This window comes from Equus quagga, chromosome 12 (genome assembly GCF_021613505.1).
Source record: "Equus quagga isolate Etosha38 chromosome 12, UCLA_HA_Equagga_1.0, whole genome shotgun sequence".
NCBI lineage: Eukaryota > Metazoa > Chordata > Mammalia > Perissodactyla > Equidae > Equus > Equus quagga.
The window spans coordinates 39,946,072-40,086,897 of NC_060278.1; the positions used below are offsets into that span (position 1 = coordinate 39,946,072).

The following is a 140,826-nucleotide window of genomic DNA, read 5'->3' on the forward strand; positions in this document are numbered from 1 at the left end:
CTGGGGTCCCCAGGCTGCACTGGAGCTTCTATTTGTGGCAGCTGCTTCTTTGTCCCCTCGGGTGTCCCCAGGGCAAAATCCTCAATAAATATTTGCTTAATTGATAGAGAGAAAGGGAGACAGGAAGAGGAGCTTATGGAGACAGATGGCTTCTAGAAGGTCCTTCTTCAGGGCAAGATTTGGAGAAAGAGAGTGGTTTATGTGGGTGTTTTTGTTTTTGAACATTTTTTATTCGGGGAGCAAATAAGGGACTAATACTGCTAACAAGTCCACCCTCAAAAAAGAAAGAAAGAAAGAAAACAGCCCGTGTACCATCCGTCCCCCCAGCAGTGACTTTTTGATGGTGATTTTCCGAATCCTGGAAAGTCTCGTCTGTGAAAAGGGGAAGGCGTGTTTGGGCTCAGCTGCTGGTTGGGAGGGGTGGGATGGGGCGGAGGTGAGACCCTGTTGCTGCTGTTGGGGGAGAACAGCAGGCGGCAGCCCCACCATCAGCGGCCCACCGCAGACCTGAGATGGGGCGGAATCAACGCTCAGGCACGAAATAGCCCTCCTGCGTGTTTTCTCCAGCAAGATGCTGTTCACTGACAGGTGTACCACCCCACCCCATCCCCTCCAGCTGCCCAACCTGCCCCCCAGCCCTAATGGAAGACAAGGGGCCCTGGAAAGTGGGTGGTCCAGCGATCTGGGTCACGGGTCTCCACCCATGCGCCGGACTCACTTAGGCCCATGTGGGTCCCGCTGTCCTCCTGGATGGCAACTGAGAATGGGCACTGGGAGCTGGTGGTCTTGGTGCACTGTGAGAGCCTGGCGGTGGTGGGCAGCTCCCCAAACACTGGCTGGCCTGAATCCAGCGGGGCGGAAGAGCCAGTGGAGGCCCCACTGCATCCTGCAGAGGTCCACATGCTCCTGCTGCCAGGAACCCTGGGCCGGCCACCGTCCCTCAGGCAGGATTTGGTGGTCCCTGGAGCTGGGACAGCAGAGTGTTGGTGCGATACGTCAGGGACAGCCACTGCACTCTCCCCAGGACTCTGGTGGGCTCTGCTCTTCCAGCCCCTCCTGCCCCCGCCTCCTCTTCCTGTCTGGTACTTAAGATCAGAGAGAAGGCAAAACCCTTGCCAGGGAGAGAAAGGGCCAAAGGAGGCTCCCTTCCTCCTGCCTCTGCTCTCTAGTGTGTCCTAGGCTGCTCACCTCCCTCCCCATAATCCCCCCACATCGCACTGCCCCCCTCCGAGAAAGCCTTGCAGCCCGAGAAAGCCTTGCAGCCCAAGTAAGCTTCCAAACGAGGGCAGGCCGCCCCCACCGCTGTAGCCGTTCAGGTGGGTGCTGGGGGTGCAGCGTCTCGCTCAGCCAGGGCCTGTGTCCGCGTGGGATGGGGATGCTCTCCATCCCACCCACCCCTCCTGCTCCATGCGGCCTTTCCTGGCCACCACCTGTGCCAACCACCTTTGCGTGTCTGCCTTCTCTGCTCTATGTTTTTTCCTTCTTCATACGTCACTCAAGCAGGGGGCAAAGCCTGTTTGCTACTCCGGGATGGGAGACGAGGCTGAAGAAGCAAACATCCCCGGAAAGGAAGCACACTGATGGGAATATAATCTGGTGGGATTATATGGAGAGCTATGTACAAATACAGATTTGAAAATAAAAGTGACATCACAGTATACCTATTGTTTTGAAATTTGCTTTTTCATTTCCATTTACTTTATCATGGACCTGTTTCCAGGCCAGTACTTATTTTTTAATTTTTTTTAAAAAAAATTAAACAAGTAATACATGAATACATTCTCATCATAAAGAATTCCAACCATACAGAAGTATACAGAGCAGGAAGAGAAGTCTCCTCTCCCCTCACACCTTTCTCCTCAGTGGTGCTGTTTTCTGTTTTCTATCACAACAAATCGTCACACATTCAGCTGCTTAAGATAACACTTTAAAAAAACAATCTCACAGGGGCTGGCCCTGTGGCCCCGTGGTTAAGTTTGCGCTCCACTTTGGTGGCCCAGGGTTTTCCCGGTTTGGATCCTGGGTATGGACACGGCACCGCTCATTAAGCCATGCTGAGGCAGCATGCCACATAGCGCAACCAGAGGCGCTCACAACTAGGATATACAACTGTGTACTGGGGGGCTTTGGGGAGGAGAAGAAACAACAGCAAAAAGATTGGCAACCGTTGTTACCTTAAGCGCCAATCTTTAAAAAAAAAAATCTCACGGTTCTATAGGTCAGAAGTCTGAGCAGGTTCAGCTGGATTCTGGGCTTAGGGTCTCATAAGGCTGAAGTCAAGGTGGCCACTGGCCTGGGCTCTTGTCTGTGGTTTCTGGGCAAGAATCTGCTTCTAAGCTCATTCAGGCTGTTGGCAGAATTCGGTTCCTTGTGGCTATAGGACTGTGGTCTCCTTTCCTTGCTGGCTGTCAGCTGGGAGGTTTCTTGGCTCCTTAAGGGTACGTCTTAGTCAGCTCAGACTGCTGTAACAGATACCACAGAGTGGGTGACAAACAACAGAAATCTATTTCTCACAGCTCTGGAAGCTGGAAGTCCAAGATCAGGGTGCTAGCATGGGCAGGTTCTGGTGAGGACCCTCTTACAGGTTTGCAGGCAGTTGCCTTCTGGCTGTGTCCTCACATGACAGAGAGAGAAGCAAACTCTCTCATCTTGCTTCTCACAAGGGCACTAATCCCATCACGGGGGCTCCACCCTCATGATCTGATCGCCTCCCAAGGCCCTGCCTCCAAACACCATCACAGTGGGGACTAAGGTTTCAACATATGAATATGGGAGGACACAAACATTCCATCCATAGCAGAGTATCTTCTTTCCTCTTCATGTGGCCCCCTCCATTTTTACGCCAGCAACGATGTGTCAAATGCCCCTTAGGTTTTGAATCTCTCTGACTTCTTCTGCTACCTGCCAGAGAGAGCTCTCTGCTTTTAAGGGCTCATATAATTAATTGGGCTCATCCAGGTAATCCAAGATAATCTAACTGCACCATATAATAAAATAACATAATTGAGGAAGTGATGTCTCGTCACGTTCCCAAGTTCAGGTGATTAGGATAGGACCTCATTGGGGGAGATTTTAGAAATTCTGCCTCCCACGGTTAATCACTGGCAACAGTTTGCTATGCATCTTTTCAGATCCTTTTCTATGCTTCTGTGTACACTTAAGCATATAGTTCTATTTTGTGTTATACAAATGATATATATTGGTATTTTCTTTCTTTCTTTCTTTTTTTGGTGAGGAAGATTGGCCCTGAGCTAACATCTGTTGCCGATTTTCCTCTATTTTGTATGTTGGATGCTGCCACAGCATGGCTGATGAGTGGTGTAGGTCCACGCCCAGGATCTGAACCCATGAACCCCAGGCTGCCGAAGTGGAGCATGCACACTTAACTACTATGCCGCCAGGTCAGCCCCAACATTGATATTTTTATGTGATTTTTTTCAGTTAATGTGTTTTGAAATTCTTTCCATGCCAACATATTTGAATTGCTATCATTAGAAATGCTGCATATTATTTTATAATATCATGTCCCATAATTTAACTAATTGCCCATTGACGGATGTTCAGTGTTTTCTAATTTTTCGCTATTCCATAAATAATCCTATAATGAACTTCTTTATACGTATGCCTTTGGCCCCATGTGCAAGTATTTCTGTAGGTTGAATGCTCCAAGCTGCCCCCAGTTCCTTCAAGACAGGCGCTTTCTTTCTCCTCTCCACATAGCTCAGAGGCAAAGCCATTGTTGGGTGAAAGGAGATTGTAGTAGTCTGGGTCCAATCAGGAGGAAGAAACTACACAGTAGGTTAAACAGAGAGGTTTAACATAAAGAAGTATTGTCTCTGATATATAAGGAAACTCTGTATGGTACCCCAGGGCTGAGGGAGGGTCCCTAAGGAAGAACAAACCTAGAAAGAGCTCAGATCTCTTGGAGAAGGTGTGGCTCAGCCCACCAGATGGCAGAGAAGTTGGCCGGTTTGGCCTGCCTAGTTGGTCTGGTGCTGCCAAGCAAGCAATACACGCCGGGGTGATGTGCAAGTGAGAGCAGGCGACCAGCAGCTGGTGGTGTGGGTGTGCAGTGGGAGCTAGGGGCCGAGTGAGGACAGGAGGCCTTCAGAGGGTGCAGGGGCCATGCAGGGACTTGCAGAAGGAGCGGCAGCCCAGTGTAGGACCTCCGGGGCCACAGGCAGCAGCTGCACGTGAGCTGTGCGGAGGCTTACAGAGGAAGTCGGGGGCGGGTGGGTGGGGGGGTCTTCCGAGCACCTGGACTGCACCGGGTCTCCAGTTTCCATGTCAGGAGGGCTGCGGAAAGGTTATTGCCAGGCCAAGGCTACAAGGCCGCAGAGGGACTGTGTTCTGGGCTGCATCAGTGATCCACCAGACGTCCTCACACCCACACCGCCAAATTCCAGCCTGCACTGGAAACCACAGGAAACCACATTCTTCTGCAATGTCCCTCTTGTTCTGCAATGTCCCTCCAGTGCCCTCTGTCCAGGAAGCTTAACATCATGCTCACCTCCAAGGAAAATGCTTCAAGAGATTCCTTTGTTTATCACACAGCGTATATGGAAGGACGCTTCCAGAGCTGAGAGGCAATAAATTGATGACTTACACAGTCCAGCCCATTGCCCACTCAGTTTCCATGTGCATCCTTGCACACCCATCTGAACTGCGTGATGACAAGAACACAACTCTGTGTTTCTACCTAACAAGATCCACCCTTCCTTCTTACCAGTGAAGCAGTTCACTCTTTTCCAAAATGAGAAGTCCGAATAGTTACTGTATCCATCACAGGCTGTATTTATGACTCCTCAAATATGGTCACAGTCTCACTGGAAATCCCATTTCCTACTAAATTGTATGGTTAACCTTCAATAACTTGTATGTAAAATTTTTTAAAAAGGGAAGAAAGAGAAGAGAATGATTGGCTTACATGTCAGCACATGTGTGTAACAAGCATAGAGAAACGATGCAAAGCCACTACAATACCCATTTCTGTAAGTGGTCATCTGGTCATAGTTGGTGTCTACCGTTTCCTTCTTCACCCACTCATTCCGTATTTCCCTTGCCCTCAGTCAGAATTCAGCTGCTCCGGGTTCTGGAGTGACCCAAACCTTCATTCCCCAAAGGTCCGAGTTCTCAGTCATTGGCCTATTTTGGTGGCTGTGGTTTTCAAATCACCTTTGCTATTGGGGATGCAAGTACCAAGAGGCTCCCTGGAGAATGCTGTGGATCTCAGACATGTCTTCCTTGCCACCATTGTGGCTATAACCTATCTCCCTGGGTGGTTGGGATCAGTCACGCCAGCCAGGATTGTAGCTGCTTTTTGTCGCTTGGTGGGTCAATGCATAAGGAGCCTAAAACTGCCAGGTAGACGTCACATCTTCTGATCCAGTGGAACCACTGATGTGTCCCTTGGTGGAAGCATGTCCTGCTCCACGTGGGACAGCGGGATTTCAGCAGGAAGATGTCCAGTCTTTAATTGCAGGCAGAGAATGGTAGCAAATGTTTGCAGGCAGGAAAGGGCGGGGCACGTTTCCACTCCGTATTTATCCAGCCCTACTTAGGGCCGCTGCTGTGGGAGGTCCCGGGGACCCACCAGTGAATGATTCAGGGCTGTTTCTTCACAGTCTGCTTTCCATGGGGAGTTGACTGGAGCAGTGGGAGCTAAGTACGAGGGCAGGCTGGAACTTTAAGTAGAAGGTCTTGGATGCCAGGTGAGGGGCCCTAACCACCCTGTCGCCAAGTGCAGGGGGAAAATCCTCTGAGTCTGGGGCCTCTCCAGCTCAGGATGAAGGTTCTCCACTAGGGGAGAACTGGTGTCACCCGCAGTCCAGGAGCCAGGCCTGCCTCACCAGGGTGAGGAGCAGGGCCCCACTCACCCCTGGGGCCTGCTTGGCTGTTAGTAGGCCATGGATGGGAGATGGGCATGTGACTCGGGGCTCCCGTGGGGTCCCTCTTCTTTTCAGGTCACCGGTGGAGGGTAAGGGAATAGTAGTGCAGTACATACATTATAGAATTATAGGATAAAGTATAAAGAAGGAAATTGATGTCAAAAATCATTGCTAGCTTGAAAGTATTTCCTAGAAAATGTGTATGCACTGACTACAAATACTCAGAGTGAGTAACTATAGAAAGAAATCAGAGGTGTAAATATTAGAGACAAGGAGCCAAATTATCATTATTAGCAAAGGACTTTTTTTTTCTTTCCTAAGAAAGACAGCAAATCCATCTCTAAAAACTACAGTTTTGCCTGGTTTTGAATTTAAATAAATGGCATCATACATCTTTTGCATCTGGCTTCTTCTGCTCAGTGTTCAGTCTGTGATAGTCACCAACGTTGTATATAGTTTTGGTTCATTTCCTTTGCTGAAGGATATTGCATTGTAGGACTATACTACATTTGGTTTATCCATTACACTGTTGGCAGGTACTTTTGGCAGGTTGCTTCAGTTTGGGTTCTTATAAACAATGCTGCTGTAATCATCGTGTGCATGCATTTCTGTCCATCTGCATGGAATTTCCAGGTCTTTGGGTAACATGGTATCTTGAACTGGAGTTAATACCACCAAATTCCCCAGTGTGGTTGTGGCACTTTCCACTCTCACCAGCAACATAGGAGATTCTTGCTGCTCCTGATCTGCACCAATCTCGTCCAACATCCATTCTCGATTTTTAAAACTCATATTATGGATACCTCCTTAACGTGATAAAATGTGTTTATCTCAACTGTAAAGCTCATACTTAAGGGGAAAACAGTAAACAAGTCTTCTTAAACCAGAAACAAGACAATGATAGCGATGGGCATCACTTTTATTTAGCATTGTTCTGGAGACACTAGCTAATGAAATAAGACAACAGGAAGGAAGTAGGTGAATAAAATTTGAAAAGAAGAATTGAATTATCCTTATTAGCAAACATTAAGATCTTGTGCTTAGAAAATGCAAGAGAATCAGCTAAGAACTACTGCAGGGGCTGGCCCCGTGGCCGAGTGATTAAGTTCTTGCGCTCTGCTGCAGGCGGCCCAGTGTTTTGTTGGTTCAAATCCTGGGTGCGGACATGGCACTGCTCATCAAGCCACGCTGAGGCAGCGTCCCACATGCCACAACTAGAAGGACCCGCAACGAAGAATATACAACTATGTACTGGGGGGCTTTGGGGAGAAAAAGGAAAAAATAAAATCTTAAAAAAAAAAAGAACTACTGCAAAATGATGAGATTATTCCATATGGAGACTGGGTTCAAAGCTGATATATAGAAATCAATAGTCTTCAATGATACAAACGATAATTAAGCAGTGCCATGGAATAAAAGATCCCATTTTTAATAACAACAAAAAATATAAACTACCCAGTAATTGATTTAATAAGTTATATATAAGATGTAAGCAAGCAAGAACAACAACAATTTAAAAAAAGACTTAATGGATAAAGAAAATACAAACTGTGCCTTTGGATGAGGAGACATCAATGCTTCCTAAATTAATCTATAAATTTAACATAATTCACAATTCATAATAAAAATATTAAAGTATAGAAAACATCAGCATAAACAAAATCAAAAACAAACAACAAACCAGGGGAAAATATTTGCAACATTTGCAACAGAGAAAGGGTGATGTCTCTAATATATAAAGAGTGTCTACAAATCAATAAGAAAAAAACTCAATAGAAAAATGGAGGGGCCGGCCCGGTGGTGCAGCGGTTAAGTTCACACGTTCCACTTGTCAGCAGTCTGGGGTTCGCTGGTTTGGATCCTGGGTGCAGACATGGCACTGCTTGGCAAAAGCCATGCTGTGGTATGATCCATCCATACCAAGGAAAGTATGTAGCAGTAAAACAAAATAAGAGAATGAAGCAGTACTATATAGAAGATTCTACAACATATATTGTTAAGGGAAAGAAAAAAGTATAAGACAATATTGTGTTATTTTGAGTTAAAAAAGAAAGGAAAAAATGCATCTGCTCATATTTGCATAGAATATTAACCCCTAGTACCTCAGAATGTGACCGTATTTGGAGACAGGGACTTTAAACAGGTAATTAAGTTAAAATGAGGCTGTTAGGAGCCAGCCCTGTTGGTCTAATGGTTAAAGTTTGGTGCACTCTGCTTCAGTGGCCTGGGTTTGGTTCCTGGGTGTGGAACCACACCAGGGGTCTGTCAGTAGCCACACTGTGGTGGCATCCCACATAGAAGAACTAGAAGGACTTACAACTAGCATATACAACTGCGTACTGGGCTTTCGGGAGAGAAAAAAAAAAGAGGAAGATTGGCAACAGATGTTAGCTCAGGGCCAATCTTTCCTTGCAAAAAAAAAAAAAAAAAATGAGGCTGTTAGGGTGGGCTCTAATTCAATACGACTAATGTCCTTCTAAGAGGAGGAAATTTGGTTACACAGAGAGACACCAGGGATGCGTGTGCACAGATAAGGCCACGGGAGGACAGCGAGAAGGCGGCCGTCCACAAGCCAAGGAGAGAGGCCTCAGAAGAAACTAACCAGCCAACACTGTGATCTCGGACTTCAGCCGCCAGAACTGTGAGAAAACAAACGTCTGTTGTTTAAGCTGTGAGTCTGTGGTATTTTCTTATGGCAGTGCGAGCTGACTAATACACCAAGTGTCATCAAAAGGTTGGTACACAAATGTATCTTGACTGCCACCTGGCTGATGGCGATGATGAGATAAATTCGGATTTCAAAGTGGCTAAAGTATCAGAGAAAACAGCAAGTCCCTTCAAATCAATTGGACTGATAACACTGGTGCCTGCGCGGGGGTGGGGGTGGGTGGCAGGGAAATGGTGGGGGGCCAGGGTGGGAGAGATTTTCACTGTACCCTTAAAAAGATAACATTACAATGATAAATTAAAATTTTGAAAAGAGGTCCTGTTGATAGATTAGTAAGATTTGTGTGGTGCTGGGAAAAATATCTGTTTCTTTGTAAAGCACAGACTGTCTGAGGAGGTGAAACGGGCAGGGGAGGAAGAAAAGAGAGACTGACATTTTTCAAGTACAACTGTTTGTACCTTTTGACTTTTGTACTATGTGTATTAATTATAAAAATAATTTGATAACTTTATTATTATAATTAAGTTATAATTGTTAACTTAATATTTAAAAAAACATTGTTAAATTTTTAAAACGTTGAACTTTGTAAAAATAAGTAACAGCGGGAAAGCCTCCTGCTGTTTATGAGGCATCTACAGTGTGTCGGGGGCTGTGTGAGGCTCTTGGCTGCATCTCCATTAATACCGACAAGTTTCCTGCAAAAAAAGTACATTATCTCCATTTTATAGGAGGAGACTCACGTGGAAGAGGGTAGCAAACCCTCCTGAGGCCACAGCTGGTGGAGACGCCCAGCAAGGACGGAGCCCAAGACTTACTCTTGCCAGGAAGGAGCTGGATGAACTGAAACATGGGTCCTTCCTCCTGCTCACGGCGTAGCTGGCACCCCCCCCCCCGCCCCTACTGCTCTTGGAGAAGAGGGAAGGCCCACTCCCCACCCAGGGGCATGTCTGGAGACCCCAAGGCACCACAAGGGTCCGGCCTCGGCTCAGGGAGGCTGACGGGTGCAGGGTTGGGGCAGCCCAGGGCACCTGTACTTTGGGGCATCCCTGGAACATTACCTCAGTGCCTGCCCTGTTCAGGAAGAGGACAGGAGCCACTGCGGGGACCCCCTAGATGCTGCGCTATAACTCAGAAGTGGGCGTGCTCCTGGGCTCCAGCCTTCACTGACCTCGCAGCTCCCTCTGGCTCTGAGCCCAGGCCCAGGTCCAGCTCATCCCCATTCTTGGAGGCTGCAGGATGATCTCCACCCTCACTTTTTTTTTCTCATGGCTCTCACCTGACAGCCTGGCCTGTGGTTGGGGTCCAATCCTGGCATATTAGGGGCAGGAGGGTGGTGGGAACATGAGGCTCCTCCAGCCTCAGCGCCCATCATTCATCTCTCCAGGACCACCTGGGTGCCAGGTTTGTCCCTCACACCCAGGCAGCCCGGGTGGCCCAGTGCCCTCCATGGTGCCCTCAGATCTCAGCCCAGGGCCGGGTCCAAATTGGGTCCTGACTCAGGGGTACTGACCCCCATTCCCTTGTGCCCCTTTGCTCCCTCAGGATGGAAGAGCTGGCTCAGGGGCCACTTTACCATCTCCAGCCAGACCTGACCTGGCGGAGAGTAGGGCCAGACACAGGTGGGGGTGGAAGTTGGGGGGTTGGGGGTGAACCGGCTCCTTCGTCTGCATGACAAAGGGCAGGGATGCCCTCCCTCCCAACAGCTAATCAGCCCATTGTAAAACGTTCCCAATCCACAGGCCTTTTCTTCTTTTGGCCTCTGGCCAGGGTTGCCAGATTGGGGAAATAAAAAATAGGACTCCCGGTGAAATCTGAATTTCAGATAAACAACGAAAAACTCTAAGTATGTCCCAAATTGTGTCTTGCATTTTATCTGGCAGCCCTCCCCCTGGCTGACTGCTCAATTGTTTGATTTCCCCAGTAAAACTCTTCAACCATCTGCAAATGCACATTCATGTCAGGGGAGCCCCAGGAAACAGGGGGCTTACCCCTGCCTGGCCCAGCCCTGATCTCCTGGGCCGAGTACGCTGGCTAGCTTCAGACGGTTGAGCAGGACTCTGGCTGGAGAGAGCTTGGGGGTGCAGAAGGAACTTTGGGCTGGGAATGGGAAGACCTGACAATGCAGGCAACCATCACTAACTGAGTGAGCTTGGGGACACCTTGTCACCTCTCTGGGCCTTAGTGTTCTTGGCTCAAAAACTGGGTAGACTGGATCGTCCTTTCAACTCTAATCTCTAAATCCATGAACACCAGGAAGAGGGAGAGGATGGGGTTCCTTATTGGACAAAAGCCCATTGGTGCTATGGAACCAATGGTGGGGAACATCGGGTTTCCCGACCACGGCCATCTAGGATCTCAGGAGCCCTCAGGCACCAGGCCCAGTCGCTGATCCCTGCAGCTGGACTGGTCCTCAGTCAGGGAGCCCTGGTGCTGAGCAGGCAGTTAGTTCCAGCAAGGAAGGGGACTCAAGCTCACACACCAGGGACTCCAGTGAGCTCTGTGACTGGGAGAACGGGCATCTAGCAGAGAATGAGATCTCCTCTTCTCCAGGAAACAAGCTTTTTAACTCAACTGGTCAGGCCCCCCAGGCCAAAAAGGAGGCTCACGACCACTGTACGGACAGCAACAGCCAGCTGTCCCCAGTCCAGACAGCCCTTTGTGTCCTTCCTAGACAGCCCCTTCCTTGGGCTCAGAGACCTGTCTGGCTGCTGAGCTCCCAGGAGGCCGGAGGGGTGTGACCTCCCTCCCTCCCTGCCTCCCACCACCCAGGCCCAGCCCAGGGCTGACTATAAAGCTGGCCCAGCCTGGCTCCCAGCACACCCAGCTGGGACCCTCCTGGAGCCTCCTCGGGGGACACACCCGCTCTGTCCTCCTCCTCCTGCGCAGCACCATGCAGCCCGTGTGGCTCTGCTGGGCGCTCTGGGCGCTGCCCCTGACCGGCCCCGGGGCGGCCCTGACCGAGGAGCAGATCCTGGGCAGCCTGCTGCAGCAGCTGCACCTCAGCGAGGTGCCTGCCCTGGACCAGGGCGACGTGGGGCAGCTGGTCATCCCCGCGCACGTGAGGGCCCAGTACGTGGCCCTGCTGCAGCGCAGCCACGGCACCTACTCCCGAGGGAAGAGGTTCAGCCAGAACTTCCGAGGTGAGCCCTCCCTCCCTGCCTCCTGGTCCTTGGGGAGGCAGCTAAGACTGGGAGTGTCTGTCTGGGGGACCAGGGTCCGTGGGGCAGTGAGGAGGGTCCATGGATGTGAGGACAGCTGGGCCTGGGCCCCTGTCTGCACTGAGGGCCCCACCGTGTGCCACCAGAATAGAAATCTACAGGGTAGGGGAGCAAAGTGGAAGGGGAGAGCAGAGGGGAGAAGACAGGCTGGCAAGAAGCTCGTGCTGTGGACACGGAGGCTGGCCTTAGTAGAGAGCTGCCTAGAAAGGACCTCCGGGCCGTCCTCAGCTCGGACTTCTGTTGGTCTCACTTGGACAAGTCATGGCACATCTCTGAGCCTCTTTGCTTCTCTGGAAATGACGTTACACTGGCTGTGACTGCTTCCCAGAGGTGTGGGCATTGAATGAGACGTAGGAGGCGGTTTCATAACTTTAAAGTTCATTGTTTGAAAAGAACCCTGCCAGGGATGTGGGGCCTTGTTCCCTCTCACCTCCCTGGGGCCAGGGTCCACCTCCTCAGGGCCCAGAGCTAGACTCACACCCACCCTGCTCTCCAGCCAGCCGGGTGCCTGGGGAGATGAGAATGGTCCTGAACACCTCAGCAGAGGCGAGTGCAGGCAGCCTCGGGTGTTAGGGTCAGCTGCCTGGTGCCTCCAAGGAAGGGGCTGGACATGTCCCCACCATTCACCTCAGGGCTGACTAGTTGTTTCCAGGCCCCTGGCCCCTCCTGCTCCTGTTGGGGACATTTCACAGGGCTTGAGCCCCCTCAGCAGAGAGGGAAATGAGAGTCAATTCCGGGCTCTTCCTCTGCCCCTTAGGAAAAGCCAGGTTCAGCTGGTGACCACAGACTCCCATTGGCTGGGTTCTCCAACTCCAACTCTCCATGGCCCCCTCACGCAGGCCTGCTCCTTCCCCTGGAGAAGCCTGCGTTCTGTGCTCCACACCTGAAGCCCCAGCCCTTTGCTCCGGGTCCCAGAGCTGACCCTGCCAGCTGAAGAGGAGGCGCCACTGAACAAGCCCCAGCCCCAAATGATGTTTAGGAGAATGGGCCTGGCCCCATAATTTTTTCAGAAAAGGGAAGTGCTCCCTTTGTGTCCTGGCCCACCAGTTTCCCAGCCCCCAAATGCTCCGTGTGGATTGCTGGGGGAATTCTGTGCACCGGCTCTGGGCCCTGCCACCCTCAGAGCTCCCGTGGTACCCGGAGAGGCCCCCTGACCCCGCTTGTGTCCGCAGAGGTGGCCGGCAGGCTCCTGGGGTCCGACGCCTCCAGGCACCTGCTGGTGTTCGCCATGGAGCAGCGGCTGCCCCCCGACCGCGAGCTGCTGCAGGCCGTGCTGCGCCTCTTCCAGGAGCCGGTCCCCGAGGCCGCGCTCCGCACGCACGGCCGGCTCTCCCCGCGCAGCCACCGGGCCCGGGTCACCGTCGAGTGGCTGCACGTCCGCGACGACGGCTCCAACCGCACCTCCCTCATCGACTCCAGGTGGGGAGGTGGCGGCTGGTCGGGGAGGGAGGGGGAAGGGGACCGAAGAGGGGGCGGGGCCCAGCGCGGGAGGGGCGGGGAAAGGCGGGGGCGGGGCCCGTCTGTCCCCACCCACGGGACGGGGAGAGGCTCCCCAGGGCCTCCCCGAGCCGCCCCGGCCCACCCTGAGCTCCGGCCTCCTTCGCCGTGTCGCACGCAGGCTGGTGTCCGTCCACGAGAGCGGCTGGAAGGCCTTCGACGTGACGGAGGCCGTGAACTTCTGGCGGCAGCTGGGCCGGCCCCGGCAGCCGCTGCTGCTGCAGGTGTCGGTGCAGCGGGAGCAGCCGGGCCCGCGGGCGGCCAGCGCGCACAGGCTGGTCCGCTTCGCCTCCCAGGGCCCGGCGGGCGGCGGGCGCGGCGAGCCGCAGCTGGAGCTGCACAGCCTGGACCTCGGCCGCTACGGGTAGGCGCTGCGGGTGCAAGGGGCGGACCCCGAGGGGGAGGCAGATAGGGAATAAACTTGTATGGAAATGGGCAACGTTTCGGCGTGCTGTGGCAATGAAGGAACGTATACAATTTCTCCTTCGACGCCTCGGAGTAATATCAGTTATCATTTATTTTTTGGTTATTTCTAGTTATCCATCCTTATCACTGATGGCCAGCATTTGAACATGAGAGATGGGTCATAAATCTCCCTCCCCGATGCCCCCCTAGGCCCCGCCCTGGGCCCTCTGACCGCGGGCCTCCCGGCTGACCTCTGCCTCTGCCTCTCCTTGTCCCCACAGAGCTCAGGGCGACTGTGACCCTGAGGCGCCGGTGACCGAGGGCACCCGCTGCTGCCGCCGGGAGATGTACATCGACCTGGAGGGGCTGAAGTGGGCCGAGAACTGGGTCCTGGAGCCCCCGGGCTTCCTGGCCTATGAGTGTGTGGGCACCTGCCGGCAGCCCCCGGAGCCCCTGAGCTTCAAGTGGCCGTTTCTGGGGCCGCGGCAGTGCATCGCCTCGGAGACGACCTCACTGCCCGTGATCGTCAGCGTCAAGGAGGGAGGCCGGCCCAGGGCCCAGGTGGTCAGCCTGCCCGACATGAGGGTGCAGAAGTGCAGCTGCGCCTCGGACGGGGCGCCCGTGCCCAGGAAGCTGGAGCCGTAGGTGGGGGTGTAGCCACTGAGGGACTTGGCTTCCGTCTGTATCACAAGTGTTCCAGGGCACCAGGAGAGATAGCGATGACTGCAGCACTCATGGGCAAATGGGCTCTCTCCTGGGCTCTGAATCTGCTTCCTCTGACCAGTCGGCTCACCTCCTAATTCTTGTCTCCCAGGAGCAAGATCCCTGGCCACTGGGGATCCCTAGTCTTCTCTATCCCTATGTGGTTTACTGCACTATATCCTAAGCATGCACTTTGTAGATTCGGGAAACTAAGAGCAGAAACCTGTTTGTCTTTGTTTCCTTGTCCTATTCGTGGATCTGAGGTATGACGAGAGATCCCACTGCCACTCTGGGCTTAAAACTTAGGATCAAGAAGGGGTGTGCATTTCCATCTCAGATACCATGAGCATTTTGCAAGAAACAAATAAAACACTTTTTTTTTTTTTTGAGGAAGATTAGCCCTGAGCTAACATCTGCTGCCAATCCTCCTCTTTTTGCTGAGGAAGACTGGCCCTGAGCTAACATCCATGCCCATCTTCCTCTACTTTACGTGTGGGATGCCTGCCACAGCATGGCTTGCCAAGCAGTGCCATGCCCACACTTGGGATCTGAACTGGTGAACCACAGGCCGCGGAAGCTGAACGTGCGCACTTAACCACTGCACCACCGGGCCAGCCCCAATAAAACACATTTTAATCTATATTTCTATATTTGACCCCGAAGCCTGCAAATTTGAAGGGAATAGAAAATTCTACAGGGCTTAGGTCAACCTGGTTAGAAAACCAAGAAAAGAGTTAAAAAAGACTTGGTCAAGGTCTCAACTAAGTAAAACAGGAAGCTAGAACTGAAATGCATTTAGATCCTACTGTGCCTGTCCTCTTAGAAATGAGGCAGAAATCTTTTTGTCATTGATGTTGACATTTTTACTTGTCTGGGCACAGTGAGGGGGCATTATTTCAATTCTATGTGCTACAAAATAAAAAAAGATCTGTGATCAAAATCATCATCAGGACTACAAGAATGAGGGTCACTTCTTTAGATTTGGGGGCAGATGGAGGGAGCAAATGTGGAAATGTTGGGGGTAAGATTGTAGGATGCCAAGATTACAGTGTTTTTTAAGCTGTGACTTTATTTAATGTAGGACCCAGGCCTGGGCATGGATCTCTTAGATTTCTTGCCAGTCTGCACAGCTCTCATTAGCTATAAATTTTCTCTCCTCTCGACTTCCGTTTCCTTCTCCATCAAATAGGGACGACCCTGACTCCCGCACTTTTTCCGGGGTTTTAAGGAACTGTGTCTGCCTGACACATAAGAGGACCTATGGTTATCTCGACTCACGCTCTCATCCATTTTGGCCTTCTCTTGATTCTGAAATAAACTTAACCTACTGACAATCAAATTTAAAATCCCATTCCCTGTCTGAAATCAAGGATCCTAACTTTTCTCCATGTGAGTGGTTCCACCATTCTAATTACCCGGGTTGGAATCTTGCACTTTGCTGGACCCCATGACAGAGACCAGGCAGGTGGTGATGCCATTAATGAGTCAGGAAGGAATGAGGACAGGCCGGTAGGGGAAGGGGGGTGGAAAGGGAGTAGAGTCAGTCTGAGCCAGGGGGGAGTCTGGTGGGCCACACCCAGGACCCTGCAGGAGGTAACAGCAGGAGAGGAGAGACGGCCAGGCACAGTGGGACCGACAGGGGCTGAGCACAGGGCCCAAGGGCCAACTCTGGGAAATAACTAGTGGCTGGGGTTTAAGGGGAGGTGGGGGTGGGGAGAAGGAGGAAGCCAGACGGGACAGAAAAGATCTGTCAGAGAAGCAGAAGACACCCCCTAACCCCCAACTCGCAGAGAGCGGCAGGCTGGTGCTGGAACCGTGGGCAGGGCGGCAAGGAGAATCCCTTTATCATTACAACACAAGAAGAAAGCCCAGCGACGGAAGCCAGGCCAGAGGACCTGCAGAGCTGCGCCCGAGCGGAGCGAAGAGCTGTTCAGGAGTTGGAGAGCTTTAGCGCTGGAAAGGCTCTGAGAGGAAGCTTTGGTCCAACGCCCTGGCTTCGCAGGAGCTGAAACCCAGGCCCGCGTTGGAGGGCAGTTGGCGGCGGCGGCAGGAGGCGGTGCTCCCCCGCTTCCCGGGGCGCGCGGTCCTGTCTGACCCCCATCCTGCGTCCTGCCCGGCGCACAGCCAGGCGCCCTCGGCGAGCTTACAGTCCACTTGCCGAGGCCACTGGCTCATTGGAAACAGCCTGGTACCCGGCCGCGGAGACACGGCACGCTCAGCGAGCTGGGCCAGATCCGCGCCCCTGACAGTAGCAGTCTTGGGGTCCCAGACCCGCTGGAGCCAAACGGAGGACCCTCAGGGCTTTCACGGTCCCGGCTGCTCAGAGCGCCGCGGGGAGCCGGGTCTTTCGCAGCGACCCCAGGGGGCCAAGGTGCGGGCTGACCTGGTTCAGTACCCCATCCTCCACTGCCCTGTGCGGGCCTCAGAGCCCGTCGAGGACATTCAGTGTCATCTAGGGACGATCACGAACGTTTGCAGATGCTCTTTGCGCGCGTCCCCGAGTCGCGACCACCCTGTGCTTGGCCCGGGTCTCCCCGAGGTGCCCGGGTTCTGGGGGCGCGCCGGGGGCCGAGGAGAGGAATTCGCCCCGGCGGCGCCCTCCTTGGCCCCTGGACGCCAGCAGATGGCCGGATGGAGCTGCGCGGGCTGAGCAGCAGCCCTGGGGCAGGGCCAGGGCGGAGCGTCGCCGAGGGCGGGCGGCTGGGGCGCGGGCGGCAGCTTCCGGGCGGACACCCGCGCCGGGCGAGGCTCCAAAATGGACAAGCCATAGGCGCAGCTCTGCGCATGTGCAGGAGGCGCCGGAGTTTCACTTTGTAACTTTTAAGTGGTGGGCACCTCTCCCCGCCCGGGCAGGTGGAGTCAGACAACTTCCCCAGGCTGTTCCGGGCGCGCCTTCCTCCCAGGTAAGGTGGCCAGGGGCGCTGAGGAGGGGAACGTCGCCCTCTGCCTTTCCCGGGACCTGCGCGGGTGCCACGTCAAGTGTCCGGTTTCGGGACGCGGCCCCCACTCCCCAGCAGGGGTGGGCAGGGTGGGTAGGAGGCCAGGGTCAGTCCCTGGGCCGTGCAGACCCCGCGCCCGCGCTTCTCCAGGCCCCCTGACAGCTTTTTCGGACGTCCCGCTCCCACGTCCGGCTTTTCGCTTTTAGGGCTGATCCCTCTCTCTTCCCCACCCCTCTCCTTGGGGATTTGTCAGTTGCGGTCTGGCCTCCCATCCGAGCCAGGCGCGCAGCCACGGGGCTCTTCCGTCTCGGGCGATCAGCGAGGCAGGCCTGCGAAGGGGCCAGGCATCCAGCCCCCTGCCGCTGGGAGGAGAAAAACACTTGGGGCTGTCCCTCAGTGACCGCTCCTATGGCCCTGGTGCAGTTCTAGGAGGGAGCCCGGAGGCTTGGGGGAGGGGGGACGCAGGGTGAGGAGAGCTCTGCTAAGAAACCAAAAACGCCTGGGTTCCAGTACCTGATAAGACCGGCTACCTGAGACTTTGGGGTGTCCTCAAGGGCAGCAGTGGACAGCGTGGTAGACCAAAGGACCTCCGGGCTTCCTCCCACCCTGAAGCTGTGCGGTGTCCCAGCCCCTGAAGTGAGGAAGTGAGGTTAAGCCAGTGGATTGCGCTCGCCATCCGGGCCTGGTGGGTGCCAGGGGCCTGTGGGAGAAATCCTGGGGCCTTTCTGAGGCCCTGACTCCTACAGGGCAGTTGGACACTGGTGGGGGGTGAGGAAAGACTGTGCATCATCCATGACTGGAGAAGCAACCCGTATTTCCCCCTGCTCCCTTCTGCAGGCCCCACTGTCTTGCTCTCTTCTGTGCTCCCCTGACACCTGTCGGAGTCCTGAGTCTCCTCCTGCCTTTTGGGGAATGTGAACAGAGGCCTCCTTTTCCCTTCACCCACCTTGTTGTTTGTTTAGCACTGGGGCAAAGGTCTCTCGTGGCTCTAATAGGAAAAGACATCAGACGGGTCCTGCATGCAGTTGTGTTTCCCATTGGCTGGAGGGGTGACTTAGGAGAAAGGCAAACAGCTCCTGAGTGCCCACTGGGGCTAGGCCCTGGGCTGAGTGCTCTGTGGGCGTGGTTGCAGGTGTGTGACTCCCAACAGCCCTGTATGAGCAGCATTGTCGTCCCACTTTACGGAGAAGGAAGCCAAGGCATGGAGTGCTTCAGCATCTTGTCTAAGGGACATGGTGCTGGAGCCCTGACTCCAGAGCCTGCTCAGGTGACTGGGGGGCACACAGCCCCCACCCTGCAGCCAGAGGCGACCCCATGCCCTTGGCGTGCCAGGACTGATGTCTGCGAGATAGACAGGGGTCCACTTTCCTGGGCCCTGTTTGGTGGTGCTTGAGGAAGAAGTTTGTGTTGACTTCGTAGCCGCCTTCTGTATCTAGAAGATCAGAGGGAGCTCCTGTGGCAGAAGGGCTGGAGCTCCTTGTGATCTTGCGATCATGGTAACAAAATGAGAAGATTTGTGATGATAAAAATATCCTGAATTTGTATGGGGCCTTCTTGCGAGAGCCAACTGCTCACACACTTCTTGCTTTGTTCCGCTAGCACTTCTGGAAGGGAGGCATACAGATCGTCAAGTGTGCTGCGGGGCCAGTCCTTGCTGCCAGCTCAGGTGGGCAGTGGGTTCGCGCTGGTGCTTGGCTTGTTGGTGGCGAGTTTGGGACCAGCTGTTGGATTCAGCTCTCTGTCGCACTGGCTACAGCCAGACTCTGGGGAGCGCTTGAGCTGGGCTTTAAGTTGGGGGCCTGAGTCACCTCCTGCTCCCTTGGCTCCTGGGGCTCAGCAGTAATTCTTGGCTTTCCTGGCCTCAAGGTATTGGCTAGGAATGAGGCGATGAATAGAGAGCTCTCTGGAAGGCATGGCTAAGAGCTAGGCATTCACATATGCGTGTCTCACAAATGTGGGATGACTGAGTGTTGCCAAAACTGTGGGCCAGGCAGGGCTCCTGTGGCCACAGGGTTTGTCCTCAGCCCAGCACTGTCAGTCCCACACACACTGAGCCAGCTCCCTCCCCATCACTGCCAGCTGGTCCTCCTCAGCCTGGCAGGGCTGCCCTCCCAGAGCGGGCCTTTTTAGGCAGGTGCGGAGGGGCTGGGCTGGAGAGACTGTGGTGTTTCAGCAGAATCTGGACGTTACGTGTGTAATAGGCAGGGACAGACCACAACTGAGCTGAAAGGGCTGAGAGACTGTAGGCCTGAAGCTGTGCCCTTACCTGGGGGGGCAGGTGGGACAGGCTACCCTCTGGGAGCCCTGAGGCCCCGTCCCGGGCTGGGGCTGCCCGTATTTGCTGGCTGACGTCACTGAGTTCTTCTTCTCAAACTTTGTGAAACCACCCAGGGGAGCCTGTTTGGCAAGAGGAAAGTGACTTAGAGGTGTGACTGGGGCTGACCTTCCTCCCACCGGACGTCTGCTTTTCTAAAGCTCCATAAAGCAGCATCTCGAGGGTTGTCCCGCCCCCGCAGCACCACCACAGCGGCCCCTCCCTCTCAGGGACAGTGCTCCCTCTGTGAGTGTTTGCAGGGATGTGTTTTTCTCCACTCCACTATTCAAGCCTTCCTTCTTCTGCTGTGTTCCTTTTTCCTGCTTCTAGCCCTTAGGGGCCCTTGGAAGCCTTCCAGGCCGGATGAGGTCTTCCACCCAGAGTCTTACCTGGAACCCACAGCTGCAGGCGCTTCTGGGGGTGGGGGAGGTGGGACACTGTTCTGGCCCCAGCAGAGCCTGGAGCCTTTGGAGAGGCGGGGAGAGGCTAGAGCCCCAGGCGATGCTGGGTGATGAGAGAGGAGCCGGGCAGCACAGAGGAGCGTGGACCAGGAACCAGTTCTAGGAGTTGGAGGAGAGGACCAGGGCTGGGGAGAGCCCATTGGGAAGAACCATAGGCTCCCTGAGAGACACTGGGCAGGTGTGAGTGAGTGCAGGGGGAGTGTGCTGGGGGTTCAGGTCAGAACCCTTGAGCTGGCCACGGGCAGCTCCCATGTGACTCTGGCCCTCCGTGTTTCTTCAGGAAAGTCTGTAAAGGCTGCTGCCCCTCGACCCTGGCCTTGGGGAAGCTCTACAGGAAATGAGTGGCATGCCCGAGGTAGCCTGGGAAGTGGCCAGGGCTGCCCCTGACTTTGCCAGAGCCAGCTCCAGCTGAGGACCTCTCCTAGGGACTTGTCCACTGTCCTTCCTTCCCATGGTGTCTGGTAAGTGTGGGGACAGGGAGGAGGGGCAGGCATTGCCTCGCAGCTTTGGGCTGGGCGGTTCTGTTGGAGTGGGGCCATTGGGTGGGGTTTAAAGGAGGGAAGCCAAGACCATCTGTCTCCTAGAGATAACTTTCGTGATTCTGTTTGGAGCCACCAACTCTATGGCTCTGACATCACACCCTTCAGCCATTGCCAAGCCTCTTGTGGGGGTGAGAAAGTGCCTCGGCCTTCTGGGGAATCCTCCCATGCCCTCAGACCTGCCCCCACCCCATTCCTGCACCTTGTCATGTGTTTGTAAGATCGTCCCCAGCCCAGCAGTGCCAGGGGTCAGAATTGGGAATCAGCAGCCGCCCCCCCCACACACACGTATACACCCCGGCATTGCCAGGTAGTCCAAACATCTGTTTGGGTTCTCCGTTCCTTTTCCTCTTGTCCCCAAGATCTTTGTCCCTCTAATGGTAGAAAGAGCAGCAGGAGTCCCCTGGGAACCTAGTTTCGGCAGATTTGGGGAGCTTAAGGAAGGTGATGCTGAGCTTCTCTCCTGGCTCTTTGGCCACAGACAGTGTGAAAGAGGCCGGAAATTGGGCACCAACTCTGTGGCCTTCGGTGTTGGGGGACAAACACTGGAGATTTCCATTAGCTTCACCAAGGCCACCAGGAGCCTCAGGAAGGAAAGGTCAGCCACTGGCCTGGAGCCAAGTCTGGAAATGCTGGGCCTTCCATTTAGACCAAAGGTAGCCAGGAACTAGCTCAGGGGTGAGGGGATGGAACTGGGGGAGTACTCCGGGGACCCTCCCCTCCCGGGACCACCCCTTCCTTGCTTCCCTTGTCTTCTCTCTTCCCACCTCTCCTCCGGCTTCCCCTTCCCTGGCCTTTAATCTCACACTGAACTAACGGGTGTTTGCCAGCTGGCTGGAGAGGGAGTGTGGCTCAGCAGAAAGAAAACTGCGAGTCGGATGCTGGGTCTGAGACCTGATTCTGCTCCAACCAGCTCCTTAATCTTGGGGCAGGTTCTTAGCCTCTGAGCCTCAGTTTCTGAGTGTATCCAAGGGGCCTGCCTCTGAGGTTCCAGCCTGAGGTCCCATCCCAGGAACAGCGGGAGCAGAGTCTCCTCTGAGGCTCAAATGGGTCACCAGCTGTTGCATTGTTGGGTGTCCCTGTGTTGTCCCCTGCTCTGCCTCTGACTCCCTGTGCCCTTCTCCCCTGCGTGGACTCCGGATCTCCAGTGGCTCCCGTGGGAATACCTCCCCGGCAGCAGTCCCGGAGGTGCAGGAACTCGGCGCCTCTGAAGCAACGGCCACAGCACCTCCTGTGCTTCTGTGTCTTCTGGGCCAACCCCCCTGGGGAGGCTGCCAGCTATGTCCTGCATGAGCCATTCACCCGTCCATCTGACCCTGGGGACTGTTCCCACAATGGAGCTGTTCTCTGTAGACTGCCAGGCACGCCGGGGTCCGGTGTCCTGGCTGCTCTCCCCGATTCTTGCTGCTGGCTCCCTGCGCCCCACCAGCCCCTGGAGGAGACAGCCACCTTTGGCTCTGCCAGCGCTGGCTGGGGAAACCGTGGGAGTGTTTGAGCCCTGACCCCCTGCCTGTTCCTGATCTCCAGGGAGGACAGGCACAATGAGGGACTCCCCATTCCTGAAGCTGTGGCCGTCCAAGGAGGTGTCCATCCGTGAGCGGCTGGGCATCGGGGACCAGCCCAATGACTCCTACTGCTACAACTCAGCCAAAAACAGCACTGTGCTCCAGGGGGTCAACTTCGGTGGCATCCCCACTGTCCTGCTCATAGACGTCTGCTGCTTCCTGGTGAGACCCCTTATGAATCATGTCCCCCCCTCCCCTTACTCATTTGTGTAAAGCCGCCCCCCAGGGCCTTCTGGGAAACTCGGGTGAGGAGCCAGACCTACCTGGGCTTAAATTTCAACTCTGCTACTTGCCAGCTCTGTGACCTTGGGCGTGTTCCATAGCTTCTTGGGCCTCAGGTTGCTGCTCTGTAAAGTGAGGTAACAATTCTCACCTCAGAGAGTTTTGGAGAAGATGAAATAAGGCAACATGTGGACAGAACACACGTCGCTGTTCCTTGGATTCTTTCCCAGTTATTGGCCTGTTGTGTGTTTCAGGCCCTCGGGAAGGGTCAGCGCACAGGGACGAGAGACGGGAATGGGTGGAGACTGGCTTAGAATCAGAGCAGCTGCAATTCCCACTTTACGAATGTCACCTCCTGCTCCCCACGGGGGTCCCTGGGCATTTTAGAGGATCAGACGTAGAGAAAACTGGGGAAAGGCAGACCTGGTCAGAGCGGAGCTCACAGGTGGCCTTTCTGTAACGTAGACGTCCTTGTTCCCAAAGATCCCCCCCATGTGTAATACGCCATTTTTCTTCCCTGTGCTGACTCAATATGGCCAGGTGAAATTTATTGGGCCTAAGGCGCCCCTACTTTTCATAAATGCCCATGGGATGGTCGGTCCCTCTCATTGCTTTCTCCTAACATGCAGTGGAGACCATCTGAGTACATGGGCTAAGATGGGGGCGGAGAGAAAAGACACCCTTGGGCTGCTTTGAGCCAGAGGCTAGGCTTGCGTAGGGCCTCGGGAGGGGGCTTGGGGTAGCATGGGGCCCCGGTCCCTGAGAGGGCACAGGTCTCAAACATAAGTTTGCCAGCACAAAAAATGTTCATAGAATGTGGGGAGGGAGTTCTCATTCCTCCTCCTTGCAGTTTCCTGCCTGGGATTATGGTCTAAATTGTTGCACTGGGGTCTGGCTACATTGTTGATCCTTCGTGGGCTGATGTGGGAACCTGCAGGCTGCTCGTGTTGCTTTCTTGAAAAAGGGCTTTTGAAGTGTCAAGTAACCATCTCTTGGAGCTAAAACCCATTTGTAGGTTGAGAACACTGTCACATAGCCCAGCCTTGGTGGAGAGGGGCAGTAGGCAGGAGTGTGGTGATGGATTTGAGGGTCGGTGGGATTCATGGAGAAGGGTGGCTCTGGAGCTGTAATCTGGGGTCTTTGGGGGGGGGGGAGAGTTTGGGCCAAGGTGAGGAGTCCGGATTGAAGAGGGGCAGGGGCCCCAGGCGGGCGGGGTGGATATGGCTGGCACAGGGTCGGGGAAGGAGAGAGTCACTCTCCAGTGGAGTGTGAGGTTTTTTTGGAGGGGGGGATTTTTATTGCAGGATGTGGTGGGGGTGCACATAAGAGCCAGAGGGGCCTGGAACACATGGACTCGCGGAGATGTCCACACCACAGGAGCCTGGAAGGCAGCAGCCAGGGAGAGAGGGCAGGCCCTGGCTGAGCAGCCTTCATGTTTATCCTACAACACAACCCACGGACTGCTGAAAATTTGTCACCAACTTCCCCATCCACCTTCAGAAAATTCCACGGGAACTCAGCCTCTCTGGGGTCCAGGACCCCTCGATGCCCTCCTGGAAAGCAAAACCCACATTTGAAAGCCCAGTTCCTGACTTGGGCAGGCAGAGATATGCTGATTCAAACATCTCTTTTTACCTGCCTCAACCTTGAAGGAAGGAGCCTGCCAAGATGGATGTGTAGGGAGGAAGGAGACAATTTATGGATTTTTAGAGCTAGAAGAGGTTTAGAGAGACAACCTAGGGCCCCAGCTAGCGGAGGTTGTGCCAGACAGAGCGCCAGGTCCTCAGTGGGCATCGTCCCCTGCCAGCTCCATGCTGGGCATCCTCAGGGCTTGCCTCCAGGAGACCCAAACTCCAAGTAGACATCTGACCACTTCTGGCTCAGCCTGGGGGTCCTCTGTACCTTGGTTCTGTAATTTAAATGAAATTCTATGTGAGGTGAAGACGGGCGTTGGTCCCCCGGGCGGCTGTGAGGCCAGACCTTGCCTTCCGGCTCAGGGGCTGCTGAAGGCAGATCAGCTGAGGAAGGCCATGGCTGCTGATGCTGCCGTGACAGCAAAGGACAGGGCAAATGAGCTTGACTAGGATGGCATCAGAGCAGGCTTGGCATTGGCCTTCATGACTTGGGCACAGAGGACGGGAGCTGGCAAAGGGGGTGAGCAAAGCATCATGCTGTTGAACTGTGTGGCCTTGGGTAGCTGAGTACCCTCTCTGGGCTCAGATGACCTTCAAGGCCCTTCTGGCTCTGCTGAGTCTAAGCAGGTGGGCTTTGCCCCTAAGACAGCTGTCTCTTCTAGTTAGAAGTCCTCCAACCTGCTTTCACTTGGTTTCTCTTCTCCTTTTAGTTGTTACTGTTGGTGTTCTCCATCATAAGAAGAAGATTCTGGGATTATGGCCGTATTGCCTTAGTGTCAGAAGCAAACAGGTGAGAAAGACACATCACTTCGAATAAGAGACTGTGTGTGTGACTGGGATGGGATGGGGCTAGGAAGCCCACCAGGCAGGGCCCACGCATGATGCTGATATAGGTTGCCTTCATTGAGTGCACCTGCCAGGCCTGTACTAGAACTGTGTTGGCTCCGCTCTTCACCGCAGACCCAGGAGGTCTGCCTCGTTACCTTCGTTGTCCCATGAGAACTGAGACCCTCATGCCCGGCTCTCTCCTGGGGCTTTGGCCTGGCCATGGACCTCATTGGCTTCAGGATGTGGAGGAAATCTAATTGCTTTAGCTACTTAGGCCTTTCATCATCAGCTGAGGAAGATGTCAGTTTTTCTTCTCGCCTTGAGTATTTTCCAGTGTATCTTCTTGGAAGTTCATCAGCGTGGGGCTGGGGAGGAGCTGAGGCAGATTGAGAAGGGCAGTAGGGCTGTAGGTGAGCTGCTCCTGTCCTCCTTCCAGGCCAGTGCCCACTGATGGCCCCAGCTCAGCCAGCTTCAGATGAGTCTGTGCCAAACGGAGACCCCCTCGGCCAGACCTCAGGTCCTTCCACTTCCACCCTGGGCTCTAGCAGTTCTCTGCTCATGTCACCTGAAGGGGGACAATGAATTCTAGATCTGCTCCACTGAAATTTCCAGTGCCAGCTGGCTGTCGCCCACCCCAGGATCTTGTGTCGGATGCAGCAATAGGGAGTGGGGAAGACACGGGGACGGGCCCAGGCTGCCCCGCCCACAGCCTCCCCCGATGTTCCCCAGGCAGACGCTCCACTCACTCCGCAGGCTGCTCCGGTGGAAGTGAGGTCTGTGCGGGAGGGGCGAGGGGCGTCTGTAAACGCACCTTCTTTCCCCACGGTCTCTGCTGTTTTGAGGAAGTCCGAGGGCATTAACCTTGGGCTTGGGGGGGCGGGGCGTCTCGCTTCCGTTGTGTTGGAGCCTTAATCAGTTGCAGGGGGGAGCTTTTGGGACATCTGATGCATTTGTGGCACACCCACCCCTAGGAGGGGCCACGTCCTACAGTAGAATAGAGCACGGGACCTCCGGAGACCCCACCACCTCCCTGGTTGAGTGATCTTGGTCAAGTTCGAGATTCCTTGGGGCTTGTGTCCCCCTCCCCCAGGGTTACTATGAAGGTCAAGTGAGACGGTTCTCCAGGAAGGGTTTGAGAATTAAGTTTTGCTGTGTCATCATCGTTACATCACTAGAAGTGGGATGTTGGAGCCGGAAGTAAGAAAATAGAGAGAAGCAAAAATGAGCATATTGTGAACACCTCGCATTCCCGGCGCAAGGGCCATTTTCATGGATTACTCAGAAGAAGGGATCTCATTAAAATGCCATAGTTCATCAACTCCAAAATGTGCATTTTGACATTTTCTCCTCTCTGAAATTGGGATGCAACTTATTATCGATAGTGGTGATAGTTTAATCGACAGCGTTTTTTCCTTCTTAGTGGTTCATAAAATAATTGTACTCTTTACAACCAGTGGTGTGTTAGATTTGATAAAATGCAGTATTTATTCCAAATTCTATTCGCTGTATTGGGACGTATATTGTGAACAGACAACACTCTGAAATCACTTTAGGTCAACCAGTCGCAGTGCTGAGGTTTGAGGGTGTGGGCACAGATGGTCTATGATGCCCTGACCCCACGTTCTTCATCCCATGTAACATAGAGTCTTGTCTTACCACTCCTAGGAGTGGCCAAGGCCCCGGTCTGTACCTCTCACAGGGTGAGTCCAAGTTTGTCCCAGCCATGGAGGGCTGGTAGCTCTGCTCCTGAGCTCTAAGAGGCAGCAAGATACTGGGCATAAGTTTTCAGACTTTTAAAAAGGATTTTCTGTCATTTTCTCCTTTTGTGTTTCTAGTGAGTCCAGATTCCAGAGACTGTCGTCTTCCTCCTCAGGGGAACTGGACTTTGAAGGCGAGCTGGTTGGTATCTGAGGGTTGTGGCCGGGGGGTGGGGGGCAGTGACTGGCAGTAATGAGCTGGGGGGGAGAGGGCAGCTGTGCTCCTGTTCAGCTGCTCACCTGGTCCCCTGGGTTTTGAGTGGCTGGTGCCGGTGAGAGCTCTTCTCTGCATCGACAGAGGCACGTGAGCTTGGGAGACGCCTCTGGGAAGATGGCAGCTGGATGACCCGGGATCCTGGGACTTGACTCAGGCGGTGGGCTGCCGAGTGCCCTGTGGGCCCAGCGCTTGCCTGTTACCCTTCTCAGAGCTTTGTGGGACAGTTCACTGTGGACTTGCCCGTTGGCTTATGAGCTGAATGTGGGCAGGAACCGTGTCTTACCCGGTGCTCTTCCCTACTGCTTGACACCCAGGGGGTGCTGAGTAATGGTCGAATGAATAAGGAATGAATATTTGTCTTTCCCAGCTGGTAACAGTCCAGCTTTAGGGAGTATTAAGTTTAAGACTATGCGCTGGACGGTAAAACCTACCAACACCCTATTCCTTCTCTGCGTGGGAAGGGAAATGTGTAATTCCTGTCTAATTCCACTAACGGTCAAAACGTGGGAGATTTTCATCAGATTTCCAGACACAGTGTGCGCATTATGAAGGACTGGGAGTGTGCAGACTCTGTCATGTTTGGGACAAGGGGTCACTTGCTGAATTTGGGACAAAAGCGCTGTTTTCTTCTAAGAAGAGTTTAATGGTTGTTTAATGTCAAAGATGATGACTCTGTCTGACTCCCAAACACACAGACATTGGCCGCTAACCCGCTCTCTCTGCTTCCAGGCATGCTGCCCCTGGCTGACGGCCATCTTCCGCCTGCGGTGAGCTCGGCGGGGCGGCTGGGGCTTGTTGGGTGGGTTGTTTGGGTGTTAGGCCGTCAGGAGGGAGGAACCAAGAAGCCTGGTCCCGAGCTGGGGTCTCTCAGATACTTTTCAGTTCAGGCCAGGGTTGTGCGGGTGCTGAGAACCCCGGGGCCAGGCGGCCCCCGCAAGCTAATGAAAACTCCTACTTTGCATTTGGATGGAAGCTCTTCCAGGCAGCTTTACATGTCTTTGAATTAGTGAAAAGTAGAGAAATAGTGATTGTTGGTACATTCAGCCCATTTGGTTAAAAGTTTTCCTTTTTCACAAAACTCGGGGCCTGTGGAGAGAAATCCTGCAAGAGATGCTTGGTGGTTAGAGGTGACTGGTCTCCTCTCACCTGAGTCTCAGCTCTGCCACCTCCTGCCATGTCTGCTGAATCTCTGGAGCCATCATTGTGAGACGCACGTTATCTTACACAGCACTGAGAATGAGAAAGGCTGCCTATTACGCAGTGATCAGCTATCATTGTAGGGGGCGCCCCATTTCAGAGGGGTTGAGACATGAAAAGGACATCTTAGAATTGATGAAATATGGTTGTTATAGGACATTGAATAAGGCCCTCTCTCTGGGCCTCAGTTTCCCCAACTATGAAAGGGGCCGAGGACAGCACCTCTGCCAAAATCAAATGAATTAGTACGTATGAGAGCATACTGTAGAAGGCAGAGTTTCTGGAGAAGCAGCCAGTGAACTCTGGTGTGGAGCAGGAGGAGGGGTTCAGGGAGGGAGGGGCCCATGGTGGGAGAGGCGGATTTGCCACCCCCACCCTTCCCTGCCCCCCACAACATCATGTCACTAGGACGCATCTCCTCCTTGTGTGGAAGTGATACAGGCACTGTGCAAAAAGTCCGTCACATACAGAACGGAAGCAACAAGGAGAAATTATAATTCACCCGTCACTCTGCCTCTGAAAGATGCCCCTGGCGTGTTTTCTCTTGGTGGCCACTCTCCACGGCCATGGCTGGCTGGGGCTCAGGCCACTCCCCCACCCCTGGGCTGTGGACCCCACTCTCAGCCTGGACCTGATGGGGCAAAACCAGAAACGGGCTCATTCTTTTCATGGTAACCAGCAGAGGCTGTTGGCAAATGTGCAGTGCAGTCGCTCCTCTCCCCTTTCCTGCTGTTTCCATTGTCCTGTGGCCCCATCCGGTCCCCTCCGCCTGCACGCTCATTTCTCACTGAGTGGGGCTGTCGTGTGGTGTGGCTGTGTGTTCTGCTTTGTCATTGTAATCCTCTATCAGGCATATTTTTCCTTTTCAACTTCCAGTGCTTTTTCTCTTCTGTTCTAGCCACAGAATGGACTGCTCTGTGACTTTTTTAAAGCTACAATTATATTCTAACAGCTGCTCACAGCCAGTGTTACAACTGACATTTAAAGACGCCTCTCCATTTCCTTCTGAGTTGCCTTTCCCCTGCAAGATAGGGAAGTCAGAAGAGTTTCCCAAGGAAAACTGTACTGAAAACTGCTGATTTGTGGGTTTTCATCTTCGTCAGCATTTGTTTAGTAAGTGCGTCTGTCATTAGGTAGTTTATGTACAAGTGAAAGCAGTGTGGCTCATTGCAAAGCTTTGTCCCCCAGGTATTAGTAAGAAGGAGTCAGGTTAGCGAGCGTCCTAGAGCATCCTCAGGTGTGGACACAGCGTCTGGCCTGCTCCTCACTGCCTCTTGTGCTCCTGCCAGGTCTCCAGGGACCCAGCGGCAGCAGCTGCCCTCCTTCAGGTCCCAGCCTCAGGTGCGCCCGTGACCCGCTCCCTGGGGTGGCAGAGCCGGCTTCCACTGTGCTCTGTCTGTCAGACTGCAAAGTCCACGCTCCACACCTCTCTGATTTGCCTTTTTCTGCTGCAGCACCTGCTTCCCTGAGTTCTTCCCAGGGTCGTGCTTTCCCGGCCTTCTAGAAGCAGGACCCATCAGGACAGTGGGCAAGAGGAGACCCTCCTGCTCCCTCTGTAGCACAGAAGTCTGACTGTCAGAGCCTGGAATTTTCTGGGCCCCCAAATGACCTGGAGCCTCCAAATACAGCCTTGAGGGTGGGAAAGGGCGGAGCCGGTCACCTGCTATCTCTGGGGCCGTGGCAGGGACAGGGCAGGGGCAGTGGGATGGACTCAGCCTTGGATCGTTTAAGCAGGGGCTTTCCCTCTCTCCCAGCATGCCTGAGGGGGACACGGGAGGACAGATGGGGCCGTGGGCCTGGACTCCCTCCAGCCTGCTTCAGGGGGAGATTCCCAGCAGCCGCTGTCAGTGGCTTTCTTGTCCATAGAAGCAGGAAGGGGCTGTGGGTGATGGCATTTACACACCTCGCCCATGCACAACTGTGGGCACAAGGGTTTCTAGAGACATCAGATGGCCTGGTCTTAGGTTCCCTTGCCCAGGAGTGTGGGGCTGAGGGCGGCTCTGAAGTTCTCATCACAGCTCAGCTGTTACAAGCCACGTGACTGTAAAAGTTATGCACTTTTTCTCTATCTCTGCTTCCTCATATGTAAAAAATGTGGATGGGGCCATCCCCGTGGCCTAGTGGTTAAGTTCTGCACACTCCACTTTGGCAGCCCAGGTTTGGTTCCTGGGCGCAGACCTACACCACTTGTCAGTGGCCATGCTGTGGTGGTGACCCACATAGAAAATAGAGAAAGATTGGCACAGATGTTAGTTCAGGGCCAATCTTCCTCAGCAAAAACAAACAAACAAACAAAATGCAGATAAAATTAGGACCGACCTCACAGGATGGTCTTGAGGATTAAATGAGACCATCTGTGCAAGGCCCAAGGGCCCAGCCTCTTACTACTACTCACTGAGATCCCATGTGTGTGTCTTGGCCAGTGATGACCAGATCCTGGAGCGCTGTGGGGAGGACGCCATCCACTACCTGTCCTTCCAGAGACACATCATCTTCCTGCTGGTGGCGGTCAACATCTTCTCCCTGTGCGTCATCCTGCCCGTCAACCTCTCGGGAGACTTGCTAGGTGCTGAACCCTCGTCCATGTCTGAGTTGGGTCCGGGCAGAGCTGTGGCCTTAGGGGGAGGGGCTCATCGTGGTGACCAGAACCCCAGGATTCGTGCACACGTTCAGATGTGAGGGTCTCAGGGTGACTTTCAAGACTTTTCCATCTGGTTAAAGATCTGGAGAAGAATCGACCCCAAACCTGGGCCACGAGCTGGGCCCCTAAATCAATTCCAGTTCTATCTAAGTAGGAGGAAGAAACCAAGGTCTATAGAATCAGGGCCTCTCAGAGAGTGGTTCATGCTTTCCTGCCCCAACCCAAATCAGGAGGTCACGGTTAGTGGAACAGAAGGTGTTTGTGATGCTCAGGGTGAAAATGAGAGCTTGGAATTATATTTCCAAGCAACTGCAGCAATCCAGCTTCCAAAATGCCGTCATGAGTCTACTTCTTATGCCCAGGGATTCCTAACTTTGGTTTTGGGAGCAGCTTAAGATGTTTCTAGATTTCTCAAGGAATGCTACAAGAATCTCCAAGCAAGATGAATTCAAATTTGACTTTGTCCCCATGGTAGGTTGAGAAGAAGGTGTCAGGGAGCATCTTGGAGTAAGGAAGAGGCCATGGGTGGCGTAGCTCTGAAAAGACTGGACAGACATTGTTGTCCTCTGACTGGTCTGGCCATGTCTTGCTTCTCCTCCTCAGAGCTCCACAGACCAAGTCTGGTTATGCCCCCTTCCCACCTCCCCCGTGTGGCTTTGGAACTAAGTATCTGTGCTTCTCTGCAGACAAAGAGCCTCACAGTTTTGGGAGGACGACGATAGCCAACCTACAGACTGAGTGAGTGTGGGGCTGGAGGGGACGGGGTGCTGATGGAGGAGAGCAAGGGAAGGCAGATTCTGGAGCCCAGGGTCAGCCAGAGGTCGTCCAAAGCGGGTGGGCGAATGTCTGAAAGTCCCTTAGCAGCAAGCGTGTTGCTGCCTATGGGCAGGGACACGCCCCAGGCAGCCGCTGTCCTGCGGTGGGTTTTAGGAAACATGGAGGGCCTTGTGCGTTTGGGGTTCAGTTGTCAGGACAGGGCCGGGGGAGCTCTCTAAGGTGTTCACTGTGGGCCACACGGCCTCTGTTGGAGGCATCTGTTGTGATGAAGCCATCGTCCTCGCCCCAGTGCCGTGAGGGTAACCAAGCCCCAGCCCTTGCACCCTCAGTCCCTGCCTGGGAGCCGAGCCCTGACGGCAGGTGTTGTCCCCCTCCTCAGCAACGACCTCCTTTGGCTGCACACTGTCTTCGCTGTGGTTTACCTCTTCCTCACGGTGGGCTTGATGCGGCGCCACACGCAGTCCATCAGATACACAGAGGAGAACCTGGTGAGTGAGGCGGGGGGGCGGGCTGTGCTGGGGAAGGTCTCAGGCGGGAGCCGGAAGGGATGGCAGCCAGGCTTATTCTGCAGGACCACCAATAGCGGGGAGCTTGAGGAGGGGCCTCTGGAATCTGGTTTGCATAGTTGCACTCAGAGTTGGCATTATCTTCTTTTTCTTTAATTTTCGGATACATTGTTTTAGGATTCAGATATTTTCCCCTCATTCTGCCAACTAGCCCTTAGATTTGTGGGTTTGGGCTTGTAGTTACTGATTCTAGGTAACTTTTAAGACATTCAGATTGAGAGCAGCCCCCTCTCTCTTTGCAACCACAGCTTCTATTACTTGGTCCCAGGCTTGGGTCCTGCATTGATCTGCTGTGTGACCCCATTTGAGTCACTTCCCCTCTCTGGGTTCTTGCTCCATCTCCTGTCGTGCAGAGGAGGTTCACAGAACTGCTTTGGAAATGTGTTCTTTGCACAGCCTGGAAGGAGATGCTGTGTCACCGACAGGCTCCGGGGCTCTCCCAGGCTACGGGAGAACACCTGAGCCTTCCTAGTGCCCCTTGTTCTCCTTTGGGAGCTTGAAGGGGTGGAAAACCCGGGCCCCCGTGCAGGCTGGCTTCCCTCATGTCTGTTCTCCCTGGTGTGTTGCTCTGGCAGGTGAGGCGGACGCTGTTCATCACAGGACTCCCCAGAGATGCTCAGAAGGAGACCGTGGAGAGCCACTTCCGGTGAGCAGGGCTGTGGATGGGAACGGGAGCTGGGCACCCTCCAGGCGGGATCAGCACAGTCCCCCGGGGCAGGCACCTTAGGTGAGTGCCTTACGTCTTCCCCTTGGGCACCTGGTGAGGTCCGAGAGGGACCTGGCCCTGCCACGTGAGCATCGGATGGCTGCCGTGTGCCTGCTCTGCTGGTGCCGTGGAAGGGCTCGGGACAGGACTGCCATGGGTCTTGGAGCCGGGCTGCCTGGATTCACATCCTGGCTCAGATACTCACCAGCTGTGTGACTTTAGGCACAAGTCATTTAACCTCTCTGACTCTTATTTTCCTCATCTGTAAAATGGGGACAAAACCTCACAGGTTGTGGTGAGGATTAAGTAAGTTAATGCTGTCACAGTACCTGGCCGATAGCAAAAATAGATAGAGCACACTTATAAGTGTTTTACTATGAGCCTGAACGTGTGTAGACATTTTCTGGGCTGGGGGTCCTTTGCTCTCCCTCGTCCTAAAATGTCTAAGACCTTCAAAAGGGTCACAAACTGAATAGGCTTTCAGTGATGGCCCAAGATAGGTAGGACCTAGAGCTGGCAAGGAATCTATTCCTTTGGGTGGGTAGAGGGGATAACAAACAGTGTTCATTTTTCCCCGGGAGAAGTGCCAGCTGATTTAAAGCCAAGTGGATATAAACTTGTCAGTTTCAGTTTCATGCTATTAAAAAAGGTCTGTTTGTATTCAATTTCAAAAATTTCCCCTTTGGTAAAAGACAAAGAGAAGAGGTTTCCGCCAGCACAGAGATGAGCAGTGTGATAGCTCTGCCACCCTTGGAGACTAGGGTGTCTCTCCTCCCTGGGGTCTCTTTTCTAACGGCCTTCTTTTGCCTCCGGCCCTCGCTGGGCACAGGGACGCGTACCCGACGTGTGAAGTGGTGGAGGTCCAGCTGTGCTATGACGTGGCCAAGCTGATGGACCTGTGCCAGGAGAGGTAAGGGAGGGCTGGGGGGTGGGCGTGCACAGGGGAAGCCGGTCCGCAGCTTTCTGACCCCTCCCCTCTGAGATGCCCACCCTCCTTCTGTGCTGGCCTTGGCGCCCCCGGCGGGGGAGGGAGGTGGGTGGCTCTGCCCCATTCTTGTTGAGAAAGCTGAACTCCTGGTTCTGGTGGTGACCAATGGTGGATGGTGGGTGTGGGGTCCGTACCACAGGACTGAAGTTTGTCCCCCTCCTGCAGAAAAAAGACTGAGAAGAGCCTGACCTATTACACGAACCTGCAGGTGAAGACAGGCCAGAGGACCCTCATTAACCCCAAGCTCTGCGGCCAGTTCTGCTGCTGTGAAGTGCCCGGGTGTGAGTGGGTGAGGGCCCACTTCCTGGCCAGAGGCGCGGGTGCTGGGTGCCCCTGACAGCTGCCTAGGGCCACGTCCTCACAGGGGATGTGTCCTCTGGTAGGAGGACGCCATCTCCTACTACAAGCGCATGAATGACAGGCTGACGGAGCGGATCACACAGGAGCAATGCAGGGTCCGGGACCAGCCCCTGGGAATGGCCTTTGTCACCTTCCAGGAGAAGTCCATGGCCACCTAGTGAGTGTGGGCATGTCCCAGGCACCTTCTCGACTGACTCCCTGTCCCCTCCAGATGACTTGCTGTCCCTCTTGGATAGAGATGGTGCTGCTGAATTAGCATCTCTGGGACTTGTCTGGCATTTCTATCTCCTTCCCTGGGTGTGGCTGGTAGGCAGCCATCACACTCCCTCCCTCTGTGAGCCCAGCCCGTGTTGAGTGACAGCCGGGCCTGGGTGATTCTGGCTGAGCCCCTCTTGGGTTGATGTGGCCTTACTCACTGCCGGGCCGTTACCAGCTGCCCCGGGGGTCCCACTGCCTTTGTGTCCCAGCCTTCTGCCAGGTGGGATGGATGGCGTCCTCCTTCAGATGTGAACTCTGGGACCACCGATCCTTCTGGGTGGGCTTCCCATCTCCTGCCCATGCACAGCTATGTGGGAAGAGCCCTGGGCACCGCAGGGCTGTCCCTGCTGCGGAGAGCCTGGCCTGGGCATTCATTCCCACAGTGCACCTTGGCCTGGGCTTCAGCTCGTAAAGTGCCCTCATGCCTGGGATCTGGTGTCCCCTGGCCTTGGGAGCAGCAGGTGATGGGGTTGGGTGTGTGGCGCGGAAAGGAGGTGGCCCAGCAAATGCCCCTTTCCCTACCTTGCCTGCTCTGGCAGCGTGTACCCTGGGGACAGGCTCCTGGTTGTGCCCTGCAGACCCTGAAGTGAGGGGCCGGGAGGAGGACGGTGGAAAGAGGAAGGGCGTTCTGAGACGGGAGCAGGGGGGCTGGTGGGTTCCTCATGAGAGGATAAAGGGGGAAAGAGTGGTGAGGGTTGAGATGGGAGTCCTCGGGAGGGAAATCTTGGAGTCACAATGGGAACAAGCACATGTCTCGTGCTGCTATGGGCCTGGGGAAGAAGAGAGGGACGGAAAGGTGGGGCCACTGGCAGAGGGTCCGACCATGCTCCAGCTTCCTGGGCGGGGCAGAGGGGCATGGCCCTGAGGAGGAGTGGAGTGTGGGGTAGTGCACACAGCGTGGATGCTGGAGTCACACAGATGGGGCGCAAAACCTGCCTCGGAGAGCCTGATGTTCTCGTCTGTGAGATAGGAATAGGAACCCCTGGCTTGCAGGGGGGGTTGTTCTGAGGATTAAACAAACTCCTCCACGTGGTGTGCCGAGCAGGGCATCGCTTTCACAGCGTCAGTGATAATGGACAATCATGCAGCACAGCCCTGTGCCCCGAGGCTCCCACGTGTGTACGTGGTCCCCCGCGTGGTCTGGGCCCTGGCATGTCTGTGTTTCCCGGCAGCATCCTGAAAGACTTCAATGCCTGCAAGTGTCAGGGCCTGCGGTGCAAAGGGGAGCCCCAGCCGTCCTCCTACAGCAGAGAGCTCTACCCCTCCAAGTGGACGGTCACTTTCGCCTCTTACCCCGAGGACATCTGCTGGTAAGTGCTGGAAAGAGGCCTGGGCACCGGTGGGGGCTGCCCGGTCCCCTAGAAGCAGCCATGTAAGCTGGCGCTCAGGGAGGGCTGCACAGGTCTCCTGCACCTCTCTGGGCAGGGGTGAGGTTGACCTGGGGGTGCATGTCCTCCCTGGCGTGTCACTCCAGCGTTACTCCCTGGCATCGGCAGTGTCCAGTAGGTATATCATGTGAGCTACACATGGAATTTTAGAATTCCTTGTAGCCACATTAAACAAGTAAAAAACTGTGAAAGTTAATTTTAATAATATCGCTCCCTATATATCCAAAATATTATCATTTCAACATGTGTTCCGTTCTTTAAAAATTGAGAAGTCTTACATTCTCCTTTTCATACTTATGGTCTTTGAAATCCAGTGTGGAGTATATACTTCCAGCACATCTGGATTTGGAGCAGCCCCAGTTCAATGCTCAGTAGCCACATGTGGCTCATGGCTACCATATGGGACAGTGCCACCTTAGGTCAAGTGTCAGCGGCCTGTCTAGCCTGGGGACACGCTGGTGAGCTAAGCCGTGTCCACAGGGCCTTCTCGAGCCTTAAGCTCGGTGTCCAGGGTGAGGGCAGCCCCAGCGGAGGCCCAGCCCTCTGGCTGTGCAGCCCAGCCTCAGGTCCTCGCCCAGAGCGAGCTTTGGAGGCTTGCCTCCACTGGGCTCTGGTTTGGCCTCTGACCGTTCTGCTCCTGGGTTCGTAGGGCTGTCTAAATGTGGGACTGGTTTGTGGGTCTGCTCTAGATGGGGTGAGAGGCCAGGGCAGGTGCCAGCTGCGTCTTTGTGCCTTTGTCCCCTGTCTCCCTCCTCCTTGCACCCCCAGCCTGTGGCCCTGATGGGAAGAATGTGTCGTTAGTCACAGAGTATCCGAGACATGTCTAAGAAATGCTGTGTCAGAGGCTCGTTTGGTTAGCTTGGGTGCGCATGGCATCCCTTTGGTTGGTTCTGGTCCCCCAACTCTAGCTGGGGAGCCACGTCAGCACTGAGTAAATGATTTTCGCTCTGAGCTCACAGGGACCCCAAATTTGACCTTCCCATAGCTGAAGGTCAGTGCAGAACACTTGCCTGTACCCCTGAGGTCGAAATGAGCCCTCAGCCAGAGCGCTCAGGCTAGTCTCTTACCTTGCCTAAATTTGACCTTCTGACCCACGTAGGCTGTGAGCAGGGTTGGCGTGTGGGTGGCCGGGGTCTGGGAGATAAGCCCCCAGGGCCTGTGTCCTCTCCTCTGCAGGAAGAACCTCTCTACCCAGGGCCTGCGCTGGTGGGTCCAGTGGCTGGGCATCAACTTCATTCTCTTCGTGGGGCTCTTTTTCCTGACCACGCCCTCCATCATCCTGTCCACCATGGACAAGTTCAATGTCACCAAACCCATCCGTGCACTGAATGTGAGTGACCATTCTGCAAGGCCTATCCCAGGAGGGCTGGTGGGTGGGGGAGGAATGGGACCCGAGGGACGTGGGGGACACTGAACCAGGAGGTCATGTCACTCAGCTCGTGTCTGTGTTTTAAGCCCTGAGGGGGCATGAACACATTTATTAGTGTCTCTATAGTAATGATTTGTATATATATATATATTTTAGTGGAATCAGCCTAAATGTTCAGCAGTAGTGGTTATTCAAGTTGAATGGGGTATATTCAGTCTGATAGAATGTTAAGCATCCATTAAGAAATTGTATGGACTTTGTGGCGGACCTGGGGGACTTGTGATGAAAGCAGAATGTGGAATTGTCTCTAAGCAATAGCCATAGCAATACGTGTGTGTGATGGATGCCGTGGGGACCAGGCAGGAAAGAATGAAAAGAGCTTTGTTGATTTGGGTCCAGAATCGTGAATTAATTATTCCTCTTACATTTCAGTTTCTGATAATCTTGTTATAAAGTCATTGATTCTAAATAGGGAATCATGATTTTTAAAAGTCTTAGATGAATCGATGAGAACAGCTAAACACGCCCTAAATTGGCATCTACTTAAAGAGATATTGGTTTCCCATAATTAGCTTTGTTGAAAGATCACCTTAAGTCTTTTTCTTTTTTTCCAACACCACTTGGCATTCAGTTAAGCATGCTGGGAAAGCATGCTGGACTGGAGGTCAGAGGTCCTGTTCCTTGCTCGGCCATTCCTTCCCTAGCTGATGGATTCTGAGCCCTGGCTTTTCATCCAAAAACTGGAGTTAAAACACCTGCCATCTGTACTCATGGGCTGCTGTGGTGCGGATCAAATAGCTAACGTGTGGTTGAAGCTCTCTTGTCTGACTCAGTATATAATAAGACACACATAGGATACCTTAGGCAGTTTTGTTTAGATTTCAAGCGTGGAGATGTTCATTCCTTTGCCAGTCTTTGGATATGTGGTCAATGCCTGTTCTTTTGAGAGTGGGTCTGCTGATGAGAGTTCCCGTTGTCTCTTTTACTTAAACCACCCCCTCATTTCATTGTTTGTGATTCCAGTTGTGGTTTCTTTTTTTTTCCCAATTATTTTATTGAGGTTGTAATGGTTTATCACGTTGTGTAATTTCAGGTGTACATTATTATTTATCAGTTTCTGTATAGACTGCATTGTGTTTACTACCAATGTTTAATTTTTATCCTTCGCCATATATGTGTGTCCCTTTACCCCTTTCCCCCAACCCCCACCCCCAATTCCCTCTGGTAACCACTGATCTGTTCTTTTTGTCCATGTGTTTGTTTATCTTCCACATATGAGTGAAATCATGTTATGTTTGTCTTTCTCTGGCTTATTTTGCTTAACATAATACCCTCAACGTCCATCCATGTTGTTGCAAATGGGATGATTTTCTCTCTTTTTTTTTATGGCTGAGTGGTATTCCATTGTGATATACCACATCTTCTTTATCCAATCATCAGTGGATGAGCACTTGGGTTGCTTCCACATCTTGGCTATTGTGAATAATGCTGCAGTGAACATAGGGGCGCACAAGTCTCTTTGAATTATTGATTCCAAGTTCTTTGGATAAGTACCGAGTAGTGGGATTGCTCTGGGTCATATGGTATTTCTATTTTTAATTTTTTGAGAAATCTCCATACTGTTTTCCATAGTGGCTGCACCAGTTTGCATTCCTACCAGCAGTGTATGAGGGTTCTCTTTTCTCCACATCCTCTCCAACATTTGCTATTTTTCGTCTTGGTAATTATAGCCATTCTAATAGGTGTAAGATGATATCTCATTGTAGTTTCAATTTGCATTTCCCTAATAATTAGTGACACTGAACATCTTTTCATGTGCCTATTGGCCATCTGTATATCTTCTTTGGAAAAATGCGTGTTCATATCCTCTGCCCATTTTTTGATCAGGTTGTTTGTTTTTTTGTTGTTGAATTCTGTGAGTTCTTTATATATTTTGGGATTTAATCCCTTGGTGGATATATGAGTTGCAAATATTTCCTCATTCTTGGTGGGTTGTCTTTTCATTTTGTTCATGGTTTCCTTTTGCTTTATAGAAGCTCTTTAGTCCAACGTATCCCCATTTTTTAATTTTTTCTTTTGTTTCCCATGCCCGAGTAGACATGGTATTCGAAAAGATGCTGCTAAGAATGATATAAAATTTTTCTTATGTTTTTCTTCTAGGAGTTTCATGGTTTCAGGTCTTACATTCAAGTCTTTAATCCATTTTGAGTTAACTTTTGTGCAGGGTGTAAGATAATGGTCTACTTTCATTCTTCTACATGTGGCTGTCCAGTTTCTCTAATACCATTTATTGAAGAAACTTTTTTTTCTCCTTTCTATATTCTTGGCTCATTTGTTGAAGATTAGCTTCTGTAGATGTGTGGTTTTATTTCTGGGCTTTCAATTCTGTTCCACTGATCTGTGTGTCTGTTTTTGTGCCAGTACCATGCTTTTTTGATTACTTATAGCTTTTTAGAATATTTTGAAGTCAGGGATTGTGATGCCTCCAGTTTTGTTCTTTTTTCTCAGGATTGCTTTAGCTATTTGGGGTCTTTTGTTTTTCCATATAAATTTTAGGATTCTTTGTTCTATTTCCGTGAAGAATGTCATTGGGATTCTGATTGGGATTGCATTGAATTTGTAGATTGCTTTAGGTAATGTGGATATTTTAACTACATTTATTCTTCCAATCCCTGAGCATGGAATATCTTCCCATTCCTTATGTCATCTTTGATTTCTCTCAATGTCTTATAGTTTTCAGTGTATAGGTCTTTCACCTCCTTGGTTAAATTTATTCCTAGATGTTTTATTCTTTTTGTTGCAATTGTAAATGGGATTGTATTCTTGAGTTCTCTTTCTGCTAGTTCGTTATTAGTGTATGGAAATGCAAGTGATTTTTGTAAGTTGATTTTGTACCCTGCAACTTTGCTATAGTTGTTAATTATTTCTAATAGTTTTCTGGTTGATTCTTTAGGGTTTTCTATATGTAGGATCATGTTGTCTGCAAATAGAGTTTCACTTCTTCCTTTCCAATTTAGATCCTCTTTATTTCTTTTCTTGCCTAATTGCTCTGGCCAAAACCTCCAGTATTGTGTTGAATAAGAGTGGTGCGAGTGGGAACCCTTGTCTTGTTCCTGTTCTCAGAGGGATGGCTTTCAGGTTTTCACCATTGAGGATGATGTTGGCTGTGGGTTTGTCGTATATGGCCTTTATTATGTTGAGGTACTTTCCTTCTATACCCATTTTATTGGAAGTTTTTATCATAAATGGATGTTGGATCTTGTCAAATGTTTTCTCTGAGTCTATTGAGATGATCATGTGGTTTTTATTCCTCATTTTATTAATGTAGTATATCACATCGATTGATTTGCAAATGTTGAACCATCCCTGCATCCCTGGTATAAATCCTACTTGATCATGGTGTATGATCCTTTTAATGTATTCCTGTATTCGGTTTGCCAATATTTTGTTGACAATTTTTCATCTATATTCATCAGTGATATTGGTCTCTAATTTTCCTTCTTTGTGTTGTCCTTGTCTGGATTTGGGATCAGGGTGATGTTGACCTCACAGAATGAGTTAGGAAACGTTCTGTCTTCTTCAATTTTTTTGAATAGTTTGAGAGGGATAGGTATTAAATCTTCTTTGAATGGTAGAATTCTCCAGAGGAGCCATCTGGTCCTGGATTGTTGTTTTTTGGAGGTTTTTGATTACTGTTTTAATCTCTTTACTTGTGACTGGTCTATTCAGATTCTCTATTTCTTCTTGATTCAGTTTTGGGAGGTTGTATGAGTCTAAGAATTTATTCATTTCTTCTGGGTTGTCCAATTTGTTGACATATACTTTTTCATAGTATTCTCTTATAATCCTTTGTATTTCTGTAGTATCCATTGTAATTTCTCCTCTTTCATTTCTTAATTTTATTTATTTGAGGCTTCTCTCTCTCTCTCTCTTTTTTTTTTTTTTTTGGTGAGTCTGGCTAGGGGTTTGTCAATTTAGTTGATCTTCTCAAAGAACCAACTCAGTTTCGTTGATCCTTTTTACTGTTTCTTTTTTTTTTGTCTCCATTTCATTTATTTCTGCTCTAATTTTTATTATTACCCTCCTTCTGCTGACTTTAGGCTTTGTTTGTTCTTCTTTTTATAGTTCTGTTAGGTGTAGTTTAAGATTGCTTATTTGAGATTTTTCTTGTTTGTTGAGGTGGGCCTGTATTGCTATGAATTTCCCTCTTAGGACTGCTTTTGCTGCATCCCATAAGAGTTGGTATGATGTATTTTCTTTTTCATTTCTCTCCACTTTTTTTTTTATTTCTCCTTTGATTTCTTCATTGATCCATTGGTTGTTCAGTAGCATGTTGTTTAGTCTCCACATGTTTGTCACTTCTCCAGCTTTTTTCTTGTAGTTGATTTCTAGTTTCATAGCATTATGATTGGAAAAGATGCTTGATATGATTTCAGTCTTTTTAAATTTGTTGAGGCTTGACTTGTTTCCCAGCATAGGGCATATCTTTGAGAATGTTTCATGTGCTCTTGAGAAGAATGTATATTCTGCTGTTTTGGGATGGAATGTTCTATATATGTCTATTAAGTGCATCTAGTCTCGTTTTTCATTTAAGTCCACTATTTCCTTGTTGACTTTCTGTCTGAATGATGTATCCATTGATGTAGATGGGGTGTTGAGGTCCCTACTATTATTGTGTTGCTGTTAATTTCTCCTTTTAGGTCTGTTAGTAGTTGCTTTATATACTTTGGTGCTCCTGTGTTAGGTGCATATATATATTTATAAGTGTTATGTGCTCTTGGTGGAGTGTCCCTTTAATCATTATATACTACCCTTCTTTTTCTCTCACTGCCTTTTTTATCTTGAAGTCTACTTTGTCTGATATAAGTATGGCAACACCTGCTTTCTTTGGTTGCCGTTAGCTTGGAGTATTGTCTTCCATCCCTTCACTCTAAGCCTGTGTTTGTCATTAGAGTTGAGATATGTTTCCTGGAGACAGCATATTGTTGGGTCTTGTTCTTTAATCCATCTAGCTACTCTGTGTCTTTTGATTGGAGAATTCAATCTGTTTATATTTAAAGTGATTATTGATATAAAGGCTTAATACTTCCATTTTATCTCTTGTTTTCCGGTTGTTGTATATTTCCCTTGTTTCTCTTCCCTTGCATTTCAGGTTTTGTGTGATGGTTTTCTCTTTATTTATGATTTGTGGCTCCACTCTGATTTTTTGTTTAGTGGTTACCATGAAGCTTCTATAAAATATCTCATAGATATGATAGTCCATTTTAAGAAGAAAGAGCCTAAGCAGCTTCCATTAGCCTAAGCAGGTTCCATCCCTTACCTCTTCCTCATCTAAGTTATTGTGCTCACAAATTATTCTGTTTTGTATTGTGAGTTTGTGATTAAAATGAAGTGTTTACATTTATTTTTGATGCTTCCCTTCCCTTTATCTTTTATGTTATAATTGTTTGCTACCCTGCTCTGATAGAGAGCTGCAATTTTCTGGTTTTGTCCATTTATGTATCTTCTTGCTCAAGGCTTTGTGAACCTTTGCCTTTTTGTTTCAGGCATGAGGGCATCCTTGAGCATGTCTTCTAAGGGAGGTTAGTGGCAATGAACTCCCTCAGCTTTTGTTTATCTGGGAAAGTTTTTATTTCTCCATTGTATCTGAGGGATAGTTTTGCTGGATAGAATATTCTTGGTTGGATGTTTGTCTTTCAGTATTTTGAATGTATCATTTCATTCTCTCCTAGCCTGTAAGGTTTCTGCTGAGAAATCTGCTGAAAACCTGATGGGGGTTCCTTTGTAGATCATTCTCTACTGCCTTGCTACCCTTAATCTTTTTTCTTTGTCATTGATTTTTGACAGTTTTGCTATTATACGCCTTGGAGAAGGTCTTTTTGCATTGATGTAATTAGGAGTTCTATTGGTTTTATATAGTTGTAAGTTCAGTTTCTCCCCCAGGTTTGAGATGTTCTCAGCTATTATTTCTTGAAACGAGCTCTCTGCTCCTTTATCTCTCTCTTCTCCCTCTGGAATACCTATAATCCTTATGTTGCATTTCCTAATTGAGTTGGATATTTCTCAAAGAATTTCTTTATTTTTTTTGTAAGTCTTAGTTTCTCTCCTCCACCTGAAGCATTTCTATATTTCCATCCTCTAAATTACTAATTCTGTCCTCCATAATGTCAGCTCTGTTTTTTCAGGTTTCTAGATTGTTTTTCAAATCTCATTCATTGTGTTCTACATCTCCAGAATTTCTGTTTAGTTTTTTTCTTTTTAGAGTTTCAATCTCTTTTGTGAAGAATTTCTTCTGCTCATTAATTTTATTCATGAGTTCATTGAACTGTCTTTCTGAGTTTTCTTATAAGTCATTGAGTTTCTTTATGTCTGCTACTTTGAATTCTCTGTTATTTAGATTGCAAATTTCTGTGACTTCAAATTGGTTTCTAGAGACTTGTCATTTTCCTTCTGCTGTAGAGTGTTAATGTAGTTCTTGATGGTGTTTGACCAAATGATCCTCTGCTGCTGCCTAGTGGTGGTATCAGGTCACGGATTCCACCTGCCACTGCTGCGGGGGTCAGGAGCTGTGTTTTCTGAACCTGCTGTGTCTGCTGGAAGTTGTGTGATAGGGCTTGTTTGCATTTGCCTGCTGGCCGCAGCCACTTGGTGGGTCACACACTCATGCGCAGGCACTCTGGTGTGGATCCACTGCCTTGGCCAGAGACAGGCCAAGCTGGTGTGCTAGGCCAGCAGGGAGGGGTGCTTTCTTTCATGCATGGGTCTGCTCGGCACCCACGGGCGGTTTGCCTGGCCTGCTGTGCTTGGTGGGGGTGCCCACATGGTGGCTGAGCTGTACCACTCAGTATAGAGTGTTCCTGCAGGCTGGGCTGCCACTGCAAAAGCAAAAGCGTTCGCCGGCAGGCCGGCCCATTCCTTTGCCTCCTCCTACAACTGCATGCCAGCTGTTGCATGAGGACCTATGACCTAGATTGCTGCCAGTGGGGAGGGGGAGGGATCTGTTCACCTCCTTCCACTGCTTCCTAGGGATCCAGTACCCCCACTTTCAGATGTATGGCTGCATGGATCTCTCAAACATCCTATTGTGCTTTGTAGGGAATCTTCTGTTGGTTAATGAATATCCATTTGGTTGTAACTTATCGGAGAGAGACTAAGGGAACAGCTCACTCCACCATGATCCTGACGTCACTCCCTCCAGTTGTGGCTTCTTATAGTAAAGCAAGATTTCGAAGCTACTTGCCAAGCTGTTCTAAGGATAGAGTTTCCTGGGTTCCATTTCATTCTGTCTTTTACAGTCTATTCACTCTCATCTAATTCAAAAGTATTTTTAAGAAATTGGCCTTGATCAAGTCTTTTGAAAGTATCCAACTTAGTTTTTAAAGAAATTTTGTCTCTATTTTGAGGCACATTTAATTAGGGAAAGTAATCAGTTAATCAAACCATGTAATTATGATAACAAGTACAATGGGCATAGACAGGACTGGGAACAAATGCGAGGCAGTCCTGGTAAGTCCAGGTGGAGCTGAGAGGGCAGGCCAGCTGGGGAGAGCCCTGGCCATCAGTGTTCTGTCTTCCCTTGACATCCATCATTGGTTTCCTCAAGGGAACTGAGGAGGTTGTCTATCTGGTCAGTGAGACGAGTGGAGTTCAGTTGCATGTGAAGTTACTTTCTTTGCTCTAAAGAGCTCTACAAATATCAGGTGCTGTTGATGTCTATTCATCCAATATTATGGAGTATCTACACTGTACCAGACATAGAGTTAGTTCTAGGGGTCAAAGATGACCAAAACCTGACCCCTGGAGTTCACTGAGCCACCATGTTAACAGGTCATGGCCTCAAAGCTCCTGTGGCCCACAGTCCCCCAACTCTCTCTGCGGACCTTGTTTTCTAGAACCCCGTCATCAGCCAGTTCTTCCCAACCCTCCTCCTGTGGTCCTTCTCAGCCCTGCTCCCGACCATCGTGTATTACTCTACACTGCTGGAGTCTCACTGGACCAAGTGAGTGCCTGGGAGCTCAAGGCCCCTCCCCTGAGAAGGATGTCTCTGATGCTCCCCTCCATGGGCAATGAGCACACAGCAGGGCCCTTACTGGGGACACCTGGAGAATGTTGGGGACTTTGAGCGCTCACCTCTGACTTCCTGCAGGTCTGGGGAAAACCGGATCATGATGACCAAGGTCTACATATTCTTGATCTTCATGGTGCTGATTCTGCCCTCTCTCGGCCTCACCAGGTACACGTCACTGCCTCCTGCTCTCATTTCAGAATCAGGGTTGCATCTGGAGAGCACTGTCCCCATGAATATAGAAATGGTTTGGGACTGGATGCAAATCTCTAACAATATTTAAGCCTGTCATGCCCACTTGGAGTGCAGTTGCGCTGGCCCACTGATTCTTCTGGAGATGGATCTTTCTTGCTTAGAAAAAAGCTTAAAAATAAAACTTATCACAGATTTTCTACTTAGGTGGAGGGTCTAATCCTGGCTTTATTCCTCAGGAAGAAAGTTTCTGTTAAAAAAGCCCCTGATAAGTTACATTGTAGTACGTAGCATCTTAGAGAACAAATGTAGATTTTCAGATATGGCCTGTTTTTCAGAGCAGGAAAAAATGAAAACGTGTGTCGTGATCACATGGAGTGTTGGAAATAAACCCTTACGGGATTCATTTTTCTTTCAGTCTGGATTTTTTCTTCCGATGGCTCTTTGACAAAACTTTCTCAGAGGCCTCTGTCAGGTTGGAGTAAGTATCAGCCACGTTGAGTTTCGGAGCCATGGTCTCGGGTAAATGTCCCAACGGAGGCGCCAGCTGGGGCTGCACTGGGGGAGGGTGGTCTGTGTTTCAGAGCAGACATCTTCCTCCCCGAGACCACAGGGCTGGGGCTTCCCCACCACCCCTACCACGTTCCAGGCTGGGATGCACCAGGCAGAGCCTTTGGCTGCCCCACGGGAGCTGACCACTTTGTGCTATGTGTGCAGAAATGTGGTTAATTTTTTAGGCCACAACTCAATCAGTGGCAGTCTCGTTCTTTGAAACTTACTTACTGAGAACAGGGCCACTTGGGGAGAAGGGGTTGCTGGGTCTCAGTGGTGCCGGGGATGGGGAGGGAGAATGAGGTTTAAACATTGCCACCAGAATGGCCGTCTGCACTCGGGATTGTTTTTGCTAGGAGAATGGAGTTAAATTTCTTGCCGATGTGGGTCCTTGTTAGTATTTTAAGCTTGTACCACACCCACGCAGGGGAGGAAAAGTTTTTCCTTCTTCCCTTCTAGGTTCTTTGGCTGGTCTAATAATTGAATTGACGTAAGACAGATTAACAGGAGAAAAACAAATATAATTTCGTACTCATGGGAGCCCTTAAAAATAGGAGACTTGAAGTGACCAGAGCAGGCAGCTCTTAGACCTTTTAGACAAAGAAACAATAAATTTGTAAAGAATTGACAAGATAAAGGGGTTCGGACTTGGGATAGCAAATTAGTGAAGAAGTAACGAGGTTTGTTTGTACAGTATTCTGGGCCCTAAACCCCCTGTCTCTGGGGATGAGGATGCCTTCTGCCCTCCTGGAGCAGGGCGGGTGATTCATATGGGAGAGCTCCTGCTTCTGGGGACAAAGGCAGGTCAGAGGGTCCTTCCTGTACCAGCTGCTTCTTAAGTAACTTTAATTCAAAATAATCAATATGCCAAAGTGGCACATTTTGTGGTGGCGTATTCTGCTCCCCTTCACCCACTTAACAGTAATACCTGTTATTAAGGAAGGCACTGTGCCAAATGCTTTATTCTTTTCTCCTTTGACCTTTACAACAAGCCGTGAGGTAGATACTCTGATTCTCTCCATTTTACAGATGAGAAGACTGAGGCCCAGAGATGTGGAATAACTTGCCCAAGGTTGTCCAGCTAGTTAAGAGAGAGCTGGGATTCAACCTCCGCCCCTCTTGCTCTATACTGTAGGTCCCAGTATAGGCCCTCCTGCTCGGGACTGACTTTTCCAACAGGCTGTTTATAGGGAAGGCTGGCCATGCTCACCTAGAAGGATGGAGTGAATTATTTTAAATGGGTTCTTGCTGGAAAGCTGATGACTCGGGAGCTGGTAGCCACAGACAGACACAGGTACCCCCAACCAGCTCTTGTCTAGGTTGACAGTGACTTCCAGGTTGCCAGATCCAGTGGTCAGCTCCCAGTCCTCGTCTTATGTGATCTGTCGGCAACATCTGACACCTTCATTGCGCCTTCCTCCTTGAAACACTGTCTTCACTCAGCTCTGGGTCTCCCCTCCTCCGTCTCCCATCCCACGCGTCTCCTTCTCAGCCTCCTTGGCGGCTCATTCTGCATCTCCTTGGGCTCTAAATACAGGCTGTCTGAGGGCTCCGGTCAGTCCTCGATCCACTCCCCCTCTCCAGGTGACCTCAGCTAGACCCATGGCTTTAATGCCACCTGACAACCCCTGAATTATAGCTCCAGCCTGCACCTGCAGACTCCCACATGCAGTGGTCTGCCGTGGCCCCACTTGGAGTTCTACTGGGCATCACAGACTTCACCTGCCCCAAACCAAACTCCTGACTTCTATCCCCAAATCTACTGCTCCCACACATTTCCCCCACCCGTTACTCTGGTTTTCCAGTTGCTCTGGCAAAACCTTGGAGTCCTTCCTTTTTCCTCTCTTCCCTCCATCAGCACGTCCTGACAGTTCTGTCTCCAGGATGGATCTAGAATCCGACCATGCTCACCTCCCCCACCACAGCTGCCCTCGTTCTGCACATGAGGTCAGCAGTGGCCGTGTGTGGTCTCCTGGCCCGTGGCTCCCTCCCCACAGCCAGAGCTGCTCCGGGAGGCCTGCACGCCTGTCCACCTCACCCCCCTGCCCGCCCCGCCCCGCCCGTTGTTCCGCTGACGTGCCAGGCGTGTTCTTGTATCTGTTGTTTCCTCTGCTTGGAATGCTTTCTCCCCAGGCTTCTAGATGACTCTCTCTTGCCCTCCTCCATGTCTCTGGCAAATGTCTCTTCATCAGCAAGGCCTCTCTGACCACCCTGTGCAGCCTAGTGAGCACTGCCCACCCTGCTTCCTGTCCGCTGCAGCACCTAGGACACCTGGCGTGCTGTGTATCCCCTTGATTGTGTGCGTCCCTAGCTAGGATGTGAGCTCCAGCAGAGCGGGGGCAGGGTCTTATTTTATTCTCAGGGTCTAGAACAGAGCCTGGCACATGTGTGTGCTGCCTACACCTACCAACTGAAGGATGAGCATCGTCTCCGGGACTTGCTGCTTCTGCCCGGCCGAGGGGCCCTCTCCTCCCGTGGGAAGGAGCCTCTCGGGGCTCTCAGCTCACACCCGCTGGTCCCCAGGTGCGTCTTCCTGCCCGACCAGGGCGCCTTCTTCGTGAACTACGTCATCGCCTCAGCCTTCATCGGTGGCGGCATGGAGCTGCTGCGGCTGCCCGGCCTCATCCTCTACACCTTCCGCATGATCATGGCCAAGACGGCCGCCGACCGCAGGAACGTGAAGCAGGTGCGGGCTGGCAGGGCGGGCAGGGCTCCCCTCCCTCTGGAGCTGCCACCGCAGCACTTCCCCAGGCACCGTGCTGCGTGCTTCTCATCAGGGGTGCAGGGCCGCCTCTGCAGGGGGCGAGGTAGGAGAGCCTGCGTGAGTGTGGCATGGTTTCACGATTCTCCACTCACACTCACAGGCTGGAGGAGAGTTGGGAATTTTGCACTTTAACCAGTCTGATCACACACATCCGTACAGCTGAAGTCCACGAATGCCTTTTCCAGGGGCAGTCATTTGCATAAACTCTTAAGATTACCGCAGAGGTCAAAGGCATTTTGGGCTGCGGGCATTTGTTCTGAGATTCCCTAAACTGGGTGGCGTGGGTTCTCTTACTCTCCTTTGCCATTGTGGGCAACGTGCGCGGAAAGCTGGAGAAGCTATGCACTCTTTCGTTTATCCTCAGCACCCCTAGGAGATGGGTGCTGCTGGTACCCTACTTTGCAGATGCACAGACTAAGCCATTGGGAGGTTAAGCGCTTGGCCCAGGACACACGGCTTTAAGGGGCAGAGCTGATGTTGGGTCTGACGCCGAAGTCTGTGGGGGATCACTCTACAGTCTCTCCTCAGACACATCCTCTCCGCCCTCCAGGGGCTCAAGGGCTGGTTGGGTTGACATGATTTGAACAAGACAAACACTAAGAAAACATAAATTACTGTACTTTGGGAGGTCTGGGTGTGAGCTGAGGGAAGCTGGAGAAGGCTTGTGGAGGGATAGAAAGGACCTCAAGAAGTGGGGGTAGCTGTGAGTCTCCCATTTCCACAGTCCTTCTCCACGCTGCTCTCCCCTTACCATCTGGAGGGCATGGAGGGGGATTTGGGTGGAACAAGCTTGTGAGCTCCTCACCACCACCTCCTCCCAGAACCAGGCCTTCCAATACGAGTTCGGAGCCATGTATGCGTGGATGCTCTGCATCTTCACTGTCATCATGGCCTACAGCATCACCTGCCCCATCATCGCACCATTCGGTGAGTGGCCCTGGAGCTGGACTCAGGGTGGGTAGGATGGCTGATTCTGCCAAGCCCCCCAGGGACAGGCATCACCAGGGCGTTATGGAGACCCACCAACAGAGGACCTCATGTAGCTACAGGAACCACAAACTGCCAAGGAGACACACGGGACACCAAATTTAATTTCACTTCTCATGAATTCCTTCCACGAGTCTTCCAAATGATGGCCTCTCTCAGTACTTCTGGTCTGAGGCTCTCTGCCAGCTGACCACTTCATTCCTGGTCGATTCTCCAGCAGCAACTGAGACAGTGCCAGCAGTAATGATCGAGGCTCAGTTTGTGCCCTCGCCCTGGCTGGTCACCATTGCACTCCACACGGATCATCACACTTAATGCTTAGGCAATCGTACAGGGCAGGTCTTGTTTCTGTGTCCTTTCACGGATGAAGCACTCAATATGCTGTTAGTGAGTAGAGCCAGGCTTTGAATCAGACTGTTTGACTTTAAAGGCCAAAGTCTTGCAACTACAGTCATGCGCCCCATAGCGACGTTTTGGTCAAGGACGGACCACATACACGATGGTGGGCCCATATGATTAGTACCATGGGTTGGCTGACCATAGCTTGGGTGTGTAGGAGGCTCTACCATCTAGGTTTGTGTAAGTACATGCTATGATGACGCATGTACTTCCGTCCTCACATGAAGCTGGAATCAGCTAACAACACATTTCTTAGAACGTGTTCCCGTCGTTAACCGACCCATGACTGTAAAAGAAAAAATCAGGAACTGGCAGAAAAATGAACACCTCTGGAAGCAAACAGAACACCCAAGAGACTGTTGATAGTGACATCTGAGGTTTAGGGGTAGGAGGAAGTTTCACTTTTCCCTGTATATTCTCTTGTACTATTTAAAAAATCTACAGTATCACTTTTTCAAAACAAAAAGATTTTCAAAAGAAGCTGACATAATAGAAAAGGCAGCACCCCGACAATTGGGCATCTGTTGACTGGGATGAGCGCAGGGGTCACCTTGGGGGGGAGAGGGCAAGGGGACTGGGAGCACTGAGGGATGAGGGGCTCAGCATGGGAGGGGTCCAGACCCCTGGGTGTAAGATAGCGTCTTTCCCCAAAATGATCCTAGCATTTCAGTGTTCCATGGGGACAGAATCACAGATACCTCGACTCCTTGGGGTCAGAAAGAGGCCAGGAAGGGGGAGGCGGAAGTGGAGGGGGGAGGGAAAGGAAAGGGAGGGGAGTGGAAGGGAGAGGAGAGAACATTAACAGCCAGGATAGGCATTTCTGCATTTAGCCCAATTCCGGGTTCAGGAGGTCAAAGAGCAGCCCGAGCCCCAGTTCCATGCACAAACAGCACCCCCAGGAGGAAGGTGGCGGAGGGGCCCTTGAGACCCAGCCGGGTCCCCAGCTCACAGCCCCGCCTCCGCAGGCCTCATCTACATCCTGCTCAAGCACATGGTGGACCGGCACAACCTCTACTTCGCCTACCTGCCAGCCAAGCTGGAGAAGAGGATCCACTTTGCGGCCGTGAACCAGGCTTTGGCTGCCCCCATCCTGTGCCTCTTCTGGCTCTTCTTCTTCTCCTTCCTGCGCCTCGGTGAGGGGCCCTGCTGACCTGGGGGGGCGGGGAGGGCAGGAGGCAGACCGCTGCCTCACATTCCAGCATCCACGCCAGTCACTCAAATCCCTCACTGCTGTAATAGCTTCAACTCAGTATCCAATCAGAAGGTGGTACCAGCATGAGGGCTGGTTGGGTGTCCAATGACAACATGGTACTCAGGGTGAGGACTGACATTGGGTGCAGATTGACAACCCAGTTTATGAGCTGGCCCAAGCTCAAGTGTAACCCTGGTGAAGGCCAGGTCGATTTTCCCAGACAGGCTTAGAGAGAAAACAGTCCCTTTATCAGCTATGAAGGGGCTGAACCAGGGGAGATGGGAAGCTGGTCCAGATTGCTTTTGGGGGTGTGGATGGGCTCAGGTGCTCACACCTCACAGTGTGGAGGGGGTGGGGGCACACAGGAGGGAAAGCTGACACTCTCGGGGAAAAAGAAAAGGGCAGAAGAGATGTGTGACTTGGCCCCGGTCGGGTGGGGGAACCTCCATCCTACCTGGCCGGGGACACTGGAGACTGGAGGAAACTGGCTCAGCAAGGAAGTCGGCAAATAGCCACTGACTTGGTGTCCCAGGGCCTGAAATCTGGCCAGGGATAATGCCACCCTTCATGGGTCACTCTGTGCTCCTGGCTGTGAAGACGCCATCCCAGCTGCTGGAGGGGGGCGGGGGGACGCCTTCTTTTTATTTCCTGCCTGAGGGAGCAGTCACACATGGCTCCTGCGCCAGGGTGGCCCCTCTTCCTCAGCAGGGTGAGGGCCAGTGGCAGCCCCTTCCCCCCCCCCCCCCCCCGCCCACCCTTTTTCCCCCAGGCCCGATGGCCCCCCCCACCCTGTTCAACCTCCTGGTCGTGCTGCTCACCATCCTCGTCTGCCTGGCCTACACCTGCTTTGGATGCTTTAAGCACCTCAGCCCTCTGAACTACAAGGTAAAGCCCCTCCCCCACCGCTGCCCAGGGCGACCTGGGAGGAGATGGTGGGTTCACCCTCCCCCACTCCTCCACCCTTTCTCATGTCAGCATGTCATCAACAGCCTTCTCCGGGTTTTATTTATCCCCGGGGAAGGCGTGGGCGGTTGCCCCTATGTGTAGCTCCGCCCCCACCCCTTCCCCGCTCCCAGCACTGCCCCCCCATCCTCTCTGGGGCTGCCGCTGGGAGCCTGGTGCCAGCTGGTTCTATTATTCTGGGTGTGAACAGTCTGTTTGTTTGGAGGGTGCTGGTTGAGGAAGATCAGTTTTGTTTGTCATTGCAAGTTTTTGCTGTTATCTGCAGACAGAAGAATCGGCAAGTGACAAAGGAAGCGAGGCAGAAGGCAATGTGCCTGCACCCTTCACAGTGAGTTGTGGTTCTCACCTGGGCACCGAGCCCTTGCAGCGGTCCGACACACGGGCCTGCAGATGTGCTCTCATCATTCTTGTTAAGGTAGAAGTCCTTTGATCACCTGGCAGGCAAGTTTCTGAATTCGTGTCATTTTACAAGGATTCCCTAGTCCCGCTCGATGTTTTACCTCGTGTATGTGAAGCCACAGCTGCCCCTGAGAAGATAATTAGTTTTACCATGATGCATGCCCATCCCCCTTGGTTTCTCTGCCCTGCTCACTGGTCTGCTCTGCCTGCTTAGTGCCTGGTGAGGGCCGGCCTTCGGAGAAGCAGTATGGCAGGCCCTCTGGCCTGATGAAGCTCCATCATGAGATTTCCCCAGCCCCTGCCTGTGGGAGGGCCTCTGCCTGGCACCAAGAGGGTGCCACCAACTCCCCTTTGAATTCAACAAATGAACCTTGCCCCTGCCTTGGAGGAGGGCGCCGTGTTAGGAAGACACCAGGACTCCTTTCCTTCCTGATCCTCCCTTCTTCCTGCCTCCAGCGCCTGCTCCTAGGGCGGGGCTGGGAAAGGAAAGCAGAGCCATGGGACCCCAGGGCTGTGACCGCAGGCTTCCTGACAGACCCAGGGCCAGGACAGCGGCCCATCTCAGCAGCAGCGTTCTTTCCAGTGTCAGGCACTCTTATCAGTGTCTGTCCTTGGACCAGCCCCAGAGGAGAGGGTTCTCAGAAGGATTCATTACCCAGAGGCTCCTGGGTGTGATGTGCGCACCAGACAAGGGACGAGCAGGACAGGTGGATGATGGACATCCCTCAGCCGCAGCCTGTCTGCCCTGCCCGGCAGCTGCAGCCTGGGACTGGGAGGAACCGTAACTTCCATGGGTCCATTCAGCTTCCCGGAAGTTCCACCAACAGCATGCTAAGCCTGTCCCAGATGGATAGACCTGTGTCCTATATAAAGCGAGGAATCTAGAATGCAGTGCTAGGAAGGTTTTGTTTTCTCTGGGAAATCAGTGTGCTTCCTTTTCTGTGATCGCGAGAACTGGGTAAGTGACTGCGTTCTCTGATTAGCTCTGGCTGCTCGGAAATCCTGCCGTTGGCATATTTTGGGTCCCGACGTTCTAAGTTGATGTTATTTCTTTGTGTCCTGTCTGAGCATTGTTCGTGTCCCCCTGCTGGAAGGGGAGGGCAGTGGGGGAGGGTGGAATCTGGTGGCCACCCCACCTGAGCACTGACACCCCATTTGCCTGCAGCCCTATGTGCCCCGGATTCTGAACAGCTTGGCCTCTGAGAGAACAGCCTTGTCCCCGCAGCAGCAGCAGACCTATGGCGCCATCCACAACATCAGTGCGACCATCCCGGGGCAGGGCCTGGCCCAGAGTCCTGCGGCCGAGGTGGCGGCTGCCCTCCAGGAGGCCTGAGGGCGGTGAGCTTCAGGATGGGCCAGGCTCCAGGAGCTGGGAGGTGAGGAGACAGAGGCGGGGAAGCAGCTCGACTCAGACGCCAACCTGGACTTCTTTCCACCTGCTTTCAGCCGCACAGCTCTGAACAGATGGGACCAGGAAGGGGTTCAGGCCCTTGGCTGATGGGGGAGGGTGGGACTGCTGTTGGTGGTGGTCTTTTCTGGTCACAGCAGCCGAGAAGGGAGTCCATGCAGCTCCGTCGCCTGAGGCTGTGCTCATTTCCAGTCCACCTTCTGCACCAGCGTCGAGCTCGAGCTGGGGTGATGTCCCCAGTGATTTTTAGCCACGATCATGTTGGAATTGTGCCCCTCCAGACCCATTACCTCTGATGACTGTGTCGGGTACCAGGGAGAAAGTAACAAGTGGAAAACCTCCCTTCTGAGTGCCCAGACCCCACCTACTCTTTCTGGGCACACACAGCGCCTGATGAGCAAAGAGCCTACAGCAGTCCCGGGCCTGAGACGGGGCCAGATGACACCCGGGCTCATTCCCTCTGGGTATTAACCATCCACCCCGCCCCCGTCTCAGGAGTGAGCTGTGGGGACAGGAAGGGAATGGGCCAGTGCTGGGCTGCAGAGGCTCCTGCAGCTGCACATGCACCTGCGCATCCCGCTATGGGTCTGTGTTCTTGTATCATGTTGCCAGTGAAGCTGTGGCTGGGTCAGGGTCGCCCTGCAGCAGGCAGGGACAATGAGGACCACTAATAAAGTGCCCATTCAGCCAGACTGGTGAGATTCAGCCTCTCCCATCTCGTCAGAGCCGAGTGCCTGGGGTGCAGTCTACATCCCTCAACCCCATCTGTCTGCTCCTTCCAAGGTGGTGGGGTCGGGGGTGCAGGGCTCAGGGCCTCCTCGGAGCCAAGGGCCGGCAGGGGAGAGGAGAAGGGGTGTCTGGGTTGGGTGCAGGGCCGCGCACCACCCTTGAGCTGTAAGCTGGGAAGGAAGGACAGGCAGCCGGTTGCCTTCTCTGTCCCCCTGTGATTCCCGGGGCTGGGAAGCCGCTTTGGGCGCTTGCGCGAGAGCCGCTTCCCTACAGCCCCCAGGGGGCGCCAGAGGCGCGAGTCGGCGCGGTCGGCGCGGCAGTGCGGCCGAGTCCTCCATCTCCCTGCAGACCCCGCCTCGTGGTCCTCAGCCTCGGCCTCTGCTCCCAGCGGCCCCGGGCACTGGGAGGCGGTAAAGCGGCTTCCTGGTGCCGCAGCGGGCCTGTCCTACCCTTCCCAGCGAGGGCGGGGGACCCCCCCTCCCCATGCCGGATGCAGACCCGCCGGCTCCGCGGGAAGGGGAACCCCACGTGGGGTCGCAGAACGCGCGCATCATTTGGTTCCAGCCACTTTTGGAAGTAAAATCATTTATCGTCAAAGCCACGTTGCTTAACACGTGTGTGTTGGGGGTGGGGTGGGCGAGTGCGCGTGCAGGCAGTGAGCACGGGGTGCCAGCGTGGGCAGGGAACAGAAGCAAACTCATTCTCAGAAAATGGGCGTCTGCACCGAGAGAAAACTGGGAGGCCGCCCCCTTGGCAGCCCCACTCCCTTGGGGAGCAGGCCCTGGGAGAATGGGGGCTTCCAGCTGAAGCGGCAGGGGTCGGCAAGGGACCTGCCACGCGGGCGTCACTGCCGCTCCAGCAGCCCGACGAACTTGCGGATGTCCTGAGCCAGCAGCTGTGGCTCCTCGAAGGCGGCGAAATGGCCCCCACGGGGCATGTAGGAATACGAGATCAGTTTCGGGTACTTGAACTTCACCCAGTTTTCCGGGGCGTGCAACAGCTCACACGGGAAGGCAGCAAAGCCGGTGGGCACATAGACCTTCATCCTGGGTGGGACAAAGATCCCACAGGGGGTAAGGCTGCGGCCGGCCCCCTCCCCGTCCCCGCAGCAGAGGGTTCAGGGCCTGGGGGAGGGTGCGCTCCCCACCCGAGGGAAGACATAAAGGGAAGGATAGCCCCCGGGTTTAACCACCCCCCTCAATTCCCAGCCACCAAGGGCCCTCTTTTCTGGAAGGGCAGCCCAGGCAGGGGAGCGATAGAGGACAGGCCCAGAGTGGGTGGGACAGCCTCTATTGCGCCTTTCCCTTTGCTGTCGTCTGAGGGTTTCCACATGGGGTTTGGAAAGGGTGCTGGGGAAGTCCCAGACCATCAGTGCCACACCAGGCCAGCACCCTGGCCCTGGGGGAGGCCTGAATGACATCTAGGCGCCCCCTGTCCCTCCGTGAGCCAGTTCTAAAGGCACAGGGATTTCTCCGAGCTCCTCGACCTTCTTCAGATGGGGTTCTCATTCTCTGCACCCTGTGCACACCGCAGGCAAGGTTTTACCTCTCCCTCATCAAGTGCCCTCCCTTGAGTTCAAAACTGGGTGGACCCTGCCCCGGCCTCGGAGGCCCCTCCTCAGAGGCCACGCTCCAGCTGCGCTCACCGCTCGTGCTTGTGGGCCATGTAGCCCTGTCCCAGGTTCTCCTTGTAGAAGCGCTGGGAGGAGGTGATGCTGCCCGTTGTCCAGTAGAGCATGATGTTGGTCAGCAGATCGTCCAGGGAGAACTTCCTGGGAAAGCAGAAGCGGAAGGCCACTCTCAGTGCCACAGGCAGTTGTACGAGAAACAAGGGCTGCCACCTTCAGACTGGGAGCATGTGCCAGGTGCCTGCCTGTCTCGCTTCCCTCCCCAGACCACACTGCGGTCGGGGTATTATCCCTGTGACGCAGGTAGGCTCGTCCCAGAGTCACCACGACGACAGGTAATGCAGTGCTGACCACATACGAGGCAGGCAACGCTGGCTGTCCGCGTCATCCTGGGTGGTGTCAGCTGACTCCCTCCCCCACCGGCCCCAGAGGTTCGGCCCAGGTGGGAAGGAGCAGATGAGGTCAGGTGAACCCAGGGGCTTTGGGCTGGTGTCTGCCCAGTGTCCAGCAGGACTGAGAGCAGGATGCTGCTGCCCCTGCTCAGAGCTGGTGCCCACTCCTGGCCCTCAGTGCAGGCCGTCCTCAGAGCATCCTCAGGCAGGCCTGCCCCTGCCCAGCCCTGTGCAGACGCTTGTCTCCAGCAGCCTTTGGAGCCCCTGGACTGGCCCTGGCCAGACACCAGGAGCAGCAGGGCAGCACTAGGGGCTCCTGGGGCATTTTTATTCCCATCTCTGGCTTGTCAGTGTGCCTCCCACCAAACCTGCGTCACCACAGGAGTGAGCTCTGGGGCCCTGCAGAGACCTCTTCCCTCAGCGTGGGACACCCCTTTTTTCCTCCAGCCTGGGCACTGCTGAGCAGGCAGGCCCCCAGTCCAGGAAGAAATAATCCTTTGGCCCTCACCGTTGGAGCACGTGGTCTGCGGACCCTGGAAAGCCCCACATTCTCCTGGCCCTGCCCGCCCTCAGGCTCTCTCCTCTCCTGGTGCTGGGCTCCCTCACCCCCGGCACCCAGAGCCCCCTGGAGCCCTCCATGGCCTCCCCATCCGTCCACTTCAGCTGCCCATCGGATGAGCTCCTGGGCCTCCACTTCTCCCCCCCGCCCCCCCCCCCCCGACTCACCTTCCTCCATTCTCAGCCCTGCTCCCTGGAGTAACCCCACGCACCCCAGACCCTCTAGCTTCCATGACATCACTCACCCCTTCACTGCCCTCATCCCTGTGGCCTCTGCCACCCAGGACCCACCCAACAGTCCACAGACCCGAGGGGACTCCAGCCCAGCTGACAGGTCCCTTACAACCATGCTCTCCAGTCTCTGCTGCCACCTCCTCGGAGCATCCCAACCCTCGGTGGGTCCTGATGGCCATGTGCCCACCCACAGCCTCCCCCTTCCCTGCCTTCCTCTCTGAGGAAACGCAAGTCCTTGAGCAGCTGCCCCCCAGGCCCTTCCCTGCTTCACCAGGTGCCTCCTGGTCCTGGGCCTGCATCCCCCGTCTGCCTGCTCGGGTCCAGCTCTGTGGGTCCCCTCCTCCCTCCACCACCCACAGTCTAAGCGCCAAATGTCACTGCAGGCCTTCCCCCCCCTCCATGCCCGTCCTCTCTCTGCTGCCCCCCCCCCCCCCCCGGGCCCGGCCGTCGCAGGCCGCCCCCCCCCCCCCCCACCGCCCCACTCCATTCCCTGTGGACACTGAAACCGTCCGCCTGCGACAGCCCTGCCCAGGCTTCACTGGGGGGCCTCTCACTGGGCTGTCCTCCCGGACTCTCTCTCTCCCTTTGGGGCCTCCTGCAGCCAGTCAGGCTTCTCCCAGCAGCCCTGATGCTGCTCTGTCTACACCCTGTCTGAGCACATCTACCCCACAGTTCCAACTGCTAATTCACCAAGAGCACAGTGGACATAATTTCCTCTGATTTGACCCCACACCTGAGCTCCAGATCCGTTGAGTCCAGTCACCAAGTGGACCTCTCCTCCTGCACATCCTGCCAGCGTCTCCCACTCAGCAGGTCCGAGACAAAACGAGCTCTGCATCTCTGCCAAGCCCCCCCACCCCGACACCACGTGCACACACACACTCATCCACGCAAGTGCACTCGCATGCGTGCACACTCACATGCGTGCACACACTGTGTGCAGACACTTCCACATCCAAATGCACACACACCCACTCACAGGGGCTCCCCGCCTCATCCTCTCCTCCCTGCTCGGTGAATGGCATCTCCAGGCCTCGGCAGCTGTTAGAAACCTCCGTCACTGTGGACGCCTCCCTCTCCTGGCCCCACCAAGCCCCGGCTGTCCTCACGCCCTTTCCCACCCATCCCCTCACAGGAGAGGAGGCCCTGCTCCTGTCCCCGCTGCCTGGGTTAGAGACCGTTTGCTGCTCCCCAGCTCTCGGGCGGTTAGTTTAGCTGGTTCTTCAGAAGCCAATTTAACAGAAATGGCCAATTTCCTGAATTTACTTGTTTGCTTCAGCTATTTAGATGCAGTTGGTCAATTCTATTTTCGTCCTCGGAACCACATTTTAAGGAATGTTCAGTCCCCCTCTGCCCTGCTCCCAACTAGGGCAGCTCAAGACGGGGACAGAGACAGGGGGTCTGAGGGGCAAAGCAGGGGCAGACAGGAAGTATGAATATTAACTAGTGGAACCTGAAGAATTTGTAAGAAGAGAGGCTTCTCAGAGATGAAGAATATAATCACGTGACATCTTCATATTTACGAATATATTCCTCTTAGTCCTTACTCCCTCCTCTCTGAAATCCGGATCTCTAGCTATAGCAGCACAGAGCAGGAACAGAGATAAAATGAGCATTTGTTTAAATGCAATTCTGATTGATGGGGATTTTTAGGCTGCTTAATTTTAAAACAGTTTTATGATGAGGATTTTTAGGCTGGTTACTTTTAAAACTACAGATAAGAAGCAGGCTCCAAGGAGTGGAATTTGTTTGCCCTTTGATCAGAGGCAATTGCATTTGTAAAGGAAATCTTCATGCCTCCCTCTCTGGAATTTGTTTGCCCCTTGTTGGGAAAACATTTACATTTCTAAGGGAAACTTCTATCTGTGAAGATGCCTCCCTCTCTGAGCCAGGAGGAAGGGGGGATGGCCTTATCTTTGAAGACTGTTTGGGAACCTCATGTAACTGACCCCCCACCCCAAAATCCTCCTTTGTCTTTAGCCGAGGATAATATTTGAGCAGTGACTTCTGCCATTTACTCAATCCGGTTTGATTTGTGGGACCACCAAATGGCCAGACCAAACGGGCACTAATAAAGAGATAACTCACACACCTATGCCTTAAATATTGGCCCTAACCCTCAGTTCGGGGCAGCAGCAGGAGCTCTGACTGCCCGTGGGTCCTGTCCCCATGCCAGCGGGGGCAGCAGCAGCGGCTCTGCCTGCCCATGGGCTCTGTCCCCATGGCAGCAGCAGCAGCAGCAGCAGCGGCTCTGCCTGCCCATGGGCTCTGTCCCCATGGCAGCGGCAGCAGCAGAAGCTCTGCCTGCCCATGGGTCCTGTCCCCATGTCAGCGGGGGCAGCATCAGCGGCTCTGCCTGCCCATGGGCTCTGTCCCCATGCCAGCGGGGGCAGCAGAAGTGGCAGCAGCAGGAGCTCTGACTGCCCGTGGGTCCTGTCCCCACGCACCAGCTCTGCCTGCCCATGGGCTCTGTCCCCATGCCAGCGGGGGCAGCAGCAGCGGCAGCAGCAGAAGCTCCGACTGCCCATGGGTCCTGTCCCCATGCTATTCCACACTATTCTCTAAATAAAAGAGCACTAATGCCAGATCTTGAGAGTCTAAGAAATCTTTCTTTTGACTCCTCGGCTCACCGATCCCGCATCATGATGACAAAGGAAACCTGAATAGTTACCACAAACACTTGAACCTTGTGAACTGGCTTGCATCGAGTTGGCCAAATGCTCCTCCCTCCCCCGTGGCTCTGAGTGCAGCTTGAAAACCACAACCACAGTCTGCACCTGCTGCAGTTGGTGATCTTCCCGAACACGGATCTGACTGTGTCTGTGCCCTGCTCAGAGCTTTGCTGCTCCCTGTAGCTGGGCAGGAGCTCTGGAGGGGCCCAGGGGGCAGGCCGGGGAGCCTCCCATCTGGCTCCAGGTATCTGTGCACATGGAGCACAGGCAGGCCCTTGCCAAGGTGCTCCTGGTGGCGCTCCATTGAGCCTGGTCCTGCCCAGTGGGGAGGAGAAACAGATCCCAGGGTGGGGGCTCCTGAGGCTCTTGGAGGACCTGCCTGCGGGAACAAGTTCACGGTCTGGCCCCATGTGCCTGCTCCAGCATCCAGACAACCCACTTTTTCCAAGCACACCTTACATTTTAACCACTGCTGCCATTGCTTCTGCTTTTCCCTCTGGCTAATTTCCCTTCTTCCACCCTTTCCACCCAGCAAACTCCTACTCATCCTTCAAGGCTCAGATCAGATAGATTCCCCCAGTGATTTCCCCTCCTCTTTCTCTGCACTCCCACAGTCCCTTGCATGTGTCTTTAGAGTTCATTCATCCAACAAACATTTCTTGAGCACTTAGTGTATTCCGGGCCCTGTTCCAGGGGCTGTGGCTGGGGCACAGCCCAGACAAGTCCCACCCCTGAGGCGGGACCCAGTCCCATTCAGTCTCTATTCCCCACCCCCAGCACTATGTCTGAAGGAATGCAGAGAGGCCTGGGTCCTGGAGAAGGTAGGTCAGGGCTGAACCTGATGAATCTGAGTCAGGCAGGGACTGGGGAGTCACACGCTGTGGAGGCTGCAGCCTCTAAGGTCCCGGGAGGCGGGACAGCCCCGCCCCCCAGTCTTTCTGCAGCCACCCTCTGGGATGGGCTTCCACACATGTGCACTCCTGTGGCCCAGGGGTTCAGGAGGTCAGGGTCCTGACTGCACCGCCTCTTGGCAGTGAAAGGGCGCTCACTGCCCTCTGGACCCCTTGATCCCAGGAGAGCTGTTTGGAGCACAGACAGCCTCCAGCTCTGCATCGTGTTCTGGACGACCCTGCTGTGAGGCTTGTAGCAAATCACTAGACCTCTCTGTGCCTCAGCTTCCTTATCCAGAAATCAGGGCTACACAGGTCACAGGATAAGGATCTGTGGGTCATCCCACAACACATGGAACTTGCTGACCGTCCCACCCAGATAAAGCCACCAGAGATGAGGATGGAGAGGAGGGTGATGGTGAGGAAGGTGCGGCCGGGACGGGGTGACAGCAGGGGTGGGTGGGGGCTCACCTCTCCAGGCCTCCATCCTCCAGGTCTCGGAACTCCGACTTGGTCCAGGTGGAAAACTTCTCTAGAATATAGGCAGCCAGTCCCACGGGAGAGTCATTGAGAGCGCAGCCTGGAGTGGGAAGAAGTGAGGGAGCGACTCAGGCCTGGGGCCAGGGAGCTGGGCGTCAGGACTGAGGGGTGGCATGGGCCCCCCAGAGTGGCAGGAAGCCCAAGTCGGAGCACAGCTCTGCCCCAGCTCTCAGGGTACTCCTGCGCCCCACTTACTTAACCCTCGGCTCGAAAGAAGGGACAATACCTCCACTCCCTCATGGGGATTCATTCCCTATAGGGGCAGCTTCCTGCAAACTGAAGGGTCTATGACTCTGGGTTTTGTTAGACCCAAATGAGAACTATATCTGAATGCCATTTTTTAAAAGGTGGGCTTTTTGTTTATATGCTATGCTTAATGAAAAATGAGAAACCACCTAGAAGTCTAAAATAGGGGATCAGTTATAAGTAAATACTGACCCACCCTAAGCTAAAATACTGGGCAGGCATTAAAAATGGCTGGGACGCCAGCACAGATGAATCTCACGAAGACAAGACTGAGCAAAAGGAGCCAGACTCAAAAGAATCCTACTGTAGGATGCCATATCATACAATGTGCAAAAACAGGCAGGGCCACTGTCTGTCAGACGTCAGGAGCGTGGTTACCCCGGGGCGGGGTGGTGGGTAGTGCCTGGAAGAGGCCACAGGGGCTTCTGGGCTGGTGGGTCATGTTCTGTTTCTTGATGTGAGTGCTAGTTATATGGACAGATTCCACTTAGGAACATTCATCAACCCAACTGTTCGCAAGCTCTTTTGAAGGCTGGGGGGAGTGGCGGTGGGGACGGACGAGAGGTCACAGGTGACTGGCTTTTCCGCTTTGTGCTTTTTGCAGGTTTCAATTTTTTGACACTGAACATAGATTACTTTTATCATCAGAGAAAAAAATCTGGTTTTAGAAAGCGGTATGATTATTATCATGAGCTCCTAATGTGTGTAGGAGAGACTATCATGAAAACTTTATAAATGACTCTGAAATGGGCAAAGCGACTCCTGGGCGTCCTCTGAGTGGGACTCGGAGTTACCTAGGGGACCCTTCTGGGTCATCTGATTTATTGGGGTCCCCTCTGCTCTTGTCCTCCAGCTCTTTGACAACTCTGTAAATTGTAGAAAACTGAGAGTAATGCAAACGGTTCTTGTTCACAGAGAAGCAAATGAATTTTGTCCAGAGAGTAAATCTTAAAATTTCTCATCACAGGGAAAAAAAATACTTTTTTTTCTTATATTTATATAAGATGGTGGAGGCAAACTAAACTTATTGTGGTAATCATGTCACGTTATACGTAATTCCAGGCACGATGCTACACTCCGTAAACATATACAGTGCCGTCACTCAGTCACATCTCAAAAAAAAGCTCAAAGGAAAAAATTCTGTCCAGTGCAGATTTAGTTGATGACTAGTCTGTGCGTTTTGGCAAATTTCACATCGATTAGCAAATTAATTTTAGTGTTCCTAATTGCCTTTGAATTGCTTTGTGTTGTTTTACGTTTTACCTGGTCCTTTATTAATTAATGAGTTAAAATCTACATGTGTTCATTCTGTATTTTTATCACTGTATCTTTTTAAGTGTTTTCATCTTTTTTTAAGGTAATCATCCCTCAACAGGGCCCTGGGGGCAGAAATGGTTGCTGGGTCCTCCCTCACTGTCATGGGGAGCTCTCCCCAGGTGCGGGGGCACCTCTCTCCATCCCCCACAGTCCTAGAGCTGAAAGCCCCCAGGCTTCTCCTCCCCCATTGCTCTCCATCCTTCTGCTTCTTCCTGGAGGATGCAGGCTCAGGGATGGAGGAATCAAGCGTCAAACCATGAGGAGTATTGAATCCACGAAATGGAGTTGTTTGGGGATTTGACGACCATGCGTCAACTCACTTCCGTGGTGAGATGCAGTCTATGGGTCGAAGGGGCCCGAGTTCTTCACAGGAGTTTGCAGCTGTGAGCAGCGTCCTGCCCTCACCCCCTGGGGAAGAAGGCCCCGGGGCCGGGCTGCCCCCAGTGCTCACCCACGGTGTCGGGCTTGGTGGCCTGGATGTGCATGTAGCCGCTCTCCCTCATTAGGCTGTAGAAGACCTTCTCCTTGAAGGGGTACATCAGCTCCACATCCTTTTGGGTGTAGCCGAAAAGCCCCGCGAAATGCCGTCCCAGGGGAAGGGTCAGGGTGTAGAAACTTCTTAAAACGAAAGCCATGTTCAAGTGCAGGCCTTTCACGTGGCTGAGGGCAGAGAGGGGCGAGGTGAGGCCGGGCTGGCATCAGGGAAAGGGGGAGGGAAGAGACAGAGGAGGAAGGGGCCACCAGGCCGAGGAGCACAGAGCCAGCCCCCTTCAGCATCTGCCCCTCTGGAGGGGCCACCTGAGGTGGAGGAGCGGGTTGGGAAGAAAATACAGAGTTTCTAGAAAGTTCCAGTCAGCTCTCCCAGGGCTTGGTCCATCAGAAAGGTCCACTCTCTGACCTTCCCTTCCTCTAACAGGCCCTCTCTGCCTGGGCATCTGGCCCACAGACACCAACCGTGTGTGACACCGAATGGAGGGTGGATCCGTGTTGAAGTGCCCCTGGTGGAGCTGAACGACAGGGGCCCCTCCCTCCTCTCCCCTGGGCCCACAAACATCCTGCCTGGCAAGGGGGCGCTCCAAGGCTCAGAGACTATGCCCAGGCAGGGCCTGGCATGCATAACCCTGCACGCTGCACAGATGTCCGCCTCATAGAGGCTGTGTGTGCGCGCACACACACACACACACACCTGAAAGGGATCCTCACCTGGGCACCAGCTGGGCTATGTTGGTACAGATCAAGGCCCCCCAGTCCCCTCCTTGAACATAGAATTCCTGGAAGCCCAGCCGCAGCATCAGCTTATAGAAGATCCTGGCAGTGGCCACGGTGTTAAAGCCTGGTTGTGAGGGGAGGAGAACAGCGTGGAGTCACTCCCTGGGTCCTCCCAGCATCCTGTGACGTTCCTCATACCTGCCCTGCCCCGGGCTGAGCTAAGAGCAGCTCACAGGAGGTGAGAAGGGATCCTGGGTGCCCAGGGCCTGCCCTGGTAGAGAGGGAGAGTGAGTGGACAGCCAGGCTACGAGGGCAGGTGACAGGCTAAGGCCAGCCCCGGGGGGCCTCTGTGGGCCCACACGGCATGCGGGGCTTGGTCAGCCTGGAACCGGCCGGGCCCAGAGGTGGACCTGCCCCTGCGTGATGAGCCTGGTGGAACACTAGCGTCCAGGCCCCGGAGCCAGCACTAGACAGTCGAGGCCTCGACCCTGAGAGTCGTGACTCGGCCCGGTCTCTCGCCACCGCACTCCTCCGGTCCTGAGAGGACATGCTGGCCTTCGGGTGTGACATAAATGCCCTCCTTGCTTCTCCTCCCTCCAGTTTCAGACCCTCCTTCCTGGGACTTTCCTCTGCCCCCGCCGGTGGCCCCCTCATCCTCCCAGGAGGGACTGGTGGCTGAGGCACGGTGTTCCGTGGCCCCCAGCGGTCCTCGTACCCTTCTTGGAGGACGCCTCTGAGAAGCCGTAGCCAGGAATGCAAGGGCAGATGACTTCAAAAACATGCTCGTCGCCCAGGCCGTGGCTCTTGGGGTCAGTGAGGAACGGGATGATCTTATAAAACTCGTAGAAGGAGCCGGGCCAGCCGTGCACCATCAGCAAGGGCTTTGGGGTGCGGCCAGAGGGCAGCTGCGGGGGCTTCACGTGGATGAAGTGGATGTCCAGCCCTAGGGGGACAGAGCAGAGTCAGGGCAGGGCAGAGGGTGCAGTCCCCAAGACGGCCCTCAGGGTCTCAGGCCAGGCTCTGCCCCTTCCGGGGCTCAGAGGGCCCCCAGAGGGTGGATCACAGCGATACCAGCAACCTTGGTTGAGCGCTTCCCCCCGGGCTCCAGCCACGTGGTGCCCTGCTCAGCCTTCACAGCCACCCTGTGAGGGGGATCCTGTCATTACGCCCCTTTCACCCCAGAACATGAGCCTGTGCAGCCAGCGCCGGGCTGCTGGAGCACCAGCACTGCTGTGTTCCCAGAGCCCAGAGCAGCCCTTGGCCCACGGCGGGGCTCAATGACCACTTGTTCAATAATTTACAAATTAGGGGAAAAGCTCTTTATATCCAGCAACAGACAATTACATAGATTATAGTTTAACCGTATACTGGAATACAATACAGTCATTTAAAATGACAGTGTAAATATGTATTTATCCAACATGGAAAACAGTTCCATACATACTGCTAAGCAGTAAAAGTGAATTATCAAGTCATAGCCACCGCATGGTCCAACTTCTGTAAAGCCTCACATATATGCATATATTCGTACTGTGAGTATATGGATTCCAAAGTCTGGAAGGATAAACTACAAAAATGTAAAAAGTAGCTCTCTCTTTTTACAGAATTTCAAGTGAATCATCTTCCTTTTTGTGTCATCTGTACTTTATCATTTTTTGACAATGGAGAAATTTTTTAAACTAGAGGGCTGGCCACCTGGAATACCATCCTAGGCAAGGGCAACGGAATAGATCCCAGGGGTCTCCAGAGTCCCTGTGAGAGCCCCTCCCTAGGAAGTGGCCCAACAGCCCCTGGTGTGCACGGTCAACCCAGCCAGGGGGCTGTCACACCTGGAGCCCTCCGCCACAAGGGCTGACGTTGACAGCACGGTCTAGCTAAGGTTCTGGTAGAAAACAGAAAAAATACACAAACCAAAGGGGAAAAGTCACCTATAATCTCACCATCTGAAGAGAACACTGCGTTGTCCTTCCAGACTTTTTTTAAAAAATAAATTTCATATTTTGAAATAGTTTTAGATTTATAGAAAAATAGTGACAATAGTACAGGGCATTCCCATCCACCCTGACCCAATTTCCCCTGGTATTAACACCTTCTGTTGCTATGGAACACTTGTTACGTTTTGCTACAATAGATGAACCAGTACTGATAACGTTGTTATTAACTAAACTCCGTACGTTATTCAGATTTCCTTAGGGTTTTTTTTTGTTTTTATTCATTTTTTTATTTTGTGATAGTAAGAACATTGAACATGGAATCTACCCTCCTCACAGTGTGTAAATGTGCACGACAGTACTGTTGTTATCTGTAGGTACAATGTAACACAGCGGACCTCCAAACTTCCTCACCCTGCATAACTGAAACTTTACGCCCGTTTATCAGCGACTCCCCATTTTCCCCACCTCCCATTCTACTCTCTGCCTTTACGAGCCTGACAATTTTAGATACCGCATAGAAGCGGAATCATGCAGTATTTGTCCTTCTGTGACTGGCTTATTTCACTCAGCATACTGTCCTCAGGGTTCACCCATGTTGTCACATACTGTAGGATTTCCTTCTCTTTTAAGGCTGAATAATATTGGTATATACATACAGTGGAATATGACTCAGATTGCCTTAGTTTCTACCTAATGTCCTTTTTCTGTTCTAGGATCCCATCTGGGAGACCACATTACCTTAGTTGTCATGTCTCCTTAGGCTCCTCTTGGCTGCGACAATTCAGACTTTATTTTAAATACTTAGAGAACACAACTTTCTTTTAACAAAAATAGACCTCTACATTCATTCTATTTTGGAACCTTCTTTTTTTCACTTAATATATCCTGCGTGTCCTTCTATGTTGCTAAGTTTATTCTCATTCTAAAGTTTATTTTAGTATGGGATCTTACCTCCTTTGGAACACGCTGCATGACGTGAGGTTATTTTTGATTCAAACTCTATCCCATTATCCTTTGAGCTGAAATTAGGGAAAAAGCGCACATATGCGTACATTCTCGCGTGTGCACGGGCCATCCTGCAAGCACATATGAGAGAAGCAAAAGCTGGTGGCTGGGCGAAGGGCCCAGGGAGATTTTCTTTTCACTGAGTATCCTTCCATACTTTTTGAATTTTAAAAATTAAGAAAAATGTTAAAAGCCCATACTTCCTAATTTGCCCTAAGAGGCCCCCCTTCCCTTTGAGGAGGAAACGCTCTCCCGGTTTCTCAACAGGTCTGTGGGGCCCACAGATGCCCCATGCCCAGGCTGCTGGGTCAGAATCGAGGAGCAGAGCAGGGCTCAGAGGGCAGCACTGGGCCTGGCGGGGCAGTGAGGGGAGGGTGTGGGATGGGGGATCACGGCCCAGCGCCCGAGCTGGGACAGCGGCCGGGGGCGAAGGAAAAAGAGACAGGCTGGGGGTCTGGAGAGCTAGGTTCTGGCCCTGACCCTCTACCTCCCTGACTCTGGCAACACCCTCCTCCTCTCTGGAGGTGACAGGCTGGGCTTCCACTGAGGCCTCCGAGGCCGCCACCTGCTCTCAGACTCTCTGAGAACAGAGACCGCCCTGTGGTGGGCGGCCCAGGACGGACATGTGAAGCTCATCACAGAACAGAGAAGTGACAGGAACAGGGAAGCCCGATAATGAGGCCAGTAGAGACCAGGACAGAACACGGGGGCTCAGAGGCTGAGGCTTGAGCAGCCCGGGGCACAGGGGTCAGTGCAGGGGCAGAGAGGACCCCGAAAAGGCCTAAACATGAGGGAGGAGGATGGCAGCAGAGAGAGAGCAAGGAGGGAGGCCCTCTTAGACTGACCCCAGCCTGGGGAGCCAGGAAAAGAGAAGTGCTGAAGGCTCGCTGGCCGGGGTGGGGCGGCCAGCTGGCACTGTGGGGGCTGGACAGAGAGCAAGTGGGCCCAGCAGGAGGGCTCCACACTGCAGGGACCAGGGCCGAGGGCGCTGCCAGCCTGGGGAAGCGACTGAGGCGCAGTGGGTTCAGTCATAGCAGGCAGCTGTCTGGGATGGACTCAGGGCCAGAAATCGCCCCCTCTGGAGCACTTGCACCCTGTGAGAGGGTTTGTGTTGTAAACACTCAGCACGCTGTGGTGTCCTGAGGAACCCTGGAGATGGTCCAGTGGGGTAGGCTTTCCCACATTTGCAGCCTCTAAAACAGCCCTTTTGTGCCTCTTGTCTCTGGGTTTTTGAACAGGCTGTTCCCTCCTCCTCCTGGACCACTTTCCCCACACACTTGCCAAACTCCTAGCTACCCTTTAAGTCTCAGTTTAGATGCCACCTCCTCCAGGAAGCCTTCCCTCACACTCTCAGGCAGCATGGGGGGCTCACAAAGCTCCCGGGGCCTCCTCCCTCAGAGCACCCCTCACCGTGGGCTGTAATTGCCCCTGAGCAGCCTGCAAGCTGTGAAGGCAAAGACCCTGTCCTCTCTGACTCCATGGCCCCAACCCCAGCAGAGTGCCTGGGTACAGGGGTACCCTGTCAATATCTGCTGGATGGGCACTAAAGAGCGGGGGCAAGAGAGGGATCCGAGTCAACCCATGGACGCGGGGCAGTCTCGACCAGGGGGCCCGATGGCGGTCTTTGGAAATGACACACGAGGCACTGTGTGCACTCGGGTTTGGAGGAAGCGGCTTAGATTCTATTGGGCTCAGGACAAAAGACAGCAAAGTCCCCTAAAGGGCACAGCAACACTCAGCTTATATTTAAAATGATTCTTCAACTTATTACAGTTACAGATTTCAAGATCTACTTCTTCACCAAGCATTTGAGTTCAACTTGCAAATATCATTCCATATATTTCTTAATCTAGCAGATGCTGACAGCCATTCTCCAGGGAGCTTAGATTCGTAGGTGGTTGCATTTCTCTACTTGCTCAATGACACCCCTTTAAACATTGTATCATTTTAATTTCCTTGTTAAGAACTTCAGTTGATCTGACCGACCCATACATCTTTCACATACTTTAAGTAATTCTTAGAATTTTAATAAATTAAATTTATAAATATGGTGAGGCTTAAATCTTCCAATACTGCATACAAACTCAGGAAGATTTCCGTATAAAATCACAGATCTAAATCTGCTACTTAATTACACATTTAAAATTAGAACTCAAAAGTTTTATCTGTTGCTTGAAAAGGCCAAATTCTCTTAAACATTACCGTTATTTAAAATTCCAAACATGCACCATTTCTTCAACATAAAAAATTAATAGTATGGCAACACACAGAATAGGAGGAAATATTTGCAAATCACACACCCAATACGGGATTAATATCCAGAATATATGGAGAACTCCTAAAACTCAGCAACAACAGCAAAACAAACAACTTGATTCAAAAACGGACAAGGGATTTGAATAGACATTTCTCCAGAGAAGATATGCAAATGGCCAAAAAGCACATGAAAAGATGTTCAACATCATTGATCATTAGAGAAATGCAAATCAAAACCACAATGAGATGCTACCTCACACCCCTTAGGATGGCTACAACTTAAAAAAAAAAACCAAAAACAGAAAATAACAAGTATTGACAAAGATGGGGAGAAACTGGGCCTCACCCATTGCTGGTGGGAATTTAAAATGGTCCAGCTGTTGTGGAAAACATTATGACAGTTCCTCAAAAAATGAACATAGAATTACTATTTGACCCAGCAATTCTGCTTGTGGGTCTATACCCAAAATAACTGAAGCAGGAAGATGAGCAGATGTTTGTACACCCATACTCATAGCAGCATTATTCACTACAGCCAAAAAGTGGAAGCAACCCAAGCGTCCATCGACAGAGAAACGGATAAACAAAACGTGGTTCAATACACACAAAGGGTTATTATTCAGCCTTAAAAAGGAAGGAAATTCTGACATGTGCTTCAACATGGATGAACCTTGAGGACATTATGCTGAGTGCAACAAGCCAGCCAGAGGGACAAATTTTCTGTGATTCCACTCACATGAGCTACTCAGATACAGAATTCAGACTTAAATTCATAGAGACAGAAAGTGGAATGGTGGTTTCCAGAGGCTAGGGAGAGAGGAAAATGGGAGTTACTGTTTACTGGGTACAGAGTTTCTGTTTTGCAAAGTAAGAAAAGTTCTGAAGGTGGATGACAGTGACAGTTGCATAGCAATGTAAATGTACTTAATGCCACTGAACTGTGGCATTCACTTGACAGTGTTCACTTAATGATTAAAATGGTCAATTTTATGTTATGTATATTTTACACAATTAAAAATAAATAAGTAAAAATTTTAAATTAACAGCATGAGTTTGATTTTCTTAAACATTTCTAAATTTGATTCTAAATCTTTCTGGGATTAAAAAATGCTTTTCCACTAAGGAAACTATCACTTCATCCCAAGTGATCTTGAGGTTACCTTCCCAAGAAAATTTTGAGAGACACCCTCTCTTCCAGGTGAAGTGGTGTGACAACCTATGATCTAGTTGGGACATGAGGTCTAGAGATACAGAGACAGAACAACGTTTCTTAGGACCTCGACTGGCAGGCTGAGTACCCTTTAACAGTCACAATATGGTGGACTCCAAAACCTCAAGGAGGGGCTGAGCTGACCAAGGCCATTCCCATCTCTCAAAGACTGTTCCACCACTCGACTGGATCCTGCATTTCTTTGGTTTTTCAATTATTTCCTGTCTAGCTCTAAAGACCATAGATTTGTGGGATTTTGCAATATTTTTGCATCCTGGTGAGGTTACACCTTATAAATACGTTTCAGTGACCAAAAACTGGGTTCTGGGTCTCCCCAGCTTCGTCTAAGTCGGGCGTCTAAGAAGGCCGTTCCTGGGACGTACGATGCCCTCTGGCTGGTGTTTTGGAAACGTACCTTCAATCTTGGTCTTGAAGTGGGGGTATCTGTTGAGAATCTCCACCTGTTTCTTCCAGTCAAATTCATTCCGCCAGTAGGAGACGATTTGCTTCAGATAGTTGGAGTTGAAACCGTAGTGGAAGCGGCTGTCCTCCAATGGCGGGGTCAAACGGGCCTTGTCGATCCTCTGGTGTAAGTCCTGGAGCAAAACGCAGGACCCCAAGGGGACGGGGTGGGTGGGGCAGAGCACAAGAGAAACTCTGTTTCCAGAAGACAGAGCTCACGCTGCAGCCACAGGACACTGTGCCACAGAAGAGGCCAAGCCAAGCCTCATGGGAGAGCGGGAGGGGAGCGGGCTTCGGTCTGGAGGCCGCGCTCAGGGTGTCAGGCTTGTCCCAGAAGAAACCTCCTGTTCCCCACGACAGCGGCTCTTCCCACAACATATGTGTCCTCACTTTCGACTCCAGGTTTACCTCTCATCTCTCAGTTTTTAAATGTATGAACAATACACAATACGTATCTTTAAGTTTCCTAGCCTTAGCAGGTAACATATAGCAGGGGCTGGCAAGTCTTTTTGTAAAGGGTTAGAGAGTAAATATTTTAAGCTTTTTGAGCTGCAACTACTCCACTCTGTCCGTGTAGTGTGGAAGCAGCCGTGGACAATATGTGGACGAATGGATGCGGCTGTTTTCCAATAAAACCTTACTTATGGACACCGAAATTTGAATGCCATATAATTTTCACATGTCATGAGAAATTATTCTTATTTTGATTTTTTCCAACCGTTTAAAGATGTAAAAACTATTCATAGCATGGGGGCTGTACAAAAACAGGTGGCCGGGTGGATGCGCCCCATTGACTCAATGATGCATTATAACTCAGTTGGTATCAAAATTAGAGACCAGGAGAGACGGCGCAAGTCTGATGGGTGAGCGTGAGGCCACTGAGACCAGCCTTGCTGGGGGAAGTTCAAGTCCACGCACAGAGATCTCAAGTGTTGCCGTTCCCAGGGTTTCCTCCCAGGCACCTCAGTCACCCCCAAGCAGATTTTAGAAATCTTAGACCGAGTCTAAGAACCCACGAAAGAAGTTATCCTCAGGGCTCAGCCTCTGTCATAAATGGCGAGGCCTTATCAAGTCCCACCAAGGGAGCAGCAGCCTGGTTTCTCTGGGGTGCAGCCTAGTTTCTGTTTTTTCAATCCCATCCTCCTCGGAACTCTCCTGACTTTTTTCTCACCACTTTTCATGGCATTTATCCCTATTAATCTTCTAGTTAACTTTTCTCTGTGCACACTTCTTTTCTCAACTATTGGACTCTGAGCTATTGACTCTCTCTTCTTCCAAGCCCCCAGCTATGTGCCTGCACACAGTAGGTACTCACATACCCACAGAATGAAAGCGAGAATGGGTGGGGACATCCCAGCTCCCTCCCACCCTCCTGGCCCAGCTCAAGCCTAGCTCTCAGATCAGCCCATCCCGCCAGTCACAATCATGGTTACGGTCATGGTCACGGTCACATCCTTCCTGCCTCCAGCGCAGTGCGGAGGAGGGGGCAGTGGCTTTGGAATGAGACAGCTCTGAGTCCAAACCCTTCTGCCTATCATCTCGGTCACCTTGGACAAACGGCTTTACCTCTCTGAGCTTCAGTTTGTGCATGTGTAAGATGCAACAATAGTCTTCAGCCTACAAGACTCCTGCAGGGACTGAGCGTGACCACGAGTGGCTGACACACAGTAGGTGCTTAACCAACACTGGCCCCGCCACAGGTTTTCTGTGCTTCGGCATTTTATGTCGCCATGGTCTTGCCTTCTCTTAGGATCTCCGCCCAGGCCCTGACGAGAACCTGCTCACTTTCTCCTACAAGCACAGGCGGGGCACAAAGGAGGCAAAACAGCTGCTTTCTGTGACCTTTGATGCATGTAACTGGGTCCAGCTGGCACCCCCTCTTCTGCCTAGTCACTGCCCGGCCTTGGGTAGGGGAAAGGAGACAGAAGAGGGAAGGAGAAGAAGGGAGACGACGGGCAGAGCGGGTGAGCTGGGTACCCCTCTCTGGGGCAACTGCACCTGCCCAGGTGCACCTGGGAGAAGAGCAGACTATAAAAAAACCCTCCCAAGAGGGGCCACTTGCCAAGGCCTGGGCCCTCCCCAGCCCCAGCCTAAGGCCCAACCTGGTTACAGGGAAACCGCAGAAGGGGCTCCCTGGCCCTCCCGTCTCTCAGCTCTGCTCAGAAAAAGGAGCCTTACGTTGATCTCCTCATCTGACGTTTCCACCTTGAAAGGACGGATGCTCTCGTCCTCCCGGCCCGTGGGCCTCGACCCAGGCCCCCACCACCCATCTTCAAGCGGCAAAGTTTCCTCCTTGTCCCTGGAGACGAACCAGTAGATGACAAAGCCCAGAACGGAGGTGAGCAGAATTTCCAGCCACATGACTCCTGTGGAGTGGATAGAACCCATTAGCAACAGAGGCCACCCAGCCAGACCTCGACCCCCCGCCAGAGAGGCCAAACTTCCAATTTCTCTCCCACCCAATCCCTGATTTTATGTCCTTTTGCCCTAAAAAGTAACATAAGCATAGTATAGAAAGATTGGAAAACAATAGAAAAAGAGACAAAAGTCACCCATTATCCTACTGAGCTATGAAATCTACTAATCAAATTGGGAAAAAATGAAGCCGGGTTGGCTTCTGCATAACCCTGGTGTTGGGGGCTGCATTCCTGAGGCCCCAAGTTTCTCTGAGGGGCCTTCTGCTCCAGAAGCTTCTGAGAAGCCTCTCCCACCCTTGGGCCCCCTACCCCTACCGGAGAGCAGCGACTTCTCTGAGTGGTGGGCTCAGGAGAGGGAATGGGGCTGAGGCTCAGCCCCTCGCTGTCTCTCTCTGAGAGGGGCCTGTCCTCGGGATGTATGTAAGCGGCAAGGGGACAGGTTTGAAGGTTAAGTTCAATTCGGGGCGGGGGTGGGGTGGGGAGAGGGAGGAAGAGTCTTAGGCAGCCCAAACATGGCCACACATCTCAGCTGGGTTTTGTTTGACAGCCTTATTGACACATGATTCACAGAGCACATAATCCACCCATTTAAAGTGTACAACCCCGGGGCCGGCCCCGTGGCCGAGTGGGTTAAGTTCGCGCGCTCCGCTTCGGCGGCTCAGGGTTTCGCTGGTTCGACTCCTGGGCGTGGACATGGCACCGCTCACCAAGCCATGCTGGGTTGGCGTCCCATATGCCACAACTAGAAGGACCCACAACTAAAAATACGCAACTATTTACCGGGGGGCTTTGGGGAGAAAGAGGAAAAATAAAATCTTTAAAGTGTACAACCCGATGATTTTTAGTAGATTCACAGATTTGTGCACACGTAACCACAGTTGTAGAACATTTTCATCGCCACAAAGAGCAACTCCATCCCCATTAGCTATCACCCCCGACTGCCCCCTGCCCCACCCCAGGCCCTAAGCAACCCCTAATCTACATTCTGCCTCTATAGAGTTGCCCATGACAATTTGTATAAACTCAGCTGTTTTAATCCCCATTTGCCTGATTCCTGTGTCTTTTTTCTCAGAAAGGGAAAAAAGAAGAGCTTAGTTCCTGCAAACCAATACCAGGCAGACCGACCGTGGCCCAGCATTGTTTTCTTCCGCATTCCCAGAGAAGGAACCCACGGGAGCTTCCAGCTCACGGAAACGTGCATGGGCGCAGACACGGTGCTCGTGCCAGAGCCAGCCGAGCTTCTGCTGGACGCAGAGCAGTTAGGACCCAAGTGGAGGGGAAATGATCGTGTCTCAGACAAGGCCTCGGTAGAGCCCCTCCCCGGCTCCAGCCCTGTCTTGGAAACTGAGGCAGGAGGAGGACCCTGCTAGGAAACCCACCCTACTGTGTCCTCTATTTGCCACAGGGCCTTGCTGGGGGCTTGCTGAGGCCCTGAGGTCTGCTCCTGGCAGGAGCTGCCCCTCTAAACTGAGAACTGGGCCACTGGGGGCCATTTCTTGAAATATTCGTCCATAGTGGTCCTTAATGAAGGTTCTGGACAGACCTTCCTGCTGAAACCGAGGACAAAGGAGCGAAAATTTCCCGGGATTAGGGTGAAACTGTGCCTTGCACTCACAGGGTTAACGTGAGAAACAAAATAACCAAAGTTTCTGAGCTCACCTTGCAGAACAGCAGGAGGACCGCTGATAAGAGAGGAGCTTGTGACAGCCTCCGGCCTGACTAAGCATCTTGCAGGAACATTGAGAAGCTAAAACGACTGACTGTAAACTCTAGACGTCAAAGACTGAAAATCCACCATGTGCAACATGTAGAACAGATGGTCACGCCTGTGCAGAGGACTCTTCAGCCCCCAAGGCCACATGCTCCCCCTCCCCTACCTAAAACCCCAAACAAAAACGCTTGCTTGGAGCTTTTCAGGGAGTTCAGGATGATAGCGTTAGCTGCCTTTTCTCCTTGCTCAGGACTGTGCAATGACAAAATTCCTACTTTCTTCCCCTACACCCGGAGTCAGAGATTGGCTTGCTGTGCAACAGGTGAGCGAACTCACTTCAGGTTTGATATCAATTTGGCAACCCAGATGGGACAATGTCCCAAGTGCACATCTCACCTGTGGCACTCTGGCCTCTGGGTAAAAGCTGCTCTTGGAAGCTGTCCTGCAGCTGCCTGAGCCCCTTGTCTCAGGGACAGCCACAAGCGACTGGACGCTGGCCAGACGTTGCTTGGTGCTTTTGCTTTGGTGGTGGAAGAAACTAGGTTCAGGGCTTAGGAAGACGTCTCTTGTGAGTAGATGGCAGTTTTTGTTTTTGTCCATGTGCTAACCTTTTCCAACAGGACCAGCCAGAAATAACGGGAATCTGGCAGCCCTCTGGGCTCCACTTGTGTTAAGGTCGAGACGGCTCAACCAGATTGGGTAAGTCCCCCAGTATGCACACCAAGGTCCCTTGTCCTTGCTCATTTGGGAATATCTGTGGGGCGGATCTTCATTTGTTGGGCACCCCCTGAGTGTAGGACACGTACTAAGCTGGGACTGGAAGCACTTTGGTTTTTGCGTTTGGTTTTGGTTTCTTTGTTCTGGCTTCCATTTGCTGGCCGAGGGTTTCTGGGAAAGCACGGTTGTTTGATCTCTGGTTGTTGTTTGTTTGTCTGTCCTTTTAAAAGTGTTAACAAGAGAGGTGCCACATCTATTCCACCTAAGAGCCCGTTGGGAAAAAGTTTGACTCACTGGTCGACCTATAGTTATAAACCAATGTCTAAAGAGGGATGATTTTCTTTTGTCACACCACATGGCCACAATCATCTTTAGACTCCAGAAGGGAAAAAAATGGCCCAACAATGGGATCTTAAGTTGGAAAATTTTTTGAGAGCTCTCATCACAAACAGCTGTTTTATTGGTACCTATGAAAAGACCAAATTAAAAGAAAAATACAATGACTACTCTTAAGAACTTAAACTTGGGGTCTCAGCTTCTTCTCATGGTCTTACAGACGCTAATGAAAACATTAAGTTAACAAAGAAAAATCAGAAAGGGAAGAGTCACAGGACTCATCCCAACAGGATGGAAATCTTTAACTAGTTATTAAAAGGAAAACAGGGGGCAGTCAGGTGGCGCAGCGGTTAAGTGTGCACATTCTGCTTCTTGGCAGCCCAGGGTTCGCCGGTTCGGATCCTGGGTGCAGACATGGCACCACTTGGCAAGCCATGCTGTGGTAGGCATCCCACATATAAAGTGGAGGAAGATGGGCAGGGATGTTAGCTCAGGGCCAGTCTTCCTCAGCAAAAAGAGGAGGATTGGCAGCAGTTAGCTCAGGGCTAATCTTCCTCAAAAAAAAAAAAAAAACGGGATCAATGGACTAGACATGAATAAAGTTAAAACGAAGGTTTTAATAAAACACTGCCTAAGGTTGGATGGGCTAAAGGGACCCCTTATTGGCTCCCCAACATTAAAAGACATCAGATAGGCCTCTTCTATTTACCCCAGTTTGAAAAAAAATTAAAAAGCCAGAAGGCAGAAATCACAATAAGAAAGCTGACCAACAATTATTTGGTGCAATAGTTAGGCTACCAAGGTTAATAAGACTATAAAGATTAAAGTGTTTAACAAGTGTTATATATATATATATAGTATTATATCAACTTTGCCTGGATTTTTTTTTAAAGTTTGGCACCTGAGCTAACATCTGTTGCCAATCTTCTTTTCTTTCTTCTTCTTCTTCTCCCCAAAGCCCCCCAGTACATAGTTGTATATTTTAGTTGTGGGTCCTTCTAGTTGTGGCATGTGGGATGCCGCCTCAGTGTGGCCTGATGAGCAGTGCTATGTTTGTGCCCAGGATCCGAACTGGTGAAACCCTGGGCCGCCAAAGCGGAGCATGTGAACTTAACCCCTCGGCCACGGGGCTGGCCCCTGCCTGGATGTTTTTTTGGAAATAGATGTCACACCTGGCTGGAAATGCTTCCCCTACACAGTACTGTAATACCAAAACTTGCTAATAAAATTCTAATATGTTAGAATTAAACTTAAAATTAAGATATAGTTTTGTAAAAATCGGTATATTTAAATGGGGCAATTTCAGTTTACCCAAACTGATGTATTTACATATACAATTGGAAAAAGCCAGCTACAAAGTTAAATAACTAATGGGAAGCCTGTTTTAATCTTTTGAGGCTTCTAAATAAAATCAGGAGTGCTTTACTGCCTCTTTAAAAGAAAATAAATAATTAAACATGCCAGTAGCTAAAGATGAATCTGCTGCTCGTCTCTCCTCTCTTGCTGAGCTTCCCCACTTCAACTCCCCCGAAATTCCCAATCTAAAAATTAAGCAAGAAAAATAAGTAAACTTTTGAGATAATTTAAAATTGTAACAACCTCTCTGGGGAACCTCTGTTTCAGAGGATTCCACCTTAAGGGTCACGCTGAAAAGAGAGGATTCAAAATCTCTCATGATGGAATGCAGTCTTTAATTAACACGCAGAAACGTCTAAGAGACAAAGTTGTTTAACATGATAAAATTAACCTTTGATAACTGAGAGCTTACTTAAGTCTGCTGGTTTAATTTAAAATAGACATGTCCTCAGAGTTATCAGCCTTGGATATGATGCAGACGTGTTGTCTCTGTTATAAAATGTGTCAGCAAAAGTAATAACTTAGAATAATAGCAGATTTTGTTTGATGTCTCATGAAGTTTCTGCAGGCAATCTAAATATAATTGTTGAGAAGAGGTAAACTAAATAGATCTAAAAAGGATAAAAGTTTTGGGGGGTACTTTTTAACAACAATTATGTGTTATGACGTATGTACTTAAAACAACTTAAGATGATGGCTAACTGTTTTAATGTCACGGGAAGTTTTTTGAGAAATCTAAACCTAATTGTTGGGAACAAATGATTTAGACAGATGAAAATGGATAGGCGTTTTTGAGTATAATAATTATGTTTTATGGTCTGTATGCTTGAAAAACAGCTTCCAAAATCTTTTTGGCAACTTAAAACTTTAGAGTTTTGCTAAATTAAATGATAGAAATTTGACCATCTAGGTCATTGCCACATAAGATAAAATATTAGAAATTGATTACTTAGCATAGATTTGTCTGTCTTTGGTTTCTTACCTCAGAAAAACTGAAAGATGATTAGGTTTATTGATAAACATGTTTTGTGCATGCTGGGGAATTTTCTATGAGAAAATACATGTTTCTGTATACAAGGAAAGTAAAATGTACATTTTCAGTAAAGAATATAAAAAAATAGAGATATTTTTGTTAGTTTTGTTACAAAAGATAAATATGTCCTAAAGTACTGGGGAAAAAAACAAAAAAAGAAAACATGGGACAAATTTTGAATGTAAAAAGTAAGTGACAAAAGGTTTGTGGAAATAAAACCCTGAGAAATTTTGTGCATGGTCAAGCTGGCTGACATTTAAATGAATTCAATTAAATGTATGAGTTTCAACATCAAGGGTAAGCTGGTGCAAAGTTAGAATTTGGCTTTCTCACTCTTAAAAAGATAATGTTCTTAAACTTTTGGTCTGCTCTTGATATGGAGGTTATAAAAGTTTTTTCTTTATTTTTCAGTGAGTCTACCTAAAAGACAGAAAAGCTACGTTTTGTTAAAATAACTTCTTATGTTCAAAGAGACTGAGGTTTCTTTACTGTTTTTTTTTTAAAACTGTTTAAACTCTCTCTGTTTGCCTTTGACATCTTCTGTTGTCACCTTGATTGAGTGAATAACTAAGCATTGTTTCCTTTTTGACCAAGTGTTTTAAACCCTTTTGATATTTTTGACAAATTCTCCCAAAGTTCGAATCCTGGGTGAAGTATTTCTTTTGACTTAAAAAAAATCTTTGAGAATTTCCAATGGGCCCTAGGACTTCTCAAAGAGTTTATTCTCTCTTTCTAGAAAGAGAGATAATAAACTAATTAGACTTACTTGGTATATTAAATTATATGGGAAGCATTGTCAAATAAATGATGATAAATCTTCCCAGGTTATATTGTGTGGGTAAATGTTATTAATATAAGTACTGTAAAAAATTATATAACATTCCTAACATTCTGATGTGTCTTGGTTATCAATCACAATTCTGGTTATTATCTCAGAGTGTTATATGTCATAGAAGTGGTCAGGTGTCTGTCAATTGCCATTTTTGAATGTTTTGTTATTTATAGATAGTTGTTGTTTTACTCTGATGTTTTTGCAGATGTGTTTCATCTTTAAAAACATTCATGAGGGGCCGGCCCCGTGGCGGAGTGCTTAAGTTCGCGTGCTCCGCTTCGGCGGCCCAGGGTTTCACCAGTTCAGATCCTGGGCGCGGACATGGCACTGCTCATCAGGCCACGCTGAGGCGGCGTCCCACATGCCACAACTAGAAGGACCCACAACTAAAATATGCAACTATGTACTGGGGGGCTTTGGGGAGGAAAAAAAGCAGGGGAAAAAAAAAGAAGATTGGCAACAGTTGTTAGCTCAGGTGCCAATCTTTAAAAAAAAAAATCCATGAAAAGGACTCTGGTGCTTACTCTAGAGTACAGGTTTCTGATAAATTTTCAGACTATAAAACTGAGCTGAGTAAGAAATTATAGAACTGTTACTGAAAAACCTATGGCCTCACAAAACTGCTAACAGATGATCAAGATCAAGAATTAATTATATGAGACTAAATTAATGAGGATGTTTATAATTTTTATGGCTTTTTTTGTTTATGATATTGCTGATTAATGTTTTGTCTTTTTCAGATTTAAGAAAATCTTTTTCTCTTAAGAAACTATGACTTATAACAATTTGTAAACAAAATTAAAGCATTTATTTTTTTTTCCCCACCTGATCCCTCCAGAATTTGAAAACTCTTAGTAAGTGCGTGAGTATGGTTATTTTCATGGAAATATAATTGTTTGCATAAGTTCAATAAGAATCTGTTCTTACAGCAGGACACAATTGGAAACACTGGTTATATTACCAAGGCTTTGACTGGAATGTCACATTTGAGAGTAACATACAGGCTCGAATATGACAAGACAGCTTTTGAGGACTAAACATTGACTTTCTGGAATAAAGCCACTTAAAAATATTGGCCAGGTACCTGCTCACAGGGTTCCCAGTAACCTGGTATGGTTGAGTAAAAAATGTCACTCCCTCTGACAGGCGCAAAGAACCCCAGGATATTTTGGGGGACCTCACGAAGAGAGGAACTCACTCAAATCTGTAGGTATTACAGGCAAAGTCTGATGACAAGTTCTTGGTCTAACTTTCCTGGCCTTGAGAGGCCTTTAAAGTTCAATCTGAGATTCTTTATAAAATCTTCTGGCAAAGCAGGAACTAATTAAAAGATCAATTGCTATTCTTGCTGTACTTATGTAAATGATTGGGCCACATTTACCGAAACTAGACTTATTTTGTAAACCAGTGGGTCTTAATTTGGCTATCTTTGATAAAAATGAGGGTAATTCTAGAGAGAAAAATTATGTTTCAATAAAAACTATAATACACATTTGTGGATGTTGTATTTTAGTTCTGTCAATTGTCTCTGAGGTTTATTTTCTACCTGTAAACTGCACTAGATTCTAACTTCTTCTAGTCTCCTGAAATATCTGAGATAACAAATCTCCAAACTAATGTTTTCCATAATTTTCATTCAGAATTTGAAAACTAAACCTGCCCTTTTTCCTGAAGCCCTGCAAACTAACGCTGAACATCTTGATATAAACTTAAGAAAGATTCATGCCGGCTGCTGTGTAAGCCACTCAGAAAGATACGTGAGAAGCTGATGACACCATCAGAGACATTCAAACTGCAAGAGATGCTTTTGACCCTGACTTGAATCTTCTTGATTCGCTGCCCCCTGGGGTCAGGAACTGGTTTATATTTTACTCAACCATTAACCTTGTTTTTTTTTTTTTTCTCTAAAAATACTTCTTATTAAATACCTGGTTACTTACTTACATGATACAGGCCTAACTTTGGGAGCCCACCTGCATCACTGCCTTATTAAAAACTGGTTCAGTGAGATGAAACAACCTATGCCCCAATTCAGCAGGAAGTAGCTAGATCTGTCGTCACCCCAAACCCCTCAAGAATGAGGAATGATCAAGAGAGATTGAAACCAAGGATAAAGGAGTTAGAATTTCCCGGGATTAGGGTGAAACTGTGCCTTGTACTCACAGGGTTAACATGAGAAACAAAGTAACCAAAGTTTCTGAGCTCGCCTTGCAGAACAGCAGGAGGACCGCTGATAAGAGAGGAGCTTGTGACAGCCCCGCCTGACTCTAATCATCTTGCAGGAACATTGAGAAGCTAAAACGACTGACTGTAAACTTTAGACGTCAAAGACTGAAAATCCACCATGTGCAACACGTAGAACAGATGGTCACGCCTGTGCAGAGGACTCTTCAGCCCCCAAGGCCACATGCTCCCCCTGCCCTACCTTAAACGCCAAACAAAAACCCTTGCTTGAAGCTTTTTGGGGAGTTCGGGATGACACTGTTAGCAACCTGTTCTCCTTGCTCAGCGCTGTGCATTAAGATTCCCACTTTCTTCCCCTACACCCGGTATCAGAGACTGGCTTGCTGCACAACGGGTGAGCGAACTCACTTCAGGTTGATATCACTGATGCCGCTCAGATTCAACCCCCTCTTCTGACCCAGAGCCCTCGTCACCCACGCTTAGACTCCTGTGACAGCTTTCGTGGCCGATCTCTCAGGTCACTGGCGCACTTAGAATCCACTGCAGCATTCTTCCTGGGAACCACACCCTGCCTGTCCAACCTTGAACCTCCATCTCCCGCTTTGGGTTGTGAAATCTGAAGTCGTTCAAGGTCTCATTCTCTCCACGTGTACTGATAGCCTAAGCTGTGCTAGGGAGCAGGCCCCTGCTATCCCAGCCGAGATGTGGCACGTGGGGTGAGGGCATGGGCTCTATCCCCAGCCTGAAGACAGGCCCTGGCTTCCATCTTCCAACCCCAAGCACCAACAGTGCCTGGCCCTCTCTGTGTCTGCTGATCAGGTAGGTGGCTGGAACCAGCAGTCCTATAACTAAAACAAGGCAAGGGACAGCAGGTCTGGAGGGTACGTGGGGAGCGTGTGGGAGGAGGCAGAAGCAGAGAGCAGAGCTGCCCCCAGCAGCAGAAGCAGGTGGATGAAGTTCACCTGGCAAGCGGTCACATACAATAGTCTGGAGCTCGGGAGGGCAAGGTCTGTGTCTGTCCTGGTCATTGCCTTGACCTCAGTGCCCAGCATACTGCCTGGCGCAGCACTGTATTCTGCCAATATTTGTGCAATCAGTGTACACAGTGGAAGTAAATAAGACACATTTTTGCACAATGTTGTCAGGGAGCTGCAATCGTAATAAACAACAAAGAACGAGAACCCCTTCAACCTCCCACCAGAGCTTTACAAAGCGCCCTCCTTCCGTGACTCCAGCACAGAGAGGCCGTGAGCACCGCTGTCACCTCCCTTGGATCTAAATGCCCAACTTTATATCCTGGTCTGCACACAGCGACACCCAAGGGGCCCGCTGCAGGTCCCCCCCATCCCCACTGCCTTTTAACAATCGCTGGGTCATTCCGACTCAGCAGATCTGATGTGTGTGCAGTGTGGTTATCTCTCCTGGACTTCAAGCAGCAAAATGAGCCAGGCTGGCCCGGGGACGGTGTGTTGAAATGATCAGTGTCCAAGGGTCCCATCTAAACCCACAGAATCAGGACAAGGCGTATTGCGACAGCCCATGCTGGCACGCCCAGGGCAAAGTAACAGATTCAAAGAGAAATTATAAAGCCCTTTGATGCGTACCCTAATTAAGATAAGAATATCAGTACCTGGTTCAAGGATGGTGAGCAGCCACTGATCTCAGATTACAAAGCAGGCTTTAGCGAAGTGTGTTGATCTCTCACCTAGTTCCCTCCCTTTATCTAACAATGGGTCTTAATTGCATAAGAGGTAAGGTGTTCAAGGTTAGCCTGCTGCGACAGGCACTGACTGTCTGCAGGTGGCTCTTCAGGGATGTGCTAAACCAGGGTACATGCAAATCCATCCACTCAGGAGGCAGAATTCATTGAACTTGACTTTCCTTTTCACCTATTTGAGGCAAGAATCAGAGCAGGCAAGGGCTTCCCCCAGTCACACTGCAATTGTGAGGATTAGACTTTGTAGCCAAAGCATTCATTCTCCACCTGTCGCTGGGCGTGTCACAGCCCCCTCCCCTAGCTCGCCTCCCCTCCACACCTGTTTTCAGCCTCAAGTCTTCATACCTGCTCTCTGGGACCTCCAGAGCACAGTGAACCACGGCTCATGGGGGCCGCGACCACCCGCCCCAGTCTGTCTCCTAAGCTTGCACATCTTTTCCAAAAAAATGAAATAATGAGGAACAAGACCCTCCCCTTCCTGGCCTAGAGGAGCTGTGGTTCAACGGGGGAGGAGGTGGTGGGCCAGGGAGTTGGCCATTCGGCTCCATACCAGTCTCCTGGCCTGGGCGTGAGAACTGAGCTGCCCAGGGGGCTGGCAGGCCAAAGAAGGGCAGGCCCCAGCAGGCCAGGGGGTCCAGGTGCTGCAGCTGCCCTCAGGCCTCTGGACTTCCCTCGCCAGGGCGCCTGCTCTCCTTAGAGTATGGGGAAACCGAGGCTGGAGGCTCAGGAGGGAGGGTATCACTCTGCCCGCCCAACCCCCTGGAGGCAGCAGGCAGCGGTGTGGAGCCAGCTGGCAGCTCCCTTTCCTCCCAGGGCTGGCTCCTTGGGGTTGGGCCACGGGAGCAGATGTTGCCTCAATAGGGAGGTGGACTGTGTGCCAGGAAACCCAAGGCCAGCTGCACTCTGGCAGCAGCGGCTGGGGTTGGGGCGGGTGTGGCACCAGGCAGATGACAGAGTCCCCCTCTCCAGGGCCTCTCTCTTGGCCAGGTGGCAGGGAGGAGCAAGAGAAGGGCTGCATCGGCCCCACCTCCATGGGGCCAACCTGTCACTGGGTCGGAACCACTGAACATCAAGCTGGAAAGGACTTCAGCAGCCTTGAGTCCAACTCCTTCTCTTCATAGCTGGGGAAACTGAGGCCGGGGTGTGGGAATCAACTCGCCCCAGGTCATGTGGCCAGGGAGTGACACATCTGGGCTAACGGGCGTGAAGAATGGGTGCCCTCCCCGCCCTCTACAGGGCAGCTCTAGGCAGCTTTCTCAACCGCGGCACACTGGACGTTTTGGCCCCGCTGATGCTTTGCTGTGACGGCTGTCCTGTGTACCATGGGGCGTTAAGCAGCATCCTTGGCCTCCACCCACTAGATGCCAGTAGCACCTCTCTCCTGCAGTGTGACAACCAAACATGTCCCAGCCGTGGCCAAATGTTCCCTGCAGGGAAAACTGCCCTCAGCTGAGAGCCCAACTGTCGATCAGTGGTTCATCTTTAGGATGGGTTGGAGTCACCTGGGGAGCTAGTCAAATGGAGTTTCTGATTCAAGCAGTCTGGCGTGAGGCTGGAGAATTTGCATTTCTAACAAGTTCCCAGGTGCTGTTGCTGTTGCTGGTCTGGGGACCACACCTTGAGAACCCCTGCTCTGCACTGGATTATAAATTCTGAGAAGGCTGGGCTATCTTTTTCTTTTTTGGTGAGGAAGAGTGGCCCTGAGCTAACATCTGTTGCCAATCTTCCTCTTTTTGCTTGAGGAAGATTGTTGCTGAGCTAACATCTATGCCAATCTTCCTCTATTTTGTATGTGGGATGCCACCACACCATGGCCTGATGAGCAGTGTGTAGGTCCATGTCCAGGATCCAAACCTGCGAATCCCGGGCCGCCAAAGCAGAGCACATGAACTTAACCACTACACCACTGGGCCGCCCTGGGTTGTGCATCTTGCTTTCCAAGGCACCCTAGTGAACACCCAGCCCAGCTGTGACAGGTGCAGGGATCCCACCAACAGCTGTTGAATGAACACTTGGGCCCAAGGTGAGAGGGGCTGTGGCCCTTCCAAAGGACCGAGAGGAAAGGCAGAGAGAAAACGCCGTCTCGGAGGTGACAGGGGAGTGGAGCCCCCTGAGCCCCCTGCCCGCAGACTGGTGGGGTGATCCTATGCAGAAAGCCGGGTACCCGAGCTGCCCTCCTGGTTAAGACCCTCTGGGGAAGGTGGACCCAATGCCCTGCATTCATGGTGTCCGAGATCCCACCAGAGACCTGCAGCAAGCGCGGCAGCTCCAGGGGCACCGGGGCCCAGCCAGGCCTGGGAAAGCCTCAGCAGGCCACCTCTCACGTGTTACCAGCTCTCTGTTCCTGGGAGGGGTACCAGAGAAATTCCATAACCTGTTCTTCGTACCGCCTGCAAGCTACAGTCTACACTCTTAGCCAGACACACGAGGCAGCCCGGCTCTGGAGCCTGAAGCCACCCTAGGCAGCTTCTCCAAATCCTAGGATACCCTCCATCTCCCCTGTCAAGTCCCTGCTCTTCCTCTTTGGGAGCCAGCCGAGTCTCTCCTCTGGCCCGGAGCGGTGGGTGCTCTCACCCTCCCCTCAACTCCTGTCCCCACGCCTTCTCCCCCTGGGGGCTCAGGGCCTGAGGGGAACGAGCAACGACAGGGAGGGCCTCCTCGGACACTGCTCTGAGCTCTTGGTATCATTCAACTCATTCACTGCCCACAACAGTCCCATTCGACAGATGAGAAGACTGAGATTGAGGAAGCTGTGCAAGATGGAACAGCCAGCAGGTGGGGAGGCAGGATTCTAACGTAGCAGCCGGATGCCCGGCCCGCGCCCGCACCCGGCCCCAGAGCTCCTCTGCTCCTGGGCTTTGCTCCCTGGGGAGGATTTTTCCGTACGATGAAACTGTGTGCTTCTCACAGATAGAGATTAGGTCCTTCTCAGCCCTAAATCCCACCAGGTCTTCTTTATAAAGGTGGCTGATAAACCACAGAACTGAATACTGTCATAGCCGAGCCCATCACGACACAAGGGGCTGAGGCTCAGCGAGGGCAAATGATTCTGCTCAAGGTCGCCAGGGGTTGTTGGCCAGCTGGGGCCTGAGCGTCTTCCCGTTCTGTCGCGGCCTCCACCAGCCCACAGATGGCTGCTTGCTGCCCAGCACGTGGTGCGATGGCTGAGGCAAGGGGACTTTGGAGAGCTCTGCAAGAAGCTGGCGAAGGCTGCTGTGGCTTCCGAGTCACCGTCCCTTTCCCCTCCTTGCCCCTCCTCTGGCTCGAATGCAATCTTCCATTTCTTCTGTCTCCCCGGCTGCCCAGCACAGCGCTCTGCATCCGGAGGCGCTCAGTGTCCATGGAACCACACTCCGGAAGCTGGGAGGCTGGTGGGCCGCCGTCCTGCCACTGGACTCAAGTAAGACGTTAACCTTTAAGGTAGGAGGTATGTCGGGGGTACCATTAACACTGGAGCCGAGCTAATGGTCCCAGGGAGAAGCTAGTTAAATCCAAATGTAACAGGAGACTTTCATAAGATTGAGCTGGAAAACTATTTGACAGAATCTACTAGAATGGGACACTGCAAACTCTATGACTCAGCAGTTCACTTCTGGGCATAGATTCAACCCAAATGTGTCCACATGTTTACCAAAAGTCACAAAGTAGAACATTCCTGGCAGCACTTTTTGCCAAGGCCCCAAACCAGAAACAACCCAAAAGCCCGTGCATAGATTGTGGTCCATTCACACGATGGAGCACCATCCAACGAAAAGGAAGCGTCTGCAACCACGCACAGCGACGAGGACGAATCCCACAGCCAGCGCTGAGCCAAAGAGGCCAGCCCCAGAAGAGCACATATCACACGATGCTGTTTAGTAAAGGACAAAGACGAGCAAAACTCTAAGGAGATACGTGAGAATGGTGTTTGCCGTTGGTGGTGGGAGCTGGGCCCAAGCACTCATATTTTTCAGAGCTCCCCAGTGATTACAACGTGCAAAAAGGGATTGGTCTGTACGTACCCCAGAAAGGAGAGACCTGGGGAGCAGGCCTTGGGCAGGTGCAGTGACACAGTTCAGGGGTGCACTGAGCAGTCCCTGCGAGGGAGGTGCTCTATCGTGAGCCCGGGGTGGCCACGTCACAGGCCCTCTCCTAGCCCGATGCTGCCCCTCAACTGTGACAACCCGCCTGGGCTCTGCTTCTCGACTCAGGGAGGCCTGCTGATTCAGAAGTCAGCCACGTAGCCTGAGTTCTGGACGCGGGCAGACCTCGGCAGCGGGCGCCCTGGGAGCGTGTTGCCTCCCAGTTCCACCAAACACGGAGTACAATGCATATACTCAGTGAGTTTGGGGAAATGTGGTGGCCCACGGGGCTGTCAGCATTTGAGGAGACAGGCTGGCTTCCCTGGAGGACTCCCATTCCACGGGACCCGCAGACAGCAGCTCTGACTACCTCTGACTGTAGGAGCTGGAACATCTCGGAGTTTACAAGAAGGGAGCTTCTAGGGGCTGGCCCCGTGGCCGAGTGGTTAAGTTCATGCACTCCGCTGCAGGCGGCCCAGTGTTTCGTTGGTTCGGGTCCTGGGCGCGGACATGGCACTGCTCATCAGACCACGCTGAGGCAGCGTCCCACATGCCACAACTAGAAGGACCCACACAGAAGAATATACAACTATGTACCGGGGGGCTTTGGGGAGAAAAAGGAAGAAATAAAATCTTTAAAAAAAAAAAAAAAAAAAGGGAGCTTCTAGCTTGCTTCCCTGTTCCAGTAGTTCAAATCCTGGCTCCACCATTTACCAGTTGAGGGGCTCTGGGCAGGGTGCCAAACCACTCTGAGCGCCTGTGGCCTCAGCTGTGAAACAGGGAGAATAATGCCGACCCTGCAGGCTGTTTGTGAGGGTTGGCCAGCTCAAAGCATGTGCTCCACCAAAGTCTGTTCCTTTCCCTTCGCTTAAATCCCCTATTACTGCACGGAATCTCTGTACTGGAAGAGAACCCGGAGGAATCCCTGTCCCTATTAGATTTTTAGCCCACGCCCCAGGGCCCAGCCACAGCCTACGTGCACAAACAGGCTGGAAGCAGCCCCTGTGGTCCAAGGGCATCTGCTGTCCTTCCCGGGTGCCTCACCAAGGACATGACTTGGGAGGATGAAGGCAAGCACAAGGCGAGGTACATCTTTGGCTATCAGTGTTTTGCAAAACAGGTCCTTGGGGTTGTGTCAGCTCCTCTTTGTTATTCGTCCCGAGAAATTACATTTCCAAATTAGGGGTTGACTTCCCTTTGCTAAGCCTTCATATTTCCAAAGACAGCTCCATTTATCTCTTCTGTGTGGTCGGCTCCTGCTGGCGTAGAAAATATTCTCACCTCTTCAAAACATCACCGCTTAGGAGTCACTATGAAAAATTCAGAAGTGACACAACACAAAACGAGAGGGCCAGCTTTGTCCTGCTAGCACCTGGAATTAGAGCTCGAGGGATCTACCCCAGAAGTCCCAGAAAGATTATCCGATTAGGCTGTTGTTTTGGAATGCGCTTTTCCAAACTAGTGACAAAATACTCTCCTGGGAGAGTTGGGTGGGGAGGGGAAGGCTGTCTGAATGAGAGCACTTTGTCTCAGAGCCGTGCTACCCTTCCTAAGAAAAAGATTAGTTTGCCCAGGGAGGAAAATGTAGTTTTTGTTGCAAAGCCTGATTTTGTTTTTTAAACACAATAACTGGAGGACAATGGTCATTTAGTTATAAGAGGCTATGCTTACAGGGAAACCTGAGACTCTACGACTGACTGCTCTGATAAGAAACGAGATTATATACAGCGTAATTCCCCCAATTCTAGAGGGAGGTCAAGTTCTGGGCACACGTTTTTGAAACTTGAAAAAAAATCAAGAGTGAGTTCAAGTTGAATAAATTAGTTGAGTAATATGATGACCTTTATCCTTAAAAGATTGACTGAAGGGAGGGGATGGGGTTGGGGTGTGCTGGTTAAGTTCATATGCCTCTGCTTCGGTGGCCCGGGGTTCGCAGGTCCGGATCCCAGGTGCGGACGTAGCACCGCTCGTCCAGCCACACTGTGGTGACGTCCCACATAAAATAGAGGAAGATGGGCACTGATGTTAGCTCAGCAACAACCTTCCTCACACACACACACAAAAAAAGGTTGACTAAATGTAAACTATTTGAAAGTGAAAAATGACGCAAGTGGAGCAATTTATTAGTTTTCTTGGGTCTGACTCACAAAGGACAGTTTTAAATATAGGAGGTCAAACAGGGTAGGTGCTTTGTTCTCTGGGACTGTTAAAAGGAACATCAATCTAATAATTTAAACAAATGCAGTGTTTCTGTTATGCTTGGGGCAAAAATACAAGTGCTAAAACTTAGGATTCATTTTAAGATTGATAGTAAAAACTCAAGTGAACTCTTTTTCTGTAATTTGAATTTGGTCTGGAAAGTATCAAGAAGTCATTTGTTTTTGGAGTAAATAAGAGATTTGGATTCGTGTCTTGGAAAAGCAAGTATAAATTTGCTTTTGGACCAGACGGTGGTTCAGCAGACGCTGCATGTGACTATGAGTCACGTGCTTTGCAGGCACAGGGAATAAGACACAGACAGCCCTGTACCTGCAGGAGTTCCTGCTCTCGTAGGATGGACAAACAGATGAATAAACAACACCCTTCTAGTGCCAGATACAATAATATATGTACACAGATGGAAGAGAAGTGTGCAAAAGTAGGAGTTGTTAAGTCTGCCTCAAAGGTTTCACAGAGAAGGGGTCACTGAGCAGGGTTTTTAAGGATGAATAGGAGTTTACCAGGCAGAAAATAACAGTGGCATGGGGACAAATCCAGGGAGAAAAGAGAGGATGTACAAAGGCATGGAAGTAAAAAAGTGCATGGCGTAGGCGAGGAAACACAAGAATCGACGTCCACGTTCAGTGGAAGAGCTGACGATCACGAATGTTGAAGTGCAGTCATTTCATTTCTTTCTGTGTTAGCTGAAAGGAGTCCCTATCTTATCTCTTTGATAAATTATTTCATCACAATGAAGCCGACCCAGGAATTTTGACTTACAAATCGTGTTTGCAATTCGGACGACCCCGCTGTAAATTACACGCGGAGAGGAGCGAGGTGAGGAAATACGCTTGGGGATGCGAGCATTTCGTGCTTGCGTGATAAACAGGTGATCGGACAGGAGGTTAATCAATACCCAATGCTCCAGCCCGACTCCTTTAGAGAGCTGGTCGCTCCAGCAAACACGCCATCAGATGGAGAGAGCGGGGCAGAGTGCCAGCTATGTTTTCCCCTTCTTTCTTGGCAATGGAATTTTTATTTTAGTTGGAGAAGCCAAGCTAAACACTCCATTTCTTGGTCCCCCTTGCAGCTCAGAAGGACAGAGTGGTTCAGTGCTGACAAAGAGTTGTTAAGTGTATTTGAGGCAGAGCCATCTGTGGCCCAGGCAGTGCCTTTGCGTGAATTAGGAAAAGACACCCATTCCTCAAAATACTGTCAGAAAAACACACCTCATTGCCATCTGCTAGAAAAGTGCTTGTAAATAAAAATGCAAATCCACAATGTTGGCGATGTGAATGGCATCCTCTACGGTTGCCCCGTGTACAACGTACGTAGAGTATATGGGCCCTGCACGCATGTGGAAGACGATGTAAGGAGCCCTGACTTAGCTGTGAAGCATGAACCTTTTGTCCTTCCCCTTTCTCTTCAGGCTTCCTGGGACACAGACATGATGGCTGGACTCAGGGAGCCATTTTGGACCATAAAGTGATCTTGAGGATGGAAGTCAGTGCTAGAATGATGATGGAGAAAGATGAAAAAAGCTTGGATTCACCATGAGCCACCAGCCCAGCCCTGGACTACTGACTCCCCAAATTCCTCTGTATGACAGGGAAATACACTTCTATATTGTTTAAGCCACTGTTAGTTTGAGTTTTGTATTATATAAAGCATAATGCAATCCTAACTAATTGAGGAAGTCAGGGGGAAAAGAAAATATGTCAAGTCCCCCAGTGGACAGACTCTCAAGGACAAATGCTCAGTCTTCGGAACTTTCTGTGCTGTCGGAATGCTCCACCTCTGAGACATTTATAGGATAAACATTTTCCTGCTGTCCCAATCACATAAAAGGAATGTTCTCAAGGGCAGGTACAGTGCAGCGTGTGGCCCCTCAAGGACATTGTCAAGGATGGCGCCATCGCTCTTGCAGGCAGAAAAGGCTGTCCCACTGGGCTCCAAGTATTCAGACCACTTATTTAAATAAAAAACTGGATGGAAAGCAATTTTATAATAACCGTCAAAATGTAAACTACAGATGGCCTTCGACCCAGCAATTTGAGTTCCATGAATTTACCTCCCCAAATACTGAACTTACATTTCTGTAAAATGTCCTATGGACAAGAACAGCCACAGCAGCTTTTTTTTGTTGTTGTTAAAAGTAGAAGATTGGAAGCAATCTGAACATTCATCAACTAAGAACTGATGAAGTAAGCTGTGACATATTCATACAGTGGATACTACATAGAAGGTGAAAAAAAAGAGGTAAATCCATATGCTGATCTAGAGAGATCTCTGTGATATACAGTTAAGTGAGAAGACGGGCTGCAGAAAAGTGTGTAGAATTATCAGGTGCTTTTTGTGTAGACCAAGGGTCACATGTGTCTGTGTTGAAGACTGGTGCTGGGGGCCTGGTCTGGTGGTGTAGTGATTAAGTTCAGGCTCTCGGCCTTGGCAGCCCAGGGTTCACAGGTTCAGATCCCAGGTGCAGACATGGCACCACTCATCAGGCCACACTGTGGCTGCATCCCAATAAAACAGAGGAAGATTAGCACAGATGTTAGCTCAGCAACAACCTTCCTCAAGCAAAAAGAGGAAGATTGACAGCAGGTGTTAGCTCAGGGCCAATCTTTCTCACCAAAAAAAAAAAGAAAGAAAGAAAAGACTGGTGCTGGGAGTTCACCCAGATACTGGCAACAGCGACCGCCTGGAAGGAGGGAATATGCTTCCACTGAATAAGCATTTGCACCTTGAAAAAAAATCATTTTTTACCAAATGCATATACTGTTTGCTCAAAAACAAAATAATTATACATTTTTAAAAATCTGAAAACCCATAAGGGTGCCAGACCATGTGATTCCACTTCAACAGTGAGTCAGATGCCCTCACAACACCAGAGCTGCAGGAACAAGCCGCCTCAGCTGGGACAACTGCTGCGTGACTTTCTAGTGGCCATAAGGCCCTAGGACGAGGTTAATCCAGAAACCCATGGGCATCTGAGGGCCGGGGAGCTGGCAGAAATGTGAAACGGGGAAGTGAAACCAGCTGGGCTGTCAGAGAAAGTAGCTGCCAGAGAACTGGGCCATCCTTTCTGCAAACGTGGCTCTAGTGGCCACCTCTGATCAGATGACAGACACGTCGTGTCTCTAACCCAGACCTCCTCCGAGCTCCAGACCCGACACCCACCTGCAACCTGACTGTTCCTGAAAATCTCGAAACCTCCTCCGGGGCATCTGAAACTTCACTTGTCCCCTGAGATGTCGTCTTCTTCTGGGGTTCCCTCCCACTGTGGCTGGCACTACCCACCTTCCGAATGCCAAGTCAAAAACTGGGGCGACGTCCTTGAAACCCCGTTGTTCATTTCACCCACATCCGATCCGGCACATTCTGGCAGCTCCACCTCCAGGGATCATCTCGCATCCCTCTCCCGGACCACACCCCGCCCACGGTGCTGAGCTCTCCCCGGATGACAGCCAAGCCCCCGCCAGTCCCCACACCTGCTTACCCCCTCAAGATGTGGTCTCTTGAAAATGCCAGGCTGACCATGTCATGCCCCCTGTTAAAACCCTTCGAGAGCTTCCTGCTGCCCTGGGGACACAGCAACACTGGTTAGCGTGGCCTTCAAGGCCTATGTGCTCTGAGCTGCCCACCTGTCCCCTCCCACTGGGCTCCAGCCCCACCCCATCTTCAGGGAGTCGGGAGCCAGCCCGCCTGAATGCCTGCTCTGAATCCGGGCCCTGCCACGTGCCAGCCACGTGACCTCAGGCCAGGGACTCTACTTCTCCGGGCCTCAGTCAGCGGGGAGGAGGTACGAGGTAGCTGGGATGAAGGGGCTGCACACAGAGCGGCTGTCACAGGCAGCGGCGTTTTTTGTGTGAATCCTGAGCACACAAGCGGGCAGCAGGGGGCCGAGCCCGGAGCTGAGCGATCTTCCCTAAGGAAGTGCTGCCTGAGCGAGACAGGGAGTTAAGGAGGGCTCCTCGGAGGAGGAGGTGCAGAGGGCTCCAGTGGGGAACATGACACGGAAGGCCAGCAGGGCTGGAAAGCAGAAAGTGTGGGCAGGAATGGCCTTGAGCCAGGGGCCCACAGGACCTGCCGTGCAGCATCTGCATGGGTGAGGGGGAGGCCCACGTTGGGGGGCTGGCCAGCCCTGAGCACCTTTAGAGAGGGGCTGACGACCTCCACGGATTTTAAATGCCCCTGAGCTGGGGCCCACTACAAGCTCGTTCCCACAACCTTCCATGCAGGCTCTGAGTTCCAGAACTCAAAGTGGGACCACGCTCTCCACCCCGCAGGGGGCTCGCGCTCAGGCCTGGGGAGTTTCAGAGGAGGTCCTGGTCCACCATACGTTCTGCCAATTCAGTAAGAGCCGATGAGTTCTCCCTGGGTGCTGAGTCACCAGAGAAGAAACTCAAGTGGAGCACAGTTCACTGCCTCTGAGGACAAAGCACTCCCTTCTGTGGAATTCCAGCACTCGGCATTTTCCATTCGTGTGTAGACCACTCCTATTTCAGGGGACAAAGGAATGGGCCACTTAACACAGGGATTCGATTTCCTTCCCACCACAGCCACACTCGGCCCTCCCTCCCCTGCCAAGTCTGCTGCTCCTCACTCATGTGCTCCCTCCCCATCTGGAAGCTTCCTCAGGAGCGTGTAAGAGGATAGCACTGTTAGCTGGCCACCGCCGGGTAACCTGAGCAGGCTTTACCGTCTGGAACACAGTGGCAGTGGCCCGTGTGCTGTGCAAGGCAGCCCTAACAACGTGGGTCAGAGTTCTGAGGAACGTCCCGGGTTGTTGGTGTCTTGGTGGGAGTGAGTTTGCTTGTGGCAATGTCTAGGTTGCAAAAATGAACAGAAAGTCACAAAAGGCTAAAAAATACCGTTGGAGTTCAATCAAAGGCCCTGAGAGCGACTCTGAAGGTAGCCTGCCCCATCTCAACAGTCTCCCCAGGTCCTGAGGGAGGGGCGCCTGCCACCACCTGTGCCCGCCTGCCACCTCCCAGGGACAACTTGCTGCAGCACACAGGTCCTGCCGCAGGCAACAAACCAGGAAAGAACATCCATTTTCCCCCATTGAGTTGGTGAGAGAGTGAGGCTTCTCTGAACTGCCCTTGTCTCTGCAGGGCCCATCATGGGGCTTGACACTGGGACCAAAGGATTTCTCCTACTTTGTGTGTGTGAGGAAGACTGGCCCTGAGCTCACATCAGTGCCCATCTTCCTGTTTTGTATGTGGGATGCCGCCACAGCCTGGCTTGATGAGCGGTGCACATGTCTACATCTGGGATCCGAACCTGCAAACCCCGGGCCGCCAAGGTGGAGTGTGCAAACCTAACCCCCACGCCACCGGGCTGGCCCCTCTCCTACTTTCTAAAAGGCCTGAGTCGGAATACAACTGGAGAGTCACCACACCGTGCAGCAAAGGTGGCTCATCCCACAGGGCAAGCCAAGTCCCAGGCAGAGCGTCGGGGGCAACCTGAGGGGGGGCCCTCAGGAAGCGGGGAGGGCCTCTGCCTGGCCTCTCTGAGGAGCACTGTGTGGCTCCCTGCTGCACAGGGGCACCTGGGCCGACCGCAGCCTCTCAGGCTCATGGCGCAGGCTACAGCCGGCCGGAGCCAGCCGGGTGGGCCTAGGGTGAGGATGCACGGAACCCTCCCAGGGCGTGGGCGTGTGTCTGGACACCACGAGCTCCGTGAGGAAGCCCAGAGAAGCTGGGGCTGTGACAGGAGGGTGGGAAGACTCTTAAAGACATCCTCTCAGGTACTACAATAACCCTGAGAAGGAAAGGGTAGTTGTTTCTGTTTTAAAGAGATTTAAAAATGAGCTCAAGGGCTGGCCCAGTGGCATAGCGGTCAAGCTCACATGCTCCACTTCAGCAGCCCAGGGTTCCAATCCGAGGTGTGGACCTACATACCGCTCATCAAGCCATGCGGTGTTGGCGTCCCACATTCAAAATAGAAGAAGATGGGCATAGATGTTAGCTCAGGGCCAATCTTCCTCACCAAAAAAGAAGAAGCAGTAGCAGCAGCTCAGAGAGGCTAAGTGGTTTGCTCGAGTTAACCCAGCCAGTAAGTGCCAAGGAGACATTTTAATTCAGTCTGTTTATCAATCTTCCTAAACACTAAAGGAAGCAAAAACTCCTTCGATCCTGACTCAGGACCAGGCCTGTCGTCCCCGGTTGTGGGTTAGCTACAGAATCTTCTGGAAAGTCTTTGAATTCCTCAGAGAGAAGAATATTTTTTTCCCTAATGCAAGCACTTTTGCTTAGGCCTCATAGAGCCTCACAGGTGTGGCTTTGCAGTGGCTGGACCGTGCACTAAATTGGCTCCTTATGAGAACAGTGGGCACCAGCCAGGCCACAGAAGGAAAGAGAGACAGTGGGGTCCTGCGGGCATGAAGACTCCACTCCAGGTCTTCGAGCCCACTGGGAGGGCGGCTCTAGGCTAGCCTTCAGAGAGTGAAAACAGCTGCTCTCTGGTGAGAAAGGATGAACTATGACCTTTCCTGGCAAGGCAAGTCAACTTTGATGGCAGAAGAGGCCGTTCTGGTTTGAACTTGCTTTGGACAACTGCGTGTTTAATTTTATAACCCAGGGGAGGATTGCACGGTTGTTTCCTTGGTCAAAGGCGCTCTTTCTGGAGTGCCGGCCACGCCTCCCTCCTCCGGGCAGGGAGCAGCTGGAGCCTTGGCAGAGCTTTGCTCCCTCTTGGAGGAACTGTTGGGGGCCTTCTCTCTGCCCACCTTCCCCACACGGCCCCCTGGAGACTCCTAAACCGCCCGGCTTAGGCCAAGAAGCACCCCCAGGCACCCCACAGGGGACCCCAAGAGGCCAGCAAGGCTGGGCAGTGACTCTTCTGCCCTTACCTGTCTGAGGCCCTGCTCCCCACGCCCTGGGCCAGGGCCCTCATTCCCCCAGAAGCTGCCCTCAGCGCACCCCGCAGAAGCTGCAGGGCCCACCCAGGCCCCGTCAAAACCGACCGCTCTCCACCCACATGTTCCCTTTGGGCTTCTCGACCACAGAACAGCCCACGTCAGAGCTGCGAGGGCTCTTGCGGATTGGAGAGCCCAAGCTCATTTTACGGATCGGGTCCAGGGAGGGGACACATTCACAGCAGAACTGGGACATGAACCTTTCCACATCATTGTACACCTCCCAAAGGACTGAGTCACCAGTGATGGGATCTAGGGCCCTATCCGAGGTGAGTTTTGAGCAGACCCTAGACGCCCCTCAAGTCCCCACAGGCCCGCTCTCTCCATCCCCCTCCAGCCCAGGGACCAGCCCACCCTCGGCCCTCCCGGATTTTGTAAGCCCAGCTGTGTTCCATGTCTTTGAGTATCTCAGCTCAAGAATGGAGAAATGGAGTCTGGGCAGACCCCCTCTTCACATGCTGGAAGGGAAGTTAAGGTGCCAGGCGGGCACTCACTGGGCCTGGGGCACGCTGGGCTCTGACATGGATTGGAGGGGCCCTGTGCACTGGGGGCCCGGGCCTGGGACATGCTGGGCTCTAACATGGACTGGAGGGGCTGTGCACTGGTGACCCAGGGCTTCCTGGGAGCTCTGCTTGCTGCCGCATTTAGAAGCAGACATGAACCAGGACACCACAGGAGGAGAGTGGGGGCGGCACTCCACCTCCTCCTTTCTCTAAAGGTCCCTCTGCCCAAAAAGCCCTCATTGGTCACTTGCCACGGACATCCTGGTCCCAGCCAGAGTGCTGAAGGCCCAGCTGGGAGGCAGGTGGGAGCATGCACAGAGCATGTGGGTTGGAGCAGATGGTCCCTGAGGTTCACCCTGGCTGCCTTGCTAAGCAGTTATTTTTGATGGAAGTCTTCCCTTTCCTGGAACTGGGCAGGCAGCAGAAAGTTTGGAGTCCTCTCGCTCCCAGGCTGGGCCAGTTCAGTTTATCTAGTAGGTCGCTCACACCAAAGGACGCTGCTGGCAGCATGGTCCACACTCAGCAAACAGACATAAAGCTCATCCAGGCCAGTCATGCGTCTGCCACAGGGCCTCTGCACCTGCTCTTCCCGCAGCCTGGGGGACTGTCAGCCCAGACAGCAGCCTGCCCCTCCCTTACTGCTCAGGATTATTCAAATGTCACCTCTCAGTGTGGCCTTCGTCTGTCACCTGACACTCCCTTTCCCTCTTCTATGCTTTACTTTTCTCCGTGGCACACATCTTCTAACAGACTTTATATTTTACAAGTTTATTTTGTTTATAATAACAAAACTGCAACCCCCAGAAGGGCATGCTCCCACAGAGGGCACGACCCACACTTCTTCACATGGCCCTCCCCGGTGCAGAAATTTGAGAAAGAAAAACTGCTGAACACTCCCAGAGCCTGGCGCTAAGTCAGACCCGGTGGGGCTGGTGAAAGTTCCCCAGGGGACCCCGAAGCCCGACTCCTTCAAAGAAGCAAGCCCAGCCCCAGAGGACAATGCTACTTTCTGGAGCACCGTGGCTTCCTGCAAATGTTTATTTTCAGTTGTGCTGAATTCAGGGGAGGCTGCCGAGTGGAGTGGCGCAGAAGGAAACAGGCACAATTCCCACCGTCCTCAACAATTTCCCACGACAGCTCCTAAATCCAGGCCAAGGCGCTGTGCTGGGCGCTGAGGGACCAAATGCACGGTCCCCCTACCTCGCGGCCCTCCCCCACGGGCAGAGCCCTCACGGAGCTGCCAGGGCAGAGAGGGGCGTCAGGGAAGGGAGGGCGATGTCTGCCCATCTAGGAGCCAGGTGCAGACGCAGGCTCTGTGGAGCCTGAAGCTTATGGCGGGGGATGGGGGGGAGAGGGACACGCAGCTTTAAGAAAAATAAGTCGAAATCAGGATTATAACATTGCTAGAGCCACTCCACCACCATCACCCCCCCAACACCCACCAGGAAGGCTTCAGAAGAGCCAGGGCAAGCGAGGGGCCAGAAGCTTCTGTTCCACCGCCTCCCGGTGAATCCGCCCCTGCCAGGGAGGGCGGCTGCCTGACGCTCGGGTCCCCGCCGCGCTTTTCCTCGGCCTGATCACACTCCTCGGCTTCTCCCACACGGTGAGCTATTAACCCCAGGCCCGGTTTCCTCTTCTGTGCGCCGAGCGGAGAAGGCAGGAGAGAAGGGCAAGGGGCCGAGAGAGGGAAAAACGGGGGCAGCGGACAGAGATGGCAGGAAAGCCCACTTCATCCTAAAGCCCTGAGATGGGTCTTACGACTCCGGGCCAAGTGCATTCACTGCGGGAACGAGACGCAGCCCTGGCAGCAGTGTGCTCCCGGAGAGCCTCCCGGGACCCCCGCTGCGCCCCGATGGGGGTCCGAATCCGCAGTCCCTCGGGTGGAGATGGAGCTGTGGGGCGCCCCAGAAGCGTGAGCCTGTCTGCAGGTCGCCCGGCTGCCCTGCACGCCCCCCAGCCGCGGCCGCCGCGCCCCAGCCCGCGATCCCGATCCGCCTCGGCGTCCTGGGAGCGCGCTCCCCGCCGCCCGGGCGCTTACGATCGGCGGCTCCCCGGCTCCCGGCTCCGGCGGCGGCAGGCGCGGTCCCTCCGGCTGCCGGCTGCACACTCCCGCCCAGCTCGTCTATCGCCGCCGGCGCTGACTCCGCCCAGGCTCCGAGCGGGGCGGTCCCGGGCCGTCCAGGTTCAGTCCCGCCCCGCCGCGGTTACCTGAGCGCCTGGCAAAGCCCCTTCGCCCCGCTAAGGCTCCGCCTCTGCTTTGGAGGAGTGCTGCTCGAAGTGCGGTCCGCGGACTGAGCACAGAGACGGAGCCCAGGAGTCTAGGAACCCTTACAGCAACCTGATACAGGGACGTTGTCAGCTGAAGCTAGAAACAATAAACCCAAGCTTGCACGTCTTCTGTATTTCATCTTTCTAGCAATTCACTGTTACTGTATTTTCCACATGTATTGGTCCCGGATGGATGGGGAAATTTAAAAACAAATTTGTCTTTCAACACAAAGAGTCAGCAGCACTAGCCTGGATGAAAGTAGGACCTACTCAGAGAGGTCATCATGATGAGGACTGAGAACTACAGCGCTGCCAGCACCCGGAGAGTAGCTTTTTAGTAAATCCGCTGGGGTTCAGAAGGGGCTCAGGGCCCAGGCCAGTGGGTGCTGGGGCTCTGTGACTTCTACGTGAATCCCAGACCTTCATCCTTAGTGCTCCAGTTACTGTCCCTGCAGCCAGCGGGGAGGCCTCCTGCCCTTTAACGCTGCACCCTCCAGGGAAGCCCTCTGCGGCCCCTGCAGTCTGTGGCATCTCCGCGCTCCTTCACAACTAGCGGCCGGGGAGAGCCCCCCCACCCCTCAGATCTTTCAAACAGAAGCTCTGCCTCTGGCCATTTCAGCAGGGGATTTAAATTTGTTACTCTTAAAACTGCAGTGATAATGAAAACATTCCAAAATTAGATACTGGTGATGGTTGCATCGCCACAACTCTGTGAATGTACTAAAAACTACTGAATTGTACACTTCAGGGTGTGTTTTTATGGTATGTGAGTTATATCTCAATAAAGCTGTTTGAGTTTGGGATTTGTTTGTGTGTGTTTGTGTGTGTGTGTGAGGAAGATTGGCCCTGCGCTAACATGCGTGTCAGTCTTCCTCTGTTTTGTATGTGGGATGCTGCCACAGCATGGCCTGATGAGTGGCGTGTAGGCTGGTGACTGGGATTCAGACCCACGAACCCCGGCCACCAAGTGTGCAAACTTAATTGCTACCCCACTGGGCCGGCCCCTAAAGCTGTTATTTTTATATAAAAACACTACAGCGAGGTTGTAACCTCACTGCTCACTCCGGCATCCTAGTATCCTTCCCCTCCTTGGTTAGATCCTCCAGCCAGCATTAAATATGAAATCTAAGATAGTGCAAGATATTTCAAAGTACAGCCTACATACCCACAGCCAATAAATGAATAAGTTACAGGGTCCAACTCTGCAGGGCAAAGTTTAGACAGTCAAATTTTTTCCACTGCTTTCGGTCAAAAGCTCTTGAAAGGTTTAAGGAGCAAAAGAATGGGTATAATGTGATCTTTAGAATGAATTCTATTTAAAAGAAATCAGAACAAAGACTGTTTCTCTGTACAAACTTCTGGAGAGTCTCCAGGAACATCAGGTAGAATGAAAAATAATTTTTGTGGGGGGGATAATTTTGGATAAAAATTGCAGATCAATTCCTGACTCACCAGGAAGGAAACATCCTTTATGCCAGAAATGCATAATATGAATCTAGTCATGAGTAAACATCAGACAAACCCCAAACTAAGTAACATTCTACAAAATAACTGGCCTGGACTCTTCAAAAATGTCAATGTCATTGTGTTTGCTTCTGGATTCTAAAGCATGTCTTACACGTTTCCAAAGGCCAGGCTCAGATCCATTCCACTGCCGTTTCCTTGTGCTCCCACCTCAAGCTTTCCCTCCACTCTTCTTCTTCTTCTTTTTTTTTTTTGAGGAAGATTAGCCCCGAGCTAACTGCTGCCAATCCTCCTCTTTTTGCTGAGGAAGATTGGCCCTGAGCTAACATCCGTGCCCATATTCCTCTACTTTATATGTGGGACACCTGCCACAGCATGGGCTTTCCAAGCAGTGCCATGTCCACACCCGTCATCCAAACCGGTGAACCCTGGGCCACTGAAGTGGAACATGCGCACTTAACCGCGGAACCATTGGACCAGCCCCTCCCTCCACTCTTATTCACTACAGGCTCCTGCCCTGCACAGTCTGCTCTCTGGATGCAACCCACACTTACCAATAAATTCCTTTACCAGATGCCAATCGAAAGATTATCGATTGCACCAGACCTGGTATGTATTTAATTACAGTTAGATTCTCAAAAGGGCATATCACCCACTACTCATTACAAAAGCGTTATCTACTTTAACATTAACAGATTATAAATCCACTGGGACATTAAAGGAGTTGGGGTGGGGATCCCAAAAGGCTGTTTCACAAAATGTCCTAGAGAGAGCGCATTTTGTAGGAATACTAATTACACAGAATTGTTTCATATCTGTGTCTTCTCGTCATTTTTATAATCAAGTATACTTACCAATCATTTGTTAGCATATGGTGCTACCAACAAACCAACCAAGAAATAAAACACAAGCATAATCCCCAGTTTCTAGAAACTTGCCCCTGTATAATGGACAATTTACAAAGGTATCTGTTAGGAGGTAACAGAAATGACAAAATCCTATGCACCGAGTCATGACAAACAGAAACTAATTTTAGATTTTATATAGATTTCACATTTATAAATAGATGCAAATGAAGAGAAAAGATGCAAAATGTTGGATTTTTAAGCACTTTCCCATGTCCACAGAAAGGAGGAAGGATTATTACTCACCAGTCCTGGAAATTCTTTTAAATGAATTCACACTGAATCCCCAACCACTTCTCCCCAGTTTCCTGAAATCTCTGAATATATAACATTCTCAGGACTTCAAGGGCAACGGTCAGCAACATAATTAGGCGCAGATCAAAGGGCAACAGCAGCTTGTCTGTAAACACCAAGTTCAAAAGGAGTAAAGGCCGTCTGGGGCCCCCTGTGGGCCTGCGAGGGACACTGCATTATGACTATGCCTCGCCTGAGTATGAGAATCACTTTGTTCTTGTTTTGCAGGAGTTGGGGGATTGTTTTCTTGTTTTTATTGAGGTCATAATAGTTTAAACATTGTGAAATTTCAGTTGTACATTTGATTTGTCAGTCACCATACAGATGCACCCCTTCACCTGTTACGCCCACCCCAACCCCTTTGCCTGTGGTAACCACTAATCTGTTCTCTTTATCCATGTGTTTGTTGATCTTCCACATATGAGTGAAATTGTATGGTGTTTGTCTCTCTCTGTCTGGCTTATTTCGATTAACATAACACCCTCTAGGTCCATCCATGTTGTTGCAAATGGGACAATTTTCTCTGCTTTTACGGCTGAGAAGTATTCCATTGTATATATATACCACATCTTCTCTATGCAATCATCAGTCGATGGGCACTTGGGTTGCTTCCACATCTTGGCTATTGCGAATAATGCTGCAGTGAACACAGGGGTTCATAAGTCTCTTTGAATTCTTGATTTCAAGTCCTTTGGATAAATACTCAGCAGTGGAATAGCTGGTATTTCTAGTTTTAGTTTTTTGAGGAGTCTCCATACTGTCTTCCATAGTGGCTGCACCAGTTGGCATTCCCACCAGCAGTGTATGAGGGTTCCCTTTTCTCCACACCCTCTCCAACATTTGTTATTTTTTGTCTTGGTGAATATAGCCATTCCAAAGGGTGTAAGGTGGTATCTTAGTGTAGTTTTGATTTGCATCTCCCTGATGATTAGTGATGTTGAACATCTCATGTGCCTGTTGGCGATCTGTATATCTTCTTTGGAAAAATATCTGTTCATATCCTCTGCCCATTTTTAAAAATTTTTTTAATTGAGTTATTGATAGGTTACAATCTTGTGAAATTTCAGTTGTACGTTAATGTTTGTCAGTCGTGTTGTAGGTGCACCACTTCACCCTTTGTGCCCACCCCCCACCCCACCTTTCCCCTGGTATCCACTAAACTGTTCTTAGTCCACATTTTTAAATTCCTCATATGAGTGGAGTCATACAGAGATTGTCCTTCTCTCGCTGGCTTATTTCACTTAACATAATTCTCTCAAGGTCCATCCATGGTATTGCAAATGGAATGATTTTGTTCTGTTTTGCAGCTGAGTAGTATTCCATTGTATATATGTACCACATCTTCTTTATCCATTCGTCTGTTGATGGGCACTTAGGTTGCTTCCACGTCTTGGCTATTGTAAATAATGCTGCAATGAACGTTGGGGTACATAGGACTTTTGGGATTGCTGACTTCAAGCTCTTTGGATAAATACCCAGTAGTGGGCTGGCTGGATCGTATGGTAGTTCTATTTTTAATTTTTTGAGGAATCTTCATACTGTTTTCCATAGTGGCTGCACCAGTTTGCATTCCCACCAGCAGTGTATGAGGGTTCCTTTTTCTCCACAACCTCTCCAACATTTGTTACTATTAGTTTCAGATACTTTTGTCATTCTAATGGGTGTAAGGTGATATCTTAGTGTAGTTTTGATTTGCATTTCCCTGATGATCAACGATGATGAGCATCTTTTCATGTGCCTATTGGCCACCTGTATATCTTCTTTGGAGAAATGTCTGTTCATGTCTCCAGCCCATTTTTTGATCGGGTTGTTTTGTTGTTGTTGCTCAGTTGTGTGAGTTCTTTATGTATTTTGGAGATTAACCCCTTGTTGGATATATGATTTGCAAATATTTTCTCCCAGTTGGTAGGTTGTCTTTTCGTTTTGTTTCTAGTTTCCTTTGCCTTGCAGGAGCTCTTTAGTCTGATGAAGTCCCAGTTGTTTATTTTTCCTTTTGTTTCCTTTGCCTGAGTAGATACGGTATTTGAGAAGATCCTTCTAAGACTGATGTCAAAGAGTCTACTGCCTAAATTTTCTTCTAGGAATTTTATGGTTTCACATCTTAGCTTCAAGTCTTTGATCCATTTTGAGTTAATTTTTGTATCTGGTATAAGATAATGGTCTACTTTCATTCTTTTCCATGTGGCTGTCCAGTTTTCCCAACACCATTTATTGAAGAGATCCTTTCTCCATTGTATGTTCTTAGCTCCTTTGTCAAAGATGAGCTGTCCGTAGATGTGTGGGTTTATTTCTGGGCTTTCAATTCTGTTCCATTGATCTATGTGTCTGTTTTTGTACAAGTACCATGCTGTTTTGATTAGTTTTGTAGTATATTCTGAAGTCAGGGATTGTGATACCTCCAGCTTTGTTCTTTTTTCTCAGGATTGCTTTAGCTATTCAGGGTCTTTTGCTGCCCCATGTGAATTAAGATTCTTTGTTCTATTTCCCTGAAGAATGTCATTGGGATTTCATTGAATCTGTAGATTGTTTTGGGCAGTATGGACATTTTAACTATGTTTATTCTTCCAATCCATGTACATGGAATATCTTTCCATTTCTTTACATCATCATCAATTTCTTTCAATAATGTCTTATAGTTTTCATTGTATAGGTCTCCTGGGTTAAATTTATTCCTAGATATTTTATTCTTTTTGTTGCAATTGTAAATGAGATGGTATTCTTGAGTTCTCTTTCATTAGTTTGTTATTAGAGTATAGAAATGCAACTAGGGGACTGGCCCAATGGTATAGTGGTTAAGTTCATGCACTCTGCTTAGCTGGCCCAGGGTTTGCCAGTTTGGAACCCAGGCATGGACCTATACAACACTTATCAAGCCATGCTGTGGCAGGTGTCCCACATATAAAATAGAGGAAGATGGGCACGGATGTTAGCTCAGGGCCAGTCTTCCTCAGCAAAAAGAGGAGGATTGGCGGCAGATGTTACCTCAGGGCTAATCTTCCTAAAAAAAAAAAAAAAAGAAAGAAAAAGAAATGCAACTGATTTTTGTAAGTTGATTTTGTACCCTCCAACTTTGCTGTAGCTGTTGATTATTTCCAATAGTTTTCTGATGGATCCTTTAGGGTTTTCTATATATAAAATCATATCATCTGCAAACAGCGAGAGTTTCACTTCCTCCTTGCCAATTTGGATTCCTTTTATTTCTTTTTCCTGCTGAATTGCTCTGGCCAAAACCTCCAGTGCTGTGTTGAATAACAGTGGTGACAGTGGGCACCCCTGTTGTGTTCCTGTTCTCAGAGGGATGGCTTTCAGTTTTTCCCCGTTGAGTATGATGTTGGCTGTGGGTTTGTCATATATGGCCTTTATTATGTTGAGGTACTTTCCTTCTATACCCATTTTAGTGAAAGTTTTTATCATAAATGGATGTTAGATCTTGTCAAATGCTTTCTCTGCATCTACTGAGATGACCATGTGGCTTTTATTCCTCATTTTGTTAATGTGTCATATCACATTGATTGATTTGTGGATGTTGAACCATCCCTGTGTCTCTGGTATGAATCCCACTTGATCACAGTGTATGATATTTTTAATGTACTGCTGTATTCGGTTTGCCAATATTTTGTTGAGGATTTTTGCATCTAGCTTCATTAGCGATATTGGTCTATAGTTTTCCTTCGTGTTTTCCTTGTCTGGCTTTGGGATCAGAGTGATGTTGGCTTCATAAAATGTGTTAGGAAGTGTTCTGTCTTCTTCAATTTTTTGGAATAGTTTGAGGAGGATAGGTACTAAATTGTCTTTTAATGTTTGGTAGAATTCTCCAAAGAAGTCATCTGGTCCTCGACTTTTGTTTTTTGGGAAGTTTTTGATTACTGTTTCAATCTCTTTACTTGTGATAGGTCTATTCAGATTCTCTATTTCTTCTTGGTTCTTTTTTGGGAGGTTAAAGGAGTCTAAGAATTTATCCATTTCTTCTAGATTGTCCAGTTTGTTGGCATATAGTTTTTCATAGTATTCTCTTATAATCCTTTGTATTTCTGTAGTATCTGTTGTAATTTCTCCTCTTTCATTTATAATTTTATTAATTTGAGGCTTCTTTCTTTTTTTCTTAGTGAGTCTGGCACTGTCAGTTTTGTCTGTCTTCTCAAAGAACCAGCTCTTAGTTTCATAGATCCTTTCTACTGTTTGTTGTTGTTGTTGTTTTAATCTTGTTTATTTCTGTTCTAATTTTTATTATTTCCCTCCTTCTACTGATTTTGGGCATTGTTTGTTCTTCTTTTTCTAGTTCAGTTAGGTGTAGTTTAAGATTGCTTATTTGAGATTTTTCTTGTTTGTTAAGGTGGGCCTGTATTGCTTTGAATTTCCCTCTCACGACTGCTTTTGCTGCATCTCATATGAGTTCGTATGGTGTATGCTCATTTTCATTTGTCTCCAGATATTCTTTGATTTCTCCTTTAATTTCTTCCATCGGTTGTTCAGTAGCATGTTGTTTAGTCTCCAAGTTTGTCACTTTCCCAGATTTTTTCTTGTAGTTGATTTCTAGTTTCATAGCATTATGGTTGGCAAAGATGCTTAATATGATTTCAGTCTTCTTAAATTTATTGAGGCTTGCCTTGTTTCCCAACATGTGGTCTATCTTTGAGAATGTTCCATGTGCACTGGAGAAGAATGTGTATTCTGCTGATTTGGGATGGAGTGTTCTATATATGTCTATTAAGTCCATCTGGTCTAGTTTTTTGTTTAGTTCCACTATTTCCTTGTTGACTTTCTGTCTGGTTGATCTATCCATAGGTGACAGTGGGGTGTTAAGGTCCCCTACTATTATTGTGTTGCTGTTAATGTCTCATTTTAGGTCTGTTAGTAGTTGCTTTATGTATTTTGGTGCTCGTGTGTTGGGTGCATATATATTTATAAGTGTTTGTCCTGTTAGTGGAATGTCCCTTTTATCATTATATACTGACCCTCTTTGTCTCTCATTGTCTTTTTTACCTTGAAGTCTACTTTGTCTGATACAAGTATGGCAATTCCTGTTTTCTTTAGTTTGCCAGTAGCTTGAAGTATGTCTTCCATCCCTTCACTCTGAGCCTGTGTTTGTCTTTAGAGCTGAGATGTATTTCCTGGAGGCAGCAAACTTTTGGGTCTTGTTTTTTTTCTTTGCTTTTTTGAGGTATATTAACCCTGAGCTAACATCCACCACCAATCCTCCTCTTTTTTGCTGAGGAATATTGGCCCTGAGATAACATCTGTGCCCATTTTCCTCTATTTTATTTGTGGGATGCCTGCCACAGTATGGCTTGATAAGCAGTGTGTAGGTCCACACCCGGGATCCAAACCAGCAAACCCCAGACTGCTGAAGCAGAGCATATGAACCTAACCATAGGCCACTGGCCCAGCCCTTGGGTCTTGTTTTTTTAATCCATTCTGCCGCTCTGTGTCTTTTGATTGGGGAATTCAGTCCATTTACATTGAGAGTGATTATTGATATATGAGGGCTCAATGCTGCCATTTTATCACTTGTTTTCCAGTTGTTTGTATTTTCCTTGTTTCTCATCCCCTATATTTCAGTCTACCAGTTAAGTTTGGTGACTCTCTGTGATGGTTTTCTCAGTTTCCTCTTTATGTATCATTTGTGTCTCTATTCTGATATTTGTTTAGTGGTTACTGTGAGGTTTGTATAAAAGATCTCATAGATGAGATAGTCCATTTTCTGATAGCCTCTTATTCCTTTAGTCTAAGCAGGTTTCATCCCTTTCCTCTCCCCCTTCTAAGTTGTTGTTGTCGTCACAACTTATTCCGCTATGGGTTGTGAATTTGTGGTTAAAATTAATTGATTATATTTATGTTTAATGTTTTCTTTCCCTTTATCTTTAGAGTTATAATTGTTTGCTAAGTTGTTCTGATAAAGAGTAGCATCTTTCTGATTTTGTCTGCCCATTTATCTCCTTGCTCAAGGCTTTGTAAACTCTTTCTTCTTCTTCTTTTTTTTTCCCCAGCTATGAGGGCCTTCTTGATCCAATCTTGTAGGGGGGTGTCTTGTGATGAACTCCCTCAGCTTTTGTTTATCTGGGAAAGTTTTTATTTCTCCATCATATCTGAAGGATATTTTCACTGGATAGAGTATTCTTGATCGAATGTTTTTGTCTTTCAGAATTTTAAATATATCATTCCACTCTCTCCTAGCTTGTAAGATTTCTGCTGAGTAATACACTGAAAGCCTGACAGAGGTTCCTTCGTAGGTTATTTTCGTCTGCCTTGCTGCCCTTAAGTTTTTTCTTTGTCATAGACTTTTGCCAGCTTTCCCACTACACGCCTTGGAGAAGGTCTTTTTATATTGATATAATTAGGGGTTGTATTGGCTTCATATACATTAATTCCAGCTCCTCTCCAGGTTTGGGAAGTTCTCAGCTACTATTTCTTTGAACAAGCTCTCTGCTCCTTTCTCTCCCACTTCTCCCTCTCATACCTATAATCCTGATGCTGCATTTCCTATTGAGTCGGATATTTCTCAGGGAATGTCTTCATTTCTCTTTAGTCCTAGTTCTCTCTCCTCTTCCGTTTGAAGCATTTCTGTCTTCCTATCCTCTATGTTAATTCTATCCTCCATAATATCAGCTCTGTTATTTAAGGACTCTAGATTTTTATTTATCTCATCCATTGTGTTTTTCATCTCCAACATTTCTCATTGGTTTTTCTTTATAGTTTCAATCTCTTTTGTGAAGAATTCCCTCAGTTCATTAATTTTGTTGATTTCATTGAACTCTCTTTCTGAATTCTCTTGTAAGTCACTGACTTTTTTATGATAGCTGTTTTGAATTCTCTGTCACTTAGATTGTAGATTTCTGTGCCTTCAGGACTGATTTCTGGGTGTATGTCTTTTTCCTGCTGGTCTGGAGTACTAATATATTTCTTTGTACCATTTGATGGAGTGAATTTGTGCCATTGCATAGTGATAGTATCTGATCACAGGTTCCATCTACTGACACTGGAGTGGGGGTAGGGGCTGTGTAATCTGAGCCCACTGCAAATCCTGTCAGCTGTGCCTGTCTGAGTCTGCCACTCCTTGGGGTTGCAGTGGCCCTGTGGGGTCTCCCACCAAATGGGAAAGCAATCACGTGGGGGCTCAGGGCTGTTGCCACCTGCTCCCACAGTCCCACTGAGATGTGCTCCCGCATTTGGGGCTGCAGTGGTACTATGGGTGGCAGCTGGAAGCTTGTTCACCTGGGCACGTAAATCTACTGCTATCTTCTCCTAGGTCTCACCAGCTGTTGTGCTTGGTGGGTGGGGTCCCCCATTAGGTCCAAGCCAGAGCCACTCCCTGGGTCTGTGGTGGGACTATGGGCTCTACCACTGGACCAGAGAGGATCACACAGGGGCTCAGGGCTGCTGCTGCCCGCTCCCACAGTCCTGCCGAGTCACACTCCCCACTTTGGGGCTGCAGTGGTACTACGTGCATTTGGGGCAGCCAGAAGCTTGTTCACCCAGGCTCACAGATACACCGCTGTCTGCTCCTAGGTTGCACCAGCTTTGTGCTTGGTGGGTGGGCCCTCCCCACTGGATCCGAGCCTGAGCCTCTTTCTGTGGACCATGGCCCTGTGGACTCTCCCACTGGATGAGGAAGTGATCACACGGGGTCTCAGGGCTGCCATCACCTGTTCCCACACTCACACTGAGACATGCTCCCACCCTTGGGGCTGCAGCAGTGCTATGAGCACTCCAGCCGGGAGAGCAGTCACATGCAGGTACTGGGCTGCCTGGGGGCCGGATAGTGCTCACCTATGTCCACCACCTCCCCAGGGTTAATCCATCCACCTTCAGATGTATAGCTGCACAGGTCTCTCAGGCATCTTGATGTGCTGCGTGGGTGTCCTCTGCTGATCAATGAAGGTCCATTTAGTTGGAGTTTGAAGGGGGAGAGACAAAAGGAACAGTTCGCTCTGCCATGTTGCTGACATCACTCCTTGGGGCAATGGTTATTTAAACTCCGTATTTTAATCACAGTCAATTGTTGGAAGCTTCAACTGTCTCTACAAGGTGTTCAAGACAACAGCTTTAGTCTTTCTCCTGCACCACCCTCACGCCCCATTCTCCTTGAAGCGCAAAGACCAGGCTTAACCCTTTTAGCTGATTATTTTTATAATGGTCTATTTATATTTGTTTATGTTTTTTTTTAAACCTCATTTTTGGCACTATCTGTTGAAGACCTCAACAGATACAGAAATTAGTTCTTTCTTCAATGGACCTCACTACATGGACTTCCACCCTCCCCCATATTCCCAAAATAACTTGAGTTATATCAATATTCAGTGTTTTCATTATTACGAAGGCAATTCAGGGCTGAATGTAGTAACTATGATTAATTTTCTTTTTCTGTTTGTTGTTTTCCCTAGAATATATTTAATATTTGCTTAATTTTCCAGCGACAACTTCAACACTAACCTATCAATTACCTAAACCGTTCATAGTAAATTCATTCACATCAGATTTTCTTCAATTTCATTTTCTTAAAGTGCCTGCGGAGCCTAATGACCCGCCTCTGACCTGGTCTGTTCGCCATCCCTGGTGCACAGCCGTCACTGAGTTCCCCTTCACCATCCTGGGGACTCCGTCCTGCTGTCTCCTGTGTTAGGTGTCCCCTTCCTAAATCCCACCTCTTCCTCTTCCTTGGTTCACTCCCTCATTTTAGAAGAACACATTCTTGACGGGCTTCTTGCAAAAGGGTATATGGGAGGTAAATTTTTCAGACATCATGTAGTAGATTATTGTTCCCAGGGATTCACTGCTTATATATCCTGCTCTTTGCTATGTGATGTCCAGTGCCTCCCTGTGGATGAATATAATTCCCCAGGTCACTGACATCAGGCTTGGACAGGTCACTTGCTTTGATCAATAGACTATGATGTGACATCTGAACAGAAGCTCTAAGAGCTGTTGTGAGGTTCTGCTCTTTCGTCTTGGACCCTGGAAGGAAGAAGTGGAGCAGGAGCAGGGCTGTGGAGCCACAGCCACCTGTAATTGGAGCAAAAAATAAACTTGTTTCAAAGTACTGAGATGGGGAGGTTGTAAATGGTAAACTTAACCTAAATGTGTCCGAAAATGTCGTTGTTCAATGCTCCCCATTAATTAATGGTTTTGGCTGAATAAAAAATAAAAAATTCCAGGATGGAATTTTGAAGGCATTGCTCCATGATCTTCTAGTTTCCAGTATTGCCACTGAGAAGTTCAAAGCTATCCTGATGCCTGATCCTTTTAAACATCTTTTTAAAGATCTTCTGGAAGCTTATAGGATCTTCTCTTTATCCCCACTTTCTGAAATTCCGAGTTCATCAGTCTTGATGTCTGGTCTACTTTCATCCTTTGTACAAGGTACTAAGAGGGCCCTTTCAGTCTGGAAATTCATGTCTTTTAATTTTGCAAAAATTTCTTAAATGATCTTATTGATGACTTCTTCCACTGCATTTTCTTTTTTCTGGAATTCCTACTATCCAATTCTGAACTGCGTTTCCTATTCTTTCTCTCCTTTTTTTCTACTTCTTTTTTCTTTTTGGCTCTACTTTCTGAGATCTCTCTGCAATGCTTTCTTTTCACACCTCTACTTTTTCATTTCAGCTATCACGTTAATTTCCAAGAGCTCTTTTTCGTTCTTTTAGTCTAGGTTCCCCTGAAAGCAGAGCCTGAGACAAGGGCTTACATAGAAGTAGCTTATTTGGGAAGTCACCCCAGGGTAGGAGTCAGGACTGGGAGGTGACATGTAAAGGAGGAAAAGGTAAGGCAAGGGTGTGTTTTCAATCGGCCATGCTCTGGGCAACTGGTGGTTTGGTTCTATGGGACCTTCTGAGAAGCTTTGCAAAATGAGTCTCAGAACTGTCCACCCAGGGGACAAAAAGTGAGAGTGTCAGTTCCCATCCCTTATTGGTCAAGGGTGACCTCACAGGCTTTAACTTCCCTGCATCTCTGGGTTGCACGTGCATGACTATCAAGAAGACTGATGTCAGACCAACACTATAGAGGAAGGGACTAAGAGAGCAAGTGACTGTTCTCAACATCTGAAACTTCTGTATGACACGGGGTATCTGTGGTAGGCTGAATAATGGCTCCCCCAAAGATATTCATGAGCTAATGCCCAGAACCTGTGAATGTTACCTTATATGGCAAAAGGGACTTGGAAGACATGATTAAGATGGGGAGCTTATGCTGGGCTGTCTGAGTGGTCACACAATGTAATCACAAGGGTCCTCATAAGAGGGAGGCAAGAAGGTCAAAGGAGGAAGAAGGAGATCTGACGACAGAAGTAAGGGCAGAAAAGGTGATGCAATGCAGAGCGTGAGCCAAGGAATGCGAACAGCGACTGGAGGCCGGGAAGGCAAAGAAATAGGTTCTCCCCTAGAGCCTCCGGAAGGAACGCACCCTGCGGACACCTGGACTCTAGCCCTTTAAGATGCATTTCGGACTTCTGGCCCTGTAAGAGAAGACATTTGTGTAGTTGTAAGCCGCTAAACTTGTGGTAATTTCTTATAGCAGCCATAGGAAACAAATTAAGTTTCCAAGGAACCAAAACAGTATCCATACACAAAGATAAAATACGAGTGACAGAATGGGTGAAAATGCTCGCAACCTAGTTAACAAAGGATCTTCTGAATATGAAGAGGATTCCTCTTTTTTAAATTTAATGAACACATGGAAATTACTCTGTGCCAGGCACTGTTCTAAGTGCTTTACAAATGTTAATTCATCTAATCTTCCTAACAACTCTATGAGGTAAATGCTACTATTATTGTCATTTGACATCTGAGGAAACTGAGGCATTGAGGTTAACTAACTTGTCCAAGGTCCCAAGAACCCTTAAGGAAATGACAACCCAACAGAGAATTAGCAAAAAATTTAGAATTCAAACAGATAACACAAGTTTGGAGATGCTGTGTCAACTCAAGTCCTCCAGAAAGCACACACCAAGATGGAAGAAGAAGTGGAGATTTATTGGCAGAAATGCCTGTGATGGGGCAAGGGAGCAGGAGCAGGTAGGGACCTCAGGCCATGACGCAGGTCTGACACCTGGGAAGCAACCTAAGAAGAGGGTAGCGCTGGGGTGCACCTGCAGCAGATCTCACAGGTGTGCCAACTGGAGGCTGTCAGCTGACTGTGGCTTTTGTAGTAGGTTCTCCCTGTTTTCTTTTTCAAAACATTTTGAGGAATAATTGGCATACGACAAACCACAAATATTTAGAATATACAATTTCATAAGTTTTGGTTATGTGTACACCCATGAAACTGTCACCCTAATCAAGATAAGTGAATATATCCATCACCCCCAAAAGTTTCCTCATGTCCCATCGTAATCCCTTCCATTCACATCTCCTCTCCTCCCCAAGGAGACAGTGATCTGTGGTCACTGTAGATTAGTTTGCATTTTCTAGAATTTTATGTAAATTAAATCATTCAGGATGCACTCTTATGTCCGGCTTCTTACATTCAGCATAATTATTTTGAGATTCATCCACCCTGTTGTGTGTATCAGCAGTTCATTCCTTTTCATTGCTGAGTGAGTACTGCTATGTAAGGACATACCACCATTTCTTTATTCAAAAACCTATTGATGGACTTTTGGGTTGTTTTTGGATTTTGGCTATTAATGAATAAAGCTGCTATGAACACACAAGTACAAGTCTTTGTATGGATGGTAGATGTATGCAAAACTTTTTAAGAAACTATTTTCCAAAGAGGTTGTACCATTTCACATTCCCACCAGCAAGATATGAGATTTCTGGTTGCTCCACATCCTTGACAGCACTTACTATGGTCAGCCTTTTCAATTTTAGCCATTCTAATAGATGTGTAGTGGTATCTCGTGATTTTAATTAGCATTTCCTTTACAACTAATGACATTGAACATCTTTTTATGTGCTTATTGTACCATCTGTACATCTTTTTTAGTGAAGTGTCTTCAAATTTTTGTGTATTTTGGGGGGAGAAGGGTTGTTTTCTTACTGAGTTTTGGGAGTTATGTTATGGATACAAATCACTTACCAGATATATGCTTTGCAAATAATCTTTTCTATGTGGCTTGTCTTCCCTTAACTGTCTTTAGAAGAACAGATGAATTTTGAAGTACAATTTTTTTTTTCTTTTATAGACTGTGTTTTTGGTGTTGTATCTTAAGAAATCTTTGCCTAACCAAGGTCACAAAGATTTTCTCCTGTTTTCTTCCAGAAGTTTTATATTTAGATCTCAATCCATTTTTTGTATATAGTGCAAGGTAGAAGTCAAAGTTCACGTTTTTTAAACATATGGATATCTAATCTTTCCTGCACCATTTGTTGAACAGACTATCCTTTCTCCATTGACTTGCCTTTGCACCTTTTTAAAATATCAATTATCCACATATGTGTGGGTCTGTTTCTAGACTTTCTATTCTGTTCCACTGATCTAGTTGTTTATCTTGATGCTGTCTTGAACAATTGCAGCTTTATAATAAGGTATGATAGAAAATGGTTTTAGGGACCGGTCCCATGGCCGAGTGGTTAAGTTCGTGCGTTCTGCTTCGGCAGCCCAGGGTTTCTCTGGTTCGGATCCTGGGCACGGACATGGCACTGCTCATCAGGCCATGCTGAGGCGGCGTCCCACATGCCACAACTAGAAGGAGCCACAACTAAAAATATACAACTATGTACCAGGGAGGGGGGCAGCTTTGGGGAGAAAAAGGAAAAAAATAAAATCTTTAAAAAAAAGAAAGAAAATCGTTTTAATTCTTCTTTTGCAAAGATGTTTTAGCTATTCTAGGTTCTTTGCTTTTCCATAAGAATTTCAGAATGAGCATATGAATTTCTACAAAAAACCTTGCTGGGATTTTAATTAGGACTGCATTGAACCTATAGATCAATTTGGGGAAAAATGACATCTTAACAATATTGATTCTTCTGACCCATGAATAAGATATACCACTCATTTATTTAAGTCTTTTTAATTTCTCTTAGCAATGTTTTTTCAGTGCATACCTTTTGATATTAAAAATGTGCCTTTTTAATTTCCATGTTTGTTGCTAGTATATAGAAATAAAATTTTATGTATTATATACATTGATTTTGTAACTTGCAATCTTGATAAACTCACTAGTTTTGGTAGCTTTTTTGTAGATTCCACAGAATTCTCTATGCAGGCAATCAAGTTGTCTACAAATATAGAAAGTTAGTTCTTTCCAATTTTTCTTGTCTTATTGCACTGGCTAGAGTCTCCAGTATGATGTTAGTGAATGTCCCAAGTGCACTAAAAACTGTTTTCTGCTGTTGAATGGAATGTTCTGTAAATGTCTGTTAGATCCAGTTGGTCCATGTTGCTGTTCAGTTCTTCTATATCCTTGCTAATTTTCTATTTACTAGTTCTATTATTGACAGAATTGTTGCATAACAAAGAATTTGTCTGGTCTTTGTCCCTGGTTCCTGGGAATTAACTTCTAAATCTTTGGAATTTCCTGAGTGACAGAAGAGTGTTATTCATGGGGGGCCCCTGGAACCATATCTGAGTTTATTCTCATGAGATGACAAGATAAGGGCTGGCCATGCCAGAAAGACCAACCATATGACTAGAGGGTTGAGGATTTAGGCGAGGTGTTATCAGCACATCCCCTGGGGAGGGGAAGTGGCGCTGGACATTGAGCTCTAACACATAACCAATGACTCAACCATTCCTACATAATAAAACATAATGGACAGCCAAAGCTTGGGTGAGCTTCCCAGGTTGGTAATCATACATGAATGTGCTGGGAGGGTAACCTGTCCTAAGGACATGAGAGCTTCACATTTTGTACACTCCAAGACTTTATTCTGTATGTCTCCTCATTTGACAATCTGCGTGCTTAGACTATTTGCATTTAATGTAACTACTGATATGTTTGCATCTAGGTCTACCATTTTATTATTTGTTTTGTGTTTGTTTCCTCTTTTTTTTCCTGATTCCCTTTTCTTGCCATTTCTTGTTATTTAAATGTTTTTCAGTATTTCATTTTGTCTATTGTGTTTTATGGTATTTCTTTGCATAGTTCTTTTAGTGGTTGTTTGAGGAATAAGCATATACATATTTAGCTTTCAGTATACTTAGAATAAATATTTTACTAGTTTGAGTGAAATGTAGAAACCTTATTATCACATGGTCCCTTTATCCTCCTCCCTTATGTTATTGATGTCTTATGTATTACACCTACATACAACGAAAATACCATTAATGTTATATTTTATTTCTATCATCAAACATATTTTAAGAACTCAAGAGAATAGTTTATTCTTTTAACCCAGATAATTACCATTTCTGTTGCTTTTCCTTCATTCCTGAATATTTCAGTTTTCCTTATGGTGTCATTTCCTTTCTGGCTGAAGAACTTCCTTTGGCAATTCTTTTTAGACGAGGTCTACTGGCAACGAATTCTCTTCAATTTCCTTCATCCAATGGCTTTATTTCACTTTTACTTGCATTCATGAAGGATATTTTCACCGGCTACAGAATTCTGGGTTGACAGTCCTTTCCTTTTAGCATTTTAGAAATGTTGTGCCACTACCTTCTGGCCTCCATCATTTCTGATGAGAAATCCATTCATTCAAATCGTTTCCCTATATGTAACATGTTGTCTTTCACTGGTTGCTTTCAGTATCACTGTCCAGTTTCATTATGATTGTGTGGATTTTTTTGAGCTTCTTGAACCTGTAAAGTTTTTCATCAAATTTGGTTAAGTTTCTAGCCAATATTTCTTCTAATATTTCTTTCAGCACCACACTTGCTCTTCTCCTTCTGGGATTTTGATGGCACAAACGTTAGACCTTTTATTATTGTTTTGTAGGTCTCTGAAGTTCTGCTCATCGTTTAGCTTTTATTTTCCCAGTTTTTTCCTCTGTTCTTCAAATTAGATAAATTCTCTTGGTTTATCTTCAAGTTCACTAACTCCTCTGTTAAAGACTAGTCAGTGAATTTTAAATTTTGGTTACTGTTTTTTTCTCTTCTGAAATTTCCATTTTGTTCTTTTTTTAATCTTCTATTTCTTTGCTAAGATTTGTTTTTTCCATTGGTTTTAAGTGCTCATGATTACTTGCTGGAGCATTTTTATAATAGCTGCTTTAATGTCTTTGTCAGATATTTCAACATCTGTGATGTCTCAGTGCTGGGATCTGCTGTCTTCTTCCCTAAGAGCTGAGATTTTTCCGACTTCGTGGTATGCCAGGTAATTTTGGATTGTATACTTGACATGCTGAATATTGTTATTTAACTCTGGGTCTTGTTTAAATCTACGGGAAATATTGAGGGGTTTTTTTGTTTGTTTCAGCAGGCAATCAATCTGGTTAGGTTGCAGGCAATGTTGGTTTTTCATTTAACTGCGGTTGAATTAACATATAACATTATTTTAATATCAGGTGTACAGCATCAGGCAAAGGTTTTGAAAACTGAACTGACACTGGAATCATAGCCTGCAGAAGGAAGGCTAGAATGTCAGTTCAGCTTTCAAAATTTTTGCAGTGCTTTTTGCACTTAATCCATGTGAATGCCTCCCAGCTGTCAGTCTTGGATTTGGGTGTTGCTCTATGTTTTGGTATAATGAAAAGGATCAGATCCATACACAGGTACAGCCTGGGGGTAGATCCAGGAGTTCATAAACTTTATGGGGTCACTTTTCTGAGGTCCTTCCTCTCCATGACCTCCTGGTACTTTCTGGTTCCTTGTACTGGGTCTCTGGCCAGAAGCTGAAGCTTTGGTTACCCTGTGTACTTTTGCCACTGTGTCTGCATCCAGGGCCAAGCAGTGTAGAAGAAAGAGAAAAAAAAACAGGGGTTGGTTCTACTCTTTTGGAAACACAATTGTACTGGAGAGGAAGGGTCATCTCCCTGAGTTTTGGCTCCTACAGGTTCCTACCACCAGCAGCTGATGCTGTCACCACCACGGGTTGCTTGGAGGATGACGTGTAAGAGAACACAGAAAAGAAAAACCAAAAGGATTTCCACATTCTGAGTATTGTAAGTTACCCTTCTACTCCCTAGGCCAGAACTAGAGGGCTTCTGGCACTGTCTGTCTGCACCCAGTATTCACTTCCAGGTTTCCAATGTGTTGAGTTCAGGCTGAGGGATACCAGAGGGGAAAAGACACACTCATCACAGCTTCAGTGGGACTTCAAATTCTAGTCTTCTTCCCCACCCCCGTGCCATCTTCTTTTCACTACTGTGCCCGGTGGGAGAGCCACGGTGGGAGAGCCACGGTGCAGCGTGCTTACTCCTCCTTATCTGGAACCAGCCCAATTAGCACTTCTAATGTAAGAGAGAGGAATGAAATATTTTGACTTTCTCCTCACATTATCACAAATTTTAACTGTCAAACTAGAACATTTTTCCTGTTTTTTAAGAGAAACACTAAATAGTATGATACTGCCATTACTGCAATAAGGCATCATTTACTAAAAGAGGAACAAGAGGAGTGCAATAACTATGACAAGGGATTTGGGTTTCTGTTCCATTTTTAGCAGGCAGAAAGGATAGGATCGCTTACTGTTCTTGGGCAATTAATTTCACATTTCACTCATTCTGAATTAGCTGTAGAATACTTTCAAGACTATTGCCATCATATTGCTGTTAATGTTACATTTTTCTAAGGGTAATAAAAGATACCAACTATCAAATGCTGCCAACACCGCCTCTAATCAATGACAAAGCTGTGACTAAGGGATTCCACATTTTTAAGACAAAGTTGGCAGGCGAGGAACCCCGAAAGGGAGAAGCCCACCCTTCCCAGCAGAGAGCACGTGTGCTAACAGCAGCATTTACTGGATCTGTGCTCCAGAGTGCGGGCCTGTACAAGAGAAGAGCAAAGTGAAACGACGTGCGCCTGTAACCGTCCCTGGAATCCCAGTTACTGCAGTGACTCCATGTGGATCGCCCTCGAGGCAGCAGCAAATACATCACAAAACCATTCGCTAAAAAGTAATCCGTGAAAGTGTGACTACAGGGTCCAGAAATACTTCCAGGTTAAAGAACAAATCAGAGTATACAGCACTGAAATTTCCAGAATATACTATGATTTGGTGTTTTATTACTTATATGGTCTTTAAGAGAGCCAATACTTTTACTACAACTGGTTCTCTCAATTTTATTTTGTGCAGACACAAATAAACGCAAGTGTTAGATTTGAGGATTTCAGTTTCCCCTCACATAAGAACACCCTCCATGCTGGCAATCTTATTTTATTTCCCAAGTGACAAAAATGGCATTTAATAAAAGACACAGCTCAGGAGAAAAGGCACACATTACCTGTAAATAATCATTCAATTAAAATTATGAGAAAACTTAACAGCTGGCTACTTAAACCTTTTCCCCTGAAAAATAATAATCATAACAATAATAGCAATAATTGCTACGATTTATGGAGCTTCACTACGTTACAGGCACCATGCTAAGGGCTTAAAATGGATTACGCCATTTAGTCCTCATAAAGTCCTACAAGTACTTCTGTTCGCCCAATTTCCAGAGAAGACAAAGGAGGCTCTGAGAAGCGTCTTGTCTGAGAACCAGTGAGTCAGGAAGCAGTGGAGCCAAGATGGCAAGCCAGGCAGTGTGCTTTGGAACCTGTGCTCCTAACCGCTCTGCTATAGGCTACAAGGACTCAAAGAACCCAAATACCAGTCTCTCCCTTCCTAGTTTTCTTTATATAGTAGTGTTAAAAGTGTAAATGAGAAAGGATAAGGCCAAAAAACCTCCCAGTGATCCCACTAATTCTGTGGGAAAAAACTCAAACCCAAAAAGCCCTACACTATTTGATGTTTCTTTCCTTAATCAAGAAAACAACCTTGCCATCAAGGCACAGCTCAGAGAAAGGCATGAAATAAAAAGTACCAAGAAACGAAAAACAAAATTTACTTACAGTATCATTACGCTCATTTTGGACTAAACGATTACAGTATATCCCAGTCAAGATATAATGTATAATTCAAGAAGAATTATATCAATAATTCTTGAGAAGTTAAAAAATTCAAGACAAACAATATATACACATGTAATATTTTATTTACTGACCTCTCTGAAACATGCCGCAATTCATATGGCTAGTGGAACCTTCCATGGCAAACCATTGTGCAACCCAACAAATTCCTAACAAAAAACACTTTAATGTAGGAATCAACATGTGAACATTACATTTAGGTGGTAAAATCAGGTTATGAATATAAGATAAATATCAAATAACATCATACTTCTGGTTTAATGGAAAACATAAAAGCTGTGACGGCCAGTCATGCTTAACACCTTGGTTAAGTAAAGAGAGGAATGAGCAGGTGTGTCATAGAGGTATGCAGATTTAACAGCTCAAATAATCCTTAGCCCTTCCGAGAAACTAGAGATGGGAACTATGTGGCAAATATTTCTGTAATATGGTGGTTTCGGTCCATCAGTGATCATTCTGTTCATGCATTTAAAGTAACTGCAGTTGGTTTTGAGCACTGAAAACTAGATTCAAAGTAAGTCTTTGTTCAACAACCTAATGATGCTATGAATCACTTATATTCAAAAATATAGTTTAGATTTGCAAAGTTTAAGGTAAAGCATCCCTATTTTCATTATTACTTTTAGATACAACTGAGACTATGCCACCATCCAGTCAGATACACTGCTGTGCAGTTCATGCCAGGTACCACATTTCAAATTTGTTGGTCATCAAGAGCACAAATTTTATGCTCCAAAAGAAACATATCAATCCAGCAAAATGGTTCCATTTAATGTTCCTTTAAAGACAGATTAAATTTAGGGAAAAACAGGCTTTTCTTGACATCTCATTTTCAAAGTACTGATACAAATTTACCAGAGAAATAATTATATATTTTGCCCAACATCAAATATCTGCAAAAAGTTTCCAAGATAGATGCAATTCTTGATCAATTTCCAAAAATAAATAAAGGCTTTCTAATGGAAAGCATTTACATTCCTAGCTCTCTAAACATTCAAAAACAAGGTACAAAAAAGGATCTCTTGGCTTCTGAATAGCCTACTTTGTTGCATAAGTATTTTCTGTCCCAACACTTTTTCAAATTCAAAAGATATTTACTTCCTAAGAACATGACAATCTTCATTTCAAACCATTCAGTCCGTTTCCATGGCAACACTGCGGGATTCCTTGGCTACCATAAGTCGCATCAGTTGACTGTGGAATTTCTCAATCTTCTTTACATCTTGAGCTTGGTCTGTTCTATACACCAAACACTGTCAGAAATTTTAAAAGTACACATTAACTATGTAAAGATTGTTGACAATGCAGCAAATGTATGATCAGTAAAAATTTGATCTCTGCTACCATCGTTCTGCTCTATTCTCTCTGGAGGTCATACTGAGAAAACTACACTCAAGTTTCTAAGTCCCCAGCAACTACATTCCTTATGTATGGTATTTCACAGTATTTTAAATGCCCCTGCTGTGGACAAAAACTCAATGAACTCCATCATAAGTTTCTCAAAAACGACCAGTTAAGCAACATGTTAAATCCTGCTGTGACCTAATGAGAAGAACTCAAGGCCTGGAATTAGGTAATTTCTGTCTGGGATCTGGTCATAATTAATTGAGTTATACTGGGAAAAACATGGAAATCTTAGGATCCCTTTCTCTATTTGTGAAACTCTGTGTCGACGTTGGGGGTGGGGGTGGGGGGTGGAGGATAATTTAAAAAGAAAATCTAGAATCCCTTGCTTACAAGGGATTTAATTCTGCTCACCATCCAAATTAAACCAGATAAATCTGTCCAACTTTGATTTTCTGAAGGTTATTTATAATTTTTACCAAACCAAATTCTTCCCTACTACAAGTTAAATTCTTCATTAGATAGAACCTTAAGATCTGCCTATGGTTGGTCATAAAACCATTTGTTCCAGATTCTTCAAAAATATCAAATTTAAGCTGGCAGCTTTTTTCCTCATTTTGTAATATAAGTCCATTTTTCTTTAACCCATCTTAAAGGTTCATATGAGTTTTAAACAACAGGAACTAATGATCATGAATAATATTCACCAGCTTAAGTAATTTGGAGTTTGACCTTATCATGCCCAACTGATCTGAATTCATTCAGCCTTTAAATCACCTCTTATAGAAATTTTTTATCCACACATTGTACACATTTGTGTAACAATCTTGTAAAGAGGCCACAATAATCTCCATCGTTTCAATTTTAGTATATGTGCTGTGGGAGAAGGTACATACCTTCTCACTACAGTATGACAGAAAAAGATTTTAGGTCCATAGAAGACAATATTACAAATCAGTCACAGCATTAGAAAAAACGATGCATAGGTGGGATTATAAAAAAGTCAAAGCCATATGATCATAATAATAAATGAAGTCTAAGACTGAGTTTGCTGAAGGAATTATTAGCTATTAAAATGAATCAGTGAGGGAAGAATACAAACTCTTCTTTAAACAAGTCATCAGAAAAGAGATTTTTACTGTTGGAGTTGATTTGTTCATCTACTATTTAGGAGGATGGGTTTGATTGCATCTTCGGTCCCTTTTAGATATGAACTAACTCTCAGCAATCTTAAGAAAGAGAACAAAAAGTACTTTTCATATTTAGACCCCCTCATAGGAATCATCAATGGTAAATGAAGTCCTTTCCAATACTGTCTATCATGGATCCTTAACCATGCTTAATCAATTCCAGGGGCAAAAAGTCATCATTTGGAGAGAAAGCCTTTTGTATTAAAATCAATTCTCCATTTTTTCCTACTTTTAAAACAGGACATACCAGATTTTCTTCAGCAAATACACTCATCCATTCCGTGATGATCACGATTACAATTTTTCTCAGTGTGAATGCTCAAGATTCAAGTATACGTTCACTGGATCTACTAAGCGGCGAGCTCTAATACTTTCACCCTCGTGTTTCGCTTACAACACAACCCAACTAAGGAAGCACGCTGTCAGTATGGCACTTCACGGATGAGGAGAGTGAGGCCCAGAAGTCCACACTTTTAGCCTGGACTTTTCCAAGGCCAAGCGCTAGTAAAAGGCTAAGCTAGGACTCAACTCTCTTGACTCTAGGACTAGCATACCACAGCTCAATTTAGTCTTCCTTTTTCACATTTTCAGTTACTTCACCAAATTCATCGGTTCTTGGAGGACACAGTAATCTTTGCATGAAATCTAACTTCATGCAACCACACGATGAATCCTTGAACACAAATATAATACATGACCAAAGACAAAAAGTGATTTTTGAACTATGAAACTTTTAAAAGAATTAACCTATTAAAAAATGTTTACTAAGTACCTGCTGGGTAAGACACCACGTTAGTCCTGGAAATACAGGTAAGAGTATCACTGACCTACTCTATCGTCTTGAAGCTCACAATCTATAAAGAAGACTAATGTGATACAGCACAAAAAGAGCCAAAAAGAAAAGCAAGAGCCGCAGTGGTGCCCGTGAGCCACGTGTTGAAAGATAAGCAGCAGTCACGCCACGCGGGGGCGGGGCGGGGTTCACTACTGCGGAGATGGGAACAGAACATACCGAGGCGGAGGCCTCAGGCAGCACGGCGGATCAAAAGCGCTCTTCAGCAATGCAGAAGAGACTGAGATCAGAGGGCACGTGAGCGTGCAGCTCACATTATGACGAGGAGCCCCTAGGGGTTTGGAAGCAGGATGGTAACAATCAAATTTGCCTTTCTAGAAATCAGTCCAGCAGCAGAACAGGACGACTGAAGGGTGAACTGGAAGCAGGGACACAGTTGGGGGGCTATTCCAATAGTCCAGGCAAGTGATAACGAGATCCTAAATCTAAGAGAGTAACAGTGAAGACAGAGAGTTCACGACAGGAAATGAGACGAGGGAGCTTCACTCAAAAACCCCCAAACGATGGGGAAAGTGCATGGAACGTATCAGAGAATCAAAAGCCAAGGTTTTCAAACAAAGGTACAGTGGACACGAGAGAGAGGAAAGGATGGGGCCAAACACAATCCACGGGTAGACGACAGTACAATGGCAGCTGGGAAACAGGAGGAGCCGGTTTGAGAAGAGAGAATGAGTTCCATTCTAGACAGGCTAATTTTGAGTAGTGAGGTAAAGATGCTCAACTTAGAGATGGTCAGGAAGTAAGAAGAAAATATGAGCCCAATGTACAAATTTGGAAATAGACATAGATACGGGCAGTACTGGACTTAATGAGTGAATGGATTGCTCTAGAAGAAGTGGTGTGAAAAGGCGACCGAGGAGAGAATCCTGGAGAAACCAACATTTGTAGGGGCACATCAATGAAATAATAAGCAAAGAAGAATGAAACAGAAACACAGAAAAAGAAAAGCAAGATAAAATGGAGCCACAGATGCCAAAGCAATAATTCCCACAAGAGTGGTTTCCTGTATCAAAAACAGCCCTGGCGGCATAGTGGTTAAGTTCACACACACACTCCACTTTGAAGGTCCAGGGTTTGCAGGTTTGGATCCCAAGTGTGGACCTACACACGGCTCATCAAGCCACGCTGTGGCAGTGTCCCACACACAAAATAGAAGAAGACCAGCACAGATGTTAGCTCAGCAACAATCTTCCTCAAGCAAAACAAATAAACAAACAAAAATAACAGCATGGAGGTGAAGTAAGATACGAACTGATGAGACTGTTGGTTCAAAATGAAGGGGCTGTGGATGAGCTCTCACAAAGAGCAGTTTCAGTGAAATACTGCATGTAGAACCCAGATGACAGAAGGTGAAGAAGTGACTGGGATGTGAGGAAGCAACAAGAGTGAACAGACGGGGAGGGAGACATAACTAGAAAGCCTACAAGCTGTGTTCAAACACCATCATCCACTTTTTACACGCCTGTAAAGAAACCATTACCCCTTACATCCAGTAGTCTCTACATTCCTCTTGCTTAAGGTCTGAATACAGCAATTTTTAAACCACACGTGACATACTGCGTAAAAGAAGCAACTTAAATTATTTCCCCAAGGGCCTATAAAAGTAGCTTCTAGAATGAGGTTCCTGACTTTGGAATGAAATGCAAAATAAGCATCCTAATGGGTGATCTGCATAAATTCTATGTAAATAACAAATCAAACAAGTGATTAACTCAAACAAATTTGAAAGTATGCAACAAATGAAAGTGTATACTTACAACTAAATCATCTGTTACTTTAATACACAAACTCCCATCAGAATGCCTATATTTGAGAACCACACGTGCCTGAAATAAAAATACATATTTAGAAACAGTGAAGTCAGGAGACATTTCTCATAAATAATTTAGTCCAGGTGGGCCAAAAAGGATTCTTTCAGAATTAACAGCCAAAACATCTAAAGGCACCTTTACTATAAACTTATCATTATTTAAATGAGGCAGAAACCAGCATTTTTGTTCATTCCTATTGCTACAATTTATTTTTTTAAAGACTTTTGAAAAAGTTGGCTATTTCACTTGTAGCCAGTCTGAAGAGATATAATGAAAATTCCCCAAACTTAATTTTAAGTGGTTTGGTGTTTCTCGACATTAAGAATATACACGAAAGAGGATCAGAGCATCCCACCTCAAAACATGCCATTTTGGCAAAAGGACGGGTTTGAGCTGAAGGCAATTAGCTCTCTGCCTTTTCTGGCTAAAAGTAGGACACAAATTAACCTTTCTAAAGGTGGTATAAAATTCCCAATTACAAAGGTGTTCCCCTCTCCCTCACTGGCAAGAGGTAAGAGAAGTGCTCTTATCTGTGTAACAAATCTTAATAAACAACTCTCATTTATAGCACATTTCCTAGTCACCTTCCGACAACTTACCCAATCCCAGAAGCCCAAAACCCCCTTTCCTTTGTCCAGCCTCTTTTCCACACTTTATCACCCTTTGTTAAGATGGTATATAGACTCCAACTTCTAACAGCCTCCTCAAGTCACATTTCTTTATGAATTCGCAATCATATGTGCATAATGGCTTTTTTCCCCTCTTGTTAATCTGTCTTTTGTCAGTTTAATTTGCAGGGCCCCAGCCATTAAACCTAAGAGGGTACAGGAGAAAGTTTTTCCTCCCCCACAGTACCTACACTCCTAGCCACAGAGCAATGATAGGAAAAGAAGGGGGGAAATAGCCTAAATGGCTAGTTAAGTCCAAATCCATTCCTCAGGAAACAGTGCTGCAGTCGCGGTTCAGGCTCTCCACTCTCCATGGCTCTCAGGAGGTGAGTTCAGACTATGAAGCAAAACCACGTCTTTATCATGATGGCACAACATGATGCATTATTACATAAAAGCAGAATTCTGTCTTGAAAAGAAGTCTCCATCACCAACTTTTCCAAATCTAGAATAACTCCTATACTGACTGCCATGCCACACAATACTTATTGTCGTTCAGTATTCTAGAGTTAGGTAGCCAAGAAAATGATTTAGATATTAGCATATTCCAGTAAAAGAAGACATCTCCCAATAGAGTATACAACTTTCAGGAACATTATTTTTATTTCCTCAAATGATGGATTCAAAACAGTGTATCGCAGGGGCTGGCCCAGTGGCATAGTGGTTGGGTTCAGCATGCTTCACTTCAGCGGCCCAGGTTCATGGGTTCACATCCCGTGCCTGGACCTACACCACTCATCAGCCATGCTGTGGTGGGAACCCACATACAAAATAGAGGAAGACTGGCACAAATGTTAGCTCAGGGTGAGTCTTCCTCAGCAAAAAAAAGAAGAAGAAGAAGAAGAAGAAGAGGAAAATAGCACATTGAAGCAGAGTCAGCTTTTTGCTAACTAATATAAACAAATCTTGTTGAGCTAGCTGTTATAAAAAATTCTAAGTATCTATAAGCCAAAACAGGAACATAATTTTAAAATGGTTACAATGTAGCATCAGAAGAAACAGGAACATAATTTTAAAATGGTCACAATGTAGCACCAGAAGCCTCAAGACAATTCTGAAAACTAAATACAAAGGGCTATCAGAGCTGTAACTGCCAGCTTTTCCCACTATGCTCTCTGCTCTCCTGGGATTGCAAAAAAAGTCACACTAACCTATGAGATCTGTGTTGGTGAGGAAGGAAAGGGAACTCAGCAAGCACTTAAGTAGACAGAAATAATAACAACTAGGTTAATTATCTTGAGGGTACCTAACTCTGTTATTAAGCTATTAAATTCAGTTGTACATAGTTAAAAAAATTCAGTTCTCCAGAAACAAAAAGAAACCGAAACTTTAAAATGTACTAAGTACGACAACTATGCAAAGTTTTAGCTCTCAGTTAAAAGAATACTGACTGGCTTCATTAGGAGAAACGAGGGTTAAAGAGTCTATGGTACCATAAGAGGGTCCATTTTGTAACTCAGGGGGCACCTAAGTCACCATGTCAGATGCCACAAAGAGAGAAAAAGAAATCAAGGCTCCTGCTCTCTTAGGAACTTTGAATTCCACAAACCAAAATAACCAAAATACAAGACAGCATGAATTAAGTCCTATAAGGGTATATACAGGTAAAATACTAAAAGAGAAAACGAGTAATTTACACTGGGGGAAAGGGAAGTGTAAAAAGGCTTCAAGGAGGTGGCATTGGAAACACATTTTTTTTTTTTTTTTGGAGGAAGATTAGCCCTCAGCTAACTACTGCCAGTCCTCCTCTTTTTGCTGAGGAAGCCTGGCTCTGAGCTAACATCCGTGCCCATCTTCCTCTAGTTTATACGTGGGACGCCTACCACAGCATGGCTGCCAAGCAGTGCCATGTCCGCACCCGGGATCCGAACCAGCGAACCCCGGGCCGCCGAGAAGCGGAACGTGCGAACTTAACCGCTGCGCCACCGGGCCGGCCCCTGGAAACACATTTTTTTCTGTGAAGGAAGAAGGTAGGAGAAAGGCTGAAGAAGCAGTCTGAAGGAAGAGATGGTGAATTCCGTAGCTTTGTGAGACTAGAGCTGAGAACATTGGAAATGGTGGGAGACACGGCCAGAAAGACTGGAGAGGCTCAGACTGCGGACCAGGAGCCTGGACTTCAGCCAGCAACCACTGAAGAACCAGAAAACTGAGAGAAGTCAATTCTTGTGTTTTAGAGTACAGTGGGGGAAGTAACGTAACGGAAGGATTAAAAAGGCAGACAGACCAACTAAGAGGTTAATAGACGGTTCAACAGTAAAATCACCTTCAATTACAGCAAACGCAGACAGGGGATGGGCACAATCAACGGGTCAATGGACAGGGGAGAGAAAACGGAGAATTCTGTGAAACAGATTCCAAAGACTTCTGACAAAATTTCTCTTCTTTTTCAGTGCAGGCAGTATGGACTGGTAGGAACAGCACAGGCTTGGGTTTTAGAGACCTGGGTTCAAATTTTAGCTTAATGTCTTAGATACCAGGCAATCATTTAACGTACCTAAGACTGTTTATTCATCTACCTTAAGGGGTTGTCTTAATTGTTCGCATAAGTTATAAAAGTAAATATACATAAAATGTCTGTCATACAGAAGGCACTCAATAAAACTGTTAGGAAAGCTTCCTTTCCTCACTCATCCCCTCACCTCCCTATCAAAAAATCAGAGTCCAAAACCAGCAGAAGACTATCGTGAGGAAGCAGAAGTTTTTAGGCCACTGGAATTTTCTAATTGGGTAAAGAGCTGAAAGGTTCTCCCTCTCCTGCCTGTTCTAGACATGCTTTTATTCATAGCAATGCTCTGTAATTACCATTTGATTTTCCTTTTCCCTACCACTACCACCACGCTCTTAAAATATGATTACTCTTGAAGTGAATGTATATATTCTTTACGACATTTTCAAATATTTGTAGTTTACACTGTGGGTACTTCTGGACAAAAATCCTGTATTGTTCTCCTGGTACATTGCTTGAAGGAAGAAACAAATGGTCCTATGAACAAGGGAAGTCAACTAAATGGAGAAGCCAGACATCATGTCATCAACAAAGTACTCAATCTCAAAAACATCTAACTCACCTCATTTATTATTATGTAAATTTTACTGTAAAGAATGGAACTAAGAATGTTTTACAGCTTCTTGTGGCTTATCTAGATCTAAAAAGCTAGCAGCATGTTTAATTACCAAGGAGCTGCTGCAAACAATTTTTACACATGACAATAAGCAAAAATTCCAGAGGAAGAAAAATCAAGACCTGAATGCTAAATTCCCATCACTTGGACTTCTTTGCTTTTTAATAATGAGCTAGCCTCTGGCATCCACTGATAATTTTCGTGGAGGCCATGAATGAATCCCAGGGATCCACGGGCCCCCTAAAATTGCTTGCAAACATTTACATCTAATTGCATTTTTCTGAGAAAAGGGTGCAAGCATTCTCTTATTCTCAAAAGGGTTCTGACCTCCAAAAGATTAAGAACCACTATGCTAAGTGGTGCAGATGCCTCCACATTGGGGTCCTACAAGAACGTCTCGACGGTGGTAAAAAACCACCACCGTTTTATTTTACACTTTAAGATACCTTTACCCCGGTAGTACGGGTAAAGGGCACCAAGACGACTAAGGGACGGGAGGCCAAAGCTGCAGGGGGAGGAGCCCTGCCCTTAGAGACACGTAAACCAACCAAAACTGCTAGGGGAGTTCAGGGATTGGGGGCGGGGGGCGGCAGACTGCTGAGCTGCTTAGCACGCAGAAATGAACCTGATTTGGCCCATTTCACAGCCTCCCCGGGCCGTTAATCAGGGAGGAGACAGTAGAAACAATCAAACTCGGCAGGGTCCGTCTCTGCTCACTCCCAGCACCGCTGCCCCGCCCCCGCCAGGGTGCTGCAGAAGCTCCGGAGGCCGAGCGGACGGAAGGGTAGACATCCTGAACCGGAGCTGGGGCCAGAGGCAGCGGCCTCGCCGGCGATTTACCTTCATGGGGTCGGCGAGGTAGAGCTTCTCGGCCGCGCGACTGAACTCCTCCCAGGTCTGGTACTGCGGCATGGTGGACCGGGCGGGACGGAGTGGGAGGCACGGCCAGGAACCGCAGGCGTCACGACCCTGCACCACTCTAACTACCTCCCACCGCCACCAACCGATACAGAGCCCCAGCCGCCCAAAGATGGTGGCGCCTCCTCGCACCAACGCCTCGTCCCATTGGACAGCCCGGAACGCCTTCGCCCAATGGGAAGGAGGGATGTTGCCAGGAGGGGGCGGAGCCCCGAGCGTGGGGCTCTGGGAGCGGGCCCAGAGCAGTCGAGAGCAGGAAGATAGATGGAGGTTGCCACAGCGCCACCTCTAGGACTGGAGGAGCAGGGGGGCGTTGTGTCCCGCTGTCCTTCGGCCTGGACTGCAAGGGTAAAGCCCAGTCCCTTCAATAAAGATGAAGCAGCTCAGTGGTAAGTGCTGGAGATATAAGAACGGAGACAACAGGGCTTAGTCACACAACCTAGTGAAAGAGAAGGGAGACATACATTCAAGACTGCAACCGAAAACATATCATAGACATTTATGTCGGGTCAGTGGAACACGAAGGAAGAACGGACACTTGTGGGTCGGGGGGATGCTAATAGTGATGGCACAAGCGGAAGCTCGAGAAACATGATGGATGTTCAACAGGTGGGCAAGGAGGGCAGGACATCTAGGCCATTTTTGATCTGTGGTGTATTTAATGTGGCGGGTGTCTGGGGAGTAGGGGAAGAGAAGCAGCAAGAGAATAAGTCATAGCATCCCTGATGCCGGGATAAGAAATTTGAACTTTGTTCTCCAGGCAATGAGGTGACATAGAAGGGTATCTTTCTTTAATTAAGCTTATTGAGGTGTATTTTATGTACAATGAAACACACCAGCTTTAAATGTACAGGTGGATGCATTTTGACAAATGTATAAGTGTATATATACCCTTAGGGTATACCCACTATGCCACAATCAAGATATAGAACATTTCTTAATCTCCAGAAAGTTCTCTCATGCTTTTTTATATTCAGTTCCCCCACCCCAACCCTGCCCTCAATCACTGACCTGCTTTCTGCTGCTATAGATGAGTTTTTCCTGTCCATTGAAGGCCTTTAAGCAGATTTGCACTTTTTCGGGCTCTAGCTGTGCACCAAGACTGAATGAAGTGGTGCAAGCCTGGGGGCAGGGAGACCTCTTAAGACGCTGTGCAATAATAGAGGAATAAGAGCCGTGGATCTGAATTAAGGCACTGGCTTAGGAATGGAGAGGGGATCCAGATGGAGATTTACTTGGTGAGTGATGTGGGGTATGGAGGAGAGGAAAGAGTAGAATTTCTCCCAGACCAGTGGAGATAGTGGTGCCATTGACTGATACATGGGAAAAGGACGAAGAACAGGTTGGGGGGAGATTGGGGCAGACAATGAATTCAGTTCTGGACTTGATGAACTTGAAGTGTCTTTGGGACATCCAGGTGGAGATGTTTGGTAGCTTAGCTGGGTATCTCCATCACAAACTCCAGGAGTCATCAGCAGATAGGTCTTTGTTGAGGCTTCCCAGGGAAACAGCCTGGGAAATCCTGGGATCTGGGCTAGATAGGTGGCTAATAAATTGGGTCAAAAGAGAGAGGTTAAAGGGTCAGCTATCAAGGAAATGTGGAGGTAATATAATAGGAAGGAGGAACTGAAGTTACGGGTAGATAAGATGTTGGGGTTTAACATTTCGGAGAAGCAATCGTTCCTGGTGAGGCTGGGTTGTCCATATTAGTATTAAAGTCAGTTGTGAGTAAGAAAGGAGCTAGGATGAAGGAGAAGGCTATGAGCCAGGGGCCCAAATCCTTAGTTAATGAGATTGGGGTCGGGGAGCCATAAAGAACAGAAGTGAGAGGCAGAGAGGGTGGAGTCGGGAAGAATGACCCTCTGGGAGGATGGGTTTTTGCCTGAAGGTGAAAACATTGGAAAGTAAGACAATGCTATCTTTGCCTTCTGTCACAATGAGGAACCTAAGAGATTAAATCATTTCAATTCAGCAAAACATATATCAAGTGCCTACCCTGGGCAAGCACCATGAGCTGTGCCAGGCATTGGAGACCCAGCAGTGAACAAGACAGACCTCGCCCCTGCCTCATAGAGATCACAGCTTAGCAGGGAGGGTGACAGTAAAGAAGTGATTTCCATTGCAAGGGTTCCCATCACTGTGAGTTCTAGCATCCCAGAGCCTACCCCAGCCCCAGCCCTTAAAGAGAGAAATCAAGATGAGGAAGAAGTTAGAGGAACTGCCCTTGATCATTCAAATGTCCCCAGCTACAAGTTTATTCTTTCCAGCTGTGGAAACATGGCTTCCCAAAGGCTGGCAGAGGGTACCCTTTATAAATTGCTCACACATGCACAGCATCCGAAAAAGAAAAATGCCTTTCATTCCCAGTCAAGAAAAGCAGGGCCTCTGCACCCTTTGTGGCTATCCTTTGGCTTCATTTTTAATATCTCATTTGAGCATTAAAACAACCCTGCCAGGGTGGTCCACAAGCCCTTATCACAATTCTGAAAGACCTGATAAACAAAAGTATCTTGGCAACTCCTTTGGTGGAAAACTTGACCTGACCTTTAGTAAAGTTGTTTGTAGTCTTCATTTGTCCCACTTGGTGTGTTTGATTACAGGGTGGAGCCCAGCCTCTGCGGGTGGTATTATGAAATATATGGCATGCACATCGTATTACCTTTTGGAATCCAACAAGCTGTGAGTTCCAAAACGCATGTGGCCCCAAGGATTTCAGATAAGGGATTATGGACCTGTGCCACTCTCGTTTATAGGTAATAAAGAAGCCAAGTCTGAGAAAGAAATTTTACTTAGGAGATCGGCACTGGACTTTGCTCTCCATTGTCCAGCAAGCGGCAAGCCAGCAGATGTTAATCACAACAGGAAGTGCTATGATTAATTTTGACCTTTAGAAAATGTACCTAGTGGCAATGGCGAAGCTGGACTGGTGGAGCAGAGCCTGGGTACAAGGTCAAAACCAAAGGCCTTTGTTCTTTCCCCTGGGTTGGTTGCCTCCTGTAACTGTTTTCCTGTCCTTGCCTCACGTTCGATTACATTCCCACCAGCGTCTTCCACTCAATCCACCCCCAGCTGAAGTTGCTTTCACAAGGTCACTAACTGCTCTCACAGGTCACTACTCACCTTCATATTGCCCAATCCAGCAGACTGCTCTCCATCCTTTCTCGACTAGATTATTCAGCTGCATTTGAGGCCACTGGCCATCCCTTTGTCCTTAAAACTCCACAGGCCCTTGGCTTTTTGACCCCATTCTTCCTCGCTCCTCCTTCTACCGCTCTGGCTTTTCCTGCTCTGACTCTGTCCTGGCCTGCTCTGCCCTCCCTGATCCTTCAGCTTGGGTCTTGAGGTCCAGCCTTTGGTTTCACCCTTTATAGTTCTCCCTGGGCTGTACTCTAGACTTTCCTTTCCACCGCCATGCCGTGTGACTCCTGGATTTCTGCTTAGTCCAGACTTCTTCCCTGAGCTTCAGCTTCATATATCCAAATGCCTGCCAGGCCCTGGGCTAACCCCAGAATTCAATTTGGGGAGATGAAAACAATTTCTCAGCAAATTGAAGCAATTTATAAGCAATAAGTGCGATGTCTCCTTTTTTACTTATTTTACTGTTGGCATTGGCAAATTATTAGCCACTCATACTATATTTGACTGCCAGGAATTCAATAATTATGTGTTGCAGAACTTTTAAGGGCCAGTCATTGTAGTGGGCCAAGTGCTTATAAGCTAATGAGGTCAGGGGCAGAGATAATAAGGCAAATTCACAAATACCTATAATTGAAGACAGAAAACGTAATCTTTGCAGACAAAAAAAATCCACAAGATTTGGAAGCACATGTGTTTATTCTCCCCTTCCTTTATCTTTCCTCAGTGGAAGAAGGTTTTGTTGTTGTTTTTAAGATAGAGAAATGACTAGCTGTGTCTGGAGTCTTCTGCTTGAAGCTTTTTGTCCCTCTTTGTTTTCCTTAGTTGTCTGGTAAAAATGGTCAGCGCCATAGCTATTGTAGACCAAGAACAGGTGTAAGTTCTTAAATGGATTCTCATGTTAATAATCAGAATAATGGTCCACAGTGCTGCTGCCGTGCCAGGAGCTGTGTGTCCTTACATTGATTTTCATGCATTAAGTATTGATGGAACCCACTATGTGCCAGGAGTCAAAGAAGCCGCTGTTCCTCTCCTACCTTCCCAGGTTTCATGGATTCAATGCAAAGCAGTCAGGGTGAAACAAAGCTGGTGAGAGAAGCCAACCAAGAAACCGGTCTGCCCAGTAGTTGGGTCCAGAGTAGGGAGGGAAGGAGACCTGAGGGCATCTGACATACATGCAGGTCTGGGGCAGCTTTGGCCTGGCGTCCAGTGGAGGGCAGTGGTGTGCAGATAGTCACATGGAGACGTGTCCCTGAGGGCCAACTCCAGCCTTTCCAGTCCCCCACGGAGCACACGCCCCTAGCTTAGCTGGGGAAGGTGTTGGTGCATTTGGTTACCTTTTGCTCAGTCTCAACACTTCCTTCCAGAGAAAGCCTGGCTCTTATTTGATTGGCAGGAACTTCCCATCCAAGTTAATTCATTAATTACTTATCAAGCTCTTCTTCCGAGCTAGTCTCTCTACCGGTGCGCTACAGTGCTACAGTGAAAACAAAGATGTGCACAGGCAGCATACACACTAACGAGAGCAGAGGACGGTGCAGGGGTAAGGCGAGTTTACAAAAGATCAAAACTGAAGGCAGAAATAAGCATTTATGGAGCACCTACCACAACAGGCACAGCACACTGGGGATGGGAGCAGGTCTAAGCATGCTGTGTCCTCCCAGATGTTTGGGGGGCGGGGGGCAGGAGCTCAGGAGGTAAAGACAATACAATATTAGGTGGGACTGTATGAAGTGCCCAGAACAGTTCTTCCTGGTGTGTCCGTGGGAACAGCCCTGAGCTGACCCCCTGGGACCCACGCTGGGCACTCCCGGATCCTGTGATCAGAAGCCCTGGAGCTGCCTAGAGACAATAAGGATGACCTTGAGGCTAGGGGATGGGAGTGGGGTTGGGGAGGTGGGGAGGGAGGGGCAAAGGCAGAGATAGAAGTCACCCTAAGAAACAGAGCCCCTCCCAGACCCACACTGAAGGGGGCTGGGAGATCAAAGCCCATTAGCACCCTCATGCCACCCCCACGACAAAGACACCCCCAGGAGCATCTCAGAGCGGGAAGCTGTCTCTCCCTGTCCTGGTTGCACCCCACCTCAAGAATGCTGACATTTCCATACTTTGGGCAGGTAATGACCCCTTTAAGTTGAAACAGATTTAAGCAGAATAAACACACCTCAAAAAACAACAGAGGAAAAAAGCCTTGTTTTTTTCCAAGGGTGTTGAGAGAGAACAGGCTCTGATTGAGCCTTGGGGATGGGACATGCCACCCTCAATGCTGCCTCCTGGGGGAAGCTGGGTCAGGCCAGGTCAGACGCTGCCCAACCCGGCAGCTCCCTGTTCTACTCTAAGAGAGACCAGAGGCCAAAGGCACGGGCACCCATTCCGAGGCTCCAAGCTTGTCAGTTTCATCTGAAACTGATTAAAATGAAATGCAAACCCAAGTAGCTGGGAAGAGAAGGTCAGAATTTTAGCCCCTCCTGCTCCCCTCCCTCCTCCTGAGCACGCTGCTCTCTGGCCTGGGTCCCATCACTGCTCAGATTTCCCCTTCACCCAGGCAGCCCCACGCTGCCCATAAACCCCAGAGAATGGCCCCTTTGTAGATGAGACAAACCAAAATAGCACTATCTTCTTTTCTCTGCCTTAGGGAGATTCACTTAAAACCCCAAAGTCCCAGATGTGGACGACAATGGAAGTTGTTGTTGCAAATTAGTGATCCTGGAACAGATGAGAGGCAGGTAGTCGGAAAACAGCCAGTGTGGTGGGAGAGAGAACAATTACACAGTCACTCCATTAACCCAATTAGCAATCCCTGGCAGGAATTCTGGTAATCACCAAAGCAGCGCTGTGGGGAAGGTGGGAAAAGGGGACACCCCATGGGTCGGGGAGACCAAGGGGCTGGGGGCTGGCGACAGGGGATCGATGCTGGGACTAAAAGGCTGAGACTAAGTTAGTTATTTCTAGGCTAATAAGTGTTATTTTTATCATTTTCTAAATGTTCTGGATTTTTTTTAACCATGCCCCAGAGCATTGGATGAACGGCGTTTGCGTTAATTAATAAATCAGATGACATCTCCACTCAGCTGCAGGCTCTGCTGTGGAAACTCTCCCGGTGGCCTGGGAAATGGTGACTGTGGATTCCTGATTGATTACAGCTGTCGTGTCCTCTGTTATTCAGTCCAACAAGTCAATCAGCACATCCTGAGCGTCTACCTGGCACTCACCTGGTTTTGTGAGGGGAGGGGGAGCGGACATAGCACGAAGAAGGCAATGTCTGCATGCACGACTAGCTATAATAAGCGGTGTTTACGATCAAGCCACAAAATTCTGCTGAGCAGAGAAGGGATAGGTTAATTGGGGGCAGCAATCAGGGAAAGCCACACGGAGGAGCTGGATCTTGAAGATAAAGGTCAGAGTATGACAGACGGCATGGTCGGGCTTTTGGATACTACGTGAGGGCGTGAGCAAAGACACAGACAAGCTTTTAGGGAGCAGATGCAGCCCTTTCCCTGGGGAGATTGGGGTACCTGGAATATGGTGATCTTAGTGGCAGAGAGGCCTAGAATGACTGGCTGGGAAAGAGGGCATTGGAGTGGGTGGTGATGACTAGAAACATGGTGAGGAAGGTCCTCCCACCCCATCTTGACTTTATTCCTTCTAGAGGCCACAGGGTGAGGGGACTGGCCTCGGAGCTTCGTGTGGCCACCGGGGCTGCAGGAACCAGGACACTGATAACCACAGCCTTCATGGCAGTAAGTGAAGGGAGAAAGGGAGACCTGCCAAGCTGAAACAGCTGAACGCACTGGGTGAATGTGGCAGGACAGGTGGGGAAAGAATGACTGATGAGGTGCCTGCCCTGTCTCCTTCCCCAGTCAGCTCTGGGAGCCGTGGTCCCCCAGCTCTACCAGCCTCTCGCTTCGTTGTCACTCTCTCCATGCGTCATTGTGCTCTCACCCAGTTTCTCTCCTTTGCTCTTGTCCCCTTCTCACCTTCTCCAGCCTTCCAGGCACTGTGAAAGGGAAAAATAGTAAAACATGCAAAGCTTTTGTTTTCAGGACAAAGATAAGGTGTTCTGTGTCTCAGCTGGGCGTGTCTGGTTGCTCAAGCTCCTGCTAAGCTTTGCGACCTGTTCTGGTCTGTCTTCAGGATATGGGGCCGGGAGGGCAGGCCCTGACCCTTGTAACCAAATACCTCAGACAGGACCATGCTGACAGTCCTGCTCAGTAAATATTTGCTGATGACCAGCATGACGACGCTTGGAGAAACTAACCCCCACCAAACTGTTCAGGAAAACATTCTTCTTTCATCACTGACCAATGGAATTTCTGTATCCCAGAGATGTTGTCTCAGGCATGTGAGTTGAGGTCTGTGGAACTGTCATATGATAGGGGTGAGGGCTGGGAAACATCCATCTTGGCTCCAGGGCCTCCTTTCTTCTGGGTGTGGGTCACCAGCACCCTCATAGGGGCGACCTTCCTTTTTCCATTCCAGTTTGAAAGCAGCAGTCTCCTGGAAGGCCCTCCCTCCCTCTGCGCAGGCTGGCATCGTGTTTGTGCGTGAACTGATGGGTATTCTATACCCCCTCTGCGCCCAACCACACAATACCCGCCTGTTCTCTAAGCACCAGCCCAAAGCCACTCCAGCTTCTCAGGTTTCATAACTGCCCGGCGAACACACCTGGTCCTTCTTCCCCTGGGGCTGCAAGGTTGGAGGCAGAGGAGATGGCCGCCTGGTTTCCCCCACTCCTGGCTCACTCGAGTCCAGGCCCCTGAGGCTACTGGGGATCTGGAAGCTGACTCACTATTGTGCAAGTCCAGAGAGAGCCTCGGCAGCTCGGGACCTCCTTCAGGAGGGAGCGGCCTCTTGTCCTAGGCAGGAAGAGAGCAATAGGTCTGAGGCTCACTCGTAGACAGGGGTAGGACAACGACTTTGGGAGTGCAGGAATTGCGGGTGCCCAGAGAGCTTCCCAGTGTCCCCTTGAGAGCCCCCAGCCCATCTCCCAGCTCCGCTCCTCTGGGAGGCCCTGGCTCCTCTCTAAGCAAGCCCAGACAGATGTGGCCGCGGAGCTCACCCTGACCTTGGAGCTCCCTCTACAAGCAGAGACAGGCCTTCAAAGGCCTCCTCACTTCCTGGGATGGGGGTGGCAGTTAGGGCAAGTGGCTGTTGATTGCCATTGTGTCATTTTCTGGTGCAATTCCAGGTGGCCATCTGTCCAGATGTGGAGGCCAAGGGGGCCCATGGGAGAGAACCGCTTGGAAGCTGCCGACGTGGCGCTCCTGTGCCCTGTCTGGGTGTTGGGAAGCCTCACAGCTGCTGGGGCCAGCCGAACCTCCCCCTCGCTGACTTGGGGCTTCTGTGTCAGGGTGTTGGTGAAGCGGCGTTTTGGCAAGAGCCTCGGCAGCTGCTGCCAGGAGGAGGCTGAAGGGAGATAATTAGACCTGGTAATTGGTTTGCTTTTTGCTTTTTTACAGGCAACAGTGACTACAGCTGAGAGAAGAAGATACAGAAGAAAGTTGCCCTCCAGGACGAAGGCTAAGCTCTCAATTCTAGGGGGACAATTCTGGCCCCCGGCCAGCCCAGCACTTCTGTCACATCTTGCCTGGCGCATCTGTCTGGCTGTGAAATGGTTTTCTGCACCTCATGCTGCCCCCAAGACAGCAGTGGAGGTTTGCCACACCCATCTCCATGCTCACCCATGTCCATGCTACCCTGGGGACCAGGCATTTTAAAACTCAGAAGCCAAGGCTAACCTTTAGATGGCATTACCCAACTCTGGCTACCCCAAGAAGAGATTCTGTGGGGCCTCTTGCAAAGGACTTCATTAAACACTTTCATTTCTGGGCAGAGCTGACTCATCATTTACCCCCAGATAAGTTCGCTCTCTGGGCCGTTTCCAGGCCCCCATCCCTCCCGTTGGCCATTTCTCCAGACCAGATGGCTCCTATTAGACCTCAATTTGCAACTTGCCACCCTTTGTGGGCGCATGTTCTGGCTCTGTCCCAACTTGAGCAGCTGATTCACTCGGATGTTCTGGGAAGTCCTCACTATTTGATTCCACCTCAGCACATCAGCTTCGAAGCTGCGGGTCAGATGTCCAGTTTTTGTGGGGAACCTGGGAGACTGAAGTCACACCTCAGGCCAGTTACCCGGGAGCTCTATCTCAGGTCCTCGGAGCTAGGACTGCCTTTGGGAGGGCTGGTTGCTCAAAGTCCATCAGAGGATGGAGTAGGTTGGAATCAATGATCTGTTTCGTGGCTGTTTAATATCTTGAGTAAAAGCAGAGGAAAAAATTCATGACCAGTTTGAGCTCTGAGAGGTTTAAACAGCATGGCCTTCCTCTGGCTTCTCCCCCCTCTAGTTACCCGTGCCTTTCTTCAGTAGATAGTTATTGAGCATACACTGTGTACTAGACATGGTGCTTAGGGCTCAGGAATGAGGATAAAAAGACAGTTCTTGCCTTCAAGGGCTTACTGACTAATGTCTGAGATAGGCAGGCACCGACAACAAAGTGAGAGCTGATGGGACACAGAAGTCAAGGGCCCGGGCTCGGATTCCTGCTCTGCCGCTTACAAGCCGTGTGACTGGGTGAATCATGTAACTGCTGCGTGCATCAGTTTCTTCGTCTGTAGAGTGAGAATAATGATCACCTTAGTGTTTTATGAGGATTAGATTAGTTAGCAGATTTACAGTGCTTTGAACTGTGCCAGGAATAGTGAGGATGGTACACATTTGAGATATTTTAGAAGCTGTAGCGTCCACAGGACTAGTTGGGTGAAGGACTTAAGAGGAAGGAAGGGGTCGTGTATAAACCCCAGGATTCTGGCCTCTGGACATGGCAGCCGGGAAAGCTATATTTGAGTGTAGGGTCCACTGCAATATATGTTTTGAATCTTGAGTGTTACGGCCTTGGTTTGTTCCTTTGTAAAGTGGAGACAATAATATCTTCCCTTTCAACCTAATGGGGAGAAAGGAAGAGAAACCAACACTGGAATCTACTATGAACCAGACACAGTTTTATTCTGACAATTGAGAGAAATAACATATTTAAAACGTGTTTATATTCAAAAAATACATTGCAAACAGTAAAGTACAACACACAGGGTAATCGTGATTTTTCTCTCTACCTTCTCCCACCCCCTGGCCAATAGCACGGAAAGCTGAGAGACGGTGGAGAAGGCTGACTTTCACACAGCAGGTCTGACTTTAATAACAGCAAGTACTGCTGTGCTACTGTTTTGCCTCCACGTGACTCACCGTATCTCTCTGCTATTTAGTTCCTGATTACTAAAGCCTTGTGACCCCTTAGGAGGCTGGTGATTTCCTCACAAGGAGGACCTAAGAGCACCAAGATGCATAGTGAGCTCCTTAGAGGGAACGTTTCACTGACGGTGTGATCTGATGGGTTGAGCATGAACATTCTGCAGCACAGACCGGGTTCCTCCAGGCCTTGGAGGGGCTGATCTTCCAGCTCCTGAGAGCCTGTCAGTGTCTCAGGGCTTCTGGGAGCAGGCCCTGCACAGAGCATGAGCCTGTCGATGGAGGTGGGTGAGGAGGGTTCGCATCCTTTGACAGAGGGGAGAGGCCAGACTCGGGGGTAGCAGTGCAGGGAGAGCGTCAGCC

General features: G+C 49.3%; 4 protein-coding genes across 7 annotated transcripts; 2 read left to right on the forward strand and 2 right to left on the reverse strand.

Moving 5' to 3' along the window:
* The first annotated feature begins 11,446 nt into the window (after positions 1-11,446).
* LOC124248989 (left-right determination factor 1-like) lies at positions 11,447-14,792 on the forward strand. Its single transcript, XM_046679692.1, has 4 exons — positions 11,447-11,696; positions 12,947-13,193; positions 13,393-13,635; positions 13,958-14,792. Exons 1-4 carry the CDS (start codon positions 11,447-11,449, stop codon positions 14,319-14,321), a joined length of 1,104 nt encoding a protein of 367 aa, XP_046535648.1. The 3' UTR covers positions 14,322-14,792.
* A 2,332-nt stretch (positions 14,793-17,124) lies between these two features.
* TMEM63A (transmembrane protein 63A) lies at positions 17,125-55,269 on the forward strand. 2 transcript variants are annotated; one of them, XM_046680056.1, is made up of 25 exons: positions 17,125-17,281; positions 18,917-18,983; positions 20,373-20,553; positions 22,159-22,358; positions 24,763-24,842; positions 26,716-26,779; positions 27,584-27,621; positions 30,475-30,617; positions 31,379-31,430; positions 31,849-31,957; positions 32,611-32,681; positions 33,571-33,651; positions 33,895-34,018; positions 34,113-34,246; positions 35,520-35,657; positions 36,912-37,065; positions 44,997-45,103; positions 45,251-45,337; positions 45,780-45,842; positions 48,437-48,599; positions 49,499-49,604; positions 51,029-51,196; positions 52,025-52,140; positions 52,484-52,546; positions 53,783-55,269. In XM_046680056.1, the coding sequence occupies exons 3-25, from the start codon at positions 20,544-20,546 to the stop codon at positions 53,948-53,950; spliced, it is 2,439 nt and encodes an 812-aa protein (XP_046536012.1). In that variant the 5' UTR covers positions 17,125-17,281; positions 18,917-18,983; positions 20,373-20,543; the 3' UTR covers positions 53,951-55,269. The 2 variants fall into 2 exon arrangements, with proteins under 2 accessions (XP_046536012.1, XP_046536011.1); XM_046680055.1 differs by lacking the exon at positions 18,917-18,983.
* A 53-nt stretch (positions 55,270-55,322) lies between these two features.
* Positions 55,323-99,470, reverse strand: EPHX1 (epoxide hydrolase 1). 3 transcript variants are annotated; one of them, XM_046680057.1, is made up of 9 exons: positions 99,333-99,470; positions 73,485-73,672; positions 71,260-71,440; positions 65,155-65,382; positions 64,434-64,563; positions 63,682-63,890; positions 61,599-61,707; positions 56,400-56,525; positions 55,323-55,800 (listed from the first exon to the last, which is right to left on the reverse strand). In XM_046680057.1, exons 2-9 carry the CDS (start codon positions 73,665-73,667, stop codon positions 55,599-55,601), a joined length of 1,368 nt encoding a protein of 455 aa, XP_046536013.1. In that variant the 5' UTR covers positions 73,668-73,672; positions 99,333-99,470; the 3' UTR covers positions 55,323-55,598. The 3 variants fall into 3 exon arrangements, with proteins under 3 accessions (XP_046536013.1, XP_046536014.1, XP_046536015.1); XM_046680058.1 differs by lacking the exon at positions 99,333-99,470 and adding an exon at positions 98,737-99,318; XM_046680059.1 differs by lacking the exon at positions 99,333-99,470 and adding an exon at positions 83,523-83,540.
* Positions 99,471-120,224: 20,754 nt separating this feature from the next.
* SRP9 (signal recognition particle 9) lies at positions 120,225-130,198 on the reverse strand. Its single transcript, XM_046679933.1, has 3 exons — positions 130,006-130,198; positions 125,322-125,390; positions 120,225-121,430 (listed from the first exon to the last, which is right to left on the reverse strand). Exons 1-3 carry the CDS (start codon positions 130,075-130,077, stop codon positions 121,311-121,313), a joined length of 261 nt encoding a protein of 86 aa, XP_046535889.1. The 5' UTR covers positions 130,078-130,198; the 3' UTR covers positions 120,225-121,310.
* Positions 130,199-140,826: the final 10,628 nt, after the last annotated feature.

Excerpts from the sequence above, each read along its gene's own strand:
- EPHX1 (XM_046680057.1), bottom strand. The coding sequence starts at position 73,667 with ATGTGGCTGGAAATTCTGCTCACCTCCGTTCTGGGCTTTGTCATCTAC. Across the intron at positions 64,564-65,154 it reads AGAGGCGTCCTCCAAGAAGG|GCTTTAACACCGTGGCCACT; the intron begins GTACGAGGACCG and ends CCTCACAACCAG. Across the intron at positions 63,891-64,433 it reads ATAGCCCAGCTGGTGCCCAG|CCACGTGAAAGGCCTGCACT; the intron begins GTGAGGATCCCT and ends CTCTGCCCTCAG.
- SRP9 (XM_046679933.1), bottom strand. The coding sequence starts at position 130,077 with ATGCCGCAGTACCAGACCTGGGAGGAGTTCAGTCGCGCGGCCGAGAAG. Across the intron at positions 125,391-130,005 it reads ACCTCGCCGACCCCATGAAG|GCACGTGTGGTTCTCAAATA; the intron begins GTAAATCGCCGG and ends TTTTTATTTCAG. Across the intron at positions 121,431-125,321 it reads AAGTAACAGATGATTTAGTT|TGTTTGGTGTATAGAACAGA; the intron begins GTAAGTATACAC and ends AATTTCTGACAG.
- TMEM63A (XM_046680056.1), top strand. Across the intron at positions 34,247-35,519 it reads GAGAAGTCCATGGCCACCTA|CATCCTGAAAGACTTCAATG; the intron begins GTGAGTGTGGGC and ends GTTTCCCGGCAG. Across the intron at positions 52,547-53,782 it reads ATGTGCCTGCACCCTTCACA|CCCTATGTGCCCCGGATTCT; the intron begins GTGAGTTGTGGT and ends ATTTGCCTGCAG.
- LOC124248989 (XM_046679692.1), top strand. The coding sequence starts at position 11,447 with ATGCAGCCCGTGTGGCTCTGCTGGGCGCTCTGGGCGCTGCCCCTGACC. Across the intron at positions 11,697-12,946 it reads GTTCAGCCAGAACTTCCGAG|AGGTGGCCGGCAGGCTCCTG; the intron begins GTGAGCCCTCCC and ends TTGTGTCCGCAG. Across the intron at positions 13,194-13,392 it reads ACCTCCCTCATCGACTCCAG|GCTGGTGTCCGTCCACGAGA; the intron begins GTGGGGAGGTGG and ends TGTCGCACGCAG.